This window comes from Limanda limanda, chromosome 21 (assembly GCF_963576545.1).
Source record: "Limanda limanda chromosome 21, fLimLim1.1, whole genome shotgun sequence".
NCBI classification, from domain to species: Eukaryota; Metazoa; Chordata; class Actinopteri; order Pleuronectiformes; family Pleuronectidae; genus Limanda; species Limanda limanda.
The window spans coordinates 14,283,398-14,427,576 of record NC_083656.1 but is presented as its reverse complement, the minus strand read 5'-3'; the positions used below and the strand labels follow the sequence as shown (position 1 = coordinate 14,427,576).

The 144,179-nt window shown below is 42.2% G+C and overlaps 2 protein-coding genes and 1 pseudogene across 2 annotated transcripts; 1 reads left to right on the top strand and 2 right to left on the bottom strand.

Moving 5' to 3' along the window:
- Positions 1 to 19,181: 19,181 nt before the first annotated feature.
- LOC133028280 (histone H3-like) lies at positions 19,182 to 19,542 on the bottom strand (annotated as a pseudogene).
- Positions 19,543 to 49,048: 29,506 nt separating this feature from the next.
- Positions 49,049 to 94,796, bottom strand: shisa9a (shisa family member 9a). Its single transcript, XM_061095554.1, has 5 exons — positions 94,282 to 94,796; positions 93,379 to 93,485; positions 60,186 to 60,389; positions 49,739 to 49,974; positions 49,049 to 49,684 (listed from the first exon to the last, which is right to left on the bottom strand). The coding sequence occupies exons 1-5, from the start codon at positions 94,794 to 94,796 to the stop codon at positions 49,049 to 49,051; spliced, it is 1,698 nt and encodes a 565-aa protein (XP_060951537.1).
- A 3,363-nt stretch (positions 94,797 to 98,159) lies between these two features.
- cpped1 (calcineurin-like phosphoesterase domain containing 1) lies at positions 98,160 to 135,188 on the top strand. The gene is made up of 6 exons (XM_061094703.1): positions 98,160 to 98,361; positions 102,269 to 102,487; positions 112,883 to 113,055; positions 113,963 to 114,088; positions 114,282 to 114,414; positions 131,075 to 135,188. The coding sequence occupies exons 1-6, from the start codon at positions 98,298 to 98,300 to the stop codon at positions 131,299 to 131,301; spliced, it is 942 nt and encodes a 313-aa protein (XP_060950686.1). The 5' UTR covers positions 98,160 to 98,297; the 3' UTR covers positions 131,302 to 135,188.
- The last annotated feature ends 8,991 nt before the right edge of the window (positions 135,189 to 144,179 follow it).

Below are 144,179 nucleotides of genomic sequence, written 5' to 3'. Positions count from 1 at the left end.
TGAAATGATTTCAGAGGAGGATTCATTCCACTGGAAAAAAAAAACTTTTTCACGTTTTATTCGAGTTTTGCAGCTCAGAATTATGACTATCAGACACGAGCACATGTGAGGCACCGCCGGGATGATTTCACAGCACCACAATGGTCGTATTGGTTCACAAAATGGATTATGAACAATATGTAAAGCATGATTAATGAGATTAACGCCAGTCATAAGCGCTCTAGTAAAATGCAGGGTCATAACCAGCTATTATTCATCTAAAATGCTAAGAGGCACAATTATAAAAGGTTTTCTTAGTAAGGTTATGCAGCCATAATACCAAGGGAAAGACTTCACTCGAGGAAATAAAATACACACTTCTATGGACCATTACTATGTGTTGGAAAATATCTCATCATCAGGACCAAAAAGACAACCGGTGTCTGTTCATGAGCTTTTCTGTATTTTGGGATCCAAACGATTCATTACATCCACCCGGGGGGTTATGTTTTGACCCCTGTCTCTTTGTTTTATGGTTTGTGAGCAAGATGACACACAAACAACTGAACACATTTTCGATGAAACTGGATTTAAGGAATGGGTCAGTGAAGAACTCATTACATTTTGATGCATATCCTGATCAGGGGGCAGATCCAGGAATGTAACTTCCCTTTCTTCAATGTGGCGTTTTTTAATCACTTTCGTTGATTGCTCAGAAAATCACAAAGGGATTACGTGATGAAAAACAGCAGGAACATTTAGAGGACTCTGTGAGTGAGTGAAATTCGGTGCAGATTGATTGAATTTAAGGGGATTGTCGGGCCTTGCTTGAGTCTGAGCTCTTCTCCCTGCAATCAACATCACAATCAAACGCTCACACACCCTCTCTTCCTCTTTATCCTCCTCATCATCTCCTGTATCACTTTCATCAGCCGCAAACGTATCTCTTCCTCCTCCCGATCGCTGTCTCCATCATTACCTTTGTATGTCATCATCACATTATGGCGTGATGACTGCATGCAAATGGCCTCAGAGTCACCTTTATCCTGCGAATCAAAGCTGCCGACAGCGACTGAAGCCGGATGTTTGTGGCTCTGGCTGAGTTAAAAACTCCCTCGCTGGGTGGAAGGAGCGTGTGACAATGACACATAGCCCCCTGCTGATTGCGCCGAATTTCATCATGCATGTGCTTTGTTGGGTAACAGTTGAGCTGCTGGAGACTTGGGGATGGATTTTACCAGTTGAAATGAGAATCATGGAGTGACTGGTTATGGGGTGTGTTGTTGATTCGCGAGCTGTCAATAGACCGAGCACGGTCGGCGGGCGTCTCTGACGGGCGCCTTGAACTGGAGCTTCTCATTACACTCCATTAATTGACGGCAACTGTAATCCCGTTTGAACTGTTTCAGTATTGTGGTGCCAGAGGAGAGACGTGTAATTGCACTATGCTGCATATCTTGTTTCACAGAGCATTTCCTCACGCCTTTGACACTGTAAATCCAGGTATAAAAGCCCTTATCCCCCATGGAGCCAGATCCATCTCAAAGGAGGAGATTTATGAGGGATTTTAAGATCTCTCACAGCTACGATTGTGCAATATTGGCTGCAACTTAATATCCTGAACATCTCCATGTTATTTTACAGTTGTATTAAAGTTTATCTTCTTTTCTCTACGTGTGCTTGCTATTGAAGTGCACTGAACATCATAAAAATTATTTAATGGAGCCTGGAGAAGCATATTTGGGGACAAAACACTTTTACTCTGTATTCTGTGTGAAAATACCTAAGAAGAGCATGCAGTAACCCTGAAGGCCCAGTCGTACCAGCCATTAAAGCAACATCATTTTATGAATAAATAAATTTCGATGCATAATGGATTTTCTCGAGGTGGGGGGGACTTTGATATGACAACCTATATAACATAATAGCTAAAGCTCATGAGTAATGAACACTGTACAACAAGTACAACTGTAGATGGGCAGGAGTCTTGTTTGTAATCAATGTTTTTCATAAAATTTAAATTTAATTTTCTTTGTTATTATTGACATGTTTCACTTACTAATAAGTTTAAATGATTTCCTTACCTTCTGTAATTTTGTCTTGCCATGCAATGCATGTCAATCAACACAATCTTCAGACCCAAGTTCATAACGTTTCAAATTAAAATTCCCCTAGAAATCTTGAAAATGATTTTATAAATGTTGTTGCCTTGACAGAAATCTAATAATCAAAACCATTATTACCAGATATTGTTGCTGGCAGGCCAGCTTTGGCCAGCAGGCAACAAGTTGCTGTAACTTTTGGCTAGTAAAGATGAATCTAGTCCATAGAGGTAGTGGATAAGTCAATTGGGTGTCCATGTTGGTTGCTGGGAAATAGACCAAAACTACATTTTTTTAAATATTTTTTTCTAGTTTTTATCACACTGATGCTTGTCCATAGGATAAGTCATTGATAAGTTTTAATTTGATGCTAAGAGGGTGAAACGTCATGATGTAAACTGAGAGTCAATCACAATTGGTCGAGCAGGTGTATCGCCATGACGACACCACGGCTCCATCCCCTGGTTACTACTGCCCTGGCTCTGGGTTTTTTTGGCTTGGTTTCTGGATAGTGGGAAGATGCATCGTCCATCTTTATATAATGTCTATGAGTGTGACAGGGCCTTTAAAATGCTGGATTTCATTTTTACCACTTTTCTGGAGAAGATGGAGTTGAGTCTTATGTCAGCGCTGATGGAGTATGATTACATTCCTTGGGTTACTTCATAAAAAGTGAAAATAGCTCTGCTGCAGGAGAGGAAGCTTCTGTATTTAGCCTCAAGTCTTCGCTGGAATGATTCAACCGTGTCTCCTGTTGGTGTCAGAGCCAACCTGCAGGTGCCAGGTGGGTTACATTTCACAGGTTAACCTGGTAACCTGCCAACAGCCCTCTCAGGATTTGCTGTCACATTCAATTACCCCACCCGAGTGACTCTGTGTTTGTGAATGTGAACACAAGAGCAAGACAGAGAGAGAGGATTCAGAGCTGGAAGGATGGAGATTGATGGGTGTTTGTGAGCTTGTGTGTCTGTTTGCTTTCTGTGTGTGTGTGTGTGTGTGTGAGGCACATTTCAGCTGTGTGTAAGAATGCTGTCACAAAGTTAGTGATATCCACCGGTGTCTCTTGAAGTCAGTTGAGTTATCCTCATCACACAGGGATTCATCATCATTCAGCCGTGTATTTGACCTGCACTGGTGTATAAAAAACAGCTTCCTGCTGTCTGTCACATCTTTCATATCAAAGAGTTGAACACTGATCAGGGGCACTTTTGATTGTCTGTGAAAGGGAAGGATATCCAATTGAAGGAACAGCATGAGGTTGGTGGCAAGGACTCCTTTTAAACCTCCATCAGTCTCACTTATCTGTGTCGTAGCTTGCACAAGCTCATAACCTATTTTATTAGCAGAATAAAACCTATCATGACCTGCAAAGGTGTATTTGTTCAATTGAACTTATCTCAGGAATAATGTTTGTGCAGCACTGTTGTCTCACAGTTTAGAGGGCTCTGTGTTTGAAACTGCTGCCTGACCTGGGACTCTGTGTTCATGTTCTTGTGTCTGTGTAGGTTTTCTCCAGGAACTGCAGCTTCCTCCCATTGTCCAAAGTCATGCAGGTTCATCGGACACTAGAAATTGTCCGTAGGTGTGAATGTGTGTGTGGATCGTTCTTTTTTTGTTTCTATATTTCAGCCCTGTGACGGACAGGTAACCTGTCCAGGGTGTACCCCGCCTCTCGCCCAATGTCTGCTGGGATTGGCTACAGCCCCCACCATGACCCTCACAGGATAAATGGATGGATATCTCTGATTAACATGTGTGAGAAACTGGTTAAAGCAGTAGGTTTACCTCTGTGTTCCTGTCATACCCACTTAACTTACAACTTAATTCTACTAATATATAATATCTATTAATAGTATAACGTCATACCCCCCATCACACATGCAACTTGTCAAAAGCACCCAGGTTGGAATTGCATGTAGGTTTTCCATGGAGCCAGTCAGATGGCCAACATGCATCACATGCTCGCACACGCACACACACATCAATTCAAACAAACACCTAATGCTACACATGTTAAAAGCCACGAGTTATTAAAACTTTCTCGTTGTGTCCAACTTCAGCTGTTTTGCTATGCAAAAGCAATAAGGGCTGCACAAGCTGGTGACTCGGATATTCTCTGTGACCATCTCATTTTGTTTCAACCTTCACGGTCCACACAGCCCATGAAGACCGCCTCCTTTATGTGTAAACAGAATCACAAAAAAGTCTGATCCAAGTTTGCAAAAGTGCACGTTGACAAGTCGCATTTATATGAGAACATTTTTGACAAAGAAACCAAATAAGAACTTATTTTTTTAAGGTCAAGTCAACTCAAGAAGAAAACAAAGAACAGAGACCATCCCTACAGTGAATCAGAGGGTTCCTCGCCTGTGCAGAGGACAATGGAATCAGAAGATTATGAAGACGTTCTGCTGTGAAACATGCTGCCAGGTGTCGGAGAGCTGTGTCTCAAGTCATCACTCCTGCAACGGGAGAATGACCCGAATCATTCGTCTAATAGCATCCAAGAGTGGATAAGAAGGAAACACTGGAGCGTTGTGAGGTGGCCTGCTGTGAGTCCTGATCTTAATCCAATTGAACAGCTCCAGTTTGGATAAGTCATCCATCAAACCTGAGAGAACTGGAGCAGCTCGACAAGAGTGAGCTAATCTGCCAGCTGAGAAGAAGTCTTTTTATCTCATTTTCATTAGTTGTGTTATTTGAAATAAAAGGTTTGAAAGGCAAAAGCAAGGTCTATTCGATTCAATTTGGAATAGTGAAGGGCTGGGGTACCTCTGGTCTTCTGGGCATAGACCAGACAGTTTAATCAGGCTCTCGCAAATACCAAAAAAACCTTTATCAAGCAACGTTCTGTAGTAGAAAATTAACTAAGCAAGGTTGAAAAAGTATTTTGTATTTGGAACAGTAAGTGTTTGAAGCTTCTCAACAGACTTTTATGACTTGTATTTACATACAACAGATGTTTGATGACTTGAGCTGTTTTCTGGTGGGAACTGTTTATGACGTCAATACAGTGAGACCTTTTGCGACTTAATTACCCATCAAAGGAAGGAGTGTATGTCCTCTTATCACCTTAGGAAACACATGTGAATCAGCTGTTGTGTTTAGATTCCTCTCCTTCCTCCACCTATGGGAACCTGTCTGGATTGGTTCAAAGAGACAGCCCTCAGCCCTCCTATATAAGACCCTTGTATTTGACTGTTCTTCATCTTCACTCTGAGACCCTTGCGGTTTCCCTGTGTTGATCCTTTCTGCAGAAAGCCCCTTATTAAATACACGTAGATAACTTTGTTGTTTCCAGCCTCTTGTATCTCCAGATTTCCATCACAATTTGGTGTCAGAAGTGGGATCGCACGTCTGGACGGATCTGGACTCGGTGTCTACGGTTGACTGATCATCTTGGAAAAAAGTTTCCAACCTTAACCTCCCCACGGGTGAGATGCAGGGACCTAGACCCGAGCCGGATCGTCTCAGCGCTGCGATCTATCTGGTGAGAATCTGAGATTTCAAGTGTAATTTATACCAGCAGAACATAGTGTTACGGAGAAGTTGGTCTAAGAGGAACGGGATCCTCCAGACAGGTGAAAGCCCTGTAAATTTTTAACCAAGGTTTAGAAGAAACCTGGAAGGTAGACTGACGAGGTACCTTAAGGAGTTGTTTCGACTGCAACCACAGAGAGGACATAATACTGAGTGTATTTGCATTGTGTCAGGCAACTCAAAAAAGCGCTATGTAGAGAACTTCTTTGGGGCACTATGATTTATGTTGGTTAGGCAGGATATTTGAAGGTGTATTTAAAAAAAAAAAAAAAAAAAAAAAGCTAAAAAAAAAAAGAGATGAATTGAGAAACTCACAGCAACCAAGTAATTACAAGAGGAAATTACTATTGTTTATATAATATTGGAGGTATTACATTATTTAGATGATGTTTATATTAACAAGTTTCCTATTTGCTCCTTACGATAGCGTTTTGGAGATTGATTGAAGACTTAAGGTAACTACTTAAAATAAAATAAAAAAAAAAAATTCTTTACATAGGTAAATGAAAAATATAAGATTTGGATAATGGAACTGAACTGAGTAATCCTTATGTGAACCTCATGTGAAAGAACTATGGTGACAAAGCACTAAGTTTGTTTCAAGTGTGAATGAGGAATGAGAGACTGTGGGTTTCCAGAGAGAGAGAGAGTTTTTTAAGACAGCTGAAACAGATTCTAGACTGAATCTAGAGGAGAACGAAATAGTAAGTTAGGCCAGAAAAGTAAAATTTTAAATTTCAGGCAGATAGGAATGTATGTTGAATGTGGTTAGAAGAATTGCATCATAGGGACAGAAAGCACACACTGGCAGGGACAGTTAACACCTCACAAATGTCTCAGTGTCTCAAAATGCAGGTTTCCGACCTCGACTCTTCCCCGCCGACAAGACGACAACCAGAACAACACCAAACTCCACCAGAAGCGGATGTTCCACAGGCAGGAGCCCAGGTTCCACAACAACCTTTTCCAGCTAATGATGTTCCAGACCCGCAACTCCTCTCTTCACCTCGCACCAGACAAGTGGGCAATATGGACTGGGACAAGATCCAGCCCAAATCACAAAATTGTTGAAGTTACCTGATGTTGCCAGCCTGTTAAAACGTACAGGCATCAAGTGGGACTCAGGAAGAGCTTAATAAAAGCACATGCAGTTCATGCGAATAAGAAGAAGAAAGAGAGACTGATCTGCATAAAGCCTCACTGAAGATGTTCAGAGGTACATCGCGATGCAGAAGAAGAGGATTTCAAGGAAGGAGGGGGGACGCATATGGAACGATGATTGGGACATTTGTTTTCTCTGTGGAGAGAAGGGACATTGGGCAAAACAAAAATTGCCAAGGAAACAGCAACTTTACGAGCCTGAATGAACCGAGGCGGGGATGGAGGAGAGGGAGGAACCAGCATCTTTGAACAGAGAACAAGGCCGTGAGGGACACATCCCACATCGAGAGGGTGAATGCACCACACAAACACAAACACTTATCACAGAAGTAAATGATTTTTTTTTGTTTTTTAGAAAAGAAAGACAAACTATTGATAGGAACATAGCTTAAATAGCAATGAGATGATTATGCTAATATGCCAATGCACACACTCACAGTGCTAGGGAAAGATATTATATTAAGTGTAATGCTGCTTCACTGTTATATGCGTATGAATGGAAGCTTTGCTCATCTGTTGTCACATCAAATCGACAAAGATCTAGTGGACAAGGCACATTCAGTCACACAAAGAACAGATACCACGTATATGCATCCAAAAGATTTAAACTTCACTGCACTCAAACACAAAGGGAGAGATGCAGGTTTGAAAAAATAAGTTGTGTAGTGTGAAAGAAAATTCAACACTAAGTTGCATGTTCTGGAAAGAACATAGATGTGCTGTTTCTGTAGTCACCCTCTCAGTTCCTTCACAGATGTTCAGAGGATGCTTTCCTTTTTTGATGTTCCTGGGTCACACTCACATGACTTGCTGTCAAAAACAAAAATGATGAATGGCAAGACTTGCGACCGTGGATACAAAAATGTGTCAATGCTGACATTTGGGAAAAGATATCAGATCCCGTGGTTAAGTAAAATCAATTTTTAAAGTGTTTAGAAAATGATTTACATCTGTTATTTACACTTTCAAGGTTGTTTAACTGGTACCAGACACAAATACAGAAGCCAAATATGCACATGCATATTTAGTTTATACAAACAACATTTTAAGGGCTCAGAGGTAATCATGATGTGGGTTTAATTAACACATGGAACCTGTGGTTATTACACCATGATCTGACAATATCTACTGTAACAGAAAGCCATCGATGGTATTACACCAGTTTTCAACTCTCTATTGAGGGCAGGTGTAATTGTTCCTTGCAAGGATTCACTAGTGCACACTCCGATTTTTTCCGGTGAACAGTATTTTTGATAAAACACAACCTGATGATTTGAGATTCATCCAAGATTTGTAAGTTGTCAACGCCGCAGTACAACTTCGCGCTTCGTCGGTTCCAAATTCTTAAAACAATCCTTTAGCAAGTTCTGAAGGATTATAAAGGATTCTCTGTTGTTGATCGGGCAAATGCATTCTTCAGTTTTTAAATTGATAAAGACATATAATACTGGTTTACATTTGAGTTCAACAGAGAAAGTTATACATTCACATGCCTCGTCAAGGCTATTGTGAATCACTGACCATTTACAACCAGGCACTAAAAAGCTTAATATCATTAAAGATAACACCAGGAAGTGCACATTTACGATATGTTGACAATATAAGGATTAGTGATTTGTGCTCCAACTGAAGAATATTGTGAAAATTATTCTGTAGCTCTACTAAAACATCTAAATGCAGAAGGACATAAGGCAAGCCTGAAAAACTGCAGTTTGTTAAAGTATAAGTTTGTTAAAGTATAAGTTTGTAAAAGTATAGGTTTGTAAATGTAAAAGATCAATTTTAGGGCATGTGATCACAGCAGAGGGCAGTCCCTCTCCCCTAATAGAGTAACAGTAATTCAAAGATTCCTAAAACTGTTACAAAGAAATAAATGATGTCATTCCTGCGAATGAATTTGAACTATGCTGTCCTCGAGGAGTCCCTCAGCGCAATCGCACATGGGCTTAACAGCATATAGCAAAGTTATATAGACTGATGACACGAGAAAGCTTTCACTGACTTGAAACTGACCCTACAAACGACTTCGACTTTATGACTGCCCGACGACCCTGACCGACCTTTCACACAACCAGATGACAAGAACGGGGGAGTAGATGACGTCAGTGTTACTCCCTGATCAAGGGGGGTAAACAGAGACGTGTAGCATTTTTCTGAGCAAAACTTGATCCCAAATGCTATGTGTATGATGCTATCGTTAACATGCTATTCTGTTGGAAATGCCTAACATCACTGTGAAAAGATGTAATGTTCTTAACCCAGCTACTCTTCTTCCAACAGAAGGAGATGGTGAACAACATAATTGTGTAGTAACAATAACCTAAGTTTGTTCCCCCAGACCACACTTACAGGAAACTACGTTGCAGAATCAAGATTTACACTGTTTGTGGATGGATCAGCGTCTCGCAATTCAGACACAGGAGCAAATCAAGTTGGTTTCACTGTGGTAGCAGCACATGATACATTGATTGCACGACCTCTCCCTGCTTCCCTGTCGGCACAGGCAGCAGAGCTCACTGCTCTCATTGAAGCATGCAGATTGGCTAAAGGGAAAAGGGTTAACATCTACACTGACAGTAGATATGCATTTGTAAAGTACATGATTTTGGCACGATTTGGAAACACAGAGAATTCCTTACACCATCAGGCAAACCAATTGCACATCATGCTCTAGTGTCTCAGATCCTTGATGCTGTCCTCCTCCCCAAACAGGATGCAGTATGTAAATGTGATGCTCACACCTCTAATAATGACCAAGTATCACAAGGAAATGCCAGGGAGGATGTAGCAGCAAAAGCATTTGCTCGCCGGCTCTATCTTCTTCACACATTCTCTTACAGGTCGACCCCACCACCCCCACGGCTGACCTACAAGAACTTCAACTTAGAGCAACAGCTGAAGAGCGTGGACTTTGGAAGAGAAGTGGTTGCACACACACACATGGGGTGTGGGTGGGCCCTGATGAGAAACCTTGTTTGCCAAAATATCTGTTTCCTCATTTTGCAAAGTAAATGCATGGGAAGGATCATGTTTTAAAAGGATCGAAGATGGATTTAATTGAGCTAACACCGAGTGAGGGGAAAAAATATTGGTTGGTTATAGTTGATATGTTTTCTGAAAGACAGAGCTGCCGTAGCTAAAGCGTTGATCACTGAAGTTATTCCCAGATGGGGAATCCCAAGTAAAATCAGCAGTGAAATGTGACTCCATTTGTTAGTGCGGCACTAAAATAATTAAGAAAATATTGGGGCATTGGACCTGTTAAAAGACAATTGCCCTCAACAATTCTCTTTGAAGATGAAATGCAACGTTATTATTCAAATCTCTCTTCTGCCTTATCTGCTATCCACAAACAGGTTAAAGACGCACTCCCTAAACTGGCAAGTGGACCACTTCATGGCCTGAAGCCCGGCAACTTGGTGATAGTGAAGGACCTAAGGCGGAAAAGTGGGTGACACAGACGCTGGACAGGACCGTAACGTCGCTAAGAGTCCCAGAACCAGAACATCCACCTTCTGCACCCACACTGAATAATTAAAACAAAGGATCGTTGAAGAGGGGGCAGTGCTGACCAGCACAGCTGTTGGTAATAGTTGCCTCGGAGAATCACATAATACACACACAGCTGAGTCGGAATGGCAGTAGAGGAACTGTTCTCTTAATAATGACTGTTAACTCTTGGTACAAATTTATTTTTTGGACCATTCAAACCAATCTCCCAGGACAGTCTGTTTTTGTGGGTTTCAAGCATCCGATGCAATATAATGATTTGTTTTCCTTTGAAGCTACAGAGAGTGTTTGCTCGTATCAACATGCCACACTTCTTTTAGCACGTATGTCTCCCCCACACTGCACCTTTATACTTACAGTTTGGTTAATGTAGCCTCCATGGGCTTTATGGGGCATGCCAGCTGTGTCCCTATGGTTTGTTCTGCCAGATGACACACCAATTAGATCTACAGTGACGATAATATAAGATGTGTTTCCCCTCCCTGACTGGTTTCCTCCCCAGAACCCTTTTGATAGTGATGAAGAATGTAATGATGTTGTGATGTCTGTTTAATCTGCTTTTATCAGTCCTCCCTCCCATTTGAAGACGCACACCGTCCATGACAAAGGCAGTTTGTTTTACATTACAGTGATGATGATGCATTTTGAAATCCTGGTGAATTGATGTATTTGATTTTTTTCATTCTCTTAAGTTGTCAATAAATGACAAAAAGGAGGGAAATGTAGTAGAAAATTAACTAAGCAAGGTTGAAAAAGTATTTTGTATTTGGAACAGTAAGTGTTTGAAGCTTCTCAACAGACTTTTATGACTTGTATTTACATACAACAGATGTTTGATGACTTGAGCTGTTTTCTGGTGGGAACTGTTTATGACGTCAATACAGTGAGACCTTTTGCGACTTAATTACCCATCAAAGGAAGGAGTGTATGTCCTCTTATCACCTTAGGAAACACATGTGAATCAGCTGTTGTGTTTAGATTCCTCTCCTTCCTCCACCTATGGGAACCTGTCTGGATTGGTTCAAAGAGACAGCCCTCAGCCCTCCTATATAAGACCCTTGTATTTGACTGTTCTTCATCTTCACTCTGAGACCCTTGCGGTTTCCCTGTGTTGATCCTTTCTGCAGAAAGCCCCTTATTAAATACACGTAGATAACTTTGTTGTTTCCAGCCTCTTGTATCTCCAGATTTCCATCACAGTTCTTACCTTTAATAATAGAAATAACATGGTAAACTAACATGTCCTTCAGGGTGGTTGCCCTTCGCGTAATATCAGATCACAGTCAGGGTGAAGGAAAACACATGAAGCTTTAACGTGTCATTGCTTACAAAAATAATGTAGAATGTTTGCATTTTCCTTGAAGAAATGCGGAAAAATGTAATACACAGTACTTGGTGATGGAAAATGGCAGCGAGCGTCCGAAAACCGCTTTCTGACACAGACCATGTCATATGGGAAAGTTATGTGGTGTGCCAGCTAATAACTAAGATGCTAGAGAAAGGACTTATTCTGCACCACTGTCGCACACTGGTCTGCCTCTCTGTCATTCATGCTACACGCAGATGCTCTGGCCCCCCCCTCACAACCTTAAGATAAGATCCACCTTCATATTTATCACATTTACACCACGGTGGTGTGATTGTTAGCTAGGTTGCCTCAAGGTTCCCAGTTCTGTGGTTCTCTGGTTGTTCGGGCTTTGTACTATTTGTTTATAGACTCTACATTGACCATGGGTTTGAATGTGAGTGTGAGTGGTCTGACCTGTTGTGTTTTTGTTGACCCTGCAATGTGTTGACGACCTGTCCAGGTTGTTTCCTGCCTCTTGCCCCATGTCAGCAGGGATTGGCTCCTGCTCCCTTGATGACCCCGGAGCCGTATAGATGATGGATGGATAACCTATGGTTAACCCCTGAATTTAGTCTCGATGCTCCCTTTTTTTCCCCAGTTTGGATCTATTCAGTTTGAAAGTTTGTTCCTTTTCTGCACCCGTCATGTTCCCCAGTGTTTTCTGTCCATGATCCTGAGTTTTACCCACGTTCCTGCTGCTGGAAGTTTGAGTTTTTCTCTGTGTCTGCCAACCTTCAGACGCCGTTCCCCTGCCTGTTTGATTAACCATGCTCGTCTGCACCCCCGGCCTCATCCCAACACCTGGAACAGAGAATAGTGGCTTTATTTCACTTCTGAGTAACCTCAAAGAAAAATAGTTTTTCGTTGAGCATTAAGAAACAGCTGGTGCATATTCACAGGTTGTGTACTATAACGGGAGAATAGGGCGCAAGGACGGTGATGAATGTTTTCTTTGCCCTTGCACTCTATACATCAACTGTTCCACTTTAGCTGAACAATAAAAAATTTTGCAAAATTTGGTAGACAGTGCTTGGCTGGTGGCCATCACTGATATTTTAAAAAAGTCTCCTGTTCCAATTTCCTAATTTTTCCAATATTCTCTTTTAATTAATTTATTAAATGTTGTTTTTCTGTTTCAACCATTATTTTGATGTTTTAACTGTTTGTCCAGGATTTTGCTAAAATGTGTTCCCACCCTAATTACGTGTTAGTCTCAGGTGATGGCCGGTGGCTGTTCAAACAATGGGGCAACCTTTGAATATACAGTTCCCCTCAAGAAAATATTGCTTTCATCTTTAAAAAAAAAAGAAAAAAATACTAACAATTATTGAAACTAACAATTTAGTAGCACTTCAATGGCACTTACTTATAGCACTTTGTAGTTTTGCTTTATTTTGAAGAAACTGTACTTTCTTGATTCTTGTTGTCCTGCGTCTGTACCCTCGGGGGTTGAATGCACTTAGCTGTGGATAAAAGCGTCAGCTAAATGAAATGTAATGTAATGTAATGTAATATTTGCCGATGTCCTTTCAAAACAGGGATTGGTAAATTCCGCCTCTTGCTTGATTTGATTGGCTGCCAGGTGTGATGTTGACGAGAAGCGATTCCGTGCCTCAGGCTGAACTTGTTCATGTGGAGAAACACGAGGCAGGGTGCATGAAATGAGTGCAGGCCAGGCATGCTGTACGATATTTTAAAAAGGTAGGGAAAAACCTTTAAAAAGTGGTTTTGCTGGTGATACATTTCTAGCAGTGTGTCTCTGTCTGATCTGCCCTTTTGACAAATGTATTTAAATGAATATATTTATCTTTTTCTTTATGTTGTGAGAAACAATGAATCTGTGAATCGACTCATCTCAAGAAGCTTTATGTTTATATTCATGGTTTATCGAGAGTTACGAGAATCCAGATCTTTCCTCCTCTGAGTAATTTTGATTGGCTGCCTGAAATGATGATTAGCAAAGGGGTTTATCAATCTGTCTATTGAGAACCAAATTGGTGGTTAAATCTAACACTCCACTGGTATAGAATCATGTGAATAATCACCGGTGTGTGTTTGTTCGTGCATGGTGTTTCTGCCAATCTGCATTATCATTATGCATACTTGGCAGAGCTGAGAAGTTTCAGTTTTATGAATCTGAAAGCGCCTCCACAAGCCTTTGGAAAGGTGACTTAACAAGACAACACCAAACAAATGTTTCCTCCTCCCCGTTTTCTGAGCCAGGGAATTACAAAATGTACCATGACACTGACATATGCTGCTGTTTTTCCCTGGCTGGAAAATGGGGCTGTTATTTTTCCCCCATCGATCTAAGCATTATTGGCCCTGATTCATAAATCTCTATTTTGAAAAAAAAGAAAGAAGACATAATCTGTCACTGTAGAACGGATGAAATGCTTTTGAAGGCAGACATTCGTTTCTAGGACAGTGCATGCATGTATGTGTGTGTGTGTGTGTTTCAGGAACATTGCTACTTATTACTTTGAATTAATCCAATCTTTATTAATAAATTGAAATGGAAAGATGCATAGTAATCTTCTGCAGTTGACTTGGTTAATACTGATGATGTTCTGTGTCAAATGTTGATTGCTTCGGAGCTGTGCTGATGAGGAGAGTGATGCAAATAGAAATGCACAGACAGCTTTGTTAGGTTATAATGTGAAATGTGCATATGATTAATGTAACCTGCATATAAAACAGTCGTAATGTCTGAACAAAGAATGTTTCTGCTGTTCCTACAGGAATCAATGTGTAAATGTGACAGAAACTCTTGCTCATTTCATTTTACTGGCAGTCAGTGTGAATGTGACAGACATGTCATGGGTGTTTAACTGCTTCACTTCCATTGTGTGTTCCTTATTGTGTCATTAAAATAGATTGTGATCTTTGCACATGCAGCCTTTACCATTATTTGGACGTTTTGCCATTAACAGGCTGAAATGTATCATTGCAATTGCAGGAAGTTGGGGGATCTGCAATAGACAAATTAAAGCCTGCACATCGACACAGTACATTCTGACTTTTAGTTTCTCTCATAAAATACAGAATCTATTTTAATTGGAAAAATGTATTGCTATAAAAATTCTTGGAGACATTCATGTTCCCCACAGGATGAGTCCTGCTGAATTCACCGTCTGACTTCATCTCTAGAGCCACCATGACCGTGACATTTTCGGCTTTTGGATGGATGAACTGTCTTTAAGTAAGGACATCAAACTTAAGAGCACATTCACACCTTCCTGCTTTGATATGGACTACAGATCATTGTCCAGCCCAACTGCCCAAAATTTGGTCCGAGCAAAAGAGGGAGTCTCAGTCCAGATCAAACTGTACCATGGTTCGCCTGTAATGATGACAGGATCTACAGAGTATTGTACAAAAATGTTTTGTGCTGTCTAAATTGCAACGTGAAACCAAAACTTAATATATCAAATGTAAAAAAAGTAACAAAGACAGGAACCTTGGTTTTCTACTAAGAAGGAGTATAAATAACTGATCCCTTTAGTTGAATTTAAGCGTAACTTTCCTTACATTTTCCAACACTTTAGCTTTTGAAAGAAATATCTGCCGAACTTATGATTCTCCCATCAGTCTGAACTGTACTTAAATACCATCAACAATAGAGCCAATATGGGGGTACATGTTTTCTTTGCATGTGTATGGACTAACAGAATTATGGAGCACCCTTGGTTGCATTGCATAGCAACTATATTTCTAAATAAATTGCCATGTTTGTAAATGTAATCTATACCACAATGCACAACTATAAAAAAGCAAAATGATGACAGGTTTGAATTTTATCAAAAATTATGATGAAGGAATATTGGCGGGTAAATCTGAGGAGGAGTTTGACTGATACTGAGAAGCTGATCAAATAACCATACATCATTTAAATCGCACATAAAGGTGAAAGGGTACTTTTGTTGCATTCCTGAGAGAAGATTTTGCACGAGAGATGGATCCATTGTGTGACAAGACGGCCTCAGCCTTCACTCATTGCTGAGGCAGGGGCTGTGTGGAGCCAGCGTGAGATCCAAGAGCTGCGGTCGGACCAAAGTTCAAAAGAGTAATTTCAGCTCCATTTCCTCCAGAAGTGAAAAGCCAACTTATCTCTCCCACTGTTAGGTGACCTAGCTCCTCTAAACCCTAACAGCGCTGTGAGGGATCAATAAACATTCTGACTTAGAGGAGGAAGAGGAAAATAAGAAAAACGGCAGAAGCAGCAGATTCGTTTTATACATTTTCAACAGAGGTGCAAGGTTAATATTAGATTTTTAATTAGTAATAGCTATAATTAATATGAATAGGACATGTGTGTCTGTGTGTGTGTGTGTGGCCCCGTGGCTAACATGCCTTACTACTATATTATGCTATTCCAATCTGGGGTCCTTTTGCCGAGCTGCTGAGCACCTGCAATTATCAAGGCATGTATGTGTGTGTGTGTGTGTGTTGCCATAGTGATGTGTGTGTGTGTGTGTGTGTGTGAGTGTGTGTGTGTGTGTTGGAGCAGAAGTGGAAATGATTCATGCTCTGCTCTAATTTGAAGTGGTGAGTTCTTGTATCTGGGCTCTGTTATTGGCAATCGATGAGCTTCTATGATGATAAAAAACAGAATTGTGAATCTATTTGGCGTTCTCTCATGCTGTAAAAGAAAAAAAACACACATATTCCTCAGCAAAGAAACAAGCAAAACAATATTCAGCCCCTCAGCCAAAAAAGCACCTCAGCCCCTCGTCTCACATAATCCTCCATCCAGCCTGTTTCAGCAACAGATGCTCAACCAGAGAGGGAGAGAAAAAATATGTGCGAATTTGTTTTTTGAGAGTCTGCAGTGCCGCTGCATCCTCTTTTATTCAGTATTCTGCTGAGTAACTTTATTTTGCATGAGGTTACAGCAAACTGTAAATTCACCCACGCACTCGCACATAATCAGGCATAAACAAGGCCGAGCTGGAAGGAATGAAAGCCGAGTAGCCAATAATCTGCAACAAACGGCTCCACTTCACCTCCACAGGAGAGGGACGGCCGAGGACTGACTGGCGGCTGTGTCTGGCAGCCGCTCTTCTCTCTACAGGCCAAAATTCACTTTTCACTACAAGTGCAAGTATACAAAAATCCAACATTATCCTCACAATTACTGTTCATTGAACTTAAACCATGTACAACACACAAATTAAAACAAATGAGTTAAATGAAATAGAAATTCATTATATTAAAACTGAGCTGAGCTAGAATGAATGGTCTACTGCTGTGTTCTCTTCATACCCACTTACTTGCACTATAATTTCTATATAATATAAGGCACCTGCATGAACCCACACACACAGGTTCGCTCATCTGTCCTTCTTAGGACCACTGACCTTAGTCAGGACCTCTGAAATGACTCATCAGGACCAGGCTTTGGTCCCCATGACGGGTCCTGATACGGTCAGTGTTTATGCAGGTCCTGAAGAGGTAACAAAAATGAGTACACACACCCTGCACCTATAAATGCTCACCATTGTTGTCCTGTGGATTTGGATAAAAGCGTCGGCCAAATGAACAAGTGTAAATGTAGAACAATATTTACTGCTCTACTACAACGTATTTTCGTGGGTCTTTGTTGACAGTAGGATACGGGCTCATGGTGGCCTCATCCTTTCATTAATGCTGTAACAATGTAGAAATTCATCTGCTGGTTCACACTGTTGCCCCACAGCAAGATGGTTTCTGGTTCAAATCCCTCTTATCTTGGACCTTGGTCTTTCTCAGTGGAGTTTGCATGTTCTCTCCATGGTTGTGTGGTTCTCTTCTGGTACTTCAGCTTCAGAGTGCTTGACATTATAAAGTGGGAGGACTTCTTTGACTTTTTGTGTGTTGTGTTTAATTATTGAAGATATATATAACCTAGACTCAGGAGCCTGACTCTCTACTGTAATTATTAGACCTTTTTCACGGAAGACAATTTCACTCTTCTTAGCAGGCAAAGCACAAGTGGAACTAATGGAATGAGCAATGGCTCAGTTCCATTATTGGTCCCACCGAGCTTTGTTCAACAGACTCTCTCAATCTGCTTTCTTGTCTGTAATCATGTCATTATAGACACTTCATGGTCTGCAGTATAGTCCAAATATAATCATAATAATAACTTAATTTGTATAGCACTTATCTGAACAAGGTTAAAAAGTACAAATGACCAGAACTGTCTCAAGATTACCCATCAACCCATTTGAAAAGAAACAGTGGCAGTGTAGTTTTTTCCTGTTATGATGTCTCAGAAAATTTAACGTGAAGCCTTTATCCAGCAGTTTTTCTGTTCTGCAGCTTGGCCTTTATACAGCAGTGGAGTGAATACCAATTAGGATTCACATACTTGAGCAATGGTGCTGAACTTTTACAATGTGACGTGGCAAACACCAGATTATATAATCTGTACATTTCTATGTAATATGCATATAAAGATTGTATGAATCTGGTCTGGGTGAGTTGTTAGAACATTACATGTCATTTAGGGATCTGGGTTTAATACAAAAAAAAGAAAAAAGGAAGGAAACACAGCTTTTACCTGTAGCTCTTTATACTCCGAGTCAACAAGTCTTTGACGTTCAACTAAGTGGATCAGATAGCAGTTAGGGCACTAACTGGCATTCACATTTCACTGGCTGCAGAGATGGGCACTTCATCTTCCACTAATACCATCTGCAAGCACTGGCATGTCGCCCAGAGCAGGACGGATGAGCGGCGAGGGTGTGTATGTGTGTGTGTTTGTGTGTGTGCGTGTGTGTGTGTGTGTGTGTGTGTGTGTGTGTGTGTGTGTGTTGGAAAGTGACAGTGAGTTGATGGCTAATACATTTTGTAAGCAGGTAAGTGAGCTGATTTAATGAGGATATGTTCATATACAGTGTTGGGAAGGATACTTTCAAAACGTATTCCGTTACAGAATACAGAATACATGCCCAAAAATGTAATCTGTAACGTATTCCATTACATTAACTAATCTGAGTAACGTATTCTGAATACTTGGAATACTTCCGGTTTGTATTGCATTTTTTAAGTGTATGATTGCGGCGTTGTTCTCTCTCTCCGCCGATGCGGCGATCGCTTCGGCGTCGAGTCTATTTTTTGCGCTTGACGCGAGCGTATCGCTCTAGGAAACACACTGAAAAATGATTTTAAACGATATTGATGACATTTTATATGATATAAATGATAAAGTATGCATCCCATAGTTTGTATTCCCCTTCTGAGTTTTAATTTTACCAATTTTACCGATCACATTATTAAATGCCCCCCTCTGCCCATCCACTACAGACACACAAGCAGTCATAAAGATAAAAAGAGAGGGGGGGGGGGCGGAGAATACGTAATTTACCCTCGACACCCGACATTGAACGGAGCAAACAGCGGAGAAGTTCTTGAAGATAGATGACATTAAATTGGGACGCTGTTGCAGTTAATGTTGGAGCAACAAGTGACCATATGCTTTTATACTACTGGGTCAACGGGTGATATTATCAGCGCTTCACGGCGCTTCAGCGTCCGGTGTGAACCCGGCGTGCCTCGCTGGCCTCCTGCAGAGCCATGACAGCGGAGCTCTGGAAGCGCAGGTCGGTCTTCTCTCACCAGGCGCTGGAAGGGCAGCTTGCCGATCAGCAGCTCCGTAGATTCCTGGTAGCGACGGAACTCTCTCAGAGCCTCGGTCCCGGGCCTGTGTCCCGAGCCGGTCGCGGTGAGGCTCTTTCACGCCGCCGGGGGCCCGGGCGCTCTTACGGCAGCCCTGGTCTCCAGCTGCTTCCTGGGGGCTTTGCCGCCGGTGGATTTACGAGAGAGTGAATAAACTCGAGAAGTACCATCATGTAATCCACTGATTTCAACAATGTAACTGTATTCTGAATACCATCTATTTATTTTGTAACTGTAACGGAATACAGTTACTCATAATTTGTATTCTAAATACATAACGCCGTTACATGTATTCCGTTACTCCCCAACACTGTTCATATATTACATTTACATTTCGAGCGCACAACATAACAGCAAGTGTCCTCATCCACACACACTGTTGAGAACCTTTATTTCAAACTATAAGTAATAGCTGCAAAATTCGAGAGCGCATGGCTGTGAGAGCAGAGATGCTGACAAGTGTTGGCCAGCACTCCCTCGTTATTGGGAGAGCTGAGAGGAACAAAATCAACTCTGGACCAATGTTCATATCCAGCTGTCTCGTCATTTATCGTCACCAGTTGTGGTTAGTTTCTATTTGCTTCCTTCATTAACATTTCATTGCATTGAGGTGTCATACATGCTTTATTACCTTACCGTACCTGTATTATCAGGGGTCAGAGGGAGATTATGTTTTAGGGTTACCAGATGCATAGGGAGACAAAAAAAACTATTTTTAAACAAAAATAAATATTTTTATTCAGTTTTTACATGAAATTGTCTATACAAGAGATATCTTCTGCTTTAGAATGTCTGTTATTGTCTGTTAATGAGTCTGTGTGCATGAATTGTTGCTTGTATACAAATTATAATGTAGAAAAACCTGATTATACTGGTGGATTGTGACTCCAATAGGTTGAGAACCACTGTACTAGCCATCAGTGATGGGTTCCCTTACACTGCCTGTGAAACGAATCTCACCCAGCCACTGCTGAAAAAAAAAACAACTCTATGTGATATGACAGCGCTAAAGTAAAGGTTAAATCCGCTTTAGGCACAAAAACAACTTTGTAAGATTCGGAAAAGACCTGGCACGACCAACCCTCTGGCACCATATGCGTGTGATGCTCTTGTTCGCATCTGGATTATTTAGGCTTAATTTCTGGATAGTGTGAGGAAGTAGAAGCACGTTGTCCATCTTTATATATTATATCTATCTAGAATAATATATGAAAGTCTCTTAAAACAAAGCTTTATGTCATAAGATTCTTGTCCAAACAACCAAGTCTGTCACCTGACCACATTTCATTTTCTGTTTATTTAATGAAGTAACACTTACAGATTTTTGCCTTGTCTTCTCTTGTTCTCAGACTCCTCTAATGAACCTGCTTGTGGTTTTTTCCCCTAAATCTGTCAGTTGTCACTGTGCCGACTCTAATCCAACTTTTGACCAACTAAACACTACCGTCACAGTTATGACACTACAAATACTTTAATTGCAACAAAGAGTGCAATCACTGCTGCTCAGTTTTTGTTCCTTCATCAAAATCCCTCCTCTGGCAGGATGATAATTCATTAAGTGTCGGTCCACATGATCTGCTCATGTCTATTCATGAGAGTCACAAGCCCTGATTCACTTAGTTTGACAGCGTCAATATAAATGTGTCACACTTGCATCTTTTAAACCGCACCAATTACTTTCTTTGAATATAACTGGATCAAATGACTGTAAGAAATGTTAACGTTGTCACGTTTATCACAGACGGACAGACAACCTTCACCGCATTCTCTGAACATTTTAGTATTTTTGAGCCTATTGTCTTTGTTAACTGTTTTTAGTTGATTCATGTTCATCAACCTTGTTTCCAGTGTCAGCTGAAACGTTTTTTGATAAACCCACTGTCCACTATCTGCCCAGCAACAAGTGACAGATTGACCAACTAATACACAGGAAAAAAACAACTGCTATGTTTGTCCATGATTGCTGGATTCCCAGACAGACAAGTGAGCTGCTTTCAGACATTCACTGAAAACTTTGGACAGTTTCTGGAGGGGTTGTATGTGAGAACCCACATGTCTGAGGCAGTTGCTGTAGACATTTCCCGGAACTCTCACTCCCCGCCCCCCCCATAGTAAAATGTCTGAAAGAGTGAGCCCATGTGAGGATACAGCAGGAAAATGTCCAGACCAGGCACAGCGATCTCCTGCCACAAGGACATTGTCTCAACCCAATTTACGGACATTCTGTGGAGCTTGTGTCGGAAAACTACTTTGATAAGTAACAAATTTGTCTACGGTGTTATATTGGCTCCTAGTGGACATCAAAACACAGATTTAAAGATACAGTACATGCTTCTTGCTTGATGGTTAAGGTCATAATTCAGTACATGCCACAGTTGCTAGTTATACTATCATAGGTAGCCGCTTTTTATCAAGCGGCTTTAGATTAATGCTAGTCTGTAAACTGATCTGAATTGTAGAATTGAATAAAACCGATGATGCAAATGTACAGCAAACAACATTATTCTCTATACATCTAACATCCTGGCTTTAAATCAGATCAGACTGTCGACTCTGACACAGGAAAATGTCACCCATCAGTCCGTCCATTATTGAGTTGCTGAGAAAGAGGAGGACAGAGAACGACTGGATGACTGATGTATGCGTGATCACTGAACAGCAGCGACAAAAGCTCTGCATTCAGCTTACATGAGATCCAGAGAGTAAACTCGAGTTCTTTGTTCAGAAAGAAAAACACAAACAAAGACAGTTTCACTCAGGAGGGTTGAAACAGTGAAATTGAGTTTCTTCTAAAATACAATTCGTCTTTCTGTTGAAAACACAGGCCTTTGTTTTAACTCTAATTTCCAGTGGAGTTAACAGTCAAGTCCCATTTCAGCGGAGTGCACATCGGGAACAGAACAACTGTATTCTTCTCATTATCACCCGATCCAACTGCACTTTTACCTTGGGCTACAGGCAAAGCTCATTAAACCAGGCCAACAGTGGATTCACATTCTGACTGCCTCACACCAAACAGCAGCTCATACATTTCTCTGTCAGACTCTGTGTGGAATGTCACTGACATGTTTTCTTTTGTTATTTCAGACACCTGAAGGAGTCGTTGCTGCTGTCAAGGCAGGAGCTAATTTTGAGATGCCCGGTGGTAACTTTTGGATACATCATACCTTTTTTACAAGGAACAAGACTTCCACTGGTAATCCCCTTTTGCAGGATCCTGTTTGGGGCCATTTTGCATCCCCAGTGAAATCAGATAAAATAATTAATAAATCTTTTATTTATTTCCATCCTTATTTTTACTGCAATTTAAACTCAAAGTTTTTTTACTACGCCTTGAGTGTGTGACAATTTTTTGTATCAGTGCACCAGGGATATCTGGATTCTTGATGAAAAATCTAGCGTGATATAATGAGCTAAAATATGTAGCATTAACAACACTGTCAGCACTTTCATTTTGCTTCAACCATGAATTAACCACCATTTGCAAATTGGAAACATTCAAGCGTCGTACAGAGAAAGCCTTCAAGTTAGAGTGTCAGTTCCAAAGACTGTATATAAAGATGGACAATGTGTCTCCACTTCCTCTCACTATCCAGAAATGAAACCAAAATATCCCAACCAGAGTCTACAAGTAGCCATCAGGATGGAGCCATGGCGTTTAGGTACTGTTGCTACATGAGCTTGACCAATTGCGAGTCACTCAGCTGTCAATCATTAGAGTTCCCCCAATATTATAGCATAAATTAACTAATTACAGCCAAAATTACTGGTAAAATTAACACTTGAAGAAAGTCACACATTTTTTAGATATATTATTTAACATATATTTTGGTCCATGTCCTATCCACTAACCTGGAGGGGGTATTAATGACCAACACTGCATCCAGCCACCAGGGGGCGATCAAGATAAATTAGCTTCACTTTAGAGAGCTTTCATGCCGTCCATCTTTTTATACAGACGGTGGTTCACACAAATCACAAAAAGTATATGTTGTCCTGTGGTGTGTCAAGGTACTGACGCTTCAGCCACTGAGGAATTTCACTTAAGCTACTTACAACAATGAATTGTTACAAACCCACAGCATCATCTCATCAGACATCTTGAGGGAGAACATCAAGTTGTTAGCGGAGACGACATCTGGACACACAAATCATTTCAAAACATTTCAAAGACTTGATAGTGATCATGCTCATAGATACATGTTTGGGTGTCTGTGTGTGTGTGTGTGTGTAAGAGAGAGACATTTGATCCAATAATAGCTATTTCTGATCTTTTCTTTTTTTTTGGCTCCCATCATCTGCAGCCCTGTCCTGACAAATATGTCATGAGATCATACCATCCAGATTATACCCAGACATCACATGTAATATTCATATTCTTCACTCATAGAAAGTAAAAGACAATTAATGTTTATTCGGGTCAGGTCATCATTTGAAATGTCAGCAGTGACCCGAGGCACAAGAAACAATGTGTTTACTTTATTTATTGACATTCAACCCCAACAACAGCCTATTTTCTCAACCTAACCCAAGTGATTCTGTTGCAGCAATTACATTTGCCCTCAAAACCTAACTGGTAAAACAAATTAGTGGTATATTAATGTAATATCATGGGTGGAATTTTGGGTTATTGGCTCAGACTGTTTGGTGCATAGATCATTTGACCTTCACTGGTTTTCTTTCTTGATCAAAGCTCAGACATTTAATGCTTTGCAGGCAGGAGCTGCGTCAAGGTCGTCTCCTTTATCAGAGAAGTATTTGCAAGATGGACCCTGACAAGGAGAAAATGCTGCCAGAGAACTGAGAGTAATAGACTGTAGTAGAAGTCAAGAAATACAGAGCAAACAACATTATCAGAGACCAACATACCACAATATGTCTCATATTGTGAATTATTACTGGTAGAAGCCTGCAATGTGGCCATGTCTTACTTCTTTTGTGTTTTTCAGTCAATATAACATCTGAAATATGTAACCTCCCTGTACCTTCCTTTTATTTCTTTAAATCTCCCCTGGGGCTGATGCATGTATCTCTTTTTTGCATGTAAAAATATGCATGTAATCATTCATGTAATTGCATCAAACCATTGTAGCTCCTGGCATGTATTTAATAATCACATGTAGAACGGAAAAAATGCATGCTTTCATAAAGAAGAGCCCTCTACGGATTACTTGTGTGTGTGTGTGTGTGTGTGTGTTTGTGTGTGTGTGTGTGTGTTTGTGTGTGTGTGTGTCTGTGTGTGTTGTGTGCTCTCTTTGGGCTATCTTTTTGAGGCCAAGGTTGAATCTACAACCTACTGAGTGAGGACATTTTGGGATAGCAAGGACCTTTTTGCCGGTCCTCACTTTGTGACCTCCCTTTACTTGACTGTTTGGGGGTTAGAACTTGGTTTTAGTATTAGAATAAGGGTTATGTTAAGGGTTAGGGTTAGGCATTTAGTTTGGATAGTTAGGGTAAGGGGCTAGGGAATGCATTATGCCAATGAGTGTCCTCACTAACATAGCTGTACAAACGTGTGTGTGTGTCTGTTTATTTGTTTGTGTTTGTGCGACAGAGAGAGAGACACGAAGTGGTAACAAAAGCTAATATCTGTCCCTTAAAGCAAAGTAACTTTGACATAACTTGGCTCATTTTGGGGAAACAAATACGAAGGGGGGTTAATACCAACCCTAATAATTGAAACAACGTCTTATTTGCAGAGTGGGTTCTGGCATTAACACAGATACGAGAACAGTGGAGATGAGGGAATAAAGGGAAAACATGTTTTTGTTTAAGCAGGACTGGAAATAAGTGAATAAATTAAACTTTAAGTCTTTATTTTTGGCTTAGTGGCCTTTTACACAGTACATAAATGCTCTAATTGGCTTCTGGGTATTATTTACTTGGTACTAGGCAAGTTAATGGGATGGAATTGGACAACTGTGTTGATGTTTGAAGTTTTAATTTCAAAAGTACTTGTTCAGTGTCTGTCCTGAACCCGCCTGTTTGGAATGGGCTGTTTGCTTGGCTGTGTACTCTTTTTTATTTGATATTTATACTTCATAATATGGATATTAGAAAAGGCTCTAGAATATTCAAGTTTTTGTGTTACACTGTATCGTCAGGGTAGGAAAACTAAGACCTTAAAGACATCAACTTTGACCAACAGAGAATAAACCTGAGCCCCCATGGGCATGTTGGTCTTAAAATTAGGTTTAGTCAGGAACATTCTTATCTTGTGGCAGTGGAAAGTGCTTTTGACCAACAAAAACCTGTAGTCAGAGGTGCAGTACTTCAGTATATTTTAAGATTTACATTATCAAGAGAGTAATATGTCTCTCTCCCTCTCTCTCTCTCCCTCCCTCTCTCTCTCTCTCTCCCCCAACCTGGCAAATCTGTCCGTATAATACCAAATCCACAAAGGTGGAAGTGTGCTCGCTTTTACAACGAAAAGGAGATGTCACTGTGACTGGTTTATTGCATGTTATTGCATGTGGCTCTGGCCATGGCTGTCACAAATATCCTAACCTTTACATTTCGGAGATATGAGCCTTATCTGCAATAGGACTAAGAAAGTTACAAGTGTGTGTGTGTGTGTTAGTTTTGGTGTAGAGCCTTGTTTCGGCTGCTGGATAGCTGGACGTTCCGGGTAAATCTTTTTCGTCCCCCATAATGTAATACTTTAAGATAATGTACCGGCGGGTTTGGGCTTGTAACGCTAAACATACCTGATTGTATTTCAGCATTTTATTTCAGGTTTCATATACAGTCTCAAAAACACTTAGGCTACTGTTCCCTCGCATAATTTTGTTATATTATTCATGTTAATCTCTTGCCCAGCGTACCTAGCTTATAAGGCAGTGAAGAGTGTCTACGTTTTTCAATTGAGATTTCATCAAATCTTCAAGAATTTTAGAGCTGCTGAATTTGGGGAGTTTGGAAATGCTGCTGTCCCCATTTTAGAATGAAATTTGCAGCTTGCATTTTAGTCTGGACGGGCAGAAACTGAGATATATCCGGAAACCATGACGAAGAAACTCACAATCGCCTGCTGATTGGGTCTTTTCGGTCACAACGTAGCCTTCACTGATTCGTCAGGCTCCTATCACATGACTCCCTTCTGCTGTCTTTGCTAACATCTGTTGTGCAGTGAAATTCTGGGCTTTAAAATGTCAAAACTGGTGACATACGTATGAGACAAGCTGTCGTTTGAACAATCTGCAACAATTCTGCGACTAACAACCAAATACTTCCTGTGTTAACCTTCATGCCCTACCCAGTCTTTGTTAGTGGTCATGTGATATGCATTCTCAGGCGTGTTTGTTTGGACGGGGACGAAAACTGATACAGAGCGAGAACGTTTGTGAGGACAGAGATTGTTTTAGTTTGAAAACATAGTGGTATGATTGTAATCGTTAGACAACAGTGGAAATGCAGGCAAACGATGGTGAGCAGGAACCTTTTTAGTTCCTTGAAAAAAAGTTCCTTGGACTAAAACTTCTGGGAACCTTTGGTTGAAATGCACCTCGTGTCGTGACAGAGTGCAGATTAGCCTGGGACAAAGCTTCTCTGGGAACCCTGCCTGTAGTTGTGTGTGCGAGAAAGTATTTGCTTTTGCATTTTCCTGATTGTGTATGCTTGAGTGCGCATGTGCAAATTTGTGTGTTTGTATGTGTGTGTGTGTGCGTGTTTGCATGCCCGGGGTTTAAGCAGTGTGACACCTCCCAGCGCCCCTCGTTTACCTATCCCATAATCTCTGCCGACTCCCAAGTGAGATAACGGAGCTTTGCTGGCATTTGAATATCCCAACACCTCGACTGGAATATAAATCAAGACCGAGGCGGAGCTCTCTCTCTCTCTCTCTCTCCGCTGCCTCCCCGCTGCGTGGCCTGATTGTGTCGAGAGAAAACACAGAGATGCTTCACATGCACAAGGTGCGGGCTGACCACAGTCGCACCACTGAGCGAGCGATTAAGTGGAAAGTCTGTGTTGAGCTAAAGTCCTCCCTTGGCTGTCTCCAGGCAATCAGGGGAGATGAGATGCGATGCGGTGCTGGCGTTAGATAAAAGATACCTTTCCACTGAGCTCTGTGCAATTTCGGGAGGGATTTGATTTGATTCAATTTCCCTCTAATCTCCCTCCCTCACGAACATTAGAATGTGCGAGGCTGCGTGTGAAGTGTAGAATGGGTGGGTGGGGTAAAAGTGATGAGAAATTTCCAGTTGCTTTGAGTAACGAGCAGCCTGAAAAACGGGAGGGTTGTATAAATCTGCATACATCACCCAAATGTAACCAAGAGCATATTGAAATAAAGTCATTCATCCTCTCTTTGCCAAGTCCCTCTGTCAACTTCCACTTCTCTGGCCTCCACCAGAAAGTAAAATTATTACATTATTCATTATATTTATTATAGTGCAGAGGGAGCCGCGATGGCGCCACTTAGATGAGTGTGTTTTGTCTCGCGCACATTCACACTCGCATATGCTCCAATCCAGAGATGCTGAGAAGAAACACTTCCTGCAGTGTTAACTCGTCCCCGCTAGATTTACGCAATCTATTCAAACACGGTGGGAATTAGAGAGGAGCCGGAGAAACGGGGGTTCAAAGTTATCAAAATGTCTCCAGTTAATGTTCTGAAGTCACAATTCAAAACATCTTGGATTCTCGGCCCCACAAGGGGAAGAAAAGAGAGAAAGAAGGGGGAGAGGGAGGACAAGTTATGATGGAGAGGAGAGAGAGGAAGGATTTCAGACATGAAATGCTGAGAATGTCTGAAAGAATGCGTCTGGAGTTTACCTTTCACACATGAACCACACAGCAGGACATTCTCTGCTCAGACGTGTTCACAACAACATAGAAATCTGTGGTGTGTACAGCTGAGGGGGGTGCAGCAGACAAAGGAGGGATGGCACGTGTATATTATACTGCAGTCTTCATTGGTTTTTGTTTCCAGCACTTGGACATCAGTGTCAGCTCTTATTAACCAAAGACTCTCTTGACACATTTGTCTGTGTCTTCTTCATTTATGACCCTGCTCTTTCATCTTGAGATAGAATTTAGTTTTTTATTTCATTTTTGCATCTGTCGCTTGTTAGAAACATTGTCAACACGCCAACTCGCTGGCGGAGAACCTCTCGCATGAGCTCATTCAGAAACTATCTGGAGTTCTTTCTAGGAGCCTGGTTAGCAACTGACTCGAACAATTGCGTTCTCACATGCAGCTCCTCCTGATAGTGTCCTGGAGATTACTTAGAGTTCCAAGTCTGAAAGCAGCTTTAAAGAGTCAGTAAAGGAACCACTGACTTATTGTTTCCTGATTGAGCTGCTGTTTCCATCTGACTCAAAATAATCTGCTGAGTAACTGTGTTTGGGATGAGGTTACAGCAAACTGTAAATTCTCTCATGCAGTCCAGAGTCATCCAGCGTAAACAAAGCAGAGATCGGGGGGGGATAATAATCCCTGGCCTCATGTCTCTGTGCCTCTGACCACAATTCATCCTCCTTTCACCTCTTCCTCTCTTCCTGTATCTTTTCTTCCTCTTCCCCTCACCAACTCTCATCTCTCCATCGGTCCATCCTTCCCTCCCTCCTACCCACCTATCCACAGTTGTTGCCATGGTAACAATACAAAGAGATTTCTCTTTGCAAGCTCTGTCACCGTGGCAACGCTTGGCTATCCTCCAGGCCATTGTTGGAAGCGCGCCGGCCTCCGGTCCACTCCAGCCACCTTGCGCCGGCCGCCGTCAGATCGAGGCCGCCCATTGGCTGGGAATCGGTCAGGTACTGAAGCCTCCAGCAGCGAGATGCAGAAACTCCTAGATGAAGGTTGTTGCTGGGAGATGCATCGTTTTGATTGTGCTGGCAAATGCTCAGTGTTTGTGTCGAGCAGTGATGGTCTGGACTGTAGAGATTATCAAAGTGTCTGCACTAGAATATAATAATTTTTTGTTGAATCGCATCAAAACACGTCTCAGGGTCATAACTTTGCATTCTGCCTCACAGTGATAAGGTTTATTGGTTTTCTTCTGTATTTTAAATGTTCTGGAAATGATTGCTCATTGGTCCATGATTCCGTCGTTGTACTATTACTATAAAAAAGTCATAGATTTAGAAGAGTCAAGTTGTAATATTGCGTTATCATAGCCATCAGGACTTTGAACAGATAGTGCAGCCTGTGTCTATTCTGAAAAGAGCACCATGCAAACCCGGAGGAAATTGCCTCATGTTTTGGAGGAGTGATTTGAATGTTAAGGCTATTTTGAGTTACATCAATGTTCTATTCAAAGAGGTTTCGTAGTTTCTCAAGAAACTTTGAGATTGGTTCAAGTTTTCACATCCAGAAAGAGGGAATTTCCAGTGAGCACTGGTTCTCCTTGCTGCTTTCTCGTATTAGTACAACTTTTTTCGCATTATATTACAACTCAACTGTGATAAATGTACCTACTTTTTTTTTGCAATATTTTGGATATAATAATAATATATTATAATGCGCCTTTGTCCATTGCAAATATACAACAACCAAGAATATCTTTTCATGAGTTCAAAATGCAAACAAATGTTTAAAGGATAAAGTAGCAAATGGATAACTCTCTGATTCCATAACACCAATTTGGAGTTGTGCAGTAGTGTCAATGAGCGCTGCTGGGGGTAAAAGACCCATTTACAGTATTTGTCTCATAGGGACATAATGTTACATGACTCACGGCTGAAGTCATTCTGTGGCTTACATCAGCACAAACCCCTCCTCTTGGAAGAATCAGTACTGAAGCCAAACTGCAGTAGACGGTGGAAGCCTATTTGCATTGTAACTGGAGAGAAACATCCAATCATCAAGTTTCAGAATATGCTCTGAGTTCCACTAATTGGTGGAAAGTAAAAATGAAAATGTTGACAAAGCAGGGAAAAACAATGTGCGATTTAATTTGAATCATTGTTCAATTTTGGATGACTTAAGCAATTTGGGTTCAGTGTTTTGTTAAGATATGATGATGCTTTATTATTCTCACATGGGGGACACTAACATTGTTACAGCATCAAAATAAGATAAGTAAGTGATTTAAAGTGAACAGACTCGATGCTTTGAATAAGAAATATTGATGTTGTACAGTTTAGTATACATTGACTCATGAGTGAATTGGTCAGTTGTGGTGTGGGTGGTATCTTGTGGTCTTTGTTGATAGTGAAGTGTCAGCAGCAGGAAGGAAGGACCTGCAGTATCTCACACCACGTAGGTGAAGCTGCTCACTGCTGTCAGAGTGTCCCGCTGCACTGGGCGGGACAGGTTAACCATCAGGGACGAGAGCTCATTCGTCATCCTCTTCTCTCCCACCACCTCCACTGGGTCGAGAGGGGCATCCCAGACCAGAGCTGGCCTTCTGCAGTCTCTTCTTATCTCCATAGCAACAGGTGCCACGGCTCTGCATCCGACATGACAAACCAAAGTTGAAACATTTCAAATGTGGATACAGAATAGGGACATCCCCAAAAGCATTATGGGGATTGTAGATCTAAATATACATTATTTTACTCTAAATAGAAGATGAAATTATTAAAAAGAACTTTTTTCAATTGCTCAGTCTCATCAACATGATCACTGAACTACTTACTCTCTCCTCTATCCATTCATATACAAACATGCGCAATGTGCTGAAAATGGGTGGATGTATAGACAAAAAAAATGTTTTTCATAAAACTACGAGTACATTTATAGCACAACTCACATTTGTGTAGACCAGCACCTTCTGAAAATAATAATATTTACAGCAACATGCCTGAATAGTAGCCCAACCTGTAGATAAAGAGTCAAAACGGTGTCACATAGAGTAAAAGTGTCTATTCTTGTAAAGACTTAAACAAAATGATACTTGACTCTTTGCCAGGTGACCAACGGATCTGACATTGGTTCGTCCCAAAAATAGTTGGACCCAAAAACGGAAATAAGAATGAAACAAAAGTCTTTGTGAAGAGATGGGCTCTAAAAAGTTTTTTCAATAATGTCCAGGGATTGGACATTGCGGTTCTCTGCCAGAAGAGACTGTCTGAGGGTGGGGGCTCAGAGGTTAGAGTTCAGATGTAGAGGAGGTCAAACAGCTACTGGGCGACTGGGATTTATAGGTCAAGTGGAGAATTTAGTCATGGCTCGTGTTTGAGCAGAGAAACGAGAGGCAGAGTTTCCCCCCCGCCCTCCACACGGGCTCATAATCGCTTGCAACACCCCTGCTGGTGAACCACAGATACTGCTGCAAAACGCTAATGCTGCACAGCTGGTGCCGAAGCTGTGCGCCACTGGTGAGGAGGCGCGGCAGCCAGTTGGCATCTGAGAGGCTTATTACAACAGCAACAGGAGATATGACATTTTGGATGTATCGCGGCCAACGAGTAAAAAGCACTTTAGAGATGTCACACTAATGGGATTGTGTTTTGTCAGGTTGGCTCTGGCATTGGTTCGAAAATGTACACTTATATCAGGCCGAACGCTGGCATCAACGCTGTGGTGACTCATTACACTTGTGTAAGAGTGTCAGTGGTTTGTTGTTCAAAGTCTTTTGTGAGAGTGTCGATGAGTTTTAGTTTTTTCTTGTTTGTTTGTTGTCTCTGCTTCAAATTAAGGGCTTTTAGAAAAATCTCTCCTGGTATAGTCTCAACAATGACGACAAAGCCTTTTCAGTTCAGGGCGAAAAATTCAGGCTATTCAGGTAAAAGCAGTACAAAAAAATGATCAGGTGAGAGATCAGATCCAAGCAGTTTTTGTATTTCATTATTGTGAGATTGCATGTTTTTCGTGTGATATTTGGTGCAGCTTGAATTGAATTTAAGGGGACTGTTGGGCCTTGGTGGAGATAGATGCTCTACTGCTGCTCTTCTACATTTTCTTATCTTAAACAACTTAACTTCACTAAATTGCGTGCATTCAAAATTTTTTAAAAGCAAGTGTTAAATTAAAATAGCTTAAAACTGGTCAACAAGTAGGCTGACCATTATATGTAGCACACCTGTGACTCAGTCTGTACTTCTGTCATACACATATACCCTGTGTATTAAATATAATGTTAGCATCCTGGTTGTAAGTAGAGAAACACTCAGGAAATGGTTCAGTTCTTTGTTTATAGCAGAGACGAGTCAAATCACAGCTCAACCTGTTCATCTGAGGACACTTTTCTTTTCATACGCTGCTTCCTCCTGTTTGATATTTTCCGTATCAGGTCAAATAGACACAGATTGTTGTCAAACTGAGAAACTAAAGCTAATGGAGTTGGTTTTAGGGTTTCTGTTTTATTATTTGGTTATGCTCTTTGTCAAGTAATTGAAATACCTTTTGTTGAACGTATACTACAATCGTTCCTCTCTTCTTTTCTCCACCTCTGTTTCCCTTGGCTCTTTACTTCCCAGCTCATTTTGCTGTTTTATATTGATATAACACCTTGAACCTTTGTGGAGGCATGTTTATAAATAGCAGCAAAGTAAAGGTAGTGTACATCAGAAGCTTTTGCCATGAGATTGACATGTATCTGTATAACTGATTTAAAGAGAATTCTGTACTCACAATGTAAATTAGCATCTCATCCTCTATTTTCTTCACAGTGAACAATGCATGCAGCTGATCAAACACAAACCATGACAAAAGTAGTACAGTTTCAACCTTTATATAATATATTTGTACAATATTTTTGTATTTTTATATTTTAATAGCTATTTTCCTCTTGATGAGATTGTTTGGCAAATTTGAGCTAACAGATCTCATAGGTGAAATGTGTCTCATCCTGCAATGTCCCCAGATATTCAAATTAACATCCATGCAACGTAAAAAAATATTTTTCAGGCAATCAGCTGACCTAAGCGTTGTGATTAGTCGTTTTGCAGAGCAGGGGCAGGATACTGATTATGTGATTAGAGAAGATGGACTTGACCAATGGGACTGACTCTCTGTCCGATAGGTGTGTGTGTGTGTGTGTGTGTGTGTGTGTGTGTGTGTGTGTGTGTGTGTGTGTGTGTTTGTGTGTGTGTGTGTGCGTATAATGCTGAAACCGAGAGGGAATGCTAACATGTGCCCATGGAGGTGTGTGTGTGGTTGTGTGGGTGAGGTAAACAAAAAAAGTATTGAGATAAAAACAATGTTGTATCTGGGTATTTTTATTTGCATACAAAAATGTGCATATCTTTGAAAAATAAGAATATTTTAAAGTTTGTCCATAAAAAGCTCAGGTGCTCTTCTGCTGTATGTGTACAGTTACTTATAAGATTTATGTAAACAGTATTGTGTGTTTGTGTATGTGAATGCGTGTGTGTGTGTCTGTCTGTGTGTGTGTGTGTGTGTATGTGTGTGTGTGTGTGTGTGTGTGTGTGTGTGTGTGTGTGTGTGTGTGTGTGTGTGTGTGTGTGTGTGTGTGTGTGTGTGTGTGTGTGTGTGGCAGGACACACAGGTACTGTTGGAAAATAAAGAACCATCTGACAGATCTGGAGCTGGAATGCATGAAAGGAGAGAGGAAAGCAAGAGACTGGCCAGAGCTCTGCCTGTGGCATGTGCTTATGTGTGTGTGTATGTGTGTGTCTGTGTGTGTGTGTGTGTCACATATTACTCATGTTGTGGGGACCTAAATTTGTTTACCCAGTGCCATAATGGGGATCTACCTTATGGGAACTTAAAGCAAACTCCTATGTAAATCATTGAATAACCACAAGAAGCCATGTTGTAAGATGAGAGTACACAAGGTTAGGTTAATATCAGGGTAACTTTCTCATCATGATTCAAGATTGGGTTCTGTCATTTTGAGAGCATTTTACTTTCCTCTCTATTGCGTAGCTGCTGCTCACGTACACATTTACTCTGCTCCTGCTTGAAAACTGTCTGTTTGCTCTCACATGTGCAAATCTCCTTTTGCCTGAGTCCTTCTTCTTCTCATCCTCAGGCTGTTGGTTTGTGCTGATGCTCCCAGATTTTTACTCACACTGCTGGAATTTTGTGAAATCATTCTGTCAAAAATTGAGGTAGGATGCGAGTGCTTTACCCTTATGGTCAGTTGTTTAAGTTATATTTGCTGTATGGAATTAAACACATGTTCAGATATTCATTGACTTCTTATTGCTGGTTATCTATCTGACAGCTAGCCAGGTTCTCTAAGGGAAATTTTTATATTTATCGACAACTCCACAAAATATATAAGTAATATGTAAATGTGTGTGTACATCCAGGTGTGCTCGACAAGTGTGCATGCATTTTTGTCACGTGTATTCTGACTCACCTGGAGTAGTCTCCATGTGTATGTGTACAAAGTGTGTGTGGGTTTGTGCAATTTTATTCTATTTCTGTCAGTTTGCAGTGTGTGTGTGTGTGTGTGTGTGCATGTGTGTGTGTGTGTGTGTGTGGCCCTGTAGTAATTAGGTAACAGTCTGGTCCTCAGCGATCCATTTCCTGTCAATGAGGACAAAGAGAGACCTGCTGATGAACCATCTGGTGTCCAGGTGCATCACTAGCTCTCTCTCTCTCACATACACAAACACACACACACACACACACACACACACACACACACACACACACACACACACACACACACACACACACACACACACACACACACACACACACACACACACACACACACACACACACACACACACACACACACACACACACACACATTCCTGTAAGCTCTGCCCTCTTTATATAGTGAGTGTGTCCTGCTCACTGTCACACCTGCGGTTGCTTGACCCCGGCAGCAGCTCACTCCTGTCTCTTTTATAAACTGGATTTCATCATCAGGGGTATTCCAGTCTGCTTGTTATTGATATTACCATTCCTCTGTGTACCTCATCTGTTGGAAATCAGCAGGATGTTCTATCGCTCTCCAATAAGATATAGATGGATATAAAGCAATCTAACTGTTTATTTTTATTTATAGAATTTGTGTTTTAATCAAAATGTAACACCAGGCAAACACGTTAGCTGCACTTTGTATGCGCTGTAGTTCTTCTGAGTGCTGTTGGGGTCAGCAGCAACATTTCCAGAGAAAATCAATTGTACATGGTTAGACGATGGTAAACAGGCACACGTCTGCCAGGGTCGTGTAATGTTTTCATAATGTGAAAAACATAAATTTCATGGTCAGATGTCTGGTGTTATTAATAATGTTTATGCTTTGGGTCCACTAACTTGCTACTAACGTGCAACCATCACAGAAATCACACAAACTTATATTAAAGTTCCACCCCAGTAGTTTATTACAACCTCTAAAAACTCATTTTCTGTTCCTTAAAATAACATTTTGTTGTTTCTGGCCCCGCCCACACAGCCATTCAATTGAGGCCCACCCACAAGTTGACAGGATTGGATTCTGACATCACAAACCCTGGTCTTTTTTTTCAGAATGCCATTTGTTTTCCTAAACTGTTTGGTGGAAATACTCAAGCATGACAAAATATGTCTTTAATCATACCAGTGCAGTGTCCCTTTAAACCCGCCTGTGAAGAATGGACTGTATGGGGTAATGCTGGACCACACTGGATGTGTGAGTGGTGCATGTGTGTTGCGGTACGTCATGCTTCTCATTTCAGCGTTTCATGTTATCAGGTTAGAGCAGCCACACTCTTGCCAATTTTCTCCATGTACCGTGAACGATGCACAGCAGACTTAACCGTGAAAATTATCTTACACCACAGTTTCTATGTGTATCTGTCCCAAAGAAATATATGTGAAACATTTCCTGTACCTGTTTCAGAGTAAAAGCACCCCAGTGTTTCTAGTCCACAGAAACCTGAGGCTGCACCACCGCTGCTGCACTAAGAGCTGTTCACCTGTTTTTACAAAATTCAGTGGAGCTCATATCAGTACAGTTTTTAAAAACCAAAGTTCACACTGCATTTCCATGTGCCCTTAACGACACACATGGTCAGATGAAAGGTTCTCTAGATGTGTGAGCTACACAGACACACAGATTTCTGGAATCATTAGATGGACAGAGAAAAGGGACCAGGGGGAAATGTTAACATGTAGAATCACTTCATCACAGGGGTTTTAAATAATGCAACAGTTCCACATCCAGCAGATACAGGGCTACATCTCTGTTAGGTGATAATCATCTGTGGGAGTAGTGCTCCATGCAAATGACTGCTGCAACTTAAAGTAGCATGTGAAGCTAATGTGTATTCACACATTAACTAACCTGCGCATCGATTATACTTATAATCATACAAAGCACATAAAGCTAGTTTTCAGTATAGTATAATGTCTGAGATGTATCACTCTATTTAATCTAATAAATCTCCTAATATTCTAAATGGTCCTGTCAAGGTTGCACAAGACGGGTTCTCAGACACTACACACAGTGCCTTTCATCTGCACTTGCAAGATGTCAGATAAAGAAGGGGATAAAAAGAAGAACTTATTTATTCAACTAGTCCACATTATTTATCCTCGCAGAGAGCGTAGGGAAGAGCCCAGCTTAGCGCCGTGCATTTCCTCTCTGAGAGCCCACTCTGTCTCTCTGTGTGTCTGTGAATACTGTATTATCTTGACAGAGGGAGGGTGAAGGCGAGATGGAGACTCCGGGGAGATGGTCCGGTCAATCCTTCTGACAAGATGACTCATTGAACTTTGTGTCGAGGGTAGTCCCATGATGCACTGCTCTCTGCATAAGATCATTTGCCGTGTCGGGGTCATGGGAGAAGAAAGAGATGCTTTGATGTGCAGCTGCCTCTGACTTTAGATACGCGGCTCAAGATCGGCTTCATGTTTACGCCGACATGTATGACAGTGATGTTTTTATATCGGCAATGATATAAGTCATTAACTGGACAAGGTTAAACGTGTGGACTGCAGTAACTTTGTATGTGGTGTTTACATGTTTTAATTTATATATACGTTTTTTATTCTTTCATTGTCTTATTTTTTCTTTCCTCTGGAGAACCTAAGATGTCTCTTACCCATTTTTTCTTCCTACATTTTCTTTTTCTTCTTTTTCTTTTTTATATAGTTTTTGTTCATTTACAATTCTCTTTAGAGGCCTTAGCGAATGCAGTGCAGGACCTATCCATGAAAAATGTTCTTTGTCCAAAATGCTTTCTTGTCTGTGCCTCTGTTTGTTTTTCTCTGTTTGACTCCGTTTCTATTTCTGATTTTCCTAGTTGTTTTTTTTCTCTCCCGCTCATAAGTTTTACCTCTTTTAACTGGCAGAACTTCCCTTAAATCGGTGATGCAATGCTGGATAAAAGTGGACAAACTGGTACAATGGTAAAGAGCATTAGATGAAGAAAATCTTTTATGATGTATTCTGTCTATCACTGCACATTTCTAATTTCAAACCGACAACATTACTACGTGATGAGCTCTCTTGGATCTCAATGTTCAAACAAACAGTGTAAAAGATGACAAAGTGAGTCACGTCGTCGCTGTCAGTGGTTTCCCTCCAGGCTGTACATCGCTTTCTCTTCACAGATTAGAGTCTGACTCCGCCTGGTCTGAAGCTTTGGAAGCGAACGGTTCATTTTCACACATCCTGGGTTTTGCTGCCCTAGGCCATGAGAATAACATGCAATTTCTGAAAAGCTGAGAGCTGTTTCCACTATATAATTGATGTGCTGTGCAGTGAAATCTAATGCTTAACCAGACTTATTATTAAAAAAAAAAAAAAAAGAACATTGAGAAAGACATTAAAAGATCATCATATAACCAAAAGTGATAAAGACAATGACATTATTATTGTAATTGGCAAATATTACAGCTTTTAAAAACTCAGATTATCAAGTTTTCTTTAAAAAAAACAAACTGTAGTACAGAAACTGCTCTTATCTTTTACTGCAGCCATCCAATACTCTTCGTAGCCTTACAGCTTTTGATGTGGTAGATAATATGGAGACACAATAATTTTAATTTTTCTTTGCAAGTTTTATGGGATGTTAATCGAAATTTATGCAACATTTTTATGAAAATTTTGCCAAGAAACCATGCGTCTGCCAGCTGAACAGGCAGAGTTAAATATGACTAACTACATACATCAAATACTTAGTTTTATGATACTGTTTATATTCATTAATCATGTAAAATGAACAGCCTCAGATGTGGAATTGTAAATCATTTACCCCATAGCTTGCTAATAAGTTGTAAGTGGACTGTCTACTTTTGAATGGTTAAATACAAATTTAGTTTTACTGCTTTTTAGGGGGATCTCATTTATTATAATCACTTTGTTAACTCAGTTGAGGTAAAATATTTTGATGGTTAACAAGATCAATTTATGAGAATGTATTGCTCTCTTCAATATTAAGAAAGCTAATAAATCAGTTTCTTATCGTTATTGTGTTCAGCATGACAAGATATGCTTGGCCTTTTTCTGTTGGAATATATACATTCTAATTCTAACACATTCTAATATTGATTTAATATGTTAGGCCCTAAAATTGATTGAATCTATCTGTCTGTTTGTTTGTGTTATACACGTGAGAAGCAGCTTGATGATCCTGTGGTGAAGATTCAGAGATATTAGTGGAGTTTCCCAGTTTGTTCCCAGAGAAACCAACTGAACAATCTGCCCTGTGGCAGGATCATGTCAGTCACCTGGACTGCAGCTCATACACACACGAGACTGCTGCACTAAGTGAAGAAAACTATCCTTCATTAGACATTAACAATATACATTACAACCAAAATTCTGGCTTCATACATTATCCTAAATAAGCATTGACTTTATGTCCTGCTTCTTGTTTACATTGTAACCCAGGAAATGTGTCTTCAAGCAGTTGGTAACTACTGTCAGAGGATGATTAATGTGATATATACTTTGTCTAAGAGGTATACGTATATGTATATGTCTACATGATGCTAATAAGAATCAAAATGTTTCACAATTCCATTATTTCTTATTCTGAATACACACAGAGCAAAGTTGTTTGGGCCCAGATTTGGCCCAGCTCCCAAATCTGGCCCACATATTGTGTGGGTTGATGGCCCGAGTCCATTCCTGTTTGCCAAATCCACGCCACAAGTAAGCCATAATAATAACATATGTCAACCAAAGGTGCAAAAATCATTTTCTAGGGTGCTTTTGGGGCCATTTTCACCAGTGACCACATGGCCCAAAAACATTAGCTGTATGGGGTATTGTGGGATATTTAGGTCACATTTGCTGTTACAAGGCCAGAAGAGCTGCATCATTGCCAGAAGTGGCCCAGGTTCGTATGCTATGCGGGTTTGACATTGTTCAGAAAAGATTATGTTCATGGCAGTGTCTTATTCAAACTATTGTTTCAATCAGGTTAATACGATGAATAAATTAAAATGGTGATGACTTAAAACGAATTATTTTAAAGGGTATTCGATTAGTCTTGTCTCTCCCAGTAACTCGTTAAACTCATTTGACACTTTGACCTGAAATAGGAAATTACATTACATACATAAAAAAAAGACTATACATGCAACATATATTTCCACGAATCACTTTGCTGTGCATTTAGGATGTCGTTTTGTGGTTATACATTATAGTTTTATCAATTAAAAGATGATGTTATCAATGGAGATTACAATTTATTGATAGGAGTGAGGCATTGAGAGTGACAATGTTGTTGATCAGTAAAAACAAAGAACAAAAAGAGGATGATGAAGATGATGATGACGACAATGACGTTGTCCCTAACAGTTGAAGCACGGATCGGTGCCAGTCGGCTTTAAACACTCACACAGTGTTGTGTAGCTCCGCTCAACAGAGCAGGATTCAGGTAAAGAGGGATTGGCAGGGGAGTGTGAGGCAAAGCAGGTTTGCTTTGTTTTGACTTAAATTCCCTGGACTGTTTCCTCCCTGCCAATAGCTCTGGCAGCCTGAGTAATTAGTGTAAACCCACGTTGTGCGATTACGTCTGACTGTTGTGGTGTGTATTTGTATTCAGATGGGTGTGAAAACAAAATTTGTGTGCAGTTAAAGGATGATTTTTAAAATATTTTGTACCCTTTTTCCCCATGACTTGCATGCACGGTTTCACTATATTTACAACTGAGAGGGTAGGTTTGATTAGCCTGGCAGTGATCTTCTGTTTGAAGCTCAAGGACACGTTCACTCTCTGGCCAGAGCTCTGCATGCATGGAGAGCAGCAGCAGGGAAGGAGGGATGAGAGGAGATGAGATATTTTTATGATGAATAGATGTTGACTTTGGGCTAATTTAATACGCCACTGACACTTTGTTTTATGCCCAAAGTTATAATTAAAGAAAGGCAAACTGCCAGAAATCATCAGACTCAAGGAGGCAATGCTGATACAACTACATGAACAAAAGTATAAACCTGCAGATTAATTTAGTAAGGATCATTAGGATTTATGTCCAGGTTGATGGGATAGACAACATTAGCTCATCAAAAGTGAAGCCAAAGCTTCTTTATCGCCACCTGATGGCTGGCTGCAGTAGAGGTCATAAATCCTGTCTCCTCCATGTTAGTTGATGGTACTTTAACAAAAACTAAAAAGTCAAATTAGGTTATATTTTTCTCAAAGATGGATTCTTTCTTTTTAGGTGGTTCTCATCACACTGATCATGTGTTTTTTGTGGTAAGTCATGATTGACAGCCGAGATCGACCCATGAGTGGTCGTGCGCTCATATTGATGAGACCTTGCTTCTGTGGCTCTGTCCCCTGAGGCTGAGAGCTTCTGTGCAAACTAGGGATCCAATCGTGCAAAATTGGCGACGTTCATTTCATTATATTTTAGCTTCATTTCTGGATGGTTGGATAAAGTGGAGACACGTCGTTCATCACTAATTTTGTTTTAATACAGAATAGGGTTAATTAATTACATTTTCCCATCATGGCATGAGCAGCTGTTATCTCATTTCATTCTTCATGTGGCATCAAGTAATTTTCCACATGCCACTTACTGTGGCTGCTCTTTTCTCTTAATTCATGCAATATTTACAACCAACAACCAGAAAAAGCAGAAAATGGCTCTGTCTCTCTTTGTATATGCTTTTATTATTTAATGATCACTGTCTGTATTAACATCCGTGGCTAAAGATGTATGGAGCGCCGTCCACTAACCAGAATGTTGATGGTTCGATCCCGAGCTCTTCTAGTGTATATTCCAAAGTGTCCATGGGCAAGATACCTAACCCCAAAGTGCCCCCTGGGTTAATGTGATAATGAAAAGTGCTGTGTATAGAAGCAATGTGTGAATATGTGAATGTGACTTGCACTGGAGACTGGAAAGCGTTAAGTCCATTTACCGTAACCCTCAGTAACATTGATTTTCCCATTACTGCTTCACAATTAAAGCCACCCCATGGTTTGCCACTTTAAAGCTTTTAATGTGACGTGGCAGCAGCAGGTGATTTTAGGTGAACATTAACAGTGGACGAATAGAGCTCTGATGCTTTTTCGAGAAGTTTAGAGCCAAGGGAAATGGAGAGGAGGAAACTGTAACAGGAGACGAGGAGAGGGAATAAAAAGGAGCTGATGGACTGCAAAGCATCTCTAACTTAGGACAAAAGGACAAGAAACAAAAGATACTCCAAAGGAAAGCAAAGACAGCAGCGCTTTTACAGAAGTCATCTTTTATTGCCACGTAAGAAAGTTGTATATAGAACAATGGTGATAATACTGTCAGATTGCAAATCAACAACAAAAGAAGAACAAAAATATCCCTGTCATCCCTCCCCCAAAATAAGAAAAACAGACTAATTCATAGCAACACTATGGTAATATATGTCTCGGACAGAACGTCTGCTATACCTCTTTTTCTAACAATATTTGAATAGTACCAAAATACAGCTTTTTCATAACGTAATTCTCACAAATTATAAAGTCAGTAAACAGTAAATGACGATGGGGCATCACTCTGCATATTATAAGCTACTGTGCAAACAATAGTGGGAGATGGACTCTATATCTTAGAAAATATGCTTTACTAGTCACGCATAAATGCAGTGTTGGGGCCATATCCATATACACATATGCATAAATACCACAAACTGGTCTGGACATCAAAAATAGAAAATTGGATTTCATATAACTTTGCATGTAATGCATGATTAACACCAAAATGAGTTAATCAATGAGTTATTCTATAAAAGGATATGCTCGCTAATGAATAATAGTCATATCACAAATAGCTTATTGATTCTTCTGACTCCGGCTAATAGCAGGGGTCACATCCGGTGTGATTGATATCCATCCCGTGATGCTAACAGCAGGTATATTTAATATAGGTATGTGGTCAAAATCATACATATAAAGCACATCATAGGAGCAAAACCCTTTTTAAACAGATGTTAGAGCGTCACTGGACAACAAACACTGCATCTCCTCTGTCTCTGTGTGCATAAGTAGACAGCTCCGTAGTGGTGAAAAACATTGCGCATAAAGATGCCATACAAAGTCGTAAACGTAGCTGACAAGAACCCTTTTGATAATATAGTGATATATTGATTTATCGTGATCATACAGATGCCGTTCTTCATAGGCTGTAATCATTACAGCGCTATCAAGCACGGCAAACGGCAACAGTGGAGGATAGACAAGAAAAGAGTGGAGGAAAATCTTGCGTTTGAGCCCTTTAGTGTCATCTCCCATGTACTGTACATATCCCACTCTGTCATCAAGATAACGCTGCTCTTTCTTTTCTTTAATGAAAAGACTATACTGCATTTTGTCTGTTTGGGTAAAACAAGAAAAAAAGAAAAGACCCTTCACTACTTCCCCCGCAAAAAAAAAAAAATATTTACAGACAAAGTCACCCTCCTGATTCAGACTGACGACGAGAACAGTCCATGCTTCACATCTTCAGCTTTTAAATCAGTGCACAAAAGAAAATACTCAACAGGATATGCATTTTCCAGACATGTTCCAGTTCATATCAGTGATTGATTTGAGAATATACTGAGCTGCTGCGTCAATGATCGATGGTCTGAGAGTCGGCATGTCTGGTTAACAATACTGTTGCCTGATGGAGGGACTGGACAGTGGTGTTTTTCAGCATGTGGATGTGTGTGTGAGGCAACAGTCCATGATTCACAGCTTTCTAAAAGGAGCTAAATTTAATAATTCAAAGCTTCCCAACGTCCCTTTTCGATTTCTGTCCACCGTGGACAGAGTCCCGGCCGCAGCACCAAAGGTTTTCCCCAGCATTGCTCTGGGCTTCAGTGATTTAAGACCAGGTCGTGAGTTACTGAGAGCATAAGCTCACTTTTCTCTCTGTTAGCGCTTGTCGCTGTGTATTTTGTGAGAAAGTCGGTGGTTTGCTTTTCTCAGTGCCCTTATAAATTTGACAAATTCAGAGACTTTGGGCCCAGCTGCAAACCCCACATAAGCCCAACAATCATTCTGATGTTTTCCTTCCAAGAGTTAGACTCTGAACACGAGAGTAAGAGCACATCAGAAATTAGCCGAGAGGTGGCTGCACGGCTATGAGAAGTGAGTCATGTAGCGTGGTGGCTCAGGTGATGCACGGCTGGAAAGAGCTGTTGTGGACAGAGCCAGAGAAGCAGGGTTTTGCAGGTGGGAAGTTGGTGAGGTTATGTTTGAGCAGCGATTCCCACTGAATAATTGGGGACCTACCACTGTTCAAACAAGGGTTTGAGCTACAGGGATCAATAACCAGACTTTACTCTTTCCAGTGGGTGAGAAAAAACATGACTGTGTATCATGGTTACCTGGTTAAAATAAACCAAATGGACAAAAGAGGGAAATGCACTTTGGTAGTATTCAAACTAGACTAAGGAATTAATTCAGATTAAATAAAGTTACTAGAGAGACTGGTCTCAATGTCCTCTATTGGTGATTTATCTCGCAGATAGGGCATTGACTTAAACAAATCAAAAGATTATTTCCCCCCAAAAATAGCTTCTGACATTTTAGATATTATAACACGATGTTTGTTCAGTGATTGTCATGTTTGAGAGCAGAGATTGACTAGAGAATGGGCTAAGGGTAAGATTTTGTTATATCCGACTCAGGCATCACCAGCCCAAGACGGCAGCGATTAAACCTGTGATATATTGGCTGTATTTTCCTACAGTAGGAGAAGGTAGAGAAGCAGTTCCTGCGCCTGTCCTTAGCCGGTGATCAATCTACTCCAATGAACCACTGAACCCTCTAACTTGGGTCTGTTATCCGGCCACTTTCACAGCCACTCTCCATTTGACTTCCATTCAGCCACAGAGGAGAAAAAAGTGGTAAAGAAAAAAGCTTTAAGCCGTGGCAGTGCTGCCAGAGTAATCAGGACATGGATGGTTTGGAGCAATGAGTTCCCACTGAGTGGTCAGCCCTAGATTTGGACCTCATTTTGCAGCTCCGCGGTTGGTGGCAGGAGCTGGAGGTGGTCACTAGTCACTTTCTGATTGTCTAGTAGGCGGACTGACTAAAGGCCTGGCCACACCAGAAAGTGTCCCAGCTGAAATCATCCATGTGTCTCTGCCAATTTATTTGATATATTACATATTTCATATAGTGAGACAATCCATGGATTATGCAACAAAAGTTTGCGGTCTGAAATGCTGGAGTGACCAAGCCACTAAAAAAACCCTTTTGCAGTGTGATACCTTTCTTTTTGGAGCTGATACCATTGAAAAATTATTTTTTGTATACACCTGTCCATGATACCTGATGCTATTATCCCAGTGAAAGTAAGGACATGTCTATTTGTTTGTGCATCAACCATAAAAAAACTGTAAAGGTCAAACTCCACCATAAAGAAGGAGGAGATCCTCTCAGGAGGTGAAGCTGGTTGGTTTTTCTAAAGTAAGGTAAACAAGTCAATGGAAAGCAACCATCTCTGAGCTATAAAACTGTACTTCAGACTACAAACATGCACCCAGAGGATACACTGGTTCTCTTCTTCTTAGTCTGTGGGGCCAGTGCATACAATAGCTTCAGACACTACAATACGTCATCAATTATGTGAAATTATTTTGTCAAATATTCAGAAAATCTGTATCTTATTACTAAATGATGAACACGAACAGTCTTTGATCATCTTCTTCATGCTCTGTCACTTGTGGTGTCGAGCCTGCAGACAACCTGTGTCCTTTTGTCTCCGCTGCCACATTTTTTTTTTAGTCTGGCCGACTCGTCTGATGAAAAATGTCAGACATGACTGCCTCCTGAACCCACGCCTCTGTGCCTCTGACCCCATCAACCGTGACCCAGCCGGCACAACCAATTCCCCGCTTTCTATCTGGTTTATTTTGGCTGTTACCTAGAGGGATTCGTTTTTCCCTTTTTTTTTTGTTTACCAACTGTTTCCCTTGGCCTGCCTGCTTACCTATTGTTCCAGCGCCTGCCTTTCCACAGCTGAATGCGCTTTAAGGAAGGGGCAGTATGGGGCAGCTAGCAGGGTTCACATTTCCACATTTCCGCCTTGCTGGATTAAGTCAATTGGGTCCGATAATTGACATCCCGGGCAAACATTGACCTGCTTCTCAGCTCTGTTGCAAACAAAACCACCAGCTGTCAAGAAAATAAGGAAAAACATATACAGAGGAAAAACCCACAAGAATTATCATTGTCAAGAATGGCAGGTTTATAGGAGTTTAATCTCTATGGATAAAGTTTTTCTGGTTTGTTTGATTTTTGACTTCCCCAGAGACAATAATTCTTTACTTAAGTAGGATCTGCACACACACACACATACATACAGACATACACAATTAATAACGGGTGAAATGTGCGCAGTGTTCAAGAGCACACACAGTGGTACAAAACTGCAAACTGGATTACATTTTTTGGCACACAGAATCAATCACTTATATTTCCTGCTAGAACAATGGGAAAAACCAATCATGCCTTTCAAGGTGGGGCTGAATTATTATTATTACTCACTGGCTCATCATGACTGTACTCTACTATCACAGAAAAGCTTCATAACAGCCCAGATTTAGTTTCCCTCCAATATGTCTGCTCTGAATGTCTTCGATTGAAGGCAGACATGGGTGGGAGCAAAGAAGAGAAGAAGGCAGGAAGAAGAAAGCATGAAAAGAAAGAGATAAAGCGAGAAAGGCTATGTATATTTATATATATAAAAAGCATAATGTCAGTTATCGCTACAAAGGGCCAAGGTCTGGAGTTTCACAGTCTTTCATGTACAATAGTAGACGCAGTAGCGGTGACTCTTTGTCTCTCCGCTGTGACAACGCCTGCCGCTCGGCACTGTGGGAGCACAAGGAAAGCAGAGTCCACCCTGTAAATCTCTTTGTGTGTACCTGTGTGTGTGTGTGTGTGTTGGATGTGGATGCATTTGTGATACATTTTAATGCACTGATGACTTCTTCAATCCTGTTCCGCGGATTCAATTTTGGTCTCAGGTTTCCAGTCAGGTGACCCCCGAGGCAGCAGTGGTTCCACAGCAGGAGGTAAAAAACATTCCCCCCCGTAGACCCCGCGCTCAGCTGGCCGAGTTGTTTCATGTGTCACATTGAAATCCAATGTCTTGGTCTCACACCAGGCGGGCACGTGCACCTCTTCCTATTTTATTTACAGACATTAAAATGGAAAGTTAACACCATTTTTTTTTCAGGTTGCTGTCTATCAAGAAATGTACTTTAGAGTGTTATATTGTCAGAGCAGCCCGTCGCCTTGTTAGCTCTTCAGCTGAACACTGCTCTGATCACTCCCAGAGATGGTTTTAGCAATCAAATCATAATCCTTCCACACCGCGTACTGGGCATATTCGTGTTTTAACTCTAACGTGGCTAAGCACTGGCTGACTTCAGTCTGATAACTTGAAAATGCATCTTAATCGCGAGTGTAAAGAGGGTCTTAGAGGTCGACGCAGCACTTTAGATAACAAGGTTACGATGATAACAGTGGCTGCAGCTGCTAATAAGTACCACATCATTACAAAACTAGCAAATGGGCTCGGAGAAGCTGTGAGAAGATTTGGCCTATTTGTTAGACTTAAGGATTTATTTTCATGTGTGAGTCATGTAACCCAGATTTTCTTTTTTTCTGCTGGTTGTGATGTTATTTTTTCTTTCTTAGCAAGAGCTTGAGTATAGCAAGTGATCTAATTAAGCCTAGTTTTTCGTGGCGGTGTCTTTTATCACCAGCAAAGGATGTGTTTTTTTTATTATTATTATTCCCATTATACCCATTTTTCACCACAGTAACTTGCTTTTTAGAACTTTCTTTGCAGAATAAAAGAGCTAAAAATCTAAAATGTTCAGAAGCCAAACCTGACATTTGTTCCACTTAAATAAATATTTTATTTTGATTCATTTTTTTATGAATGTTAAGCTGATATATACATAAAACAAATGGCTATTTAATAAAATAGGTAATTTTGCCTTATATTTTGCACATTTTATTCATTTATAAATCATTTTATAGGAATTTCTCAACATTTTGTTACCTGACAACTTCCCTGTGATAAGACTACAGGAATTAACAAAGTCTACTATTCTCCATAACATGTACTTTTTAAAAACAAATTTAAGTTTAAGTTTGCTTTAGAAGTGCTGGTATATGACATTTGGTACCACTGAATATGGACTAGCCAGATCCCACTGTTCAGTCTTTGTGCTAAGCTAAGCTAACTGGCTGCTAGCTGTTGCTTCTTATTGTATAGATATGAGAAAAGTATCATTCCTCTCATGTAATTCTTGGCTAGAAAGCCGGTTGGCATATTTCCCAAACCTTCAAACCATTTCTTTAACTATGTCAATTGTTCAGTAGGATTTAAAGGTATAATTAATGTTAATTGCTTGTCACTTTGACTCTGAGTAGTCTTATTAGAGATTATTTGAACACTGCAATGGTCTCAATTCACTGACAAGAATACAATTGTGGGTAAACATGAATTTTAGGATACAAACCACAAAAATGTAGATAATAAATATACCCAAATTAAATAAATTAGCAACCATTTGCAACTGAAATCCAAAATGACTGGTATCATTCTTCAACAAACCCATATCTGTCAAACCCTGGTGTGTTTTGTTGCTACAGTAAACATATCTGTGTGTGTACAAGTTTTTCTGTGCATGTTTCTGAATATGTGCATTTGTGTGTGTGTGTGTGTGTGTGTGCTTGAGAACAAAGCTCTGAGGAGCCTCTGCTCGCAGCAGCCTCGTCCAGTTGCTGCCTCCCTGCCACCTTTTCCCTCCTCGCGGCCAGCTGTCACCACCACAGACGAGATCAGAGCAGAACAATGCCAGTGCGACAGCGTCCATTCTCTGTGCTGGAGCCTCATGGAAAAGGGCGACCTTCAGCTGCAGAGCTTATGAGGGTGTTACTGAATAGCCAGACTGGAAAGCCCTGCATGTCTGCAAAGCCCAGTGTCCTCATCGTCTGTTTTTAAGCCCTCAGTAGATTTCGGGCTAAATCGTGAGGGAATGTTATTTCTTCCAAACCATTCCACACTTTGTTGGGCAGATGAGCAGAACACTTGTGGCCAGGTTTGTGGGTAAACTTGTATTTCTTCTTACCAAGATGTTTCAGTGCTGTACATTAATCCTTTATATTGCTTCTCAGGTTGGGTTCCTACGGTGAAGCCAATCCATCTTACTAGCAGGTTCCCGACGTCACCTGCTTTTATGCCATCCTCTTGACAACAAAGGTCTGTTCAGTGATTTGATTCGTGAACTCTCCGTTTGTGAAATGAGGAACACTCGGACACAGTGTCACTTTCCCACCGCATTCACCAGCAAACCAAGAAGCCTCAACTTCTTCACACAAACAAACACACACAGATTTGCACCTTTTGACCACCCCCGGAATTGGTGTCTCCACATAGAGATTACCTGTGTCACCACTCAGTAGGCATCCAATTACCCTTCGTTTTCTCCCTTTCCCTCCTCACTCACACAGTCACCTCTGTCTTGCTGTTGGTCACAAAGTAGGGCTGCGTGGGGAGGAAGTGTTGGCTGTGGCTTTGGCCTCTGCTGCCATGGAGCTGGTTCGGCTCCAGAACGGTACACTGAGGCCTCTTGTGCCCGTAGGTCTTCCTGCGCCCCACTGTCTCAGTCCCGTCCCAGCCCTTCAGCCCCATCCCATGCCCAGTCGCAATTGTGTTGGAACTGTATGCCAATGGGCGGCCCATTGTAGCCGAGCTGGAGCCAATGTTGGTCTCAGCGGGCCTGGACATGCCTAGGGACAGGCCACCTGGCATGGTCCCCACCATGTGTGCCAGGGAGGTAGCCCCATGTCCTGGCGGCTTGCTACTATGGCTGTGAGCATGAGGGTGGGAGCTGTGAGAGCTGTGAGAGCTGTGGGCAGCGTGGCCATGGCTGCCTTTGAGTTTGTGGCCATTTGGCTTAAGTCCCCCACCTCCTCCCCCTGCTATGTGCCGCTCTGACGGGAGGGTTGACACAGAGGAGATACTGGGCATCTCTGTGACATAGGTGGCCACGGGTTCTGGAGTCAGTGGACCCAGAGAAGTCATAGGGGTCATGGAGGACATCGGAGTGAGGGATGTCATGTGTGTCATTGAGGTCATGTGTGTCATTGACGTCATGGGTGTCATTGACGTCATGTGTGTCATTGACGTCATGGGTGTCATAGACGTCATTGGGTTCATTGAAGTCATCTGAGTGATGTTGGGGTTCATGGAATTGGAGGCCATTGAATTCGAAGCCATAGGATTGTTGGTCATCGGAGGAGTCATCGACGACATGTTGCCCATGGAGGGTCGGGAGTTGCCCATTGGCTGGAGAGGCAGGCCGCCCTTCGATGGCAGCTCCACCATCAGTCGACGCTTGGTGTAGAGTTCGCCGTTGTACTTGGCAGCTGATGGAAGAGGGAGAGAGAGAAACACGGAGCTAATGAAAATGTAAGGTGGACATGAAAGAGCTGCTGCAGGGTACAGCTGAGATCTTCAGTTAATTGTTAGACTCTATTTAATTTGCCTTTTTTCAATTTGGCTGTTTGCTCTTTTTAGACAGTCCGTTGTTAAAAATAGACGTTTCTCAGCACGTCTGTGTTTGCTAGGGAAAATAAAACTGTTATAGTGACTCATAAAGAGAAGGTTGAGCAGTTTGTAGATCAGCTGCAAACTAAGGCAGGCGAGAGTACATGCATGCACATGCAAACACACACAAGAAAAGGTTTGGATGAAAAATACCCTATCCCTTTTTTTACCCCCACAATCTAAAAAGGTAGTGTAGCAAACCCCATATACTTTAAATTGATTGGTCAGCCCTCCCTCATCACACTAACCAAACAGGTTGTGAGGGCAACTGACAACGCCTGCATATTGAGGAGTGTTGTGCCACCGGAGGAGTAAACTCAAAAGGAAAGACCAGAGAGTCTCCTCCACCTCCCCTCTTCCTCCTTTTATATAACAAAGAAAACATGTTATTTCTGTGGTGTAGGGAAGGTGTTCATTATGTCAAGAAAAATAACTATATCTGGGACAAAGCATGCAAGGTCATTACAACATACACTGTGGTGGTCAACATTGAACATACTGCATGTTCTTTTCTCCCTTTGACATACAATCCAGAGAACATTTTAGTGTTCAGGAGGGTAATTATTGAGCAACACGATGGGTGTGGTCACCCACAAACTGGAAGATTGGCTCATCCAGTCCGCATGCAAAATACTGAATTCCAAGCCCATCAGCTAAAGTCAGACTATGAATAAGCCTCTGGGTGCTCGGCCAATATTTTGGGGCTTCTGGTGACATATCAGGGACTAGCCACTAGGTGGATATCAGGGCCAAGACACTGTCTTCTATTTTCCGTCAGTCAGTCTCTACTCAAAACACAAACAGCGATACTTTTTGTTGTTTCTTTAGGTCCATATGATATTTTGGCTAATCTCTATTCACAGCGATCTGCATATGAATAAAGATAAATTGAAAAGTTAGCCTAAACATTTTGGTCAATGTTTTCCAGCCCTTCTGCTCTCCACAATCGACTGTTTACCTGCTGGCAACAAAACTTGATAGGTCAAACTTCATGGAATGCGAACCAGAATACAGATTCTGCCTATTCACATGCCGAATGAGTTCCTAGAGATTAACAGCTGCACTCTATCAATGCTTTTGGGTAGCTTTGTAATTTTGCTATTGCACGAAACATGTGCCCCATGTCGGCTTTGAGCTCAGCGCTTTGCATAAATGTAGTGAATTCATCAGAACAAGTAATCCTGTACAAGCATCTTAGCTTACTGACTCTATGAAATGATACCTCACAGTGTAATGGGTGAATACAATGCATTGCACTGGGACTGGAGAGTTGCTGAAATAAGTTATTGCAATTGGTGGCAAATCATTTTTAACTCAGGTAAAGCTATAAGGACACAAATGTATACACTGGGTGCAAATATGGAGTCTCAGCCAACAGACACCAACATCTTCCTACTCAGCCTCACTGTGCTCTATGTGCTGGTTTAAGCCTCTTCCCATATCTTCTGTCTACCCAGCCATGTTTGTGTGTGACTGCTCCTTTCGCCTTGGAGCAGTCACCTTTCATGCCACACATTTATTCTTCCCTCTGGCAGCCGCCGTCCCCAAGCCACAGTCTCTCTTATCACGGCGAAATGTGACCTTCTTTTCCTGTCGGATTCACATTCCAAGTCGAGTCATTACTCTTTAGCCCTCGTTGCCTCCACGTCGTCAGAGATAAAGTTAACACAGTCAGTGAGTTTGCTTTTGCCACTGTAACTATAAATCTGGTTTATCACGGCGAGAGAAGCGGGCGGGAGGGGAGGGATAGCAGAGGGGGGTGCAGATGGGGGGGGGGGGGGGCAGCGGCGTATCACCCGCCGAGTTTGCAGCTAGACCGCCCCTGGGGATCAAACTTGCTCAGGCGACAGGTGAATCAATCCGGCGGCAGTCAGCTCAACAGTGCACACATCCAGCGGCGTACGTGAGTGGAAATGGAAAACACTGCTGTTACGCAGTACGGGCTCTGCATGGCTCTGCCTGAGAAAGGCCAGCACCCCACTGGGACCAACACACATTATGCATGAGGAAAAACATACATCAAGCACTGCTTTTCCAAAATCCCCCAGTGCAAATAACATAAAGATCTTATTAGTGTTAGACCAGTGTGTCAGTCTGCTTTTTATTAGAGAATCAAGTTGTCTTCTGTCAAAAGGGATGGAGGGCTTATAATAATAATAATAAGTATACAGAATAGCAATATATGGCCAATGCATTGCATGCATAAGCACACATAATTATGAAACTCTTCAAGACCATATTTCTTTTCATATTTAGCAAATTTCAAAATCCAGCAACTCACGTATTCCTGAGAATTTTTTGTATTTGTGTGGATCAACCCTGTCATAGTTCTTTCACCCTAACAAAAGAACAATTCCAATGAATGCGGCCAAAGCTTTCTCAAGGGAATATTTGCATTCTTTGGCAGGTAAACGATCTAATGTAAAGATATTCAGTGTGGGCTTAAGATGTGAGATGTTATCTGAACCTGCTCTCTGTAGTAGCTCAGCTGCAATCTCCACTGTGGAAATGCAGCAATGTCAGGCAAAGTGGTGGAACTGTTGGAAATGGTAGCAAAAGAAATAGGTTATTACAGATACAAGCTGCTAGCGCTATCTATTATAAAATGTTAGCGGATTTGACATTTCGGCCATCTCAGCAGGTTAATCCACCATTTTGGTCCATACTTTAATATCTCCACCATTAAGGACTGACGTGAAATTAATAACAAACATTTGTGTTTGATAGATATATGTCTAATTCCCCAAGGCTCCAAGGGTTAATCGCCAGTATTGACAGTTGACTTGTGACCGATCGAACGCTACTATCAGCGGGACCTTGCTCTTGTGGCTCCATCATCCATTATCTACCCTGTAGGATTGCATCACATGTGACCAGGATATTTGACTTTTTCTATTTTTGTTTATTTGGATACTGGAAGAAGTGGAGATGCACCATCCTTCTTTACAGATCAACAGTCTATGGTTAAAACCTGTTTGCTCTTAGAGATTAGGGAGATGCAGGACAGGGGCATGTGTTCCACAATTACTGCAGATTCTTTTTGCAGACTATCCAAGACAGACAAACTTATTGATGTTGTAAAGCAACATCCTTTCTAACTCTTAATGGTTTATCGCAGTTGCTAGATGTTGCAGAGCAGGTTGCATTAGGCGTGAGCCATAATTGGTCATTTGTTCTCCTGGGCTGAGCTACAGGTCTGCATCCAGGGACGTTTATTAGTCGGGTTTTTGCCTCGGTCGGAGTTAGAATTCGATAAAGTGACCTTAAATAGATTCACAGGGGGACAGTGGACATGGCTATTGATTGACAGAAGGGTGGCTTATCAGCTGGACAGTAGACCATTGGGAAAGTGGCAGAGGCAATTAAAAAGAAAAGCGGAAAAAAGGCAGTTGGGAGAATGGTGTTGATCTTCGCTTGGTGCTTTTTCTCAGGGGGTCACTAGGCAGTGAAAACACCAGAGGCAGAGAACAAAAGAAAACCGGGGTCCATTTATGTTCCTTGAGATTGATAGAACTCATACAAAGGTGATTTCAAACAGAAACGCCACTTTCCGTTCGGGTTGTCTGCTGTCTCCTTCTGTCTCACCTCTCTCTCTCTCATACTTCACCCCCATAAAATGTTTTCACGGCTCATGAGTGACGTTCCCATCTCCGGATGAACAGTAATGGCAGTTTGCCTGCTGGAATCCCAGGCTCCTGCGCTGTGTAGCTCTAGACAGGATTCCAATCATTTCAAAGGTGCCTCTTTGAATACCACTTGTGGAATGGAAATCTGTCAGTCAAGTGTGAGCTAGAGGGGGGGTACGGCAGGAGGCCTTCCTTCAATTACAGAAATGGAATCAGATATGAGCCCCTATATGGGAGGATCGAGATTAGCAGCTCAGTGATTCTTTAAGGAGTGATATGGAGCGTGATGGATTTTGTGTGGGGGCCTGGAGGTGACTGTGTGTGTGTGTGGGAGGGGGGAGACAAAGGGAGCAAAAAGAAAAAGCTGAGGTAGAGATAAAGGTGACAAAATGAGTGGAGGGAGACGAGAGGATGGGAAGTGAAGAGATGTAGGTGAGAGGGAAAGGGGGAAGAAGAAAAGGTGAGAGGACATGAAGGCGATGGTGAGAAGGAAGGAACAGAGGAGGAAAATGGTGAAGGAGAGAAAAACAAGGTGAGTTTGGAAGAGTGTGCGAAGATAAAGGTCAGGGAAAGACGAGGAGCATTTCCGATATAAAAAAGTAAGGGGAAGGAGGTGGCTTTAAAAGCAGCTGAAGAGGAGGAAGAGGAGAATATTGCCAGTTACGTGCTGAAGGACTTTACAACCACTTAACATTGCTTCCTGTTGAATAAAGATTGTTGCCAAGCCAGATGTTCAAATTTGCCTCGTTGTAAATGAACCATACTGTTAAAGTAGTTATGCACTTTTCATCCCATTAAGTACGAAAGACTGCTAACTGCCAAATTGACAACGTGACAATGTGCGCGCATCGCGTCTACAAACCAATCAATGTCAGGAATTGCATGAGTTGAGTTGAATTTTCACCCTATTTTAACCCTCACTCTTAATTTAAAATAAAATGTAAACAATGTAACAAAGACATGAACTTTCAGGTGTGAAACCGCTGCAGACTTAAGATTCTTCTGCTCTTCAGGCTCTTCACAAGGTTATTTTTTCGGGGATTATTGTTGGATTATGCAGGAGCCTTTTTCTGTCTGTTTTTAGTTCATGTGAACATTTCAAATTGCCGATATTAGTGTCTCGCTCCACACAGGAATGTGTCCTATTTGCTTATTCTTACTACACAATGATTTAGATCAGAGGTCTTCAACGTTTTTCAGGCCAAGGACCCCCAAACAGGTGGAGAGATGGAGCAGGGACCCCCTACTATATATATATTGCATAAAATTGTGTTTTATATTAAACTGGACCTAGTGCCATGTTCAACATAACTACCCTGATATTGTGCATTCAATACTAAGCTATTCAAATATTACACGGGTTCATATATTCATGTTTTTAATTTAAACATGTGCAAGGTACAGGGTAGCCATGCCACTGCCATTTATAAACATACAGTGGGTACGGAAAGTATTCAGACCCCTTTAAATTGTTCACTCTGTTTCATTGCAGCCATTTGCTAAAATCAAAAAAGTTCATTTTATTTCTCATCAATGTACACTTAGCACCCCATCTTGACAGAAAAAAAAACAGAAATGTAGAAATTTTTGCAAATTTATTAAAAAAGAAAAACTGAAATATCACATGGTCATAAGTATTCAGACCCTTTGCTCAGTATTGAGTAGAAGCACCCTTTTGAGCTAGTACAGCCATGAGTCTTCTTGGGAATGATGCAACAAGTTTTTCACACCTGGATTTGAGGATCCTCTGCCATTCTTCCTTGCAGATCCTCTCATGTTCCGTCAGGTTGGATGGTGAACGTTGGTGGACAGCCATTTTCAGGTCTCTCCAGAGATGCTCAATTGGGTTTAGGTCAGGGCTCTGGCTGGGAAAGTCAAGAATGGTCACAGAGTTGTTCCGAATCCACTCCTTTGTTATTTTAGCTGTGTGCTTAGGGTCCTTGTCTTGTTAGAAGGTGAACCTTCGGCCCAGTCTGAGGTCCAGAGCACTCTGGAAGAGGGTTTCTTCAAGGATATCTCTGTACTTGGCCGTATTCATCTTTCCTTCAATTGCAACCAGTCGTCCTGTCCCTGCAGCTGAAAAACCCCCCCATAGCATGATGCTGCCACCACCTTGTTTCACTGTTGGGATTGTATTGGGCAGGTGATGAGCAGTGCCTGGTTTTCTCCACACATACCGCTTAGACTTAACGCCAACAAGCTCAATCTTAGTCTCATCAGACCAGAGAATCTTATTTCTCATAGTCTGGGAGTCCTTCATGTGTTTTTTGGCAAACTCTCTGCGGGCTTTCATATGTCTTGCACTGAGGAGAGGCTTCCGTCGGGCCACTCTGCCATAAAGCCCCGACTGGTGGAGGGCTGCAGTGATAGTTGACTTTGTGGAACTTTCTCCCATCTCCCTACTGCATCTCTGGAGCTCAGCCACAGTGATCTTTGTGTTCTTCTTTACCTCTCTCACCAAGGCTCTTCTCCCACGATTGCTCAGTTTGGCTGGACGGCCAGGTCTAGGAAGAGTTCTGGTCGTCCCAAACTTCTTCCATTTAAAGATTATGGAGGCCACTGTGCTCTTAGGAACCTTGAGTGCTGCAGAAATTATTTTGTAACCTTGGCCAGATCTGTGTGTGCCTTTCCTAATCGAGTCAAATCAGTTTAATTAAACACAGCTGGACTCCAATGAAGGTGTAGAACCATCTCAAGGAGGATCAGAAGAAATGGACAGCATGTGAGTTAAATATGAGTGTCACAGCAAAAGGTCTGAATACTTATGACCATGTGATATTTCAGTTTTTCTTTTTTAATAAATTTGCAAAAATTTCTACATTTCTGTTTTTTTTCTGTCAAGATGAGGTGCTGAGTGTACATTGATGAGAAATAAAATGAACATTTTTGATTTTTGCAAATTGCTGCAATGAAACAAAGAGTGAAATATTTACTTTCCGTACCCACTGTACATCTTGCATAAAACACTGAGCTATTAAAGTAATTCACAGATTCATGTTTTTATTTTAAACATACATGTATCCTCATCTGTGGATGGCACACATACTCCCACATTAGTGAGATGTCGGACCCTGATGGGTAGCACACAACTTATCTTATCTTGGATGGATGGAGGTTGTCTGGCAGAGGGTCAAATCAGCCTCACAATATGTTGGATGCATGTTAATGTGTATTGAAAGACAATTAAATTTGTGAAAAAAATTATAAAAAATTTAAAAAATTGTCTAATCAACCAAAGATTTCGCGGACCCCCTGCAGTACCTCCGCGGACCCCCTAGGGGCCGCGGACCCCCTGTTGAAGACCTCTGATTTAGATCATTGCTGTCACAATTTCCTTTGGGATTGATTCTTAATTTATGAAATATGTTACAAGGTTCCGGCTCTTAGGAGTAAGAGCCAAACACTCACTGATGTGTTTGTGTCACTGAAATGCAACGTGAAACGCAACTGGCATTTATTTAGCTCGATGGGCTTCACAGCGAGAAGGGTGTGGGAGTACGCTGCTGCTTTTAGATGAAAATGAAAACTGCTTTCGTTTGGATGGATGTCAGAATCTTCGGTCCGTACGAGGATATTGAAGTCCAAGTTGAATTTGGGGGGAGGCTAATCATTGTTGTACATTAAACAAAACAATGATCTTCCATCCTGCTGAGAACATCAACAGTTTGTGATAGCTGACAAATTCCAGGACTTGTGGCAGAATTTTCCTTTTTCTTGGATCAATCTTCCATCTACGTGCATAATTCCTTCCGCACATCGTAACAGACAACTTATATTTCCCCACACACTCTCCACGGAGCATGTGCATGTGCATCATGTGTTGGTGTTATGTGCCGTTAGATGAGTAGCAGTAGCCGTACATCAGAGAGAGAGAGAGGTTTTCCAGCTGAGAGACAGTGGGGCTGCATCCCTTACTCAAATTGCAGCGTGTCACGTGACTGCGGTGCACTCTGATCTATTGGAGCTGCTGTCAGTGGAGAAATTGGCATCCCTGCCTCTGCCGTGACTGATTCCTTCACTCCATGCTGAATGGTCAAAGGACAAAAAAAAGATCTCATTGCCTTTTTGGTCCTCAGAGACAGACACCAAGATGTCTTCTGTTTGCATTTTCAATAACTGAACGATTTTCTGCGATCAAACACGCTGGTAGATGTGCTGAAAATATCCAGCCACCGACTGAAGTCTATATTTGGTCAACTATCAGCATATTCTAAATATACACCAGCAAACAATAAAGATGGCAGGGTTCAGGATGACAGTGTTAATCACTATTTTCATTTCCTTTATGCTTTATGTGTCGACTTGTCACATTTTGTTCGTCTGTTTCTCTTTAAAAAAAATTCTGGCAGTTACATAAACTGCTACTGTAATCACAAAACACCTTCTTGCTTCCAGCACACAAAGCAGTGCTCAGCATACATGAGCATGATCTGTTAGTACAACATGTCTATGGATGAATTAGGTTCTTAACATGCAGGGCGGTGTAGGGAGGGACACTTAGAATGCAGAGGGGGTTCAAACCTGTATTTGTCATCGGAATCAAATATTTTAACTTCGGCTGTTCGCCATGCACAGAGGCCTTTCAACAAATAGGGTCTTGTAGCTATTTGCACAGATATTTAAATTTTGTGTTATTAACAATATCTGACGCGAGTGGGCTGAATTCTGAATCAGGTGAGGGTCGGGTGCCGTACCTGACGAGCATAAACAAGCTGACAAGACGCTCGCCCTGAAAAATTCACAAGTCAATCTCGAATGAATTCAGGTTATGAAATAGTGATGCCGCTGCCAATAACACATGAGCATGGTGCGCATCAGCTCACACTGCCAAATGACCTCATTGAATTCGGCGCCATGCATTAGGCTGCCGAACAGCTTGATGAGCCGCCTGTTCCTGTGTTACATGGAGTCTAGTTTGGTGCCACCAGTCAAATCAGACCGCTGTAGTTCAGCAGCGTCGCTCCTGGAGGCCTCTGGAAAAAATTCTCCACCGCTCTTTATGTTAGGATCACAAAACCTGTGGGGACTGTACATGAATTAATCAAGAGGGGAGGTAGGGGCCGAAAAACAGGGGGAGGTCTTTTTGCTGAAGGGAGGGTTGGCATAATCTGTATTTTTTTTTTCCTGACCCAGATTTAATCATTTTCTTGCAGGATTTACAAGACAATATAAAAAAAAAAACATTTTTATGTGTGCTGGACCATGAAAGTACATTCATTGCATTCCAGTCACTGCAAAGATACAGCTTAACCATAACCAACAGCCACAATGTCTCTTTTTATTGCCAGTTATATTTAGGGAGATCAAACATAGTTTCCAAAAATAACAATCAATTGAAGGTTAATTGCTCCTCGTAATTGTAACACAACTCCTAGGGGATCTCTAAAAAAAGGCAAGGGATGAATTAATAGTAACCCCAGTTTTCAAATTTACTATACTTTAGATTATGATTCAGCCTGCAAGAAAGGGGCAAGTACGGTGGCCATTAGAGCTCAATGCACGACAACGTTTTCATCATCTCACAACACAAGTGTGGCAAATACAACACAACTAAATACTCACAACACAATGGAAGTGTTTCCAGGGGACATTAGAAAGTGATGAACAAAGCTGGGACACACTTGCCAATTCAGGAAATTTGACAAAATACATACATATAATTCAGTGTCTCCCGTTAGTTATAGAGAACTGTGGAAGCCTCCCAAGTTCTAGTTTGTCCAGTCAGAGCTTTATAATGAACCAAAACACTTTTTACTCTTCTTATCATAACGTAAGAGATCTATATCTTTGTGTGTGCTGCACTATTTGCTGTGTGCTGGCTTGTGGAGTCGCGCTACGGAGAGCAACCACATGCTCAAACTATGGTCCATAAAGTTTTTATCGTCCATGAAGACAGTCAGACCTCATAGTTTCAGTTCCAGTTGGTATGCGATTCTCTTGCATGCAAGACATTTTATTCACTATTATTCTGTGCACATATTATTCTGTGCACATATCAGAATCTGGTGAGCTTGACAGTGACTTCGTGCACATTCACCCCTACTGCGTCCATAGCTTGAATTAATGCAGATTACTTCGACTGGCTGGATACAGTGTCTCAGCCATGTTCCTCCCTTTTCGATGTTTTCTATGTGCCGGGCATGTGCTATTAAATTGATGAAGATGTTTTCATTCATTGTAGTGAGTTGAGCTCTCAGGGCCTCCGTAGGGAAGGGTCACAAGTCCCAAGAGTCACTGACGGTGCCCCAACTCCAAACATTCTTACAGTCAGCACCACTATAAACAGCAGGTAAATCAGTCACCCAACTTCCAGTGCACTCTCTTCTCCCCTAAACTGTTAAAACATTCTCTGTACCTCTTCATTTTAAAATGTTAAGATGATAAGAAGCTTGACAGACACTCACCCACAGCCTTCAGGGAGGCGTATTTGTTGAAATCTTTATTCTGCTGCTGCTGCTGCTGCTGCTGCTGCTGTTGCTGCTGCTGCTGCTGTTGCTGCTGCTGCTGCTGCTGTTCGTAGGCGTGAGCGAACTGGCTCAGGGCGGGGTACGGGTGCTGCTGACCCATGTTCGAGCCCTGTCCCACGTTGTTGTTGATCTGACCCCCCTCTGTGGACAAGGACACACGGCAGGACAAGGTTAGGATCAGGTTTAGGATGGTTATCAACGGGAATATCTCTCCTGTTCATTTTCCAGCATCCACTCATACACCAACCCCCTTTTTCTTCTACTGTAGGATGCATAAAGAAACGATGATGTTGAAAATCTGTCCACACTCAACGATTCTCTGGACACACGAGCGGCTATTCATTACAACACCGTTAAAAAATGAACTCTTGCGCTCATTCTACAGCTATAGGCTCTCGTTTCCCCATGCTCCCCATTAAACATGTGGACAGAATGCAGACTGTAAACACTGATTGGCTGCATCTACCGACCATTACAAGAGATTTTATCAGCGGTTTCAGCGCATGTCTCAGAATACAAAGTAGCCTGGAAGCCCGTGTAGTAGCTGAGGGCTCCTTATCTGAGGTGCTTTACAGACACATCCCACATCTACGGTGTCAGGTACTGTGTGAGAACTGTCCATCTCGATGCTGTGTCTGTGGTGAGCACACGGGCGAGGCCACGGTTGAAACATTTCCAGTGAGGGTTTAAAAGGGAATATATCAATATGTTCTCCAGATTCTCACTTTAAAGGAAGTTTGATTTTTAAAAACAGAACTTTTTAGGGGAGGGTTGAGAAATAGCTCTCCTTAAGACTTCTTTGAAGTGGGGAAAAAAAAATCCAGACACCAGGCAGTCAGACTGAACTTTTGTTTTCCATCATACTCTCCTAATAGTATTTTAAACTGAGTATCTCTATCGGGGCTGCTTGGCCATGTTCATTTTGCTAAACGGAAGGTATTACTGCTGCAGCCCCCAGTGAGCCCCACTTACACCATTCTGACATTCATCAGTGTTTTCTTATCTGCGATTTGTTCTCAGGTCTAAACAAAATGGATGCACACTCAAGAGCCCTCTTGCACACACTTGCTTACTGACAATGCTTGTGCAGAAAAATCAGTTTCTCTTTAATCTGCAGTTGTATGGTTAGGTTTCAATTACATAAAAAGACAGGTTTCAGTGCATAATTCTGCTTTTGCAGATTAAGTTATGTTAATTTCTTTAAGTGTCAGAGATTTAAAATACATGAAAATGTTATAAAAGAGTACACTCATTCAGCAAAATAGTCACCTATCATTAGGTTTCACACACTGGTTGTGGTTAATGTGCTAATTGTGTCACAAGCTCCATGATTTTCCAGCTTTTAGAGTAAATTTCTCTCCAATTGCAGTTAATTCTGACGAGCTGACTGACTGTGAGACAGGAACAATTCTGCAGTTTAAGAACGATTCAGAAAACTGACGTAGGGTTTTCTTAAGAACAGAAAAGAAAAGCATGAGAAGTGGAACTGGGAATATGGTTGATTTGACATCATACTCTAGGATACAAAGAGATTTGTATATATATATATATATATTTGTATATAAGTTTAACTGTTTAATATTTTAACCATTTATAAATGTATAAATCTATGGGGAAATGGCATTCTCCTTCTCTTCTGCTTCCTGTTACAGTTTTCAAAAAAGACAATGTTACTATTTTATGTGTTCTTTTATTTACAACAAAATCTATTTGGCGTGATGTTGTGATTGTGATTAGCAATCATACCCTGGGACATTATCCCAGGAGCACTCTCAACCTCATAATTGAGAAGTCAGTGGATCAGCCCTCCTCCCCACTTCAGTTATGTAATGGGGCCTGATGCTGTACCTTCCCTGGAAGATGCAAAAAATCAGATGGGGAGGGGGGACAAGACATACAAGAAATACAAGCATGGAAATAAACTGAGGCACCTGCGTCTCAGAAGAGTCGTATGAGAGCGTCGTGGAAGTGAACTGCTCTGTCTGACTTCAAAACTCAGCCGAGTGTTAAAATATGTGTGGGAATTCTGAGGACACTCTCCAGCATTGTTCTCTCGCTGGGCTGAGCCTGACAAGATAATTGTAAAATCCTGTTCCTGAAGGCAAAGGTATCCTGGCTAAGTGAAAACATTCTGTTAAAAGCCCCCCGTACTGCCACTTCATAATTTGAGGAAGTAAGTAAGAATGTAAGAGAGAACGAGAGTGAGAAAAAGAAAGTGAAATAGGAGGACAGGAGAGGGATGAGAAATCACGAACAATGAAGAGTGTTCGAATTTTTCTGGCAGAGAAATGAAGGAGGTGTGTGAAGCACAGAGGGAGCGTGACAAAACCATTTACCCAGAGAGCAAAAGAAATGAATATAGAGACACCAAAGTCAATTTCAGACACGGAAATGTACGGAAATGGTGTTTTCACATATGAAGATCACAGCAGGACACATTCAGGCGAGGGGTAGCACATGGAGAGAATATGCAGGAGGCGGAACATTACTTATAAATTCCACTGCAGAAATCACATATTTATATCAACAACGGCAACGGCCTTTAAACATCAAAATGTCACGATTCTCGTTGTCTTACCGAAATTTCCAGGAAAAGAGAGACTGGCTTGGACATTGCTGTTCTCACATAAAGCCTCTACGTACGACTTTCATGAAAATGTGCAGGCGTAAACACCTACAGTGAAAAATGGACAATCCCAAACCAGCCCTATACATATAGTAACTCTTCCTCACCTCCTCCTTCTCTGACCAATAGTCGCTCAAACACACGTCCTTCAGTTGCTCCGCAGCAAACAGACGAGGAAGTTGTAAGTCCGGAACTCGACAACTATGATTTCCTTCACCATTTCCTCCCTGTTTCCCCTCAGCCAGTTGTGAGCTGGGCTCAAAACACCTCCACAGCTCTACTGTCAAGGCAAAGCAACTCGTGTCGCTACTTATTATTCACTTAGCCCTGGCACCGACTCAAACCACACACACACACACACACAAGCACACACACACACCACACACACTGACTGACTGACAAGGTAGACAGGGAGTCGAGACAATTAAAAAGAGCATCAGAGTGAGAAACAGTGTGAGGCCGTGTCGACGAAAGAATAAGAGACAAGATTCCCTGATGCGATGAAATGTCCCATGGTGCTGAGTGAAGAGGAACAGGCATGTGATGCGAGTTCATATAGACAAGTGGAGACAGCACATCCAAAGCTGGGAAATTAAATGACTGGAAAAATGCAAGCCTGAAACATTTTCTATTTTATTGGATTTGAGAGCCACCCACTTCTTGGGTAAACACTTTGCAATGTTTTGAAATGGCTAGGCAATACTGGCTGACTGAAGGCTGTGTGAATTTGCGTCAATTGAAAATGAGCCTGAGTGATGGGGGTCGGTGGTTGTGAAGAGGAGGAATATAACAAATGGAGGCATTGAGTGTTTATACTGCTGAAACAGCTACATAAATTAACTACATTCAAGTCACGATGAAGGCCAGTCTCCTGCTTTGTCTTTCTTTCGAGGCCAAAGCCGAAAAAAACAAGTTGTCTGATTTTCTCTTTCCATAAAAGGCTTTGTGTGGTTGTGGAGCGCACTTGTCAAATTCAATGTCCCATGGAAGCACAGGTGCAGCTCCCTCTCTGCAGGCACTCTGCCACAGACAGGTTTCAGTGAATCCTTGAACAGTCGTAGAAATGTCAGCACAGTTGTAAAACCCACAGTTACAGAAAGAAAGAGGAGAACCCCCCCCCCTCACGTTTGTACTGTAAACCAAACTCAGATTGTATGCAAATTATCCATATGTTGTTATCGTTGTCTCACTGAGCAGCAAATGAACATATGGTTAAAACTGTGCTGCATTTTAGCTAAAGCTTTGGGCCGCGGTAAACTTCCCGTTTCAAATAATAGCTTAGGTACTACTCTTGTTTCCCGCATTGGGGTCAGCCCTATGTTCCCACAGACCTATGTTTCCAGATTTATTTTTGAAAAATTAGTCCCGATGTTCCCACAGCCCTATGTTCCCACATTTCTAGATTTTTCTGAAAATTAGGGTTAGGGTTAGGGTTAGTGGTGTTGAGGTCAAGAGAGTTTGGAAGGGTTAGGGTTAGAATGGTGGGAATGGTGGACCCTTAACTACCAGGCAGGTTAGGGTTAGCGGTGTTGAGCTCAAGAGAGTTTGGAAGCTAGCTAGCTCCTTCAAATCGCCAGCTACGGAATGGTGAACCCTTAACTACCAGACAGGGGTAGAAATGTGGGAACTGTAGGAACATAGGGACTAATTTTGTAATGAATATTAGAACTGTGGGAACATAGGGCTGTGGGAACATAGGGCTGTGAGGATATAGGGCTGTGGGAACATTGGGCTGTGGGAACATAGGGCTGTCAGAATATAGGGCTGTGGGAACAAAGGGCTGTGGGAATATAGGGCTGTGGGAACATAGGGCTGTGGCAACATAGAAACACTCCCACTGCATTACGCATGTGTGATTCCAGTAGTAACCCTAAGAAATGTTTTTTTTGTATTTTTTCCACTGAAGTATGAAATCCATAGTTTCTGAAGAGATGCCAGACGAGTTTTAAGGTCACTTGTTATTTTCCTCCGACCTCCTTGAGCTTGACGTGATGGACATCTGGCTGTGCAGTGTTTCCGTTCACCAATATTAAAGATTTATCAATTCCTGTACACCATGTCCCCCCCCCCTCCAAAGCAAAGTATATCGTAAAGTGGTTTTAAATTGGCTGAAGGCTGAATCCCTGCTGTGTCGTGTCAGTCACTGACAAAAGGCTGCTGGGCATTGAGTTATATGAAGGCACCATGGAGGACTACTGAAAGGTTTCTTGGGAAAAGCATTGAATCTGGTCTGAAATGTATGCCACTGTTTTTTGACGTTATTTTTTGGGGGGGGGATTAAAGAAGAAGACACGCTGCAGAGCCAAGGCGGGAGGAATGTCAGGATTACAGTTAGTGTGACTGGACTCATGAGACAGCGTGTGGATGATGAGCTTATGACCACCAGGTAACAGACGGTGCAGTCAGCGGCGCCCGACGTGAGCGTGCACCGCACTACACTGCCGAGGCGGAGTCACACATACGGCGCCGAAACGCTGAGCGACTTCAAAGCGGCACCGCTTCCCTCGTGTGAAGCCAGACATCCAGCGTGGAGCCCACAGCGTATCCTCCCGGGGACTTACTGGTATCTGTGCTTTTCTCATGTCCCCAGACAAGAATATATATTCTCCTGTGCTAAGCGCAGAAGGAAAGGGAAATAGGGTAGACAACACATTGAAGGCTGATCCTTGATGTGTTCTGTAGAGCTGTGAGAGTGTGTGCGAGAGGAAAATGAAGAAGAGAAAGCATAAAGGGAGAGACGGAGACATCAAGAGAGAGCCAGAGCACATGTATGTAGGAGTGCTTGTGTCTCTGTCTTGGCCTGGCTCCATTGCCACTGGCTGTACAGTGTAATTTCTCTGCTTGTTTGATTCGGCGCTGGAAATTGTAAGCAGCTGACTCATCTAATATTCCCTCTTTCTCCTCTCTCGGCAAACGGATAAACCCTCTTCGTTTTCCCCGGCTGCAAAACTGCCTCTCTGTCATTACTCAACCCTCTCCATCCTCTCTCTTCCTCTCCCTCTTGTCATGGCAACGGCATTCTCTCGTGTAGTATTTGCTCTGCAGCACGCGGCGAGTTCGCTTTGTCCCGCAGTCACCCGCGCCCACATATCAACAGGCAGCCTGGCTGTACTGTACTGAAAAAGTCATTGTTATGCAACCTATGTTATGTTGCCTGCTGCTCCATCGGTCTGTCTGTTCAGCTCTCTCCGCTCGGTCTTCACGTGTCTGCTTTGCCTCCTCCGAGCTGGTTTAGGGTCACATCCTAACCGCTTTGTCAGGCAGGCACTGTCAAAGAAGCGTGCATCTTTTTTATCGAAAGACTCGCTGTAGTTTGGTATAAAGGCAATTTTATGAGTCATCTTTGGGTATTATATCATTTGGATGCCGAGTGTTGACACAGAAGTCAGCACCGACGATGAAAACCGGAGTAAATAGAGCCTGACTTACAAAAAAATGAGACTTGCACAATTCTCCAATAGCTGCTCCTGTAAAAATGGGAGCTACAGTAAATATCTTTGTGATATTAGTTCAGAACAACGACATGAAAAACACATGAAGAGCAAACTCGTGTGTATTATGTGGCTGTGTTGACTGCACATCATTCAACACTATGTGACAGGGTGTGCAAGTGAGAGAGCGCGAGGTCCTCTGTGTTTTTTCTGCAAACGCATATTTAGTCACACTGAAAATGGTAAGCTGGTTACGTGTGAGCCTGTGTGCGGCGGGAGTCGAGAGCTGCCTCTTTATATTCCCTCCCGTCTGTTTACAGTAAGAAGAGCGGCTCATGTCTTGACCTCATCCCTTCCGTCCATATCGCTCTCCTGCACGCATGGAGGACAGCGAGGATCACATATCGAAAAGAGACCTCATGGTGTGACCCCTCCAGCTCCTGGGAATTTCTCCAAGAGACGGGTGTAAGATCCTCTTCGTGTGTGGCGGGGCCTTGCGGCGAATGAGCTCATGTGCAGATCTGAGCAGAAATGGCTCAGGCCTGCACATAGGTCAGACAAACGTGATTAGGGGCCATGGGGGAAAACATTTGTTGTGTATTCACTAGAGTTAATGATTTTAGCATGTGTTTAAATATAATGAGAGGTTTAAATTTATGATGCTTATTTTCGTGATTCTCAGACATTCCCAGAGAGCCCTTCAGCAGTTTATTCAAGTAGGTCTCTCCCTCTTTGGAAGGACCTTTGACCTAGGGAATGACCTCCGACCAGCAAATGGATGGGGGTAAAGGGAAGATCCTTGACCATTGCATTTTCATCTTCATGTACGAAACACGTCCTTATTAGGCAGCAGGCCTTGGGTGGGATGACATGTTACCCGAAGTCGTGGGCGGAACTAACCTCTCTATATAATGTGTGTGAGACCACGGCTGGTCAGATCTCACTATTTGGCCTGGGTGATTTCTCCGAGTTCTAGAGCTCGTCCTGACCTGTGAAACTTCTGTGTAATAAACATTATTATACTTGTAAGTACTGGGTCCGCGTTCCATTACTTCATCATCGACTTCTACAACAAACATCGACATCTCGGCTGACCAGAACATACTTCACATTCATCAGATGCTTATGATATAGAAACGAGACAGTTTCCATCCAAACGCGAGAGACAGAAAGCGAGACACGAACAGATGTCTGAGGCTCCGCGGGTCTCGCTACCTGCTGGTTCTGTCATCAGCGGGTGGCAACTTTGAAGCGTAAAGGGGCCAAAAAGCAGACGGATGGAAACTTATTTGACATCCATGCTTACACCTTGAGCGAAGGCCAGCTTTATGAGGGTCGAGCCAACAGCTCACAGCTTCTAGAGGAGCTTTAAAAGTCACTGAGTCGTGTATAGATCAGTGAGTCCCAACCATGGATTCTTGTACCTCAGGGGCGGTGGACATGTGGAAAAACTGTGGAGCGGTGATTTGAAAAAAAACAAAAAATTCCACTACCCAGAAATGATGCAAAAAATATCCTGGATTCAAACGTCACCATCTTGCACAAGTGGACTCAATCTGCTCAGGAGCAAGATCAATCATGGGTCAGTCTCAGCTGTCAATCATGATGTGTCACCCCATTTTTAAAGAAAAACAAGCACTTGTACAAGCATTTTTGTGGGATAGAATTGACTCAAATGACAAAAGCCTTCTTTGAGAAAAATGTATTTGATCTGAACTTTGATTTGTGACTTTTTAGTTTGGTCTTTGTCCGGCTCATTAACATGGAGGAGGCAGGGTTATAACCCATAATGCAGCCAGTCACCAGGTAGCGATTGAGACGCGCTTATGCTTCACCTTTGGGGAGCAGTCATGTCTTCTATCTTTTACTTATCTCTAACTTAACGTAATCAGCCTGAAACCTTATCGATTGTAAAGAAAAACCACTGCAGCAAAATCCACTTTTCTTTTGGTAATAGTGTTAAATAACATCCTGTCTCTAACTCATATGAAGGGTCGTTTACTGTAAGTCTGAAAGAAGGATCTGGATTGCTGGGTGTTTAGCGACACAGTAGGTTTTAAAGCTCCAAAATGAGTATTTGCATGAACAAGCATGAGGAAAAGTGGGCAATACGATACAGGATCTTCCTGTTTTGACGACGTGTCACTGGCACCACACGTTACATTTTTCCCCAGAAACACACAGAAGTGCCTGGAGGACTTTGGCTCGCATGGCCATGAATAATATATCTTATGTAGCTTAGCCATACGGCTGCTGTACGGCGCTCAGCACACAGCGCAGTCTGTCTGATCCAAAGCAATGTGTCACATCCTCAGACTCATATAGGGGCTTGTTTTCCAAACATTGTTCATCTCATTATCGTCACCATATGCTGCTCGCTTTGTCGGCGCTCATTAGCGCATCAGCACACTCCCATTTAGGAGGAGATAGTGCGAGAGAGAGAGCTCAGAGGGGGGACACGATGGAGAGAACGTCATAAAATACTCGAGGGAGAGAGAGAGAGAGATACAGTGAGATGTGTGCAGCCAACGGTTGCTTGTTCCAAAACTGATCACCTATCTCCGAGTAATTCTCATGAGGGCTGACCATTAAACAGATAGAGGGGCGATGCAGAGGAAACCGTATTATTGAAAAGTCTGTCATGGGTAACGGCGGCTGTAAATGATAGCGGAGAGAAAAGCTTATCTAACCTTAATTGTTCCTCTGTAAGCCTTTGAAGGCACAATGACTTCCGCGGCAGCCTTTTATGATTACAGCCCTCCGTCATACCTTCCTCATTTTGAAGAGCTATCGATTTCTATTCTTCCTTTTTTTTCCCCTTTCTCTTTCTCCTATTCAAAGTGGAGCGTCTCCTGCGGGATTCAACAAATCTCCATCTTGCATTGTCTTGTCACAGGACAATGCATCGACTCCAGTCTCACAGGACATTGTTAAATCAAGTCACTGAATCAATAGTAACATATAACTCTGATATCCATCAAGACCTGATCGCTGGTTAAACTACAAATATGTCAGTACAAAGGAGGCGAGTGTATAATGAAACAAATTAATTATCAGTGTCAAAGCAGTGCTGATAATAGCATCACTGTCTAATTAAATTCTTGCTCTGAACTTTAATTTCCTGCTATTGCATACAGTATACAACGACAGATTTCTTAGACTTTTATCTGTATCCAATCCCAAACTGTGGCAGATGGGGGCATTCATTTGGAACGGAATGGAAATGTGTCATTGCAGCTGACTTCACGCTCACATTTAAAAATGCAAAAAGAATCAACTTCGTGGCAGCTGAACTGCACGAATGGATGGAGACGACTCACACGTGAAGGACATTAGAGCAAATGAAACGCGAAAATAACACCTCCGGACAACGAGACCTGTTTATCAGACGCTTCAAAGCAAAAAAAGTAGCGCCGAGCGCTGACAGATGTGTGGGAGAACATCACAAGTTGTTTGGGAAGAAAGCTGCAAAGTGCTGTCTAGCAACTGCAATTTCATATTAATGAGAAATCAAATCGAGCAGAAATCAGACAGCACACTGGTCTTGTTTTTAAATGCGTGGAGTGTAATGGTGATACGAGCCTCAATTAATACATCAGCGGCCTGGCAGGCTACCAACGCTGAGGTGTGAAATACTACAGCAGCTTCAAACCTTCAATGACAACTTAAGAAGTGAATGCTCAGAATATAAGACGTGGATCTGTACGTGCTGGCTGAGGCTAAATTCACTCAATAACGTTAGACTCTGCCCCAAAATGAATCTGATGTTTCACACCTGCGTTGTTTGGTTCGGACCTTCAGACTTTCCTGTTTAGTCCAAACCAAAATAAGAGGTGTGAAAGGAGCCTTGGATTATGGTCTAGAGAAACAGACTGGTTCGGTTTGTTGGCAGTGTGAAAACTGTATTTTGGAAAGTTTGGACTTTCCGACCAATCGCAGGCAGTTGAGACAATATTCAACAATAGAATAAAAGAACCAGAATTGCTTGTAGTCTTCCCCTCCAAAGATACAGTGTTTGAAACTAACTGGAACATGAATCTTGGTTCAGACTTTCCGGTATTAAAATGCCTTTTGAGTGCTGGTATATGATCCAATTTACAGTGTTAAAACAACACAGGGCTGCACTGATCTGAGACATTGAATCTGGATCTGTTGCAATATGTTTACACCAAGAATACACCTTTTATATTCCCTCACATTAACACTACGTCCTCTACGTCACATGTCCGATGTAACAGTCAAACTCAGGACATGTGATGTCAAGCAGTTGCTTGAAAATGCTGTGAAAACACCAACAGGAAGTAATAATTCAATTTACATGAATTAATATGATTATTGCTTATTCTGAGTATGACCTTATTCAGGTAAAGGTAATCATAAAATACTGGTTACATGAGAGTGTCAGTTTATTGACAGATTAATCAGATTCATATCAGAATATTTGTGACCATTAAACGTGTCAACTGACCTTATTAAGAGGATCAGATATGGGCCCTTACCTGATAAAGTATCCCTCAAAGTGGAACCTCAACTTGTAAAGAACAACAATAATCCTTGGAGTCATGTAATTTTGCATTCTTAATTTGATCCCAATGTGTTCAATGCAGTGCACTGTACAAATTCTGAACTTGTGGTATCAGATAGATCCACATCAGAGCTGAGGTATCGGGAGACAAAACATTAGATCGCTGCATCGCTGCAAATCATTTAGTGGTAAGGGGTCAAATTTAAACCTGTAAATAGACTGTAATATTACGGTTGACCTCACTAAAGTTTCTTTTTTCCTTCTCACATTCCTACGACCCCCCAAAAGACTTCACAGAAATCTTTCTGGTCGTGGTATTTCGAAACCACCAGTGTTCAGGTTCCTGCCACATGATTGTATCTCATAAGTGCCCAGGGCAGTCATCTCTGGTAGCTACACACTGGGTGTTCCTGCCTGTGACAGGGCTCATCAGTCACCGGGCTGAGCGAGGGAGAGACGAGCAGATAGAAAACAGAGAAATAAATACCTGCTCCACTAAAGCACATGATTGACAAAAGGGAGCCCTTATTCATCACGGTGAAGAAGCACCCCTCAAGGAAACAGGGCATCCGCAATAACATCCACCCCTATTGTTTTTCTCAACAATCTTCTCGCAGATTTTTGTTCACGTTGCGGCCCCGATTGCTTGCTACAAAAAAGGAGGCCAGGTTTAAAAGTAAGTGTCCTTTACTTTTGTCCCCATTTAACTTCTTCCTCCTTGTGAGTCTGAGCTGATTGGCGAGATGCTACCGCTGCACTGCCACCTTGACTTCCCCGGCCATCCCGGTTCCCCTCCTTCATCCGGAGTTATGAGTCAGCGGTGGGACCGCCGAACCGTCAGCTGAGGGCAACATGCTGCTCGAGACAAAGAGAGACGGACAGAGACAGACAGATAGGGAGGGAGGGAGGCGGTGGGAGATGGTGATGATAATGATGTGTGCCTCCGCGGGGGGGGGGGGCTGACACCTCTGACAACATGTCAGCAGTGCCGACCCAGATACCAGAGCAGAGACGAGGCAGGACACCAGTTTCCAACGGTTGCTTGTGAGAGACTGTCAGGTGGTCGTGGAAGTTATGACGACGGAAGACGAAAACATTCTGTGCGTGATTTAAACTGATACTGAAATGAAATTATGAAATTAGGCTGCTTCTATCTTTATTATACTCATATGCAATAACACCTTTCATGTGCAATTTGTGTAATATTAGTGTTTTGGTTCATGATCATATCAACTCAATATAGTATGCAATGTTTGAATTGATTTCAATGTTATGTGCATATTCAATATAATTTATCTTTCAATATAATTTTAATACTCCTTTATCATTTAATTTGTACTTACTACCACTTTAGTTAAGCTTTTCTCTGTCTAATGTAACTTTGCTTATGTTTCTCTTATTTTCATCCAATTGTTATCTACTAACAGCCACTGGTTCTGCGTTACTCTGTATACATTTAGACTTTTAATTATTTTTTGTTTTTATCACTTTTTGTATTCTATTCTTCTATATATTGTTCTGTACTGTAATGTCCGGGACTAATAAAGTCTTACTTTATCTTATCTTAAATTTAGAATTAGCCAATATATAGTCCAATATACACCATTGCAGTCACTATTCTTGAACTCAGGAAAATGTCCGAACCCAATGAACATTTTTCTAGAGTTTGAAAACAGCTTGTGGCAATGGAGGGAGCTGCTCAAGATTTAAAACAATGATCCTTCTCTTACTTCTTCATCTTGAGTTGGGTTTCAAACTTCAAACTTTTAACTGAAAGCCTGCGTATCAGACTGGAGGCATGAGGTTTGGTAAAAAATGAAATAAAAAAGACTATCGAAGAGAAGGGAATCAAAGTACACTTTATGGATTATGAGAAAGGTAGGGTTCAGAAGTTTTAGAATTTCATCCATCATGGGAACAAAAAGTTTGGATATCTCTTTCTAACCCTCTGTCAGCATTTTGACAATCACTGTATTTGGGCTCTGTTTTTGTCCCTAAATCCCCCAAACTCCCTGAATGAAGACCATGGGATTTGATTGAAAGCTTAAAGCACCAGCAAGTGAAGCTGTGAGCTTGGATTACATTTTTACCCTTTTATTTAATAACTGTTAAATGTAGGGCAAACAGCTGGAAGCTAAGCAGAGGCCGGCTATAGGCTGAACTCTCATATCGTTCTCACCTCAACACTTAATCCAGCCGCTTCTATTACAACACACCAGCCAGACTGAAGGCACGTAGATGTTAACCGATAGTATTTAATTAAGTGTAACCTCAGAATTTATTCTCCCAGCAGTCTCTGACCCTCAGTCTACTCCTCCGGCTCCGCTGAAGAGAAGATTTGTGTGGAAAAGGTTCGGTCTGCTGCACCTTGGCCCTGGGGCTGAATCCCTGGCAAGTTTAAGTGTCCTGTGTTGGGGGCTTTTCTTTGCTCTGCCAAGATGAGACAGGGCAAGAGGTAGATTCCTCTCTTGCTCATCCCTCCGCAGATTAAATGTAAGCAGTAAGGTGCACGCAGTTCACACAGGATCAGAACAATCGTATCAATCCTGCGCTGCAATTACCAGGCTTTGGTTTGTGTGGTGAAGACATAAAGACAGAAAGGGGTTCTGGGTGAACATCTAGGTGGCGAAAGTACAAATGACCCCTTGTTACCGACTTTCCGGAGTTGGCTCGGAGCAACAACAGCTCGATAGCGTGATGCTTCATCATCATCTCCTGATGTAATTTGCTCGCAGAGTTAACAACATTTAGTAGTTTCCAACATCCTGTCCACAAATTGTTCCTCTTTCTTTTTCTTTCTTGTTCTCCGGCCACCCCACTCCCTCATTCCAATTACTGCTAATGATAGAGCGAGTCAAAGCGAGGCAGCCTTGCATCCCGCACATCGCTCCATCTGTGAAGTGAGTAATCCGTCTCGTGCTCCTCTCCTCCTTCAGCTCAAAGCACGGCCTCCTCCTCCTGGTGTCCGCTCGCCAATGCTAATCTAAAAAGGAGGTTCACCGTTGCTGTTATATAAAGAAAAACTTGCTTTAACATTAACATAGGTAACTAAGCCTACATCCATACTGCTATGTTTTTGTTTGAAATCATATTATCTCTGCTACAGCGTCCACATATACTCTGGAGTTTTAGAACAGCTAAATAGCCCTGGGGTGTTTTCGTCTGGATGAGTAGAAACGGAGATGTTTGGAAATGATGACGTGGACAATGGGTCTTTCTGGTCACGAAAAATTAAAAGCAGTGGAACAGCTTCTCTACTCTTCTCATCTCATTATTATATACCAACCAACTGTCCATCCCTTTACTGGCTATACTAGCCCCATGCACCGACTTTACCACTACATATTCTTATATATTTATATATTTATATATGTATATATTTTTGTCGTTTTATGTATATATATTTTATTGTAGTTTCCACTCCAGCAGCACAAGAACACTTCCCTGCTGGACACTGACACAATCACATCATTGCATCCCATTCCTGTATCTGTATATATATTCTCCGTATGTGATTTATGTATGTGTGTCACTGTCAGTGAGGTGTTTAAGTGTTAACTGTATAAGCTACTGGATGATCTGAATTTCCCTCGGGATTAATAAAGTATCCATCTATCTATCTATCTATTATTCAAGCAAATTGCGATGATTGTGCAACTAACAACCAAACGCTTCCCGTGCACACTGGCACGTGCATGCCTAGTGCACAAGAGCGGTCACGTGATTTGCGTTTTCAGGTAAGTTAGTATGGATGGTGTTAAAAACGCCATTTTCAACACTAAAGCCTTGTAGTAGAGATGTAGCGTATATATAGAGAGAGAATACACTAGGCATGTTAACAAAATTGTAATATCATTTGCATTAGTTTCCTAGAGGGTGAAAGGCTCCCGCAGGGCTAGATTGACAGGATTGGTCATTAAAGTGATCCCTCTCCTCCCTCCGTCTCTATCTCTGCCTCTACGTCGACATCATATATCTGTCTGATATCGGCACATGCTCTGCAACCCTCTCTCATCCCTGTGTTTGCGTACCTGTTTATCTGTCTTGTCTTTCGGTGTGTGTCTTCCTCCCCTCGTACACAATCCCCTGCTCTCTCGGCCCATTCTTTGTCAAAAGCAATCCTCCTGTATTTATCTGCCTGTCTCTCTGCCCTCTTGTCGAGCCGCAGCTCCAAAGAGCGGGTCAGCACACTTCCACTACACTCACTATTATATCAGGAACCTCGGAGAGCGAGAGGATTTAACCCGCCAGTGAATCCCATGCATGTCCCTTACTATTCATCCAGAATGACGCCATTGTCATGTTCTACTGTTAGTGATATAAACCAAATACAACACTTATTGATGGCCGGCGCTGCAGGAATCGACTGGAGCAAGACATCCCTGCTCCCTCAGAGAGTTAAAGGGATGAAAGTAAAAAAGGACAGGGGGATTGGAAAAAAGTAGGTTACTCAGGAAAGGCCGAGTGCCTGGCTCCATTTGTAAGCAACACGAGCATTGGCAGGGTGCAAATTGTACAGTTTGTGAGTGTGCGTCATTGTGTACTGTGTAAACTGCACTGTGTGAATGTCTGGCCGTGTCACTGTGAGGGAGAATGTGGCCCGATGACTTGAACAAAGAACAGCACAACATAGTCGCACACATAGGGATGCACGCGAGTACATTTAGTTTCATTTTCTTTCACAAGTGGGTGCACAATCTCACGTATAGATATCCATTTAGAGCTTCTACCCATGTGACTGCCTTTGTTTTTTTTTCTCGTGCTTTTGTTTCGTGTGCACATGCTGTGAATCTGCTGAATGCTTGCTTTGATAGCATTCATGTGACAGTCCATGCAAAGGCAATAGTCCTGCAGAGTGGCAATGTAAGTGTCGGCTCTTCTGCAGCGCTCAGTGTCTTGGCAACAGGGAGCGCGAGGGAACCAGCGCGAGCAGACAAAGACGCCTCCCTCGAATGCCCGGGGAATGCTGCAGAGCGAGAACAAGGCAGGCGAGAGATGACTTCTGTGCAACAGCATGGGGGTAAGAAGTGGGTCATAAGGAAATCCCCATACAGGGCCCCCCCTCCACCAGCAGGACCACCTTACCCTGCTGGGCATTGCCTGCGCTGCCAGCAGCCCTCAAAACAAACCCAGAGCCTGGAGCGAGAAGCACAGAGGGGACAAGCGAGTCTGTTCATGTAGCGCAGACTCGCCAACTTATTTGGAAGAAAATGCTGCCTTGACACAGATTGCACATTCTAACAAGTTACATGTCACGTGACTGCGTGTGTGTGGAAGAGCAGCGTTTCGTGCATCAGTTGCAGTTAGTCAGTGGAATCGGATCAGTTAGTGTAACTGGAAGTTGGAAAGGGCAAAAGAATAACGACGGTGGTTTTGAATGTTGGAGACAGTCGTGCCGGTTCTATCATAATCACATGGGTTCTGCCTTTGGCTTCTTTTAAGTGTTTCACTGATGTACCAAAAAAAAGGTGAGAACAAACTAACAACAATCTGGTGAATCAGAGAGAAGAAAGTAGAATGTCATGAATTCTGCAAAGCGATACATTACCACATGCAGAAAATAATCAGATTTTATCTTGCTAGTACGTAGATTCAGTACTTGTAAACAAAAAGGGTGTAAACGTGCTGCTATAGATGAGACATCCCCTCTTCATCCTCAATTTCTCCTCACTGTCACCAGTGTCTACTCCTTCTATCCAAAATGCTCAATCCGGACTGCTTCAATGGTGTTCTACGTCCTGCTTGGGTTTAGGTCTCGCCTCACTTACTGGGTGTTGGTTGTCGATCAGGCAAACCAAGACGACTATTGGACTATGGGAGGTTATGCTAGACAGTTTACTTTTCTTTTATTGTTGATAAAACCATTCCAGCATCTTTGGGAAAGTGTAAAAATGTTTTTACATGGAGCAGCATAGTGAAACTTGTACCTTGCAGTATCCATGCAAATATATATGCTCTGCTCTGCGGGATGAGAACCATGCCATGGCGTTCACATAAGGTCAGATATAGTAGTATCTGTACACCTATAAGGGTTTTCCTCAGAAATGTGTGCTTATGAAAATTAAAATACCTGAGTCACCCACACTCTTCATTTTGAAATCCAAACTAACTGAGTTCTCTCCCTGAAACACAAACATTTGCAGAAGTTCTTACTGTGTATTGTTATCTTTCATTGTTATCTCTCACCTGTGCATCTTTACTCTGCATGCTCACAAACAGAAACCCTTCTGCACCCCCAGCCTCATACTTGTGTCTTCCCAAATGAACAGAATCTAAAATGGTTAATTATGAGATTCATCACTGTTAGCACCTGTTAGGTAATTAATGCCAATCACTGCCTTCTGGGGAGGAAAATTATCCTCCATAAAAACACGCGTTTAGCTAGCATCGCTCCAGCGTCTCTCCCTCTCCTCTCACGTCTCCTTCGTCGTCTCTCCCGGCCCGGCTCATTATCACCATCAACCTGTGTGGCCTGCGCCTGCTGTTAGCGCAGCGTCCCAGAAAATAAACAAGCGCCGCTGTAAACAAATGTTGCCGCCACGGCCACGCTCTTGGAGAGAGCCGTCGTGGAATTCCACCGACCACAGATGGGTAGACGAGTGTAGGAGTGAGGACGTGGCGAACGGAGAAACCTGAGATGTCAAGTTGGCAAACACAATCAGGAAAAACGGTGAATAATTTAGGAGCGGGCTACTGATGTGATGGTAGAGGTGGTTCTGGACAGAGTAGCAGTTGGCAAGGTGTGCTTGTGCTGTAGTTTCAACGCTGTATTTTGATATTCAAACAAATAGTATTCGACGAAATACATACATATTGCAAATTTAATAAGAACAACATTAAAATATTCACTCCAGACTTGCTGGCAGCAGCTGCGGCGTTGGAGCCAATGCATGTGTTCGATTGTCGTGCAGATAACGATGATAATCTTCTTTCCTAACACTGCAGGAAAAGCAGCACAAGGTAATTGCAGGCAAATATTTGGGCTATTAAAGGTGCTGCTTTTGTGCATCAATAAACCGTTAAGACAAATAAGACGCACACAAACAAATTAGCTGTCTCTGGCAATCAATCAAATTAAGCTTACTTTAGCTCCATGAAGATGCTGCCACTGGATGACTTTTTAATGTTTACAGCTGACTTGTTGTAAAACAAACTTGTAAAATGAGACTTAAATATTTAGTAGAAGTGAATGTGTTTATTTTCAATTGCATCCAGAACTGGCTTTCTTCACATAGAGTGCTACTTTGGCGATGTGATGTAATGTAGTCTGACTTCTAATGTAACTTGTGACCCTAATGTCATTCAGTTAGCTAATGATAAGCCCCTTTCCCTGTTAGATGATGGATGGATGCTGGTGAAACCTCTTTACCAGCAAGACCATGCTGGTGACCTTCTGTTTTTTTTCCAGCAGGGTAACTTATTACAGCATATAACACAGTACGTTTTTTTTTCTTATCTGAGCCAATAAACAGTTAAATATAATCTTTACACTTTTACGGAACAGGCACAATCTTCAGACCTGTTGAAAAGCAGAGAACAGACCCATGCACACTACTTCAATATGTATTTGATCCACAGACTGTTTATAAAGATGCATAACACGAAGGCTCCCCAACAGTGAAGCCAAAACATCTCAATCGCCACCTGGTGGCCGGCTGCAGTATGGGTCATAAACCCCACCTCCTAAATGTTAGTGGATGGCACACGGGTCAAGTACATGTTAAATACATTTTTCTCAAAGATGGTTTGTCATTTTCTCACACTGATGAATTTTCAAGTGTTCGGTTTTCCATTAAGTTTGTTTTTAATTTAATTATATGATGCTATAAAAACATCTCAGATATTTTAGCTTCATATTGAACAATGGAAGAAAGTGATTTAGAGGAGTTAAGGAGAAGTTAAGCAAATAGCAAATGGGCACTTGTTTACGAGTCACAAGAAGGTACTGCACTATATGAAATGGATAAACTGTATTAATATTTCAAACACCTTATTGTTGTTTGTGGCTAATCAAGCTATTCAACCTATGAAGTGAACATCTTCCTAAATTAGACAACAATCTACGTATAACGTATCTCAACCACCTTATGACCCAAGGAGAAATGTGCTGAATTTTACACCCACTAAAGAACCTGGAATCATGTGAGATGCATTTGAATTCAGCAAAGTAAACACGGATAAATATTGTGGGTCAGGGGAGGCAGTCATACATAAATGTAATCTGTTGTGTGGGAAGAGCTGCGTGGAATGAATTAAACATCATTTGTGGCTCTTAACTGTTGATCTTAGTGTGACGTGGAGCCTGGCGGAGCAATGTACACAACCAGAGAGGAGGAGAGGAGGAGAAAGAGGGAAAGAAGGACGGCATGAGCGGAGAGGAAGTGGCTGATGGAGGGGATGTATTGAGGGTGCAGATTAAAATCAATACAAACACACGGCTTGAACAAATGACTTGGGTGCAGCAAGATGAAATTCTGCGTGATGCTGAAATAATATGAGGCAACGACAGACAGCGAAAGTGAAAGTTTGCAGTAGAGGCCACGCATGCAAAATGTCACACATACAGTAGGCATGTACTGTACAAAAGCGCACACGCATCCGTAAACACGCCCTCGCACACTTACATATGCACAATGTGGACGGAAATCTGATTTGTAGACTAGATACTTTACTTGGACTTGAGGTAAAAGGTTAAGTGTTCGATGTTTGACATCATATTCTGACCTTTTCAAATCCTAGAAAAACCGAATAACATAATAACACAATATCAGGCAGTCTTTAGCCAAATACCTTGAATATTTAATCGAGATAACTTCGGCTTGGCTTCGAATAAAACATAAAGATACAGTGAATACTTCACATTGCAAAGATTTGCATTGTGCCTACTAGAGTAAATGCCCAGTCCAGGGAATAGCAACATGCAAAGTGACCAGTCATGCTTTAAGCCTCCACTCTCCTTGGACTTGACTAAGACGATTTGATTTGGAGGTTAAACAGCAAGTGCTGGGAATAATCTCTCATTGCACAATTAAGTCAAGTATGTGGATGAGAAATATACATGATTGTATGTGTGCTGACTGCTGTGAGTGTTAGTGTCTTTTCCAGTGAAAACACACAATATACTCAGAACCTGCTTAGAATAGTGTGCTATGGAGTAGGGAAACAGCAGCTGTGTCCCAACTCCAGGGTCTCCTCTCCTGATCAATGCGCTCACCAAAACAAAATGTTATGGTGTAGGGATGGCCGTGATTAGCATCACCAGCTCGTCCCGTTCTTACCTTTGTTGCATAGCAACTGAGCTGCAGTTGGACACAACTAGACGATTTCAATGCCCCCTTGATTTTAACAAGTGACCGTTTGCTGTTTACGCATCGGATGTTAAAGGGATAGTTCATCTAAAAATGAAAATTCTCTTACTATCTACTCAACACTATGCTGATGGAGGAATGGGTTCCAAAAAACACCTCTTAAGTTGCAACATTAAAGTGTTTCAGCAAAATCCAATAAATTGACCCCCTCTTCAAACGAAAAAAACAACTGCAAAAACACATGAAATGCCTCCATACTGCTCCTGTGGTGTCATCCAAGTGTCCAAAAGCCTGACATTCGTCACATAGATGAATTATTATACTCTTCTTCTTTTCACACGCTCACTGGAAAGACACATTGCACACAACCTCTCGGCCAAGAGCGTAGGTGGGGTGTGTGTTAGAATCTCTACTTCCAGTAATTCTGGACTTTTAGGCTAATGAAGAAGTGGTCTCCAGTTACTTCAACTGTATTAGCTTTGGCTCCAATGCTGTTTACTCCCGAGACTCCAAAAGTGTTTTGTGGACTGCACTTCATCAACCCCTCCATCAGCGTAGTGGCGAGTAGGTAATGAGTTAATTTAAATTTTTCTGTGAACTATCCTTTTAAGGATTTATATATATATATTTATGAGTGATGTGCAAAAGGACACATTTAAACACAACAGTGCAATTAATGTTGAGTAGAACAAATTGAGAATTGTTTGTACCGATGAGCCACGTTCATACAGTCATACAGAAAAGGCAATAAAAGCTCTTTCAAGGTTATTGCTGAATTCTTTGTCCCCCAGCAAAAAACTAGAAATCAGTGTCTCTCATCCTCTACTTGTACTGTGTAAGACTCGTACACCTGCCACGTTCACATCAATGCTGTTTGTCCACATGACACTTAACTAACTCGTCGATGCTGCGGCGGATGTAGACTTTATCCAAAGAGCGGCTTTTGACCAATTTAGACCTAAACGAATGTCAAAGTGTCGAAGTCACATTGTCACAACAGTGGAATGTTTCCATCGTGTGCGTTCAGGTGGAACCCGACGGGGAGCCTTGTCTGAGTCCGGTCTGCTCTGTTCCTTCCTGCAGAGGCCTGACATATCGATGGTCTCAGTATAGATTTCCTCGCTCCATCTTCTCGTCAAACACTCTCAGTCTCCTCTCTGTTCTCTTCTTTTTCAATTCCACAATCTTTATTTTCCCCATCTCACATCCTCCACTTGCACATCTCACTTTATGTCTCCCTCAGACTTGGCACTTACAACTACTCTACGCCAGGCTCCGTATATCAGAATGAGGAGGGAGGGGGGCTGTTTCAGACTTTCAGATCCCCTCTACTTCCATTTCCCAAGATTCCTGAGGGGAACTGATTCAATCACTGGCTGCTGCTTAGGTTGACAGTGACATCTAAAGGTACCTCTCCCTCTGGATGTCTGGCTCTTCTCTAGAATTTCCCCATTCCTCTGCTCGCTGCAGCGCTCGGCGATACTGCATCTCTCCACAGTGAGAAACTACCTTTCTCTGTGTGATGGAAGATGGTTATCCTACTCTATCTGCTAAGCCATATAGAGTGGTTTGGTTATAGGCTGCAGAGGAGATACTCGAGGGAAGAATTCAATTTCAATGCAGGAGTTCTCGTCACCATAATAGAGCTATATAAGAAAGAATGCGTCATCACACGCACAGTACTTTATATTAAACGAACTGGGCAGCCCCTTAATTAGTGTTCCCTCTGATTTTTCAATATGGTACGGCCCGTTGGGATTATAAAGCTCATTAAGTTGTTACGGCCAGAGACGATGCTACACAGCTTCCTGCGAACTGATGAGAAGATACTGAAATGGTGCATTTGCATACATGCATGAGGCGAAACACGGTGACCAATGAAAGGGCAGAAAAACAATCAGGATTTCCATATTGAATCAACAGGCTGAAAAAAAACACAAGAGAAAGACCTTTTGCTGAGAAACAATCCAAATCGTCAGCTTTGTTATTAGAAATGCAAGAATATCTGGGTGCTGGACAATTTCTTGAGTGACAGAAATGATTTCCAGTAGTAGGTCATTTTTATAGGTTGAAATTACAGCTTCAAAAACTTAAAATAGGGTGAATGACATGTCTATAAATGCCACAGCTCCCCTGGATGCCTGGAACTGCACAAAGTAAGCATGTGGAAAAGGGCTTACCATGCGGGAACATGATATATTATAATATACTTTACGACGTACATCAAACACCCACAACCAGAGAAGGAGCTAGCAGCTCACTATAGGAGACAACCAGCTCGCCATTCTTAGGGTGGCCATCGTAGCAGAGTCTTAGAAGAAAAACAAAGAAGATATTGATGGACTTAATGCAGATTAAGAAAGGTAAAGAGAAGGTAAGAAAACCAAACAAGGGTGAATGTCAGAGGATATTTCACCTGTTGGCGGGGATGTATGACAAATGCTGACCAGGCATTCTGAAGGAACAAGTCATAACTTTTGCTTGTTTGCTATGTCTTAGGGTCGTTGCTTGACATTGGGCTGGAAAAGTGAAGGTGCTGACTAGTGACTTTATCATCCGAAGCCAAGTAATCCCATTTTTAATAGTTGGCAAGTTAGCCCAAAACATTTTGATCTGATTTGTTACACATCGTGCTTAGACAGCCATAACAGCTTCTCTATCACCCTGTCAAAAAATGCATGTGTACAGCTGTGTGCATGGAGGGGGGCTCGGACCGCCACTCGAATTTCAGACAGTAAATAACGCATCCCGCAAATCTTGGGTTGCTTTTAATGAAGTGTCATTACCTATGAGATTGCCAGGTAAGCAGTAGAAGTTTCCTGCCGTCATGTTGAGCTAAGCTATCTCCGGCTGCTGCTGGCTGTAGTTTTATTTTCAACATCAGACATCAGAGTGCTATCAGTTCTTTCATTTAACGCTCGGCAAGAAAGCAAATATGCCTATTTTGCAACATGTCAAAAGTATCCCTTTAATGCTGAGAAACTGGGTCGCCATCACAATCCATTGCAACTGTTGTTAATTCAAGCCGTCTGTCTTACTTCCCTTTTCCGAGCTGCATGCTCATGCTCTCGGAGGCACCTTTAGAAACATGGGTTTTCAGTGGATGTGTCCTGTTAAAACATCTCAAAGCAAGAACAGATGCTATTCCTCTTGATAAAGTTCAGTATTCAGGTGGTGTGCTCTCCTCCACTCTCTTCTTTGACACCGAGGTGGATTCCAGATGTGAGCCGTAATATGAGGATGAAAAACAAAGACAAGATCTGACCTTTCCTGGAAGAAAAGCTCCGCTCAAACAATTTCCCGGTTCGAAATCCTCCACGGACAGAGATTTGTTGTTCAGTTGTAGGCTCTACTCATTTGCAGTTTTCCAGTCCGAAATATATGCAATTTTACGAAATCGAACATATTTGCCTGTGGCTTCTAAGCCTGTTGCACACATATAGTGTAAATAACCAACCCAACAAGAGACGCCGAGGGAAAAAGGAGCAGGGGGAGCAGGGGCGGGGGGGAGGTTGTGTGTTTTTGTGTGTGTGTGTGTCTAGATGTGTGCGTGTGAGGGTTGGGGGGGGGCGCCGAGTGGTGGGACAGGCGCCAATGTATCCCTTACTTCCTCGGGGCAGGGAGGCAAGCGAGCCAGGCCATACTGAAGCCCCCAGGCAAGAGAGAGAGAGAGAGAAGAGCGAGAGAGAGAGAGAGAGAGCGAGAGAAAGAGAGCTCCATCACCCTGAGTCTGGTGTGCAGGGATGGTGCACGGGAAAGCGAGGATTGGGTTGTGTATAATCGTGCTCCCAGTATGAGCGTTCCCTGCTGGTGACTTTACGTCGCTGGTGGCATCAGTCAGCTAGCCAAGCAAAATCTTCCCTGCCCCCAGGCCGTGTGTGAAGCACAAGCCTGGGACAGAATGTCTGTGTGTATACGTGTACGTGTGTGTGTGAGAGAAAAGAGCCTTCAGCACTTTAGGGAAATGGGAAGTGAACTGGCAGGTTCATCCAAAACAGGCTGTTCTCTACCAAAGCCAAGACTTTCAAATGCACAGATACACACACACACACACACACACACACACACACACACACACACACACACACACACACACACACACACACACACACACACACACACACACACACACACACACACACACACAAACACACACAGCTCCTATAGTACAGTTATTGTGAATCCAGTGATTCTCAACGTATTGTGTTTTTGGTATATCCCACTACAGCCCTGCCAGCGGAACTCAAGCACTTCTTCATCAACACCACCAGTCATAGACATTTTAAACTAGATGTTACTCCACACTATACTTACACTGAATATTATTAGATATTATATATTATTATGGTATAGTATAGAATACTTTCACTATTCATATTTCTCGCTGCTAACTAGTTTTAAATCACCCTCCATCACCACCTCAGGTGAACAGCTGTTACAAGCTCTGACTATTTACCATATTCTGAACAAGACATTGTTTTGATTATGATGCCTACATGAGTTGCTCAGAGATCCCATTTATTTTCCTGTGTTCATGTTACAAAGCATAGTCTGATTATGACTTTTTTCAACATTACATCAACATTCAAAATGCTGTAAAAGCCCTGATAGGACTTTATCAGAATAATCCACATGTCTTAATTCAACCGATGCTTATTCTGAGTATGACCTTGATCGGGTGGAGGTCATCAGAAAATGATGTATAGATAACAGTGTGTGTGAGTATTGTCTTTATCAGGATAATATCGGACACAACAGTGGCAACCTATGGATTTTTAATCTTTATAAAGATTAAAGCTCCATCTCCCTATCAGAAATGTATAAAAAGGAATGTGCATGACAACAGTTGCAGATTACTGAGGATTTGCGAAAGCATAGCATGTTAAGGGATATAAAAGCACTTATAACACCCCTGTGTGATTCACTTCATGTCTGACGAGGAGCTTGTTATTGATAATAGCATCATGGCTGCTCCTCTTTTATCGCAATAAGAACAAGAGAAGCATGTTTGCATTGAGCCACCCTTGAATTATAAAGGGATAGTCTGAAATACACCGTTTCGAGTTGAATCTGAATGTCGGGGCTTGCGGTAACTTGGATGACATCACAGGAGCAGCATGGAGGCATTCTATGTTTTTTTGTTGTCGTATGAAGAAGGAGTACCCAGTTATTTCAATTATATTGGATTTGGCTGCAACGCTGTTTACCCCTGAGACTCCAGCAGTGCTTTGTGGACTCAAAGGCTTAACCCACCCCTCCATCAACATAGAGGTGAGAAGATAATGAGTGCATTTTCCTTTTTTTTCCCGGTGAACCATCCCTTTAAGGACAACCCAAAAAAACTCAACTTGAAAAGTATTTACAGTTAGGTTCATTAATAACCGACTTCTTATGTGTGAATTCCTTTGACAAAGAAAAATAATCCTTATATTTGCAAAAAGGCTTGAGTCGTTAATTTGAATAGTGGATTAAAGAGAGTCAGTGTAGCAGTTAATTAGAAAGCGGTGGTGATAACCACCTGTTCAAATATACAGATGGGAAGTGGGTCTGCACCCCCCCATGACTGCCTGCGAGTGCTGTGTCATTACAAAGAGTCTAACGCGGGCGAGAGGGAAAATAGATGGAGATCGATGGACGTGATATCGCTCACTGCGCTCAGAATCTGAGTGAAGCGCACTATAGTTTTTTTTAATGCATTTCACTCTCGTGCAGGCACATGCGTAGACTCAGACACTCACAGAGACTCAGACATAATTACCTGTCAAATGCAAAATGTGACTTCCTGAGAGTAAATGACCTGATTAATATTCGTGAGGGCTGGTGGGGTTGGCTGATTAGCAGTTAAGATATTCACTGTCCCTGTTGCATCTTTAACATCATAATGACAAGATGGCAAATTACACAGTGGAAGACGCCAAACAGGAAGGACAGAGAAGGACGAGCGCCCAGCATAACACCACTCACTGCCCTTTAAGATACTGATTCATTTCTTATAGATGTCTGACTGTTATAAGTTTATATTATACCTTCTCTACAAAGCTCAATAACAGGTGGCAACAGACCGTTTAAGGTCTCTTCTCGCGTTATGATTTCAAACACTCTTCTACGCCAATGGAAAACCCCACCCATTTTTTGAGTTTTTTGATTTCTCCTTAACGCTGCTGGTCCTGTTTTTAATTTGAAAACTCCATCGCTGGGTTTAAGTCTGGACGGGCAGAGAAGGACGTGTTTGGAAAAGACAAAGTAGACATAACTTGCTGATTGGATCTTTTTGTCTACGTCATTTGTCAAGCTCCTGTTACATGACCCGCTTCGAGAAGAAAAAAAAGGTATTAGCCTCAGCTACCAGTGCAGGATGTAACATGGATGATCAAGCATTGTTGGTCCGGTGGACAATTAAATCATGTATTTTACAATCCTCCGACTAATTGCCAGCAATCTGCAACACTTCTGCAACTAACAGCAGCACGCACATGCCCAGTGTATATGAACGGCCACTTGAAATGCACTTTCAGGCGAATTAGTATGGACATTGATTTAATAGATACACAGCCAAATGGTGTTTTGTTGTAGTTCGGATGTCCTGTCAGTCCCAGTCTCCCTCCCTCCCCAGGCTGTGTTGACACCTCCCCAGCCATGACCTCCCTCTGTGCCTAAACTGAGTGGATATCCACCACGGCTCCAAGCTCCACGGCAGTGCGGCCCCAGAGCCCAAACAGACAGGAATTTAATGGCGTCCCTGGGCTGCTGAGAGGCCTCGCATTAAGATAATTAGGTGGAAACAGGGTGAGGGATGAGGCCCTTGAGAAGAGGAGGAGGAGACGCTTCCTCTGTTTCTTTGAATCTGGAACTGTGGCGTTCTGCTTCTGTGCCGTGTCACTGTAACACAATTTACTCCTTTACCGTATTGTCATGGTCAAAGAAAAAAAACACTGAATAATAATTATTAATAATTGCACCAACCTGTTTAATAATGTAGGAAAGCAAAGTCATTTGTTAGGCGCTTAATAATATACCTTCGTAAAAGTCTTTCATATCCGTAATTAGAGGAATATGTGGTACAAGTAACCATCTCAATGCATTGATTTTCCAACTTCCTCTGTCACACGTGTTTATGAAATTCAGCAACATGTGGCTGACTGTTTACTGAGTGACACAGCTAGGCCAACTACAAAAACATTTACTCAGGTAGAAGTAAAAGTACCACATTCACTTTTCTACTTGAATAAAACCAAGTACTTGCAGCTGGAGGAGACGGGCTCTAATGGTAAAAGTAAAAAAAAGTCACTGTACTCTGTTACACCCACCACTGTCTGTGTGACTTCATGTGTGTGAAAAGTCTTGTTTTCTTGTAGCACGGACACAAACATATCAGATAAAAAAATAATAAACGTGCAAATGTTCCCTCACATCAGAAGAGAAAACCAGCAGTAAATATAGTGGAAGCGTCGCCGTCGCTATGAGCCTGAAAGACAAACTCAAGCATGGAACTTCGACTCCACCTGCTTTTCTTTGCCTGTTTGAACGCGAGGACAGGAGCTGAGCTTCAAACGGAGCCGGAGCTGGAGTGACGCCTCACAGATAACTACCTCCAGCTCTGTCATTTTCCCTTTCACAGCCTCTCCCTGCTTGTTTCTATGGCCTGCGCAGGTTCACTCGCTCCCTCTCCGTCTCCCCTCCGACACTCGGCAATCAGATGTGACACACTGAAGGCTCGGATGACAGCAGGGAAGACAAGGTCACACTCATCTACCTTTAACGAAGGATATGCACAGCTTCCTGTGACAGGCCCGCGCTGTGCACAGACATACAGTGGCGCACGCCGCTTACACTCACGTGCACCCGCCTACGTGCACTCACATGCACGGTCACAAGGCAGAGCTGTGAGTATTTTGCAGACAGGGCCCTTTTCTCGTGCCTGTGCAATCTCAGAAGCAATTACCTATTAAAATTTCCCCCTTCCCATCTCAGAATGTTTAGGAAAAGATTATAACTGCTGGGGAGGTAATTAAGCCTGCAAATGGCAAAACTGAGTTGTGAATAGTGAGCGCTGTGTGTTCGTGTGGGTATGCTTACGAGTGTGTGTGTGTGTGTGTGTTTTTGTCTTAATAAAACTAATAGCGCTGCACACCTAAAGCTTGATCGTTTGATACCCAGAATGACAATTACAGAAGGAAAAAAGTACAATATGGGTGTGGAGGAAGTGCTGCGTGTCATAATTCACGAGGATAACCACTGTTTTCTAATTAAATCTCACATCTATTCTTCTCCAATAGATTATACATTAAGTGCAGTAACAATGTGATTAGCCGTTGCTGCGTCGGTGAGACTTAAACACACCAGGCTACTCCCGTCTTTCGGTGCTACGTTGAAAGTCACCCTGAATTAAATGGCGCAGCTCAAGATGTTTTCATGCTGTTCCAGAGAAAGAGCCCAGCTTTAACCCAAAACACACAAAGCTCCGGCCGTCAGAGCTTCACAAACGGCTGCCGTCGTTGCCACCGAGCTAATTTGTCGCTCTCTTCTCCTTTATCTCACTTTGTCCCTCTTCCTCCGTTCCTCCTCTCTCTGGCTCTGCAGCTCCTCGATGCACAGAGTGAGGAGACACGTTATTTTCAGCTTTTTGCCGATTCACACTAAGTCTCTGCGTTTTTTCGCGATGACACGAAAGTCTGCCAGCCGGTCGGTTCTGGTTGGAGAAGCAAGCGAAGAGTGTCCATTTTTATGAGGCTGCCTGTTGTTTACCTGCCTGTTTGGAAACAGGCTGTTTGCTCGGCCTGGGGTGATACATAACTCCGAGCTGGAGAATCAGTTGCCTCTGCCGTTGTTGTGAACATGCCCGTTGCTGTGATTATTACGTTAATGATTCCCGAGCCGCTGCTGCTACAGAGCTCTGGTCTCCTTTTTATAAAAGTATTTCATTTTGACACTGCACTTTCTTGGCCCATTAACAATACACATGTCATTTGTGATGCTGATAAGTCTTTATCGGACATGAACTCAAAACTGTCTCCTGGATTTGCCTTTCACAGATGAAAAATGCAGCATGAGATTCCGTGAGTCAGATGTGTTCACGCAAAAATTCCCAAAGTGTTCAGGTGAGGTGTTGTGCATCAGGCGGACACAAGCTGTAATGTGTATATTCTGTTTAGGAGATCACATGTTTTTGTTTAGAGCAACACGTCGGCTCTTATCGCCAAAAAGTCTCTTGACATCTTCATGGGTGTCTTCTAAATTTATGGCGCCGCTTTTTCATCCAGAGTGTTTTGTATTCTCCCTGTTGTTTTGTTTGTTGTTTTTTGTGTGCTACAAACTAAATCGGCACCCCCCACTCGCTGGCGGTGGAATCCTGCGGTGAATCTCCTGCTGTGTTCTCACATCAGCTCAATCAGACATTATCCAGAGTTTTTAGTGCAAGTGGGATAAAAAGTTGAAAAGTGTGGAGCCTCTCACCCTGGTAGATAACATGTCATCTGCAGAATTGTAAGATAGAGTGTGAACAGTATTACAGAGGGTAAGCACAATAAGTACACCAACCTTTCCAATAAACAAATGTTGTTGCTTATTATTATTATTAGTAGTGACATCTGTAGAGTCATGAGTATTACCAGAAGCTATATCTGCATTCTTTATCAAAATGGCACAGCCTAGACATTGAGAGACAACCCATTGCGTGAGTACTTTTAGTTTTAATACTTAAAGTAAATTTAAAAGTAAGTACTTTTTACTTTTACTTAAGTAGGATTGTTGATGTATTACTTTTACTTTTACTTAAGTATATATTTTCCTGGGTACCAAACTTCAGTACTTCCTCCACCACTGCACTCGGATAGATGTGTTCTCACGTAAAACCCCCGGAGTCTAGAGTCTGGAATCCGTGGGTATATGCAGCAGGTGGCCCCCAGCTGGATTCACATGGGGCCCCCAACATAACCCAAGAAAATGCTGCAGGCCATAACCAAATAGTTGATACAGTAGTGATGATTCCTGCACAGACTAATAGTGTTCTGTGACGGATATTCCCATGAGGCCCAAAGGAATTTCCTCCTCCTATATAAGCAGAAGAGATCTGCCAGACCAGATTCATTGATGCTAGTAATAGGGCAATCTGGCCATAAGGTATAATCAATATGTGGTCTGCAATCCTGCACTGTATATCTGTCCTCTGTGCATAGCGGCACATGCATGTGGCCCTTCTTGACCCAAACACTTATCTTTACATTGCAATTACCACTCTCTCCATTCTTCTCCTCCTCTTCCCACATCCGTCCCTGTGCACTCGCAGCGATGATCCTGATGAAAAGTCATCTCGCCCTTTTTCAGTCTGTTTATCTGCCTTTAATCACATAAAACAAGAATAGCGTGTCCACATCCAGCAAATCCATATCTGCTTCTTCATCTAAATCGCCTCCCTCGCTTTATGGGTCCATCGGGCGGATGTCGAGGAGGATCCCGCCAGATCACAGAGGTTAATAACATTCCACATGATTACCCACAAGCCCCAGGCTTGGAGCATTCAGATGTGCACGTTCCACATTGCAAATAATAATTTTTATTGCCACAGCAGTGTCCTATTGGCCACTCAGGTGATAGGTCAGCCGTTATCTCATCTCTCCCACAGCGAGGAGCGAAAGAAAGACTTGTGCGGTTTCTAACACCTACTCAAAGTGTTATTCATGTCTTTTCATGGTATTTCGTTTTTTTTTTTTCCCTTTTTTTTTGGGGAGAGACGTAGACTCTCAGAAAACCAAACCCTTTCTGATGAATGCAACCTTTCTTTCCCCCCTTGTCCATGAGATGTGCTCTCATCATGATGTTGAGTATCTGTGGGTGTAGTGCTTCATGCTGAGTAGGGTTATGTCACCTTGTCGTTTGCCAAGGGAGCTGTTGTAGGATTACATATTTATCTCGTTCTCACAAATGTAAGTAGCCATACACACACACACACACACACACACACACACACACACACACACACACACACACACACACACACACACACACACACACACACACACACACACACACACACACGTGCTCCCTAACATACGCTTCCTCACTCAGCGGCACTTCATAATCCCGATATTTCTGTCGAGATCACTGTTGACCATTTCCAAAAATAAACTGTGAACATGAAGAGTAAGATTTAGAGATTGGGAGATAATATTGGTGCTATAAACTAATCAGGAATTGTGCTTACTAGTGCAGTGCCCCTTCTTAAAGTGCTTTCTTGGAATAGGCTGCTTTCTTGGACTGTTTTAACGCTCCAGAGCTACTTCAGAATTATTCGGAGGATGTTGTATTCACAGATTGTCTATAAACAGTCCATGAGGTGCAGATTGAAGTTAGAAAACCTTGTGTTCATTCTACCTGGTTTATCTGCAGGGAAGATTTTAAAGTCTAAGTGGGTCAAGAACGATTTACTGAACTTCGCTTATTTTTTTTAATACATTAAATGTTGGCTATGTCAGAGGTCTGTAATAAACAGTTTCTTCCGACCAAAGTTTAAAATGTTTTCAAAATAAAAGCTTGGAATTGTGCTTAGTACAAAGCATTACTGCAATTAAGTGAACAATGTGCTTTCGCTAAAGAGGAGGCGATGCTATAAATGTTGTTGCCATGGCAGCGGTCAGCTGTGAACCTTTTGTGAACCACTTCTGTCAGTCTGATTTGGTGAAATATAAATAATCAGATTATGAAAATAGTTTGACCCAGTTGCCAACCACCGCTGCGTTTAGAGGACTTAGAAGAAGACTTGTTCTACTCGGTCCACAGACTCACTGATTGCTTGAGCGCCGGCCGACTGTTTATGTTTTAGTATTGAAGCAATTGAGTTTCCAAATTGCACCAAATTCTACGCTGCACTTCCTCATGCAATTTGCAATTCACATTCCAAGTGTGAAGTCGATAACATCAACAGTTGACGAGAAATTCGTTACACATACAGACAGAAAGACATTTGTGGAATTTGATGGTGGATAAAAGGCAAGAGTGGCATAAAAAAGGTAATTTTTACTGCAAAAAAAACTGTGAAGGCCAGATCATGATTTCAGTCAGAATTCTTACTCATGGAACTGGTAAACCATTTCACTTTTTAACAGAAATAGATAGAAAACTCAACCAAGATTAGATAAAGTGGTGATCTTTTATGCTGTAAACTAAAGTGATTAAATACACTCAAGAAAGCAAGGTGCACTCTTTGTGTTTGTGCGTACGTGTGTGGGTGTGTGTGTGGGGAGATTTTTGATCTCGTCAGATGGAACTGCAAAGTGTGCCATTTGTGTATAGCTTGAGAGTAAAAGGAGAAGGGAGGAGAAAAACAGCATTAAGACACAAGTGTCTCTCTCTGCTTCTCACACACATCGTTTGAGGTGAAATTAATCGTAGATCAGCGTTTTTGCTTTTGCACGAGAAAACAGACTAACGATGCAACTCTGATGGAATCTGAAGGCTGTGCACCAACCGTTTCCATGTCTGTATCACGTGTGTGCTTGCACTGTGCGCGCTGGCCTGAACAGATTTGTGTGTTTGTATGTGTGTGTCTGTGCGCATTCATCTGTTTGATCTTCGGTGTTAAAAAAACACAAAGAAGCTTGGTACTGTAGCAGCCCACGGGACACAACCGAAATAGATGGCATTCATACACTCTGTACCCCCCCACCACCAACACCACCACCCTTTAAACTCCCAGCCCCCCCCATCCCCCTACACACACGTACTACCACCATCACTTCCTCACCAACACACACACACACACACACACACACTCCCACTTCCCTCATTCTCTCTCACATTATATCATGTGGGCATGATCCAAAATAAAACAGTGAATAACGGCTGGATTTGAAAAGCAGCAGAAGAGAAAGGCGGATATTCTCTTTCTCTGGCCTTATGAAATGGATGGATAGGAAGCTGGTGCAAGATAAGACAAAAACCCAAGGCTGTTATTGGTAAAAAAATCTAGGAGAAAGCCCTGCAGGGATGAATGTGTTCTCCCAGCTCTGAGGATGTTATATGAGTCCGGCTGTGATGACTTAAAGATCTCTCACATCCTTACATCACTGGACGTACTCAAGTTGCTTCTAAAAAAGCAGCTTTCCCGCTGACACACACCCCACCCACACACCTCCATATGCTCCAAGTTATACACATGGTTCACAACAGCCAGTGATGAGCTGCATGTCCAAAAAACATCCGGAACCACCAAACTGAGAAATGAAAGGAAAAAAGAAAAGCTCACGGAGGTTTGTGGTCCTGGAGACGTAGTGCTGCGAATGCATCCCGAGGGCCTCCTCTCCTCGGTACTGCTCACCTGGACCCCCGCCCTGCAGCACACTGGCAACGGCCCTGCGAGGGGAGGAGAGGAGAGGAGAGAAGGGAGGGGAGCGGATGAAGGATGGAGAATAAAGGATGGGTTAGTGGGGCAGACATCAGGAAGTGTGCATATAACACGGTTAATTGAATAATTCAGTTGGGCTGCACTGCTGCACATGCAGGTGCAATCTGTATGGTGAAATTGTGAAGGGGGCAGCTGAGTGGAAGAAAAAACGTGGTTCCCTGATGAATGGGGCTGAGATTTTTTTTTCCTGGTATTCTTTTTTTTCCTGCAGCCTTTGCCAATATGTAAGCTTCACTATGTCATCACACTGTATAAAAGCTTTTGCAGTGATGAAGAATAAACAATGGAGTGCAATGCTGCCTTGGTGAAAGAACCCCCCCCCCCCCCCCCCACCTCTCTCTTGTTGAGAGAAGCTCACGTAATGTTATATCACAACGACCAGGTACAGTGTGGAGTGGAGAGGAAGGCATGCAGTATCCACTCCTGCTCCTTTCTCTCGACATAGAAGATGTCATTATAGTTGCTCTGGTTGCCCAGAAACAACAGCCCGGCATGCATGCTGTGAGATGTAACACCCACAATGCATTTAGAAAGCAATTGCTGGAGCTTTATAATGATGCGGTATATGTTTATTCTCAGACACATAGAGAGAGAGGTGGAGACAAGAAGGAGACAATTGCCCGCACCAGAGCTCTGCGTGCGTAGGCTACTACTGCAAGTGTCTTTGTAAACAAGCGCACTGAGAGAAGAAGAGGGGGAGACAGAGAGAGAGAGAGAAACAGAGGGAGGAAGAGAGAGGCTCACCTGGACATGTTCTCTCTCTGGGGCCGGTGCGCCTTTTCCAGCCCCAATTTGGTGAAAATCCCCACCAGAGCCATAATGGCCACTACTCCACAGATGATGTAGACGATTAAGTTCGTCTTGTCTTTGGTGCTGTCGTGCAGCTTGTTCATTTTCTTGTAAGGGGTCTGGCCGGTCTTCATCCACACCGGCGTGTCGTAGTTCTTACAGGTGCTCTGGTCCAGGCGCGAGTGCTTGTAGGAGCAGCAGAAGCGGAAGCCACAGGTGCCGCAGCAATACAGATAGTTGCCCGTCTTGCAGATGAACGGCGGGTCCCACTGTCCCATCACGTCGTAGTAGCCCCGGCACCTGTCCTCGGTGTGCGGCGTCTGCTCGGACACGCTCTCCTCCTCGCGGGTACCGTTGGAGGTGGCGATCATGACGAAGCCCCCGAGCAGCCCCGGCTCGCCGTCGGCCTTGCACACCAGAGCCATAAGTTTGAGCAACAAGAAGCCGAGGAGAAAGACTTTCCCCCTCATCGCGCCTTCTCCTCCGTTCAACTTCACGCAGAGACGAAAAGACTTGGGGAGATGGGAAAAGGCGCACGGTCATGATACGCTGAAAAGTCCAGAAACATACATCCAAATAGCGCCGTCGTGCGCGCCGATGAAGATCTTTACTAGCATATCACCATCCCCGTACAAAAACACAAAAATTAAATTGAGAAAGAAATAAAAAATCACTCAGACAAAAATAAATCTCCAAGTAACAGCTCTCCTCTGCGCAACAACCTACGCGTCTTTCCAGAGAGGCATTGTTTGCAGGCGTTTTGACTTTACATGTCCATCCGTGCGCTCTTACGCACAGGAGGGGCAGGCACTGAGACGCAAGCCGCACCGAGGAGGAGAGCGCAGTGAGCGACCAAAGAGAGCCGAGGGTGGGAGAGCCTGGTGCGCTAAAGGAGAGGTGGAGGAGGAGGAGGAGAAGGAGGAGGAGGAATACAGGATGGAGGATGGAGCAGGGAGGGGAGAGAGAGAGAGAGAGAGAGAGAGAGAGAGAGAGAGAGAGAGAGAGAGAGAGAGAGAGAGAGAGAGAGAGAGAGAGAGAGAGAGAGAGAGAGTATATATTATGAAATATTACGAGAAAACACCCAGAATTCGCACATTACTATATTCTGTTTCACCGTCGAGGAATGGCGTGGGCTTCGTTCGGTCCAATTTACGCATTCTCAGTCGTAGGTTGCAGTTTTTCTAAACCACAAGTAGCTTCATGTGTTACAATTGTGCAGCCTCTCAAAGCGGGAATACAAAAAGCGAGTGGTTCACCAAAAAATGTGGCCCCAGGACTTTCTCCAAACGTTCTAGGCCATTTATTAACCACATTCAGTACTTAGTTCAAATGTACGGAAGAGGATTAGGGCACTGTGGAAAAAACAAGTGGGTTCTGAGTTTAAAGTCAGAATTCTGAGATTAAAGTCAGAATTCTGAGAAAAAAGTCAGAATTCTGAGGATTAGGGCCACTGTGGAAAAAACAAGTGAGTTCTGAGTTTAAACTCAGAATTCTGACTTTTTTCTCCGAATTCTGACTTTAAACTCAGAATTCTCCCAACCAAAAGAAAAAATTGTCAAATGAACTATATCCAATTAGGAAATGTCTTTCCCTTAAAATGAATAAAGGCTATTTGGATGTGTAAGTGAAACACACAGTGAAGACAGATTTTTGTGACGATCTCAAATTTTCCGAGTGCAGTTTATGTTCAAGTTTAATTTTCTACCTCAAAATCATGAAGGTCTGACAAAAGTATGTTTATTAATGTTGAGACTGACGAAGAACTTCTTTATGTTTGACAATCTTGATATAGGTAAAATGAACAATCCATCCTCATTCACATATTTAAATGGGCTGGGTGGATCACCTCTGTCCATGGTGCTGAAAGGCTGCCGCCCCGGGCCACAGGCCGTGCTGCTGGGCAGGTGGGTTCACACTGTCCATGATCATAGTGTTTCCTGGAGTTTTTAAAAAACGTGCAACATGATTCACGTCAGCTTATTGTGGGTTATGCTTGTGGAAGCTGTGTTTGTTCAGTGAGAAGGGCAACGAGGAAGAGTAACAATGCAGCTGTGTTCAAGTCTGTGAGTAAAATAATAGAATGATCCGCTCTTGACTTATTTTCATATCCTAAAGCACATTCAGTCACCACTTCAGAGCAGGCATGTATCCAGGATTCCAGCATGAAAGGGCCACGATTTACACAGAGGGGCCAATTACATGTCCATTTTTCAGTTCGGTATTCAGTATGGTTCACATTTAAAGGTATAGTTCACCAAAAAAATTAAATTCACTCATTACCTACTCACCACTATGCCGATGGATTGGTGAGTTAAGTGTTTGACTCCACAAAACACTTTTGGAGTTTCAGGGGTAAACAGTGATACAGCCAAATCTAATACAATTGAATTAAATGGCGACCACTTCTTCAAACATAGAAAACAACATAAAATGCCTCCATACAGCTCCTGTGGGGTCAACAAAGTGTCCATAAGCTGTGCTCTGATATCCTCCTTATGGATGACAGTGGACATTTTGAATACATTTCGAAAATTGTTCCTCATTTTGTACATTCAAAAAAGCTTAGAAAATAAAAACAATCATACATTTTTTTCATATTTATTGTTTAAATTGTAGGTAAGTGACTATTTGTTCACATGGGCAGTGGATTGCTTAATTGCAATAGCCTTGAATTGACTTGTTAAAATTAGCGACAGTGTGTCGGCTCAACATCAACTACATTGCCAAGGCTCGAAGCGAAAACCTCATCTTCTACACACAGCATATCTATCATACATATGTATAGCCTGTGTGTTAAGTGGCTAAACATCATTAAGTTTGACTACCATGATTAAGCTTCCATCAATTCCATGTCAAATAGCCTCCCCCTAGTTTCCTGTAATTAAGTAATTTGAAAAAAAAAATAGAGTAAAAAAACAGATGAACACTGCATGTCAGCTTTAAATAGGCTCTAATAATAGCACTTATCGTACCTAATTGTTGTTGGCTTTGAAAGATGATAAAAAACAGGACAGAGGCACATCCGGGGTCAATCAGATTTTCAGACTTTTCGATGGCCCACCCCTGGATCCGCCCCTGCTTCATACTCTCCTTATAAAATCAGATGAGATGTCCACCTCACCACTGAAGAGGTGTATGTTAATCATGAATAGTATTATCGTTGTATCATGCATTATTTTATTATATGGACTATGACTATAATAATAATGATATGACATGTTATTTTGGTTTTATTATTTTTGTGACGATGGAAAAAGAATAATCACCATAATAATAATAATGATTCTAATAAGAATCATTATTATAGTTGTATTATAATAGTATTCAAACTAGCTCTACTCTTAGAATTTGGGCCATGTGGTCTACAGGGAGCATAACATATATTGAATTAAAAGTACACTGATATGGCCCCAAATAACCATGTGATTAACACATTGCTATTATATAATAATATTGATTAAAATACAGTTGATGCCCATAATCTTTACAATAAATGTCTGATTATTACTTATTTTCAGTTTAATCCTCTTCATGGATGGAGGATCAATAATGTGTTTCACCTTCTCACTTCGTTTGCACAACACATTTGAATCATATTGATATGTGTTGCACTTTTGTCATAATGCTGTTGATGAAAATAAGTGTGTGTATGTTTGTACACACACACACCACGCACACACACACACACTCGCGCGCGCGCACACACACGCGCACACACACGCACACACACACACACACACACACACACACACACACACACACAAGCACACACACACACACACACATTTACACGCCGACTATACACACACACAGGCTGTGTAGTCGATCACCGAGAGTCGCCGGCGTTCAGCTAACAGAGCAGCTGGAGCAGCAGCACACAGCAGCGGCTAGCCTGTCCGGAAGAGGCCGCTGACAGGAGCTCACAGGCGGCAGCACAGTTCGCTCGGGCTGCTCGGGAACCGGCGGGTGTCATGGCCGACAGCGTGGACACCTTCCTCAGGGCCAGACAGCGCACCTTCAGCGGACTGACTGAAGGTAGCCCCACCGCTTTAGCTCCTGTAGCTTTAGCCAACTTACAGGCTAACGCTCCAGCTAACGATCCCTGTTATACAAGTTGCTGCTGCGGGTCAGGGTCCAGGCTGACCGCTGATGTGTTCGTGCAGCTTTGTTTTCTAAAACAGCTTCTTCAATCACACTTGTGTTTGTAAACTGCTGTGTATCAACAATGAACTAAAGAAGTTCATTCCCTCTTGTTGTTGTTGTTGTTGTTGTTGTTGTTGTTTCAGAAATGTGGCGGAGAATGAGCACAGGCGGTAGTTTTAGGTAAACAGTTGTGGAATAGTTCCTTGGCTACTAACTCGGACTAAACAGTCACGTTTTTAAAGTACAGAGCTGAAACCTCTGATACTGTTGTTGTTGTCCTACGAGCTGTTGTTGTCTCTGTGGCTGCGATGTGAGTAAATTAGCTTTGGAGGAGGCTCCACTAATCTGTGCTTCAGTCCTGCAGTCAAACTTATTCAAGGATTAACTCACAGGCCTCATCGGTTGTACATGTTCCTCAGAACCTTGTGTAATAAACCCGCTATTACACAGGAACCCAGAGGGAAGAGATTGAAATGCTCAGTATTTTTTTATGAAATGCCTTAAAAATGAACCACTCTGCCCCCTATGTGCTTTCATCTCCAATTATGATTTGTTTTCTTTGGAGCGCACCATCTGCCCCCTGAGAAACGACTCTGCGATTATGTTTGAAGTTGTGCGATTATGTTTGAAGTTGGAACAGACAACACAAGGCTGCTGCCTCTTATCTCCTGTCATGGGAGCTTTGTTCACTCCTCCAGGTCCTTGTGTTTTTTTTTTTATTCTTTTTTATTATTAGTATTTCATTTTCATTTGTTGTGCAAATGGTTCACTCATCTGACTCCAGAGAGAGAGAGAGACTGTACTAAAAAAGTTTAATAAGTGCAACAAAAAGTGCGCTGGATTGTTTTTTTTTGTTCTTCAGCTGCAGGAAATCTTTATAGACCCGGCCTTTTGTTTGAGAGTTTCAAATGATGATTGCCAATCACCATGGACCGGATATAAAGATGGACCAATGCATCTCAACTACTTCCCTCCGTACATGAAGTCGTAATATCCTGGATACAAACGCCTGCCATCTTTCACATTTGGAGTCCGTCCAGTAGCGATCAGGGGATGGAGCTATGTGTACGTGCACGTGCACAAAAGGGGCTCACACCCATCAGATGCGGATACACAAAGAGTGACAGACAACTTCTCGTGTGAGAGAGAGAACTGCATTGTCATGTCAGAGATCTCTTAACTAATTATGAGAAGTTTCAAAGAAATATTTAGATTCATCATGAAACTGGGAAAGGCCAAATTAAAATATGGCGGGCCTCCACAGTCTCAATATTTAAACGGAAACTATTGGGTTCGATACGCACTCACACACTGTTTCAGCCCGTTGTTATATAGTTAGATAAATAAATAAAACTAAACTTAGTAACACTCAGTGTTGTAGGAACTACCTACAATGACAGAAACCAGTCTATGGGGTCTACATTTACATGTTTTGCTTGTATGCATAACTGGTGTGATTCGTACATGCCTTTGTAAAGAAGAGCAGGTTTTATCTGCTCACTGAAGGATGTGTTATCCCGTGATGTCCATATACGATCACTCGTAAGCTGAGACAAAGTTTGGAGAAGATTTTTCTGAGCTGCAAAAGATCGAGATGTGCTGATGAAAGTTGTTGATCTGTTCAAAAGACCCAGTCTTTATTCTCTCCAGAAGTAAATGTTGATAGACTCACAGACCTGTGAGCTGTGAGGAAGTTAGGAAACTTCCTTTTACCAGTACAGTGGTCATGGCAACGGCTTTGAGTTCAGATTCATCAGCCGTCCTGGATGTGTAGTTAAGATCCAGGCCAGGGTTAGTTTGGACTGAAGGCATTCTCGAGTAATTTGGTTGAAAGATGATGATAATCATAAAAAGCAGAATGTGCTTTCATAAAATATCAATTACACAGAGGGGACGATGATCATCTAGTTCCCAGGAGCAAGGCAGCCTTTGTTGCTCTTTCTTTTCCTATCTTTGCACAAGTTTCTCCGGAGGATAGAATTATCATAAACTCATTTGGGAGGGGGGATGCATGGAGCGCATGTTAAACACAGAGGGAGCTGAACAGCCAGCAGCCAGCGCTGGGTGAGGGGATTCGTGCACAATGCTCATGCAGTCTCTTCTCTGTGACAGCACTTGATAACTACAGTATTGCCTCCGCACCCTGAGTGTGGCAGAAAGCTGTTGTTTACACCTGCTCTCAGCATCTGCTCCGAGCGTCTCTCTCCATTTTCCAAGTCACTTTGCCAAGCCGTCTTCCGGTGTCCTTCACGTCGCACCTTGTCATTACCGAGCAGCGCCGAGTGTCTGCTTCCGTTCGCTCAGCGCCGAGCAGTTTTCCCCTTTTTTAATGAAGATTAGAGGCTGATTAGATTGTAGGGTCTCTCTCTCTCTGTTGCATAATGTTAGGATTATGCAAAACACGTTTGCTGTTCATTCTCCTGCATGTGGCTGTTTGTTAATTATTGAGCATTGGTTACTCATGAAGTGAGTAAACCCCCCCACCCGCACCCCAGACCCAACACCCTGAATCCAAGTGCTTTAAAAAAAAAAAAAAATCAAGTGTTGATTCCAGGAATGAATTTGATGTGGTTTCCAGATGAAGCGCTCACAGCAGGCCTTACACCGCTGAATGACTAATGCTGCGATCACAGCTAATCCTTTGCAGCTTTTATTTTTTCTGCTTATTAATATGTGCAGTGTTCTGTGTGAGCGTTCTATAACCTGAACATATGGAAATGAAAGTGTTCAGATGCTGCCAGAATGTGAAGTTAATACCAGTTAGATTCGTGAAAGAGGTCGGCTACTATAGTGAAAATTATGGCATTTACAGATTAATAGATTTTCATTAACTGAGTGTGCGGGTGTACGTTAAGAAGCCTTTGAAAAATAGTACTATGCATTTTCCATTAATATGTAAGATAATTTGAGCTGCATTGGTTTGTTGATTCATTAATTAAATTGAGATTAAATGAATAAACAGATATTTTAGCGTGTTTCTATTTTCAGCGAAAGAACGAAACCTTTGACGTTTGAAGCTTCTCAAATGTAAAGACGTGAGGTGGTGATGAATATTTGACCATCCTTACACATTACCGGATATGCCGCCATATATTATGTATAGGGTTTATTGTATCTGTACAGGAGATGGAGAATAGCGCCTGTTTAGTTCCACAGATACTCCCTTCACTCTCTAAGCTGCACCCAAGGTCAGGCTATAGATAAAGGACCAACCAACAGTACATTGTAGTGTCTATGTTGAGGGACTTTCATATCTAACTCAGATGAGCCAGACATGGAGACACCAACTTCCACTCTCACCAACACACTAACTCTTTTGCGTATTTTACCAGTGGCAAGATGTAAGGACACAATGTGATTTAGGAATGTATACTTTAGGCATAGCTATCCAATAGGAGGCGAACACCTACATGTAACATAGAGAGTGACAGCTAACATTCATTGATGTGCTGTTAGAATGGGTGATGTAAGTAGAGGGAGAACTACTGGGATGCTGTGGGAGACATCTTCAGACTTGGGGCAGACAGTTACTCATGTTACTCTGTTAGCGTCGTTTTATTGTTCCACCTTCTGCATAAGACATCAGCTGCTGCCTATGATAAAGTTATGTGACATCAAATATATAATAGTTTGACCTCAGTTTATCCCAATGAGAGACACCGTTCCTATTACACAATAGTTTGGTCCTGTGTCAATTATAAAATTGCTTTTTAATTGCTTTGTGGACTTGATATTAACCAGAGTGTCTGTCTCTGTCTACACAGCTGTTACATTGACGGTTTGCCTTCCTTTGTTCCAGATGCAGAGCGAGAGTGGAAGGGACCATTTTTCTTCATCCAGGCCGCAGACCCCCAGCTCGGGCTGATGAAGGCCTGGAAGGACGGGGACTGTGACGGCGGAGGGGACGAATGGTCCGAGGAGGTGGAGCTCACCAAGCAGGCGGTGGAGGCCGTCAACCAGCTCAGACCTAGGCCGAGGTTTATGGTGCTGTGTGGGGACTTGGTCCACGCCATGCCAGGTAGGGATTTAGATTTGATAGTTTCATTATTTTCAGAGAGTGGAGAGCGCACTCTTTGAGCGTGCAGCTCACAACAGAAAAGGGAAGCGCCAAGTTTAGGCTCTGCTCTTGTGATGAAACACTGCTTGAAGGACGTTGCTTTTTTTGCTGAACATGAAAGTCCTTTAAACTTCTCTGAACCATAACTACATGCAGGATTCTGAGAGCTGCAAAGAGAGAACAGATGCTCACCGGTAAAAATACGCCAAAGAGACGAGTCCCATTGTCGGAGGACACAATGTGAGCTCTCAGATGCTAGTTGTGTGAGCTTTAACTCTGTCCAGGCTCTTTTTCTCAATGCAGATGATGCAGCAGTGTTATCTTATGGCATCTCCTCCCTCACGCAGACTCATGCAAATGCTGCACTTATCTCAAAGCGTCTAAAGTAGGGTCCTTACACTACTGGTGCTGCCAAACTCTTACGATACATTTCATGCATATCACCATCAACTGGTTTTAGGCCTCGATTGTATTCAGCAAAAGATGTACGTTTTAGTGGAGTTATCAGTCAACAAAACAAGTCATAACCATTTGTGGTTTTTCATCATAAAATATAGCAAATAACTTTATCTGGGATCTGCACCATATTGCACACACTCATAAATATTTGTTCCCTAAAAATGCCTGAAATTTTACATCATGATCAATGAATCATTCAACAACACTTTTGAAAAACTTTCGAAATTGAGTCATGCCCCATTCCTTTACAAGATTTTAAGGAATTTTGTTGTGTAGTTTTTGTGTAATCCTGCCAAATAACTCACAAATGTAGATGCAAACTTGACCTCCTGAGATCAAGAGGCTCCATACTATACACAAGTTTTTCCTGAGGGACATCACATTCCCTGCTAATCAATGGTTCTGTAAACACGAACACGTGATCTGATGTATGTCACCCCCAGTATAGATGTGGGGCTTTTACTGCAGATTCAGGCAGGAAGTCATCTGTGCCCCCTCATCATCACATCATCAGCTGGTCTCCAATTACACCTTACACATGTCAAAACGCTAAATGGACTGCATTTATAAAGCACTTTTCCAGTCTTAACAACCACTCAAAGTGCTTTATATGTCAAGTCACATTCACTCATTCACAAAGCAAATCTATGTGCAGCGCTTTTCCTATCGCACGTCATTCTCACTCGGTACAGGCGTCAAGGACAAGTTAGGGTTCAGTGTCACGCCCAAGGTCACAAGTGGACTATAGGAGCAAGGGCACCAGTCTCCTTCTTAGTGGATGATCTACTCTACCTTACTAAAAATTTACAACAAAGTGTTATTCAACATTTAAAGATGTAATAAAATTGCGAGACCTATGTTATATATTTTGTTGACTTGTGTACTTACCTCATTCGTGAACATGATTGACTCTAGAGTCACGTCAGGTAGATTCACAACTCCCATGGTTCTATGCTTCTTCACGTCCTCAAACTAAATCTTTTGTTGTCATTTTGATTAAGAGATCACCAGCAGCCAAATAACACATAGTACTTTGTCCCTTTAATACATTAGCAATTATTCTGTTACAGATTTTAAAGTTCTATTGGCTGGCTTAAATTCAATTAGCTTGTTATTCATTTAAATCAAATAACTGGATTATTACTTCAAATAACAACATATCTGTGATATATTTGGTCTGATATTTCAACCTATATTATTTCAGAATGCATAGAGGTCAGACTGATCAGCGGCGTTGAACCTGGCTCTACAGACTCTGCTAGGTTTTAGTTTGTGACCTGCCCAGTATGAAATGACTGGTGAGGCCAGGGAAACTGATCTGAAATTATTTTGCCAGTGTCAAATACATTTCTCATGAGCGTAAAACGTGACATGAATATTTGTGACTGAAACCATTCAAATTGCACACCCTTTCTGTCAATTAGAATTACAAATAGGGACACAATGTGTGCGGTGTAATCTGAGTCAATTTTTATTAGCCTTAGGCAGAATTGAATATTTGTATGAAATGGTCACTGGGAATTGACCAAAATTCGCAATAGAAGGTAAAAAGAAACCCCTGTAGTAGACATGGTGTTTTATTATATGGAATAATTATGTGCCATATTCTGTATAGCTCTAGCTGTCAGGAGAGAGTCAATATGCAGAAGGTATTTTCAAACCTGCCTCATACTGTGTCCATTACCACATATGTTGAGATATGTTGTTATCAGAATCAAAGTGAGTTTCCCTACATTCATAGAAATAATGGAACATGTCTGATATAATTAATTCTTAGCTGTGATTTGAGATAGTCCTAATGTTATTAATGCAGTCCCTGAACAACCCCAGCTTAGGGTTGGCTCAGCTGCAGAATATTTCTCATTGAGGCAAATTTGAACATTACTCTTCTCTTTTTCCAAGCCAAGAGTCGGTAAACAACGTTCTCCCCTATGACAGCTGGTGATATTTATCTGTGAAAAAGCACAGGCCTTCTGGCTATTCTGATTTCAGTTATTGATCAGACCAGCAGTACTTTATGTTCTAAAAATCTGTAAAACAGCACCTCGTCTGTTCCAGCTTCAGCTAGGAGGTAAAGGAAAAGTTGTAGTTCTAGTCGTCTTTGTTAACGTCAGACCCCCCCCCGTGACAGCATTCAATATTTATCTATAAAAAGCACCTGGATTCCTTCAAGCTGTTTGCGTGACGGCAAGATTTAGCTTTGTTGAAATGGTTCAGCAGATCAATCCTGGGTGCAGATGGAGAATAAGATGCTTGTGTATTCAATTATTTAGTCTGTAAATAAGTTCTATAGCAGTAATGTATGCTGGTTTCTCACAATCTTTGACTTGTTGGATGTCTCACCGCCAGGACAGCAGCTGCTTTTCTCAAATTCGTCAGATGCTTTCCCTGTGCAGCCTGACAAATACATTTTCAGAATGGAACTGTGTTTGAAAATAGCTGGACACCTCCAAAAACGGCCTGGCCAAGTAAACAAAATAAAACCACTTTACTGCTCATTTCCTACCTTATTTGGAGCTGAAGTGCTGTGTTTGTCTCAGGCTGTGCTGCCTTCTGCCTGCCTTGCTCTGTGACTAGAAATATGATGATCAATGCGAACATGTAAACGTCAACCTGCCTATCCTACCTATAAAGTAGAATTCATTTTAAAGCTATAGACAACAGTCGAAGACATTGACTGTACCTGTTGGCAGACATTAGAGACAAATGGATTGCTGTTATTGGAGGAACTGTAATGAAATGAGTAACTACTACGCGGTGTGCACTTTCCTCAATGTCCAGGTGCCTGTTTCTATAATAGGGTAAACGGAATGGGCTGGCAGGACCCACTGCAGAATTAATGTTCAGCACAAAGAGCCGCGAGCCGCCAACCAGTGCAAACTACCTTTGCATGACAATTAGAGAGCTTGCATGAGGTGCCTGCCTGGCTGCCTGGCCTCAAGCAACAGGCAGAGAGAGAGAGAGAAAACCATCAGCAGACGAAGCTGCCACTTTCTCCATCTCTGCATGTCTCATCTGCCAGCGTGTCCGTTTGGATCATGTTGAAAGTGTCACTGAGTTTGTACATGATGTGAACATAATGTAAGAGAGTCTAGATTTGGTGCAGCATGTCATTTGAATGTCCTTGGCCCCTGTTTCTCAAATTTAACTCAAGGCAAACTGTTCATGTGTAACACAGATTTGGCTTGGCTTAGTCACAGAGCAACTATTTCCCCCCTGTTCCTTTTGTTGGGTCACAATGACCACCAACTCTAGCTGCACAGGCACATTGGTGAACACTCCTGGAGCTGTCTCTCCCTATCCTCCAAGAGTCTTGCTGGAGGCGTCCAAGCTTCCTTATCATCTCCACGATTGCAACATTTAGACCAAAACATGGCTGCCATCCATTTCCCAGCCCGCACTGCTCCTCCCCACAGTCTCTGTGTAATCAGTCGCATTTATAGGTCACAGCAAGATCTATTTCAGATGCACAGTGGGACAGTAGATAGTGTAACCATGGGGTTTAAGCGGCAAGGCCTTGGGGACCTTTGAGCGTCGCGGCGTCAGCCCTTGTTACTGTCAGCCCGAGCAGAGCAGGTTGTGTCTGCCATCTTCATTACTTGCCTTGTCCGTCACTTGCCTGGCAACTGGGTTTGGGAGCTGGGAGGAGATATTAGGAGCTGCTCCCTCCGTCTCTCAGCTGACATTTCCCCTTAGACAGTTTATTTACAATACAGAATGAATGGGTGGCGGCCAGGGGAAGCTGGCTGTCAACCGGCATTGTCAACACCGCTGCCTGTCGGCGACGGGAAATTGGCAACTGTATTTCTGTTCCCACGGATTTCACTCTCAATCTCTCCTCTCCCTCGTTCTCACATTTTCTTTTCCTCTCTCTCTCTCTCTCTCTCTCTCTCTCTCTCTCTCTCTCTCTCTCTCTCTCTCTCTCTCTCTCTCTCTCTCTCTCTCTCTCTCTCTCTCTCTCTCTCTCTCTCTCTCTCACTCCTCTCACATCTATCTGTTCTCTTAAGTAAACAGCTGCAGTCTTGTGCCTCGTACCTTATTTTGACAGGCTTCGTTTGAGAGTCTGACACTCTCTACCCAAACACACTCCCTTATTCATGCCTCTGATGAATTTATTTGAAGCAGCATCAGTGTGAATTAAATCTGGTGTTGAGGAAAGCAGAAGTTCTTTGAGTTCTTGCAATTGTTTTCCGGAGTAGACGTGAAAAAACAATGGGATCTTTGTGTTCATTAGTAAGGGGTTTGTTCAACTTCAGATCTTAATTTGAAGTCAGGGAAAGTGAAGGCTGACTAAAGATACACAATCCCTGTTCTTATCAAAGAATCGTTAGTGAGGCAGTGATCAGAAGCACTCGTGCACAAAGGGAGGAGAGGAACCCCAACGGACTTCATTTGCATCACATCACAGAGGTCCACAAGGATCTATTCCCCCACTAAACAGGTCCTGATTCCTGAAGGAAATCCTGGCCAGAATTTGCTCCAACGACATGTTGTCCAGACTTTAACTGACAAAAAGTTCTTGATCCCAATTCACTGTCTCCCCTCCAATCCACGCTAACCCTCAAGAGACGCCTCCCCGTCTCAAGGACTTCCTTCAATCTCGACATTCGTCCTCCTCTCCCCTATCTCTGCCTCGCCCTCCCTCACTTTTACTCTCTTGTGTCTTTCTCTCACTTATTTTCAAAGCTGACAAATGAAGGGGATAAAGAGCAAGGAGGGGAGCGGCGGCAGAGGGAGCGAGGGGGGTGCGAGTTAGAGAGCTGATTAGATTAGAGAAACATGCCGGACTTAACACTCTCCTAATGAGCACTACAAAGGATTCGAGCAGTGTCTCTGGGGGTTCATGAGGGATGTTACGCATGATACAGCAGGAGAAGTGTTCAAGTGTTCAAGTGTGTGTGTGTGCGCTCACATGTGGGTAAAGCTGACAGGTGACGTAGAGGTTACCTTGGGACTTTCCTGTCCCCTCACTCTAATTGTGGAAACCCGTTAAATTGCCATCGAAGGCAGTGGAAAAAATGGCTCCCTCTGTGGGATTCTGAGGCAGATGTGATTATGAAGGATTGACCGCCTTGGGAGAATTCGTTCTTGGGACACATTTTGGATATTTCTTTGGAGGAGGGTGGGATGCTCTGTGTGTGTTTATCTAATGGTTCATGTAGTGGGCTAATAGGTTTCTAAGGGGGTTGGGGTAGCCAGTAGTTTATACGTAAGTGTAGAAATGTCTCTGTTACCACTTTCACACTTTTTCTTTTAGAGACCCAGGAGATACACAGCTCAAATGTCAGTGTGAAAAGATCCTCTTAGACCCTGGTAAGTGTCAGGCTGGATCTATCCATCCACTTCTGCCAGCTCTTTGTTCGGGTTGTGGTGGCAGCATGGTGGTAGACAAAACGTCCCTCTCCCAAGCCATGAGCTCCAGATCCTTCCAGGCCAGAGCAGACGTTTGTCCTGGGGGCTCTTCTAAGTAAGACATGGCCAGAAAATCTTCAAAAGGAAGAGGTCATCCAGAGCTCAACTATGATTGATTGATAAAGACCTTCATCTCCAGGATTGGCTTCCTCTTCCTCATGACATTCTGGTTACAGATTACTGTTGATGCATTCTTCATCCAAAATCCAGTCTTCAAATAAACATTGCAATGACTGTCTTGGTGTGAGGATATGAAGGCACACGAGACAAGCACTGCACAAGATTGTTGACATTTGACATTCTCTTTTGGAAGACTTAATAATCAGTCGATGATAAAATACATTTATTACAGGAAGATGTTAATGTCATAGAGCTGACAATAAAGCTAATATTTAATGAACCCCATATTGTTTGTTGTGAAAACCATGTCCGTCAGGTTGAACAAGGCTGAGAACCGAGAATGTGGCTGGACCATGTGACTTGCTGACAGCATTGTCATCACGGATTAACTCTGCATAATGCGTAATGCCTTCTGTTTGAGCTGTGTGTACTCCTACAGGCATGATGACTCAGGTGCTGAAAGTAATTGAAACAAGTCGCACTCCCTGATCACATAATAGTAACCGAGTCATCTTGAAAGACATTCATATTTACAGGACCGGTCCCACAGTTGCAGTCAAGCCGAAAAGAAAGAGAAGCCTGCCGCAGAGTCTCGATGTTTATGGTCACAGAACGTGTTTTTGCTGAAATTGGTCTCATGCACGATTGATCTCATTATACCGAAATAATACTAGGTTGTAGGTTTGGATGGAGTTGCTGACTGCTTCTCAGCTACCGCCTTGTCATAACCTGCAGGCCAGTGCTACATCAGCACAACCTGCCAGGGCCATTGCTTGCTTGACTCACTACTACGCCGGTGCACACACACACATTGAAAATACAGTTGTTTAAGGGAAGAAAATGTATGCGACAGCAAGACCCCACGCTCTGAGGCCGGTGTGCGGTGTCGACAGCCAGTCTTTAGAGGTAATTGAGAGAAGTGCTTACAGTGTTGGACAAGCTCACCGAAAACCTGCCAAAGTCCCCTGTCAGGGTTTGAGAATCACGGTGTTGCAATCTCATTAAATGAACAAGGCCTTTCAGTCGGCTCCAGAGAGAGCGGAGAACAGCTTTGTTTTTTTTGTGTTTTTTTTTACGCATCCCCCTCTCTCTACATAAATTGCTTATTTCAAAAGAGGAGAGCAGGTTAGGTGAATAAGTACATTTTGGTTGTTTCCTGATTTCTGCTTGCTTATGTGCTGAACACATCAGCAACATTTATTACTATTTTTGGTGTTTACTCCTCTTGTAGTTTCAGTTGACACTGTCTGTCACCTTAATTGCAGAGTGATGACCATACAGTACCAAATGGTTGAGCATATGTTTGAGCCTTGTCGTGCTGTGGGATGATTCCTGGACATCGGCTATGACCGGCAGGTAGCTGGACGCGTCAGGAAGCAGAAGGCAGCACAGTGACCCTGCTACTGTGTGAACCTACCAGTGCTATTTATCCACATTTACTCATCTAAAGACAAATGTGGCTAGATGCTGTTGACGAGCACCACCGTGCTTCATTCTCACTTAATTACACACATTCACAATTGGGTGATGTAGAGCATTAAACAGTTTTTCCAGTTCTCAGCCACTGAGTAGCTCTGCTGGACCAGATGAGAAGGTCAGGTGCCTTGCTCAAGGTCACGATGAAGGTGTTAAAAAGAGGGGAAAGCGCTTCTCACTCACTTCTCCTTCTATCTCTGAGCTTGCTGAAAACTGGCAGAAACATCTTCATTCAAATAAATTGACTAGATGTGAATAAATGGATACATGTGTTATGTGTTGATAATTACCAGCGGCAACAATTGCCTCAGCTTTTCCAGAAAAACACCCTTTGTTCTCCTGATCTCCATCCGAGCTTCATTAATGAGGCGGCCTTTGTTTTTATGTAACTGAGGCAGCGTTCAAATATTGTGAATGTGGAATAATGAGTCCACAGCATTGTGGCCTCAGCTGTCATCACTTTCAAGATTCTGCTTCACCCACTCTCAACTCCCAAGAGATTAACTTAAACGTCAAGCTTTTATGAGATCTTCACCACACATCACCTCCACGAAATGGTTGCTTTGACAATTTATGTAATTATTACGTCTTTTAATAACGTCTAATTGTTAAATGTCTTTTTAAGACAAAGAATGAGTTTCCAACAACAAATGGATGGAGATTCATTTGTAAAAGTGATTATATTCGGACAATATTGTCACATGAAAATATATTACAATTAGGGCTGAAATTAAAGGGACTCTTACCTTTGTTGCATTTGAGAATTACAGCACATTCAAATCATCCCGCCTTCCTCCAATGCCCCACCCCCTCGTTCCCATCTGCGGTGTTTTTTTGAAGAAACTTTATTTACACTTACAACCTACTGCCTCCGCGCACGCACGTGAGTTTTTGTTTACCAAAGCAATGGATTCGGATTCAGAAGCACCGGTAAGTTATATACATTGCCTTGATGACGCGGGCCCGAATGCGCCACAAGAAGCAGACGGAAAACCTGCATGTCAATGCAGCAAACAGACAGGTCTGTCGGCCAATAAGGTCCTTCGGTCCGAAGAATTTTATTGGTTGAAGTTTTCACTAAATATTATGAGAGTGAAATAATTGTTTGTTTTTACTCCTGGTGGGTCTGTCTTGCATTTTAGAGTGTCATTACCTTATTAATACCAATTTAACCTTATCCAAAAAAAGTGTAAAAATGCAACAAAGGTAAGAGTCCCTTTAACAAATATTTTCAGAATATAAATGATAAATAGTAACAAATGATCAACAAATAATTTCAGCTCTAATTGCAATGTACTTTTAATCAAATTTGGGACAGAATACACCTACATCATTAATTACGAGCTTGTACAAAAGACATAATACACAAACATATAACAGCTATTGTTTCATATTGAGACCATATACTTAACATAAAGAATGACGGCATGACGGTGCCCCCAGGACTGGTGGCTGGCTCCTGGAAAGGAGATAAACCCTGCCTTCTCCATGTTAGTTGATAAGACACAGATCAAAGTCAAAGGACATTTAAAAAATCTTTTCTCAAAGATGGTTCCCGTCATTTAAGGTAGTTCTTATCAAACTGAATAAGCAAAGAATGGCAGTGTTCATATGCGGGATAATTTGGATTCATTTGTGAGGAAGTGGATACTCGTGATCCATCTTCATTCACAGTCTATGATCGAGAGACTTTGAAAATCCACATAAATCAATCTTGAATGTTTCATTTCACTGTTGACCACTGGTGGGGATCTATTACCATTTTATAGCTCATCTGAGCATACTTGTTGAAATACTACTTGTTACTCGTGAGGAAATGAATACACTTTACGCAGTCACACAAAAACAGTCACTGAATACCAATGCAGTCTTAAAAGTGTCACACAGAAACTGTTTTACATAACACAAAGGAGTCCCTCAGCATCTGAGTGCATGTTTGTGTTGTATTGACAGTTTGAAGTCTACCAGGGTAGCTTATTTTATAAGTGACAGACAGGTGAAAACGATGCTTTACCTTTTTTTCTGGGTACGTTTTAAACTCTGCATTCTCTCACTCTGCCCTGCACAAGCTGTTCTGTCATAAAAAAGGCTCCTAATGTAATGAGTCCTTTCAAACATCCAAGGAAACGTTTGCTCCAAAAGTAGGCCAGTAAAATAATTACTCAGATGAATAAAAAGGAACAGAAATAAGGGGGAGAGGAGAAGAAGGAATAACTTGAGAGCAGGGGCCGATAGGTTTGTTTGAGATACATTCTAAATCATAAATATATTAGAGTCTCGCCCATTCTCTGCCCTAAACACAAGCTGGGACTGAATTAATTTCACTCCCTCCCTTATTATCTTTGTGAACTCAAGGCTTAATAGCATATGGCTGATTTGAACACAGGGAACCTCTGAACATATTGTAAAGATCTTGTTAAACAAGCAGCCTCGTGTGTCTGAGACCAATGAATCTTACAAGTGCACCGCGGAGCTGTGGCCCGGGCACAGATCAGCACAGAAAGACTGGGTTGGCCGAGCCGGCCGGGGAGGGGGTTCCACCAGAACACTACTCATCATGTCAGTAACCATGGTGATGTAAAGTCGAGCCGAGCAGAGCATTGATCATTCTCTGTGCTGTCATCATTATCACCCAAATAATCCCCCCTTCCCTAAGGCAACTCTCACCTCCACTACCCTTCACACACATAGTCTGACACTCTGCATCAACATCCATATGAATTTAATCTCTCTCTCTGTGTCTCATTTTGATAGTCCAAGTTGGATGTTATTGTTATCGAGCATCTGCTTTTACGAGTCCATTTTGTTTTGTTTTTCAATGTGCGCTGTAACCACCACCTCATTTTGTCACAAGGACATAAGCTGATCTCTCCTTCTTTCCCCCTCTAGACACGCCGTTCAGAGAAGGTCAGGAGAGGGACCTGAAGGTGGCCTTGAAGGGGACGGATCCCTCCATCCCTCTGGTGTTTGTCAGTGGGAACCATGACCTGGGCAACACACCCACCCCGAGTACGGTGGAGCAGTACTGCAGTGAATGGGGGGACGACTATTTCAGCTTCTGGGTAAGCAGACGCCTCAGACATTGAAGGAGACATATTATCCTCACATCCATCTTCATAACTTTAGTTTGTGGTATTACTTCGAAACGTTTACATACTCTAATGTGCAGGAAACACATCAGTCTCATCATACTGTCCATTGCTGCAGCCCACCACCTCTCCTTTTCAATTTCTTTGAAACCCCCCTCCCGATAAAGTCCAGCCTTCTTTGATTGGAAAGCTGGTCCACTATGTTGTGATGGGTCAAGCAACTCATGGGCATGTAGGAAATGATACAGAAAATAGCACTGACTGAAAATAGAAACATATTCAACCTAGACCTCAGGCTTCTGGCTTTAAGAGCAGCGGCCATCAGCGACAGCACCTTGAGACGTCTGGTGCTTGATTTTCCAATCAGCATTGTGTTAAGCAGCAAACTTTGATGGAGATTTACTGTGTCTGCCTAATCAAAAAAATCTGAAGTGCAGTCATTCATTAGAGGGATGATTGTCTAGCTCAGAAGGATATCAGGTCTTATTCTTTCAGATAAAGCAGTTTCTGATTCATGCAACTGTTGCTTCTTTTATTAGTTCCTGGTCCTTTTTACATAGCTGCCCACTTGAGAAAAGGCCATGAGCCCTCTTTAACTCCGGGTCCCTCTCCGCTTTGTTGCCATTAATATGCATCTATATCTGCTCGTAGTGTAATTTTGCAACTAAGCTGATTCTTCACTGATTTTCTGTGCAGTTTTGAAGCAGTAAAAATGATAGGAAAAAAAATTGTAGTTTGCAGAAATGTCAAGTTGGTTTAGATAAAAGGTAGTAAATAAATACCCTTTCTTACAACTGTACAAATTGTTATGAATAGTTAGAAAAATGAATCAAATGTAGGTAACTAACATCTAGCACCTCTTTGTGTCCCGTGGTCTCAGGTGGGCGGCGTCCTCTGCCTGGTTCTGAACTCCCAGCTCTTCTACGATGCCTCAGCCTGCCCTCAGCTGAAGGAGAGCCAGGAGATGTGGCTGGAGGAGCAGCTGAGCAGAGCCTCCTCCTCAACAGTAAGACAGCATCTACGACATGGTTCTATTCTGATTTATGAAGGGGCTCAGTGTGATAATGTCTCCTTTTGCGGTGTCTGGAAGCCATAGTTTAGGTGATTGCCTCTCGTCTGCAGCCATGTGATGCAACATCTGAATTTTGTCTCTGGACTTTGGCGATGCTCTCACCCCTCACATCTGTCTCTGTGTTCAGGAACCGAAACCCAAACACGTCCTGGTGTTCCAGCACATTCCGCTGTATCTAAAGAGCCCAGAGGAGGAGGACGACTACTTCAACCTGCAGGGGGCCGTTAGGCAAAACCTACTGGACAGGTTCAAGAAGGCAGGTAAGAAAACAGGGAAGCACAAATCCTGGGCCTGGGACTCCTTTACCTTTGGTTACTTTGGCTTTAAAGGAGTCAGCTTACAGAGAATGAGCAAGTTTGTATGCAGTATTTAGTTCAAGGGCTCTTAAACATGATACACCTTCTATCTGCTTTCTCTTTTGACGCCAGTTTTGTGATTATTTGCCCTCAATTAGAAGTCACTGAAGAGACCATTCGGTTTTATAATTTTTGAAGAGTCGAGCAGCTGTGTCATCCAGAACCCGGAAATATCAGCAGCATTTTCTGTGATCATGGATTCAAGCGACTGTGAAGTGGTTTTAAAATTCTCGTCTTTATAATTCTTGGCTTATATTCCTCTTAAACCTGCTCATTTCAAGCATATCTACCTAACGCAGAGTTAAGATCCCAGCCCGGAGGATTAATATGCCATTAGCCAGATGCACAGGAGGAGCTTTTGTCACCCGCACAAACAACACAGGCGTAATTAAATTACCGAATACATTGACATCCTATAAGAAGAATAATTCCATAATTAAAATCCTCATCCTTGCGAGCTTAGAGGAGTGTAATACAAGGGTACCTCTCACAAGGACAATAAGTCTGGAAGGAGGCAACAGCTAAACACATACACACACACACACACAAATCCAGTCACATACACATCACTCAATGTAGCCATTTCTGCACAGCTGATTGACGGGACCTCTCATATGCCTTGCTCCTCAATCATGCATCAAGGTGACTGGCGGGAGATGGTATTAATTTCATTATCCAACCATTATTCCTGCATGTACTTAACCATGTTGGCCCGTTTTGGTCTGATGACCCTTTTCTCTCATAATTGATTGCTCCTCTAAGGGAACACTGGTTAAAGATTTAAAGGGCAATCCGTACAGGCTTTCTATGTGGAGGGACGGAGCGTGTTACTGTATATGAACATGCATGTGCAAGTGTCCTCTCTCATTCACAACTCTTGTTCACACCAGTTCTTGTCCACAATTATAAATTCAGAGTACACATCTGACATGTACTGTATGAACTTTACATGTACATGGTCGTTAATAATTGATGCTGCTCACTGTAAAGCTGCGTACACTACAGGAGTTTCTCATGTTGGCATGCATTTACATTTATGTGTGGTATGTACAGTGTATGGCACTTCTTACAACAGCCAGAGAAAGGATGTGATTTCTGTGATTTACTGCGTCTACAGTGTGAGCGGTCATCATTTTTTCATCAAGTTTGTGAATCCTCTGTGTCCAGTCCTCTCCCATAGATAACAATGGTCACGGTACAAAGTCACAGTAAAGTTATCCTAAGCTTTGGCATTTTTATGGGAATTAATTAAGAATTAAGATACTAAGGGCTCTATTTTAACGATGGTTTAAAGTGCATTGAAAGTGCATTCAGGATGTGTGCAAATCCACTTTTGGGGTTTAACGGTGTTGCGCCAGTCTCAAATGAATCATGCCAGTGCTTTTGGGGTAACATGCAATAAAGGACTCAGAGTGCCATCTCCCATTCCCTATAAAAGCCAGGTGCTCTTGCATGTTGATGAACTATTATGACGCAGATTCGCCAAGATGACTCTTTTCATTTGCTCATGTGTGATGTGCATGATCACATCGTTGGTGTGTGTTTCATGCAGAGTGTAATGCGTGGCTAGAACTGTCTATGTAGGTGTATATTACTATTTTGATAATAAGCTTAGTAAAATACTGCAGGATTGCCACTTCAGAAGATAAGCTGTGTTTAAAGATTGAAGACATGACAGGTCCGCAAAAGTGAAGCCAAAAGATCTTATATTGCCACGTGGAGTAGAGGTCATAAATCTTGGCTCCTTTATGGATGGACAGATGGGACTTGGGCTAAAATGTACAAGGTACACGTAAAATAAACCATCAACTGATAAACCATCAGAATTTTTTTTTGGTCATTTGTTGAAGTGCTAATTTATTTGGTAAGTTCAGTTTTAATTAGTTATTTGATGCTGATATTTTGGCTTAACTTCTGGATAGTTGGAAGAAGAGGAGAAAAGTCCATCTTAATGTGCAGTCGATGCTTCATGGGGTTTTTGTTGGTCAATCACATAATTGCCTTTCAATATCTCCAGATGACAATGTACCAACAATGGTCTGACCACAATGGGCACAAGTATATTTGCTATTTAAACAATGTGGGCGCTGTAAGGAGATTACTGTCTTTCCAATCACAGGAAATCTCAGAGTAGTAAGAAAAAAAGTTCCTGATGACTATTGTAAAAAAGCATTTCTGCACAGCACAGCTTTAGCTCCTCACAAATCAGCTAAATGTATAAAATCTGAGTTATCTGATGACTCCACTAAAATTACATAGAAAAGAATACAACCAGTTATTGTTGAATAATACAGGCTCTGTCTCTTAGTTCTCTCCTCCCCTCGGGAAGTCGCTCCTGCTGCCTATTCTCTCTCTTTCATCCCAGACGAGGAGTAACGTGGTGATGACTGATGCTCTTAAATCTGTACCCTGAATCTACTGGAGTCTGTCCTGCAGGCATACTTGTAAAAGGGACTGTGATCAGCTCTGTCTGTGATAGAGCCGCAACTGTACATCATTACCTGATCACTGCATTCATTAATGTCACTGCCAGGGCAGGACATGACTCATGGCTCTTTTCAGACAACGTGGATCATCTTCATGCACCCAATTTAAAGAATGATTTGGTCTGTAACCTCAATCTTAGATTCCTTGAAAGATTAGTGACAGAGAATATGCTGTGATTAAAAAAAATTGATTGAGGCTTTGTATTTGGTAAAGGAAAATGTTTTTAGATTTTGAACCATGCTTAGGCATCACGTTGTGGAGGGAAATGTCAGTTGTTTGGTAGTTTGCTCCAACATTTTGCTCGAGAATCCTCTGTCACCACAAGTTGACATTTTAGTTTTTTAGTGAAATAGGTCAGCAACAATTTGATTGATTGCAGCCCAGAGGATGAATCTTAATGAATTTGATGATACCCTGAGTTTTCATCCAGCTTCACCAACAGGTTGAACATTTTATTTGTCCAGTGAAATACAAAAATTTGGCACAGTCATTCATGACTCCCAGAGAATTCTTCAAATTGTTATATCTAACTTATTTTCCTATCTCTTCAGTCACTAATCCCATTTGATCACAGTCAAATAAAAGTACTAAGATGTCCATTAATATGATTTATGACCATATACCTACAAAACTGAAGACAGTCTTATTATCTTCAGCTGTTCTCTTTTAATTCCTGATTAGATTAACATGCTAAATTTAGATAATGAACATAATAAACACATACCTACATTGTTAACATTGCCCCTGTGAGCAGTTATGCTAACATTATAATTTAACTCAAAGCATTGCTGCTTGCATGGCTGTAGTCTAAAGCAAGATTTGTATATTTTTTAAGAAAAAATTATATTTTTGTTCCCACATTTTCATATTTCAATTAGAGAATCCACTGATCGATAGTACCAACTCATCACAGAAACTAAACGGCAGAGAGCAAACCTCCACCAATACTGATTGGCCACACAAGTTAAAAAGAAAGGGGTTCAGTCATTTTTCGCATAATCCTGCAGAGAGTCAGACACACATAAATAAAGGTCTTGTGTGCGTGCGTGCATGTGTGTGAACTTCTCATAAAAAAAAACAAAAAGGTTTCATGACACAAATATTTACTAGTCCATTTTTCATTTATGTTATAGCTGCAAAACTAAGGACTGCATGAGGCAGAAGTTCCCTGCAGGGCAGGCGAGCGCCTGGTAAAAATATCCCTTCGGAGAGACTCTGGGCCTTTTATAGAAGGAAACAATCAAGACGAGTGAAGGATTGCAGAACACTCGGATATGTTATTTACTGCACATTGAAAAACAACACAGATCCAGGGAATAAGGATGTGTGTTGTTTGCCTTCCTGTCTGTGAGGCTCTGTTTCCTCTCATCCATGGTAAATTATGTCTCTTCTGGACATACATTGGCGATGGTAATTTTTTCCCCCTCCTTGCGTTGCTTTATGCACGCATCGTCTCCCTCCGCTATCTGTCCTCACCGCTGTACCCTGTGATCCTCTATCCTCCAGATGTGCTCTTTTACTCTGGTGATCATTTCTGTCATTACAGGAAAGGGCACCATCATTAACCTCACACACACTCACACACACACACACACACGCACTTCTGTATCCAGTCTTATTCTCAGAATGATTCAAGTCTTTGTCGGAAAAGTTAAGCATCGATGCAGATGAAGCACGAATGTCATTTTTCTAATAAGATTTTCATTAAAGTAAGCAGCTGACAGGGATAAGTCTTCATCTATGTTTGTGAAGCTCGCTCTCATATCTTTTGGCCTGGGAGACAAATGAAACCCGCAGCTGAGGGATTACATATTTTATACTGTAAAAAAAAGTACTGAGCTTTATTGCAAGACTGGAAAATGCTTTACGACATCCTAACCGTGTTTCTGTCTACCAGTAATGCATGGGTGTTGTTTTGAAAAGAAAAAAAAAAACTAAGAAAGAAAACACTTCCAGAATATTTCTCTTTGTTGGCACCTCTAAAGTTCTTACTGGAGCAGAGCGAAACAGCAGTCTGGCAAAACAAAGAGGTAAAATTGGACGACTTTCCGCATTCTTTGTCGGGTAATTCAAAGTGTACCGAAAAGCAGCCTTGTAATTGGATCACTGGATGTTACACAAATGTTTCCCTGGCATCACATCAGTCCTGGCGCTGTGAGAACGTGCACACGCGGCTCTGTGGGACTGACTGGAGTTCTACAGACACTCCTTTTAGTGTGTGTCAGTGAACGTGCAGCGGCTGGGGATTTTGCTCAGCATTTGGTGAGGCTGTTACTGCTGTCGCTTGCTTCCTGCAGCCCCCCCCCCCCCCACCACAACTGACACATGATTGAAATAGAGCCTATACAGTCGTCCCCTGCAGACCAAGAAATACACCTAATTGATTTCTCCTCACTGAGGTATTTTTCACAGCTCTCGCTTCTTCTTCTTCTCACACAATTTGGCTGTAGAGGGGGGAGATGTTTGAATAATTGTGTGCGCAAGACTGTTTATTTTGTACATTTCCTCGGCGTGTCTATGCCCTGTGCATATAAATCGCTGTGCATCGGTGCATTTTCGACACATGATATATTTTACAGTGAGCGCCCGTGTGTTATCTCACCAACGCAGCAGCACATGGGAAAGGTGTGACACCAATTAGTCTTCCTCTGGCTCATCAGAGCCAAGCAGTTCCACCCTGGGAACTGTTGACTGCAATCCAGCTCATATTAATGACCCACTGTCTCCGTGTGATGACCCCCTCTTGGGCAAGTCAAGTATCACGCAAATCCTTTTTTAATTGCATAAGCAATTACTACGGTTTGCGATATTAAATCTCGCTCTCTTGCGTCGTAATATATTTTGAATTTAAAGCCAGCACCTGATTGGAAAGGGACGTTCTTGAGTGACTTTGAGTGTTTTTCTCAAATGTTTTAACTTCTTCTAAGACTTTTTAGTGAGTTTGTTATAGTCAGTTTGTTAATAACAATCACACCAACACCCTGGAGGACGTCCTTTACTGTTATTATGGGTTCTCTTTTCACTGTCAGTCCCATAATAATAGTAAATAATGCAGCCCTGGGCTTTATTGCCCTACCTGTGCCAGTCTGTATGAATGTGACTTAGCCAGCACTTACTGCAAAGCGCTGGAACAAAGACGTGCACTTGTTTTAGGTCGCTTGAAGAACAGGTTTTGTGAACATTCAGAGTCTCCTCAGAGCGGATTAAACGCCCGTGGCTAGGGACTGGTGTCTCCTCTTCAAGAGACGAGCCGAGTAGCAGAAATCCCATCAGTGCTCTCAGCCTGTCCTCTCCTCATAGACGGACTGGAGTAATTAGATTTCTCTGCCCCCCATTTCCACCTCTTCCCAAGGTTTATTCCCTACCTTCAGCACACGTACAAACAAGGACGAATGAACACATGCACAGATAGACGGATACACAGTCCCTCCGGCTTTTGTTCGCCTCCAAACCCTGTTTGTGTAAAATGAAAATAAAAACATGAGAGAGCGGCCCAGAAAATCATCGAGATTCCCAAAATTGCTTGCGGCTGTGGAGTTATACGTACAGTAGCTAATTAGAGGCGAAGATAAACCATATGCTGCTCCGCATCCTCCCTCCATCTCTCCCTCTGTGTCTCTCACTCCTCCTCGCTCTCTCGCTGCCGGTTGTCTTTATCAGCGAGGATCCTCCTCTGTTCGAAAGCGAAGACACATTTATCACCCGCTGGGGATTTGATAAGAGGCTACGGCTAAGCCTTTAACCCCATTGTTTTAATGATGAGGCTGAATAATGCTTTTGCTTTTCCTGTATCTCGCTCTTTTATCCCATCTTTGTCTAACTCTCTTTCTGCAACCAGAAGGTGGGGGTTAGTGGGCACGAGTCACTGGGCTTCCAGGCTGAATACAGGGGCTGTATTAGCTGTGGAGTCTAGTTTCAGTTGCAGATGAAATGATGGCACACGACCCAGGAAGGACAGTCTAAATAGTAAAGTAAACATAACAGGGGATTCTTACAGTGCAGTTCATGTGCATGCATTCGATTGGCCATCGCAGCATCGTGCCGGATGACATCCAGTGTGTTACAGCAGCAGCCTCACTGAATGAGTGAATGAGGGCCTTTGTGTACTGATCCGTGATCTGTTCATGCTCGAAAGAATGGGAATGGTGGAGTGGGTGATAGCCATGAATTAATCCACCAACACTTCCTCCTCATTTACCGTTTTATTGATTTAGCTGAAAATGTGGGTCCTGCCTTGTTTCAGCTGGATTCCAAAGTTGTTTCTTCTGCTCGTATAATCAGGGTCTTAAAACCTGCAATTGCTCATCTAGTCAGATACCCAATCTTGTTGACTTATTTTTTAGCGGATTTTAATCAAACTTTTTGCTAATTTCAGTGTGTTTCATTCAGGCCACGCTCCTGTGTTTTAACAACATTTAACCTGTTGTAATTGTTGCTTCTTACCTTGATTAAAATGGTTTTGTAGGAAACACATTTGTCTGGGAAGGCTTTGGAATAAGCACCAGAACTCAAATAAGAAATCTAAGGGAAGGCAAGTATTTTTGTATAGCTGATTATCATACACAGAGGTCATTCAATGTGCTGTACAGAAACAATGGCCAGTGTAGTGGCTATTTGCCTCTAAATGATGTGTCTTGTGGACAAGTAAGAGTTTGAAATCAGTGTTCAGACCAAAGAATTGGAGGAATTTGCTATGTTTTCCTAGTTTTAGTCAGAACCCTAGCAGCAGTTCTCTGTCTGGAGAAAATAAAAGCACAAATAAGTCTTGTTTGGACACAAAATCTCTCATCTTATCTTTATCATTGAAATCCCCAAAAGATTTAGTTATAGCTTTCATGTAGTCATTGAAATTCACATCACCATCCATAATTACACCAAGATTTTTAGCATGGCTTGATGTCTTTAATGCTCCAATTGGGCACTGAGCTGGAACTGTCCTTCTTTGTTCCCAGATATTAGTATCTCTGTACTGTCTCTCATTTAATTGAAGGAGTCCAGGGTATTCAGATAGTCTCATATCATTACGACGGATCCCCGGCCTTATATATTATTGTAACACAACCATACTGCTCCTTTTATGAACTCAGTAAACATTGGATTCAGCCTTCTCACGTGACGATGAATAAATGGTCATATAACCCCAGGATCCATCTGTGACGTCTTAACCTAAGGCCTGTTAACGCTTATAGATACTTTGACATTATAGCTTGGTGAATTCAGGATGATAAGGCACCACATTGGGTACCAAATTGCCAAAACACTTGTATGCTCAAAGCTGAATGGATTACATGCTAACTGCTACCATTTGCCAGTTCTCTTTGTGGTTCTCTGTATGTGTATGCGTGCATGTATGTGTGTGTGTGTGTGTGTGTGTGTGTGTGTGTGTGTGTAACTGGAGGAAAGGGGTGAAATGCAGTGCTGTGACTGATGGCTGGAAGTGATTTATGAGGAGCCGGGGCTGCAACATGCCTCACCAGACTATATCATTTTGTATCCATCCCCCCTGTCATGTAAATTATCAACGGGCACCATTTCATGATGAATTATTTCCTAGACCTGCACTTTAATGACAAACGCCCTTCAATACGAGCGTGCACGTTCCACTCCCACACACAGACAGGAGACAGCTCTGTTCAGAGGAACATTAGGAGTTTGTGTCGGAGAGGAAGAGGGAGACAAGGTGTGAAGGAGAATGGCCTCTCCTGGAAGTAATCACCAATTGGAGGGGGTTCAGCGCCGTGATAGAAAGTTAGCTTGCAATTAGCAAATCCAATCTTGTTGCCGGCAAATCGGTGACGGCGAGATGAAAGGGAGTTGATGGAGAGTGGGAAGAGAAAGAACGGGAGGATGGACTGAAGGGAGGGGCTCGGACATCAAACATGATTAGATGTGGACGGACGTTTCTTTAGTTCTTTTATTCCTTTATTCTGTGGGCAACATCAGCGTCGGCCATTAGCATTTAAATAGTAAAAAGCTGTTTCAATCAGACCCAGCAATAAACAAGAAAATGGCTCAGATGACTTCAGCAACGAAAAGCACATCGCAAAATACAGGCTGACATTGGAGGGGACTCCCTTCTCCTTTCGGTGCATTTTTTTTCTGCCACCGCTGATCAGAATTCAATTTGACTCTGGGTAATTTCCCCCCCGTTTCCATTCAATATGTTTTCATCACTCTGCCTGCTTACTCCTTGCATTTTCTCCCTCCCTCCTTTCCTCCTTCCCTTCTTCCCTCCTCTCCACCCTCCCACACCTCTGTCTGTCAAAGCAAAGGCCAGTCCCCAGATGGGAGTCTTTATCACAAAGAAAAGCACAAAAGAACCAGCAGTGTTTCTAGCCTGACAGGTAAATGGGATTTCCGCAGAGACAGGGAAATTATCAGCAGAGAGAGCGCATGTTTTCAGGGGGAAACAAAAAGGGAGGAATGCAGCAAAGCATAGAGAAGAGACAGAAACGTGGGGAAATTTGGCTTAACGTTCCGTTACTGAAGGTGATTCTGATATTTAACACACTCTGTGTCTCTCGTCTGTTCAGTAGAGAAAGCGAGACATTTTAAAGGTTATGTGGAAGGAGACGGATTTCTTTCTTGACATAGCTCTGTTGCCTGATCCGCTGCACTAACATTAGCACGGATAAGGGTTTACATCCCACCACGCCACCCACACTGATTGTACCACGAGGCACTTTGGATAACAATGTACAGAAAGTGATGTGTGCTACTGGTGTGAAGCAAAGGGAAATGGGTTGCGTCTCACATTTCGTCATTGTCAAATCACGTCTATTTACCCAGAAGGGTGCCGGCTATCATTATCCGGAGGCGGCAGAAGCCCACAGCAGTGCATGTCTATAGGCTGTCAGGTTTTCACTCCAGCAGAGAACTACTGCAGGTGGTCGCACCATAGACTAAGGATATAAAAAAGGGACCACATGGCAGCTCTCCAAAAGTAAAGCCAAAGTGTCTCTATAGCCAACTGGTGGATTGCTGCAGTATCATAAACCCCTGCAATGAAAAACTGGGTGAGACTGAATCACGACTGGTCAAGTATCATGGGGACCTTGATACCACTACTGTGCAGACTCGGGCTTTGAAAGGCACAAAATGGCCAAGTTCATATCCTGGATATTCTGACTTCATTTCTGGGCAGCGGGAGGAAGTGGAGATGCATCGTCCATCTTTCACACAAAGTGTATGGTTCGCACCTGCAGGGTTGAAGGTTGGCCTAAAAGCCGGGGCATGGTTCTGCAACTTGCGGCTGCGGCTTTTCACGCAGTTGTGTCGATGGACTCGTTTCAATTTATGGTTCTCCAAGGGTTGCGCGTGTTGAAAAGCAATTCACCGCCAGACCACTAGGTGGAGTAACGTCTATTGTCCAAGACGTCCTTAGAGACGCCTTCTTTGTGTGTGGCAGTCGTCGTCGACTGTGTATTTACATGGCCACTGCTGCTCCTCATAGCCTTTGTCTGGCAGACAAATTTGTCCCTGATCTTTTCCCACAGCTTCGTACACTTGTCGACCTGCAAACAGATGTTAGCCGAGATCTCCTTCCAGGAATTGCAGGCCATCTGCGCGTCCTTGTATTCCGTCAATGACAGGTTATACAAGTGGTCATACTTTCAGATCTCTTCTGCCAGACGCTCTTCTATTTGGTCCATATTCCTTCTTCTAAATCTTCCGTGGTTTCTGCCGGTATTATGGGGCATGAAACCGGAAATGTGACTCCGGAAAGGATGTAGTTAGCAGACCAATCACAGCCTTGCGGGCTGCGTAAGGCTTGCGTAGCTTTGTCGTATAGTTACAAAAATTGGGCGACGCAAGGGGCTCTTGCGTGTCTCTGAAAACGCAGAAGCATGCGCCGGCCTTTATTGTGAAAACAGCTGCTCTAGTGTCTCATGACAAAGAGCACCTACGGATTATTGGCCCCTTAACGGATTAAGGAAAGTGCATTATCTCCTCTAACAGCAGGCACCAAGAAGCAAAGCATGGGACTACTTCAACACCAGCCAGGTCATCTAAGACAATGATGTTGTGTCGATTTGTTGTCATATAACTTGAACCTGGTTCAACTGGTTCGAGTGCCCACGTAAACCCCACCACTAGACTTCACCAGGCCCCATTCAAAATAAGTAGCAAGCTATCTCTCTCCCATTTGCATTTGAGTCCGTGGCTGCCTGTGGACACAGACTTCTCTCTGCCGTTAATTTAGCTGCTGCTGCTGCTGCTGCTGCCACGATTAAATATGCATTGCACAGACCACCCCCCCCCCCTCTTTTTTGGTCACACCAGAGCAAGTGTCTGACCTGCATTCAACCCATGTCCTGAAAGAGGGTCGCCAATTTGGATATAACCCTGATCACTCTTTTGGTTTTACCAATCAACAGCTGCACTGACGTCTTTGAGGCTATGCGAGGGTATTTTTGGTGTTTTCATTTGTTTATCTAGTGTTTCATTTTGTGTATTTTTCAGTTCTCTGGTGGCAATCTAATCCTCTACCCCTCACTTTGAAAGAATGCCTTCCCCCATATATTTTCTGGCAGACTATTTTAGAGGTCAGCTTAATCCTCTGACTGCTCAGCAAAGAAGACGGCTTTCTCGACTTCTTTATTCCATCTCTCTCTTTTCTTTTTTTTCAATTGTTTATCTTTTATTCATACAGACAATGTTTGGGAAATTGAAAAGGCTTTTCTCTCCGAGACGGTCCATCTCTCCTCTCACAGAAGTGTTTTCAGCCGACAAGGACCCAGGTGGAGTGGTTTGACTCCTGAAGCCTGTGTAATGATGCCGCTCTAAAAGGGACAGGGTGTTATCGCTGGGCCTGTGCTAAATTGTTTCTATGAAATCAGTTTTACTCCATAAGGTCCACTGGGACAACCCAGCGGAGCGAGACAATCCATTTACATGACATGAAAATTGTGTGTTGGTTCAGTCCACTTCAATTCACAGCTATACTTAAGACCTTGAAAGGAAGCCTGTCGTCTGCAATAACGACCAACCAGAGATCCTTTCTGCTCCATAGACATTAGAGAGGTTTGCAAAGGGAAATTGTAATATTTGAATAGTGCTTATTGTTGCAGCAAATGATAGTTATTAGTTGTTCATAGAGACTTTTTTGTTTATATTGTGTAAATTTGGAGCCATATTATTAAATGAATTGTTTGAAATCCTGCTACTTTTGTTTGTGTTGAGTCTTGATAACATCATCTCATGTCTATATGGTGTGAAAGTCGGAAACAGTCGAATAGACTTGATCGCCCCTCGGTGACTGACTTCCCATGTTAGCAGATGGGACATGGACCAAACTTAAAACTCAAATTTTGCATCAAATGATTTTTTTTCTCAAAAACGGGCTCTTAACTGTCCCACGGATTAACTGTATGTTCAAGCATTAATTTTTCTGGTAAGTTTGGTTTCAGTTACTTATTCGATGCTTTATAAACAAGTTGAAACATTATGATGTACAGCTGAGACTGACGATCGGATACCATAGCTTCATCAGCCAATCATAGCTGGATTTACGTTATTTAAGTCTTCTTTATTCATCCCAAATAGAAGTGTCATAAGACCAATTTGATTTTCTACCAGGGTTAATGCTCATGACCATTGACATCTGTTTGTAATTTCTAATGTTATACAGACTCAATCAGTAAAGTTATAGTAAAAAAGAAGCTATTAGCAGGGCCTTTTGTGACTTAGACCTTTTAAATCTACAACTTTGGATGCATCATAAATATGTGATGTACACATGGGAGAATCTCACTGCTGCTGCGTGGTGGCGTCGTGTGGCGTCTGTGTGGGATGTGGATCATCAGAGACATGGCGACAGAACTCAGACGCACTGACACGTGTATACATATGCACACTCACACACTCCCACACACTATATTTGGGGGAATGATTACTCATGGCATCTTTGGGAGTTTTAGAGGAGGTTCAGAAAAAACATTTCAGCTTCAAGCAGTTCTTCTGACTCTCCCGGTGGTTCGGTCGTCATCGTTATTACAGGATTCATTCTTGTCTATCACTTCTTTACCATCGAGGCCTCAGCGTCTTGCTCCCACTTCCTTTTACGCCCTAGAGGTGACAAAGAAGTCGCAAATCTCTTGTGGATAGTGTTACAGAACCAACAATTCCACAATCGGCATTGCTTGCTGAATCATCAGGTGATCCCATTAAACATGTCCTTGGGCTCACACTGATGTTGCTTGTATCATTCGCAGGGACTATATAATATCAGATGAGCTCTGTAACTTCCACAGGGCAGATAAATAATGCGTGTCTGTCAGTGTTGAAGAACTACACTATAGTACACAAAACACACACATTATACTGTATGCTACAAACCCTCAATTGAAGTGATGATTGCTATCATCGTTGTATGGCCTGGCTCAGGGTTAAACAAATACATTCAGAGAAGATGTGTCATAGAACTCCTTTTTATAACCTACTTTGACAGTCATAAATGGAGCGACGCCGGCGAGCTAGTTCAGGCAGTCAACTCTATGTGACACACATCATGTGACATACAGTACCTGACTCTCCACAACCATCTATAATACACACCCACCTTATCAGGTGGTCTATTTAAGCAGAGAGACATTTCCCATCATCCCCTTTGCTCGCACTGCTGCCGCAGTATTGCTACCAGTTGCTTCAGCCCCTCCACCACCCCAGCATCAACCTGTAGGCTGCAACAGGGGTTTCAAGTATTTGCTCATCACTCCCATCATTCCTGTGTAATCATATGGGGAAGTGATTAAGTTAGAGCCTAGAGACCAAACACGAGACGCCAAACACTTAACTGTTCTACTGCTGCAATAAATGTTTGAATGTGAATTGTCTGACTGAACCGAAAAAGACAAATAAATAAACCAAAGGAATGCACAACAATTACTTCCTAAATTGCTGTGAAAGTGCAATAACAGTTTATGGAAATAAAAAGTGAGTTTTAATCTCCACAGTAACGTGTAAAACAGTGTAACAGCAACTTCAAAACTGAATATATCAAAGAATGAAGAACAATTCCGGAAAAAGTTGACATGGAGCGACAGTTTAGAAAAATAAAACTCAGAACTAAAGTCTTGCAAATGGCACACATTGCAGTTTTACTTGTAGGACATTCCAGTTTTACATATTGCCAAAACTGACAATTTTGCTTGCTCTGGCTACACCACCGAAATTAACTTCCTTGCCGCTCTAAAAACAGTATGTGCCAGTACTAGCACAACACAACTGCTGTTTTAGAGCGTACAACAAAGACAAAGTTATTTCTGGGAAAAGAAAATTGCATTCTTATCTGGGGAAAAAATAATTTTCAAACTTTAAGGATGTAGTATCAGATCACTTCATAGATTAATTTACCCACTGATGCCCAACCTAGTTTTTTAGAACGGGGGCATTTCCTCTGCTGGAATTGGAAGATGTCAAATTCAGTCCCCATCCAGAAACAGCACCAAAGATGCACATGAGCCTGGTCAGGTTTTCAGTCACCTGTAGCACAAGGCAAGGTTAAAATGCCGTAATTATTGGACAAACACATGTAACACAAATAGATTCATGAAATGTGTGGTCGATAATAATAGCTTCGGGCTTAATAACAGGAGAGTGGTCTTCACTCGCTGCTGCCGTTGGTTTTGATTGTGAATAAATTTAGCCTGGACACATACAGGCTTAAATCATCAGTTTCCATCTACGGGACATTAATAATTTATTGGTCCAACATGTGCAATCGTTGTCCTCACGTAGCTCAAGAGATTAATATAAATTTAGGTCACATTTGTATTCTGGTGCTGTTTGATTATGCAGAGCGGTCGACTTGATCTTTCTGAGCAATTTCATCGAAAGTGAAGTCGGAGTAGTACCAGTAGAGAAAGCGTTTTTCAGAGGGATCCTCCTTGTCTTTGTTTCTCGCAGATTTCTGGGACAGACCGATGTCTTTTTCATGCACAGGCTGCAATTTATCCGCTTTTGTCGCCAGTTTTCATTATTTTTTTGGCTGGTTGTGTCTGTGGAGACGAGACAGCCAGCAGCCAGACTCCCCTCACTAGGAACACATGCAGTTAGAAAATAGAGCAGCTGGTTTTCTCTGCCAAAAACCTGCCTAAGATCCTCTTACCTCTACACATGCATGCACAGTTGAAAAAGTAAGCTCACATATATAATACATACGAATTCAGCACCTGCAGTCATAGCATCATGTGACTAATTGTTGCTCGTGCTGTGCCTGTTTGGGCTGAATGGGCTGTTTGCTTGTGCTACGTTAATCCTCATTAGCCGACTTCAGAATTCTTCCTGTCATTAGTGAGTCCTCCTCAAATAGTTCTACAATATACTGTTACTCGTTTATCATTTGTGCGCAGGAGGTTGTGTGCAGAGGTTTTTCTAAACAGTCTTTGGTTCAGAGTTATGTTTGAAAACTTTGTGTTCATCATACCTGGTTAATCTGCGGTGACGATTTCAGCTTTATTACTGCCCATGTTTGTGGCTTATGAAAACCTTTGAATCATTTACTAAACTGATGTTATTTTTTCATACGTTGCATATCGGCTATTTCAGAGATCTGTTATAAAGCAACAGACTCAATCTTCGAACCCAAGTTCACAATTTTTCTAAATAAAAGCTCTGCAATGTAGCTTTATATAAAATATTAAAGCACCAAAACAAGAATTGTGCTATTATTTCGATGATCTATTGCTGTAGAGGAAGCGATTCTAGATCAGCACCCGCAACTCCTGTAAATTCCTGTGTCAGTGTGATATGGTTAAATAAAGAGAGGACAAATTATTAATAACAAGATATTATTGGTCACCAGTTGTAGACCACTGCTGGAGTGTGTCCAAGAACGTAGAAGACATGTTGGACTCAGCAGACTGAAGACACACTGCTCCCCCCCCCGTTTATTCAAATGTTATTAATATTGAACATACCGAGTGACACCAACTTCTCACAAAGTCAAAAACGTTCTCCCCATAATGTAAAGAACCGGATTCACAAGCTCAGACAAATTCATCAGTCCCACGCAGACAATAACAACTCATTTTGCAGCCTTCATTCCAAGTGGAGCTTGTTTGCCGTGTCATTTTAAGTGTGTAGTCGTTTCCACTGTAGTGACACGGCGTCTGTGCCGCAGGGCCGAGCGACACCAGCTCTGTTCTATTAACCATGTCGTTTGTAATTGAAAATAAATTGAAAATTGTGCCTCCCCTAATGAAAGTTCCCTGGGTTTTTCTAAATATTTTACAACTGAAAGGCTCAAGACTCAAGAGTATTCTCTCTTTCATTCTTTCTCTAGGTCTATTTATTTATGTATTTCTCCTTTCTGTCTGTCTCTCTTTCTTTCTCGTTCTCTCTTCCTGTTTCTTTCTTTCTTTCTGCCTACTTTGTGTTCTTTATATCTTTCTTTCTTTATCCATGTCTTGCCTTTTCTGTCCAGAAAACAATTTTTCCAGCTGGTCTGGTCTTGTGCGGTCCTAATTCAATTTATATATATATGATAAACCAATAGTGATGATATTATGCTGATGCTAAGTGAATTAAAAAAACATGAAGAGCATGAGCTGCAGGTTCTTGTTTTAAAAACACACCAGTGTCTGTGAAGCGAGTTATTTAAAGCCCTAAATCGTCTGCTGGAGCAGACATTGACTCACTGGTATTGATCACTAATCCTTTTGTATATACTGTGTTTTGGTCATTTCCTGCTGTGAGCTGTTAAACATTCTGCCCTGTGCCCTTTCAGTTAGGAATACATGACAGATACAGGGTGAGACATGGTGTGAAATACATGGCATCTTAACTCTCACTTAATATTCTGACATTTGCCCGGTAGTTTTTACTCTGGGGGTCTGGCTGGAAAATCTCCAGAGTTCAGTGCATGTCTGAAAGCAGCCACGCTGTGAATTGCACGGCTTCTTAAACAGCATGTGTCTTATTTATAGGGATATCCTGATTTAGATCAGTGACATAAGCAGACGCAAACCAAATCAAGACAAGTTAAAGCTTTTCTTTTCTCCCATGCAATGCTCGGCTTTGTGTCGTTTCTCCACCGTACCAAAATTCACCACATGCACTTCTCTCTCCACCGCAGGGGTGAAGGCGGTCTTCTCCGGCCATTACCACCGAAACGCTGGAGGTTGCCACGATGGCCTGGACATGGTCGTGAGCTCGGCCATTGGCTGCCAGCTCGGCGAAGACACCCATGGCATCAGGGTGGTGGTGGTGACCGCAGACGGTGTCATCCATCGCTACCACAGCCTGGAGCAGCTGACTGCGGGAGGCATGGACCAGGACCTCAGGAAGCTCCTTCAGGCCTGAGGAAGTAGCATAAACCGGAACCGCTTGGCTTTGTTTCTTTTTTTAATCACTGGTTTGATGTGGATCTTACAGATTTTAGGCCCTGTCCTTAGGGGCATACTACAGGGTTTTTGGAGATTAGGGCGTTGGTCACCTCGTGTCAGCAGATCAGAAAGCAATTTGTACGAATGTTGAATTTGACCAATGGCCCAGTCTACAGAAAATTGACAGAAATGAGACAGAATCTTATGATTAAATGAAATTGGGTTGACGTTCCCTCTACTGAATGTTTTCCTTGGATTATCTCCCGGCAGAATGGATGTTATTATCCCTTCTCCCGCTGCTCTGACCACGAGGGATCAGTGAATGTGTTCTGAGACTGTCGGCTCTTCAGTGGAGAGGCTCCACCTTTCTTCACAGTCCTCCTCTATCTGACGTAGCATTGCGCCCTCCGACACCCTGTCTGCCTGCCCGTCCGTCCGTCTGCGGTGTAACAAGTTCAAGACAATATGCTCCGGTGTCGTCAGAGGTTGCCAGTGTAACTTTAAATGTATTGAACCTGTTCCATCTTTAAAGGAAGAGTCCACCCTGAGAGTTTGATCAGGGGCCTCATTTCTAAAACAGTGCGTAGTAATAAAAGTGTGAGTTGGCCCAAAAGCTGAAAATTATATAAAACCATGCACACCTATATAAAACCTATATGCATTTTTAACGATCCCATTCCAAACAGCAGGCATTATTAAATTCAAAGACAGCTGTGATATCCCGAATCTATTAAAAATTTAACGGGATTATTTTATTCCCTCAAGGGGCTTTCAGGAGCACAGTAAATATTTTACTGTGTTACCTGTCAGCTAAGAGTGGAGAGTACTTGTGTTGTGGGATGTTTCAGTTCCTTCCTTCGGGGTCGGCCTGTCTGATACGGGACTCGGCTCGGCACAAAGATCTGAGATCACAGCTCTGTAGAATCCATATGACTTGTTTCCTCTTAATCCTTCCATTCACGTTTACTCAGAGCCAGTACATCCATCACGACAGCGTTACGCAGTAAGAGTGTCAGAGCAGTGTTTATGTTCACAGCAATCGGGCCTATTTCTTCACACATCAGTGGGATCCTATCGTCCCCTCTCATTTGGAAACAAAAGCATAAAGGTAAACACTTTTCTTTCTTTTTTTTTAAGCGGCCTGCATTACGCTTTGTGCGCTTTGTGCATTCCGTGCGCCTGACAGCACAGTTATGTTCACTGCAGTGATTTTACACACACTATGCAAACCAAAGTCATCCCTATTGATACAGGCAAAGTGTTTAAAAACTCCTATGACACCTATGACACTGCTGGTTTAATGTTTATGATAAAGTGGATCTATAATCTGCTTCAATCCACCAAGTCGCCACGTTCCCGTCTCCACAAGGCTCGTACGTATCTGGGTCAGAGTTGGACCCAGTCGCACACAATGGGTTTGACAGATGTGCACAGAATGGTTATAAGTGAGGCCCCGGTAGAACTAGAGGAGGTGTGGACACACTCCAGCTTTTCAGTGTTGAACGATTTTTACCTCAATGAACCTGAAGTATCCAGCTCCAATCATATGTGGCTTCAACAGGTACACTGACTATTGGCATTGAAGAGAAGCATTGGTAAACATGTTCAGGCTGAAACAGGTTTAGGCGAGTGATGATGCTCTGTTGAAATGAGGCTCTGCAGGGAACAGCTGGGCAGTCAGGGAGCAGGATGACCGCTGCATCACTACAGGAAAGGAAACAACAGGAATTTGAATCACTACAGGTTCCTCAGGAATGTCTAAACGCCACTATTCCCCCCTGACTCCGGAGACTGTCAACACTGTTGGAGTATTATTTACAGAACATTGACACCGGCGTCTGATGAAAGAGAGACATGGGGAAAGAAAAGAAACTGAAAAACAGTGGCAAAACCTGTTTCAATGCCAACGTTTTATTTGTTGTCAATGCCAATATTTAGTGTTCTTGTTCCAACCCCTGTACGGTCAGTCTTTCTACTGTTTGCTGTTGCTGCAGTGCTCTGCCTGGTTGGCCATCCTATGCAAGCTAATCACACCACAATAGTGTGTGGTGTGTTTGTTCGTGTGTGTGTATTTTAATGTTTAGCCCGGTACATTGTTTGACTAAAAGATGTGGCGCTGACTCCTGACCTCTCATCCAACTGTGAGCTGTTCGTCTGTAGCTACTCACGCAGCCCTGAGTTCAATGTCGAGCCTCGATAGTGCTGATGCGAGTCTTCCGATTTTAGTTGGCTAGCGATGTTATTCTTAAGCAATATAAAATGTGAAAAAATTGACAATGAAGTTTGGTTTTTTACGGATTTTCAAGTTACAATCCTTAAGATTTCCCTCCTGGTTGAAGAAGAAATACATCTGTGGTTATATTTATAATAAAAAATGCTTCAAATGTTCACTGTCTTATTTTGTTGATGCGTTGTGCTACAGCCGCTGTCGTTTTATCCTCCATGACAGACTAGGACCTTTTCACAATAAAAGTCACCCCGTGTTTTGCCTGTCCATGCCACAGACTGTATATAAATATGCGTTTCCACTTCCTCTCACTATCCAGAAATGAACGCTGCCCTCTTGTGTCAGTGACGTCATTTGGAGTCTGTTCAGTAGAGATTGTAGGATGGAACAGCAGGTGTCGAAGTCCCACTGATAAACGCACTGGACTAATAATAAAGTCTCAGCTGTCAATCGTGACATTTCAAAAAATTAAAACCCAAATTTGATCTGAAAATTGTACATTTGAACAAACATCAGTGCATTAAGAAGTACCCAAAATAAGAACAACCATCTTTGAGAAAAAATTATTTTAATTTGGCCCATGTCCCATTCACTCAGATGAAGGAAGCAGCGTTTTATGATATATACTGCAGCCAGCCACTAGGATTCACTGCCTCGCCCAATATTATATGGACCTGCTTACTGAACACGCTCCCAGTGTTCTTCTCTGGTATTTGACGGATTGCTAATGTTGAACTTAATCCCCGCCTAATGTCCTGGCATCTTTGTTTGAGTCGTTTGTGTGCTCCAGTGTGGACAGAGACATTTTGTAAAGCAATATTCATGTCGACGGAATATTATTATGAAAAAAGGGGAAAAAATGGCTTCAAAAAAAATCTTTGCAGTAGAGTAGACCAGGCCTAAATCTCAAGGATTGAAACTTTCACGTCTTTTTCCTCTGTTGTGTTTGCCCAAATGAAAGTGTCTCATGTCAAACCTCAGTTCAATTCTGTTTACTCAACCACCAATATATTTGTTTTAATTTACATCCATTCAGTTTCTCTCAGCTACTTGTTTATGAAATCGTGGATCAAACCGACAGCGGGTTTCCCTCACCGTTATGAAAATGTTTCTTAATGGTTCCAATGAGTATTTTTAATGATGCGACGCTTCACATTTAAATCACACTTCTGAGTTTAATGTGCACACGTTTGAGATCCTGACACACACTATCAAACTGAACGGGCTGGTGTCCGGCTGATACCATGTGATCTGCTGTGGAGAGCTCAGTATTTCCTGACTGTTTAGTCAGAACTCAAACAGCCGAACTCCCAGTCCTGAAATTGTCTTTACAATTTCAGCAAAAAAATGACTTTCCTCCGTGAGTCCAAAATGACTCTACTCCATTACACTTTCCACACACACACACTCTCGCGCTCGCCCTGACCGACTGGGAATGTAAGAGAGTTGTCATGGCAACCCTTTAGCAACACATCTGTGTGTGTCTCGGAGAGATACTGCAAGTGTCGGGGAGGGAAGTGTGTGAGTCTGCGTGTGTGCACACGTCCGTCCCTGATTTTCCATCAGCAACGCAATCGCTGACCTCATTTCACACTGACAGATTCTGTCCATTTTCCAAAAAGTCAGCGTGTGATGGGGGGGGGGGGGGGGGGGTCTGAGAGGAATGGATAATGAGTGTGATGTGTGAAAGACGACTCAGGCCATCTCCTTCATTTCCGGTCTGAGAAGGAACCTTATGTCCTCATCTATTTTTATGTCCTCACAGTAGCCGAGCTCAGTCACACTGTTTTTCATGTGTGTGTGTGTGTGTGTGTGCATTTGTTTCAGTCCATATCTCACACGCTCTTGACCCTTTCCTACGTTGAAATGTAATGAATTACCATTCTGAACACCATGACTGTGACACCTCTGGCTGTATTTTTATAATAAATGTTGATTTTATCTAATGATTCTGTGTCGCTGTGTTTGTGTTTGTCCTCTTCAGCACTTTACAAGAACATGACCCGTACTGTCAGGAGGCTTCTTGTGCATCAGCACTCAGAACAAGAGTGAACTCTTATGCTCATGTGGAACTACACTCCCCATTATGCCTTGGGGGATGCTCGAGACCTGTTACTTTTAAGCAATTTTGTTTACATTCTGACAAAACAGCAGAAATATTATTATATAAACGCCATTGCTAACTTTCATTTGAAAATGCTTAACTTTTGTGTTACCAACTGTAGCAGTAGTTTTTTAAGTTGGTAAACAATTTTCTTTTTTCAGTGTAGAGTGCACTAGAGTTCGTCCAGCCCCATCAGCTACAGATTGTTCCCTCCGCCAAGGAGTTTGTTTTTGTCTGTTTTTCTTGTTTCATGGTGAACAGGAATATTTAATAGCTACTGAACCCATTATCATTAAACTCTGTTGCACGATTCCACATGAGTAAAGGAAGAACCCAGTACAATCTGGTGCCGATTTTTTAAGAAGGCGAGATGGGGAGTTTTTTACAGTTTTTCGAGGGAATAATTGATGGACCTTGATGAAAGAAATCAGGCATGTTTAGGGACCGCTCTTTGTAAGTGTGTGCAATTTGAGGAAAATCTAAATTAAAATCCTGATCCTGTTCACTTTTATGTGGTTTCATTAGGGGACTGCTGGGCCTTGGTGGAGGTATTCACTCTACTGAATGACATCCTAGTTGTATTGCCAGGTTTAATTAGGTTTCTCACAATAGCGGCTTTTTCTAAAGCACCTTGTGAAACATATCAGCCTCCACAAGAAGCCTCCTCAGCTCTGCTGGCTGAACGGACGATGACAACTCTGACATGTATCCGTCATTTCGAAGTTCATTCTTTTTGAAACTTTGGTACATGAACAGATGTGGCTCACAGAGGACATTAAAACACGATGTAAATTACCTTGGTTCGAGTCAAATTTAAATGTCGGGGGCTTACCGAGACTTGGAGGACACCACAGGAGCAGCATGGATGCATTTTATGTTTGTATCTGTTTGTTTTTTTTATGTTTGAAGAAGTGATCCCCAGTTACTTATATTGTATTAACTTTGGCTGCAACGCTGTTTACCCCAGAGACTCCATCAGTGTTTTGTGGACACTTCACTCACCCTTCCATCGGCATAGTGATTTAAATTTTGAGGTGAACCATCCCTTCAAGGAGTTTTGTACAATTTCTTTCTTTCAGGAGATGAATTCAAACGTTATAAGCAATTCTTGTCCCTGCATCCAATCAAGGGATCTTTCACACCAGCGCCAGTACTTTGCTTTGAGGCTTTTCCTTCTTTCTGAGCCAGGTCGACACATCAAACCAATCAGAATCCGTGTTGTTGACTACATGACAGTCTGGAGCAGTCGTAGAAGAAGAGCAACTTAATAGTTTATTTGTCCAAAGCCATTGCTCACAGTTTTTGCTTAGTGTGTGTTGTGTGTGTGTGTGTTTAAAAGGACACGATGAAGCCAACTTGGAGCTAGGATCAAGCAAAAGGCATCAAAACTCCTGCCAGAGAAAAGGAAGGAACCAAATGCGCAGAGCTGGGACTGTTTCCCACCAATCGGGACCTTTGTCAAATTAAATACTGAACAAAAAAAATATTATCTCGGTGGCAGCTGTTGCAGCAGTTCTTCAAACTGGCAGGAAGCGTCCTGAAGCAGCTGTGGTGCCTGAACCAAGCAATGAAACTCACCTAGTTCTCCCGTCTTGTAAGTGTTAAGTGTTCCCATTTCGTCTTTTTTTTTCTTTTTTAAATGAGCATCTGGTCGTCATCGCTTGATGTTATTCCAGTCTCTCTCTCCCGAGGCACATTTCGTTTTTCTTTTGCTAAATCCTGTCGCACTTAATGTGAAACCCGCTTTCCGAATTATTTTCCATTTCGTGTTGTTTCTTCCTGTCTCTGTTGATGTGGCCTTTAGTCCTGTATTTTTTTTTTGCTGCCGAATTGTTTTGCTTATTGCCATATCTTTGAAAGACCATGACGTCTCATTTTCTAGTTTTTCGGCAAATTATCTATACTACAATAATAAAAAAGTCCTCACAAGATGGCAGCTGTCTTAAGGTCGGCGAGGTGACCTTTGCTCCCTGCTCTCGCTCCTGCAGGAGACTCATTCTACCGTGAAAGATGAAAGCTACTTCCTGTTTATTGATCCAGAACACTGTCGCAGTGTCCTCCAGTGCTCACAGACATAAAAGTACAGATATACACACTCAGACACACACAGACACACACACTGAGACACACAAGCCTCTCTTTCATTAGCTGCCAGGGTGTAAAATCCACAACACTGATGTTTTTCCTCAGCGTTTTTCTTCATACAAGAGCGCACTTCAAGCACATGTGGGAGACCGGGGTCATAGATCGGCAGCTTTTAAACACACGAGAGGCCTGTGTGCAGCTTGATGGCATAAAGGGGATGTTAACATTTCAAAAGTGTGCTGGTTTAATTCACCAGACACACAAACAAGTGCTTTTTCTATGTTATCTTGACTGTTTTGGTTCCTGGAGGAGTCCGAGGAGTTGTGGTTACACGGTGGAGAGGCAGCAGCAGTCATCAGGTCTTCTCGGCTGGTGTAAAGCTCATGGTAAAGCAACTAATACAAAAAGCAGTAGAGAACGTCACCTTTCAAAGTTTTCAAACTCACAATAATGACAGCGCAGGCAGCTCCCATTGTTGGAAAATCATTTCACAATTCAAATCAGTCTGCAGTATAATGCTCGAGGACCTAAATCCACTTTTTGTTTGGTTCACTCAAATTACTTCACGCCAGTCTGGAAGGACTCACAGTAAACGGGAGATTTATGCAGTAAACAATGTCACCACTGAGAGCTTTATCAAAAATTATACCCAAACTTGGAATTGCTTTCTAAACGGATTTGTGTAGTTATGGCATAATTCTGTGATATGATTATCAGCTTAAGTGGAAGCGTATACTTGAATTGAACGTCATTGCGGCTGCTCTGCTCCCAAGACGTCACAGTGTTTATTATGAAGCAGTAAATCTCAATACATGGCAACCTGAGTTAGAAAACCCTGAGGTAAGCTTATATTGGTTCAGGTGGAGACATATGATGACAAATGTCCCTGTATGTAACTAACTATGCATGTTTTAGGGACAATTAATGGGGAAAAGAAATTGGAGATTTTGCAATTTAAGTCGTAATATTAAGTCGCCCAACAGTCCCCTCATGAAACCACATTTAAAGTCACTGTCAAAACTAATGAACAACATTTCTTTTTCAGGTTTCATGGTAGTCCGTCCTGTAGAACAAACAAATAATAGAAATAAAGTCTAAATATTATGAGAATAAAGTCATAGTTGTAGTGTGTGGTTTGTGACATTTTGGAGGAGACAAAGATGTGTTAAAATGAGGAATGAGGAACATCTTGTTAAATTATACTTTAGTATTGTAGTTTCACACATAAATAAATACTTAAGCGTTCTCAAAGTATCAAAACTTTGAAAAGATTGAGAGATTAAGCAAAGATTGTGTCTATTCTGAAGAGAGAACCCCATGAACTCTTCTTAGTGGAGGAAATGTTTGGCGGTGGTCGAGTCAAGAGTTTTGTAGCTTCTCTAGAAACTATGTGATTGGTTCACGATTTTGGCTCCAGAGGGAGTGGTTCGAAATATTATGACTTTTTTCTCCTTAAAATGCAATTTCTTGGTAATATTACGATCTTCTCAAATTCTCGAACTTCCTTTTTACTTATTTTTAGGCCTCCAACAATTTGTCAATTTAACTGCTAAATACTATGTATGTTCACAAGCTTAGCGCTAACTTAGTCCATTTGCTACTGCTCTACAACATTGATTAAAGCTGTTCAGAGAATTTTAAAGCCGCACAAATCATATGACAACTGGGCAAACACTGTTTCCTGAGGGCATGATCGAAAGTTTAAAGACAACTACTAAAGGAACCTTAGTGAGAGACTGTTTATTCAATGTCTTTTTCCAAGCTCTATTTGTAAAAAATCACCAGTGAAAGTCCATAACATATAATGCAACAAATGAAAAAATGTATGTACTAGTACAATGACACACATACAGGCACATGCAGTTCTCGCTCCCTCACACACACACACACACATTGGGCCAGGCTCCAGTACCACCACCCTGTCATTTCACCACACAGTCCACAGGTGTTGGGGGGGAAGCAAATGAAAGTTGGCGTATCGAATCATGGCCTGACGTCAGGGTGCCTCCCCTCCTGGCTGCGAGCCCGCTGACATAGCAGGCCATCTGGGCAGCAGAGAGCCGGCGACAGGCCCATCCATCGCTGTGCCCTGTCCTCTGGGCGAGCAGCCAGCGAGACAGACTGGAAGAGCTGGCGAGGACCGGCGCTCCTCGCTCGCCCGCCAATCTGGAGCATGTTTTGATGATTCGAGCATTCAGTGAGGTCAGAAATGCCCGTGATTCACTGTATTTAATGCAGCGGGGTGGATTCAGCCACGTTGACTGACATGGTCACAGATGTATCCCAACTGTTGCCTCAATAATACAAATAATACCTCATATTTTCACGGAAATATGTATTTTTTGTTGTCCCTCACCAGATTATAAAGAAATTGCTGTGATATCAATAAAGGGTTTTTTTCACAAACCATAATATATAGTCCATGCGGCATTGACGAATGAAAACCAATGGATTCGTGAATTCAAAATCTCCGAATCTTTTTTTCTCTTGCTTTCCACGACATTTTTTTTCCTCCATCACACCCAACGATCCCAGCAATAAACCTGTGAGGGAGACACTGGTAATGGAAATGTGACGCGGCAGTGACAGCGAATGGCACGTAGGAGGGTTTAAATACCTTTCGGCTATAGGTTAATCACGGTTGACAGAGAATTTCGTTCACATAACTAAGTGAGTTCACCAGTTATAATTGGTAGGTGGAGACAGCGTGGGAGGAGAAAATTAAAATGGTAATTGTCTTGCTGCCTGAACTAAGTCTCATCTTGCTCATTTGAATACAGGAGGAAACATTTTTTATTTTTTTGTTTTTAAATGTCACACCGGAGTGTCCAGTGAGCGTCATGAATAGGCACCATATATTCAAGGCATGAAGCAAAGTTTTTTTTTTTTTTTACACATCTTTTTATTCTTTTTTTCGTTCACATACAGCAATAAATCAAACATACAGTGTATACAAAAATTCTTAGAGGTAGAAAATAGCGGTAGGATGTCTTACACGATGTATGATGATAACAACAATGTTCTTAAACTGAGCCAGAACGGCTTCTATGAACCACAATTAACACAATTAACCCTTGACCCTTCCCACCCACCGAGAGAGTAGAGAGTAGTAAATAGTACGAAGTTGGGGGGGGGGGGGGGGTGGCATCTAGTCACTTTCTGGGTGAATAGTAGTTCTGTTTAAGTACTCTGAGAAAGGCTGCAAGGTTTTGTTAAAAGCGGTATCAGAACCTGCCAGAGAGAATCTAACCTTCTCAAGTTTGATATGTGTGAGGACCTCACTAAGCCAGCTATTGTGTGAAGGGCATGAAGCAAAGTTGTTACGACCATAGACTGTACATAAAGATAGACGACACATCTCCACTTCTCCCAGTATCCAGAGAAGAAGCCAAAACATCCAGAATGCTGCCATTCTAGCCCAGTAGCGAATGGAGCCGTTGAAGCAAGGTCCAATCAATACACAGGCTTGACCGATCATGAGTGTAATTAAAAACAAACTCCCTGGAAAAAATGAACGCTTCAACAAAAAGTGTGATCAGAACTCCCTGAAATGAAAACCTCCTTGCCTCGCCCCTTCCATCAACAGGGTCCCACGAACAGATGTATTGTTAACAGCAGCTGTGGGGCCCGTGAAGATAAAAAAAAATAAGTTGTGTGTATCTGTTTCCTCAGATGAACAAAACTGAAAAAACACATGATTAGTATGGACTCACTGTTGTCGTGATTTATTCAGTGTCTTGGATGGTTTGTTTGAAATGTTGTTGACAAATCAACCACTGTTATCAGTTTGGTCCAAAACACATTTACACTTGTAATTAAACTAAATCTATTCATCTTTTTAGATCCTTATTATTTCTGGCTGATAGCTACGGGCTCTAATATTCAGATGACTTACTCCACGGCTCTTATAACACCTAACTTGACTTAAATGGGGAAAAAACCTTCACATCTACATCCAGCATCCGCCACTATTACGACCAGGAAATTCAAAATGTTCCCAAATCTCCGAATCGAACACAGACCCTTCATACATCCCTAGACACCAATATTTTGCGATATTTCATCCCAGATTTATCGAGCATACTGCCACATGAATAGACCGCTACACTGTCAGTTCACAGTAGCCTCACACAGGCAACTGTGCAATCATACAGCCAGTAATGTGAACACTGGCAAGTTGGGAGCATGAGTGTCTTTCCATCTCCACTATCCACCCAGTATGACGTGAGCACAACAACAGGAAGTGAGCCATATGTCTGTAACAGTCAGTGGTTCCATGAGTCGTCAGTGTGTTCCTCTTGGACGTGCCCACAACTCGGGAAGAGATACTGTTCAGCGTGCACCAACCAGAACTTTGGGAAACGCGTGGAAGTCCATCTTTGCTTAAAAAAAAGGATTGAATACTTTCGCAGCATGTGTGCGTCTAAAACGATGACACCACCTGTCCCCAGTCACATCTCTCTGCAGAAATCCCTTTCCCATCATGCCTCACTCTGTTGTTGGAGCAGACAAATTGGTGGACATACTTGAAGATTTTTTTTTTTGTTTGTTCTCTTTTTAGTCACGTACACAACAGAAGGCTCCCTGTGACATTTACCCACAATACCGTTCTTCACACCAACCACCGACTGGACTCCCACTCTCCTGAAGTGAGGATGGAGGTTTGTTTCTACAGTTTGTTTGGACGTTTGAACACGTCTAGCCACACGCTGACTGAAAAATGGCCGAACGCTGTAATTCACCGGCACACGGGAAGCAGATGAGTTGTGGTGGAGCGGAGAGGCGAAGCCAGACAGGGGCGGTTCATCAGGATGACAAGGAGCACCTGCGCCCAGCGAGCCGCACACTGCGTTGTGTGTTTCACTACATATATGACGGTGGCACATTGGCATGAAGAGAAGTGTCATATAAACTGCTGACTGAATTGTGAAACATCAACTATGATTGTGTCTGTGCCCAAATATTTCTTAACCAAACGCCAGAAATCAACACCTTTAACCAAGGTTAATAAATAAACCAAAAATATTTTGGCTCCGTAAACCGAGTGTTGTGCCGATATGCATCCCATTTTGCGTGATGTGTGTTCATCCGATGTGAGAACTTGACGTGTCTCCTGCGAATCCTCTGATCGCAACACCAGAGTTATACGGTAAAGTTAGACCAGTTGCCAGAGGACGCCACCCACTGAAGAGCACCAGGAGCCAATGTTAAAGATGTCCGCACTTTCACACACAACAACATTTATATTAACATGAACAAAGGGAGCCTTCAAATTTTTGCTCATGTTTTGCTCCAAGTCCACAGTTACAAGCCCAACCACTGAAACCACACGGCTAAAGCCAGCAGAACTCCACTGTGGTCTCCATCAGGGTCAGAATATTTAATCAAACCTCCATTTGCATTATTAAAAGGCGAAGTGAGGCGACTGCCGTCTGTTCCAAAAAACATTTGACTTGCAATTTTGTTGCTAACATTTCACACACATTTTAATTCGCTTACAAACAAGTCAATTAAGTCATAATGGCAAAATATAAACCATGAATTTAAAAAAGAAACCTAACCTAAAAACACCTCAGTAACAAATGTAATTTCCTCTGATCTTAGCCACATTAGCAATATAGCTCTGAGGACGGCAATGTTGGTATATGTGTCATTCTGTCCTCCAATAGGTCCACACTGAAAATGCAATTTAACACAAATTTCCATTTATGGATTGCCATTAAATTTGCTACAGACATTCATACTCCTCAGAGGATTTGATGGTGACGTGACTTTTCCTCTCATGCCGTATCACACAGTTGTATTTGTGAATTTTAGTGAAATTTTTATTGAATAAATTGCAATCAAATTAGCTATAGACATATATATATATATATATATATATATATATATATATATATATATATATATATATATTCATCAATCAACTCTGATGATACCTTCACTTTTTCTCTAGTGCTAAAGTCAGTTCTTGAACTTCTGCCTGACATCAGTGTTCTAGCATTATCACTTATATGTATCAATTCCCTTCCCTAATCACACTGGCTCTTTTGAGAGAATATGTGTGTTCACATTGCAATATGTACTGCATTAATACTGAATGGTGCACACAAAATGTTTGGGTAAAATGTTTGATACTTTTTACCATCAGTGGTTTCCAAAAGGAAAGGAGGACCACAAAGGTATTATCAAACTTGTGAAGATATACTCCAAAGTTTTCCTTTTGGAGGATGCAGACTCAAAGGATGTGGCCTTCTTGGGCCGAGTAGACTGGGAATGCTGAGCCGAAATGAGACAGTCTGGTCTACGGAGGATTTCTGAGATCTGTGTCACCTGCTTACTGCCCTTCGTGCTATCAAGAAACAACAGTGGGCACCGTCGGACATGACGAGAAGCTTCAATGCCCCTTGGTTTTTATCATGTGCAACATTCATTTGAT

Excerpts from the sequence above, each read along its gene's own strand:
- shisa9a (XM_061095554.1), bottom strand. The coding sequence starts at position 94,796 with ATGAGGGGGAAAGTCTTTCTCCTCGGCTTCTTGTTGCTCAAACTTATG. Across the intron at positions 93,486-94,281 it reads CAGAGAGAGAACATGTCCAG|GGCCGTTGCCAGTGTGCTGC; the intron begins GTGAGCCTCTCT and ends CTCCCCTCGCAG. Across the intron at positions 49,975-60,185 it reads CGCCTCCCTGAAGGCTGTGG|CTGCCAAGTACAACGGCGAA; the intron begins GTGAGTGTCTGT and ends CTCTTCCATCAG.
- cpped1 (XM_061094703.1), top strand. The coding sequence starts at position 98,298 with ATGGCCGACAGCGTGGACACCTTCCTCAGGGCCAGACAGCGCACCTTC. Across the intron at positions 98,362-102,268 it reads CTTCAGCGGACTGACTGAAG|ATGCAGAGCGAGAGTGGAAG; the intron begins GTAGCCCCACCG and ends CCTTTGTTCCAG. Across the intron at positions 102,488-112,882 it reads CTTGGTCCACGCCATGCCAG|ACACGCCGTTCAGAGAAGGT; the intron begins GTAGGGATTTAG and ends TTCCCCCTCTAG.